We start from the raw sequence: 143077 nt of genomic DNA on the forward strand, positions 1-143077 counted from the left end.
ACCGAGTGTTGGAATTATGCCCTAGAGGCAATAATAAATATAGTTATTATTATAATTCCTGTATCAAGATAATCGTTTATTATCCATGCTATAATTGTATTGAATGAAGACTTATATACATGTGTGGATACATAGACAAAACACTGTCCCTAGCAAGCCTCTAGTTGGCTAGCCAGTTGATCAACGATAGTCAGTGTCCTCTGATTATGAACAAGCTGTTGTTGCTTGATAACTGGATCACGTCATTAGGAGAATCACGTGATGGACTAGACCCAAACTAATAGACGTAGCATGTTGATCGTGTCATTTTATTGCTACTGTTTTCTGCGTGTCAAGTATTTGTTCCTATGACCATGAGATCATATAACTCACTAACACCGGAGGAATACTTTGTGTGTATCAAACGTCGCAACGTAACTGGGTGACTATAAAGATGCTCTACAGGTATCACCGAAGGTGTTCGTTGAGTTAGTATGGATCAAGACTGGGATTTGTCTCTCCGTGTGACGGAGAGGTATCTCGGGGCCCACTCGGTAATACAACATCACACACAAGCCTTGCAAGCAATGTGACTTAGTGTAAGTTGCAGGATCTTGTATTACGGAAGGAGTAAAGAGACTTATCGGTAAACGAGATTGAAATAGGTATGCGGATACTGACGATCGAATCTCGGGCAAGTAACATACCGAAGGACAAAGGGAATGACATACGGGATTATATGAATCCTTGGCACTGAGGTTCAAACGATAAGATCTTCGTAGAATATGTAGGATCCAATATGGGAATCCAGGTACCGCTATTGGATATTGACCGAGGAGTCTCTCGGGTCATGTCTACATAGTTCTCGAACCCGCAGGGTCTGCACACTTAAGGTTCGACGTTGTTTTATGCGTATTTGAGTTATATGGTTGGTTACCGAATGTTGTTCGGAGTCCCGGATGAGATCACGGACGTCATGATGGTTTCCGGAATGGTCCGGAAACGAAGATTGATATATAGGATGACCTCATTTGATTACCGGAAGGTTTTCGGAGTTTCCGGGAATGTACCGGGAATAACAAATGGGTTCCGGGAGTTCACCGGGGGGGGGGGGGCAACCCACCCCGGGGAATCCCATAGGCATTGGGGGTGCCGCACCAGCCCTTAGTGGGCTGGTGGGACAGCCCAAAGGAGCCCTATGCGCATTGGAAGAAAAATCAAAGAGAAAAGAAAAAAAAAGAATGAGGTGGGAAAGGGAAGAAGGACTCCACCTTCCAAACCAAGTAGGACGCGGTTTGGGGGGGGAGACCTTCCCCCTTTGGCTTGGCCGAACCCCTTGGGGGTCCTTGGACCCCAAGGCAAGGCTCCCCCTCCCTCCTATATATAGTGGGGTTTTAGGGCTGATTTGAGACAACTTTGCCACGGCAGCCCGACCACATATCTCCACGGTTTTACCTCTAGATCGCGTTTCTGCGGAGCTCGGGCGGAGCCCTGCTGAGACGAGATCATCACCAACCTCCGGAGCGCCGTCACGCTGCCGGAGAACTCTTCTACCTCTCCGTCTCTTTTGCTGGATCAAGAAGGCCGAGATCATCGTCGAGCTGTACGTGTGCTGAACGCGGAGGTGCCGTCCGTTCGGCACTAGATCGTGGGACTGATCGCGGGATAGTTCGCGGGGCGGATCGAGGGACGTGAGGACGTTCCACTACATCAACCGCGTTCACTAACGCTTCTGCTGTACGGTCTACAAGGGTACGTAGATCACACATCCCCTCTCGTAGATGGACATCACCATGATAGGTCTTCGTGCGCGTAGGAAATTTTTTGTTTCCCATGCGACGTTCTCCAACACCGAGCACATGAGCGCGGTCAATCAAATCTTGCGCTATGTGAAAGGCACCATTAATATTGGTTGCACGTACAGAAAGGGAAAGGAAGGATTGATCCTTCGTGGATATTCAGATAGTGACATGGCAGGTGATGTTGATGACCGAAAGAGCACAACGGGCATGGTTTTCTACCTTGGCCCGAATCCGATTAGCTGGAATTTTCAGAAGCAAAAGGTGGTGGCATTGTCTTCATGCGAGGCAGAATACATAGCGGCAAGCACGGCGGCTTGTCAAGCAGTGTGGCTGAGAAGACTCCTAGCTATTCTTGCAAAGCGGGAGGTGCAGAAGGTGTCAGTGAAGATCGATAACCAAGCTGCAATCTCGTTGTGAAAAAATTCGGTTCATCACGAAAGGAGCAAGCACATAGATACCCGGTTCCACCATATCCGGGAGTGCATTGAAGAAGGGTTGATCGAGGTTTAACATGTGAATACGAAAGACCAACTTGCCGATATTTTCACTAAGTCCCTCGGTCGACAGAAGTTCATCGAGATGAGGAGGAAAGTCGGAGTGCAAGAAGTGAAGTCAAGCAACAAGATTAAGGAGGTGAATGTAGATGTTAATCATGTTGCTCATGTAGGATTAGGAAAGAAAGCCAAACCGAGTCCTATTAGTATTAGGATTCCTAGTCCTAGTCTATTTCCATAGTCCCTTGTGGACGTGTATAAAAGACACCCTAGAGGTGTTGATTGTACCACCAGAAAAACGAAAAGCAATACAAAGCAAAGGCTCGACACGGGCCTTTAGCCATCAAATCCATCGATCAGTTTTATCCGCGTCGCTAGTTACGCAAGTTCCATCAAGTAGCCATCCGAAGCAAGAATCGCGTAGCCACACGTGTACAGCTGCATACGCACGATTAAAAACCAACAGTGCCACACACACTATAGCTACTTCTCCTTCCATTCGTAGATGACTGCAGTTTGCCGGCGTGAGTGGGCAGAAATCCTTGGATTGGACCCATACGGCTGAGGCAGGATCACGGGACGTCGCTCGCCGCCTTCCGCGCTCCGTTGAAAAAGAGAGCACCCCGACCACGCCGTAGCTCTCGCACGCACGGAAAATTCAGTAGGAAGCTACTGAATGGCATCCGATTAGAGGACGAAGCTACTGGTATCGTAAGAATCCAAATACTTATATGACCAGGCACACTAAATACAGATAGGCTGAAAAGTCGAACACGCATGTGTTCACCTGTTGTACCCAGCAGCTCAATTTTCAGAAGAAATAGTAGCACTGGCATTTAGAAAGAAAGAAGTGGTAAGTTGAGGCATGACAGATACCAGAATACATTCAGAGTAGTTAACGTACCAAGTGGCCACATGTGCCAAGTAGTAGACAATGGAGGAGCCCTTTTTTTTGTTGCTGCCCGCAACGTCACTGCCGCACTCACTCGCCCTCACTATCCACCAGAGGATCATTCTATTTTTGACAAAACCTGACCCTTTTCGTGTGATGCCAATCAGACCCGTCGTCATCGGTCGTCGCCGCTTCTGCTCGCTCCGTGGAAAATTTTGACAACCGAACGAGCAGCGCCGCGTGCTGAAAACGATCGAATTATGGATCCATGCATGCATGTTTGGTGCGAGATCGATTGCCGTCGCCGTTGTTGAACGGATGGATTGTTTTGCACTGTTTTCATTTGCAAACTGACAAATAAATTTTGAAAACAGTTGCCAACTAACTATTAGAAAATGTAGTCGGCCAGCCAGCTGTGGTGATGGAGCCATCTTTATCTTTAAGTGGAGAGTCTGGCATGATGGCCTTCTCTAACTTACAAACTTCTTAAATGCTGGAACTGATCACTGACCCTCGTTTGAATGCCATTAGCAGTTGTAAGTAGATGTCTGACAGCACATCACTTGACAAATAGCTCCCTGTTATGTACTGAATTGTTAACAAGCGATATCGAGTTTAATGAACTTCATACGAACTCTCATAAAAAAGGTTCATATTTTCCTTCACCTACAGAGTGTTGCGATCTGTGGGAAGAGAAGCACGGGTGTGATTTTTACGAAGGGACACAAATGACCATAATGAATGATGTGTGTCAGTTGTTACCTCCCATGGGTTTGGTCAATTAAATTGAATAGATGATCTGAGATACAACGAGATACTATCGCTTAAGATAATTTTAGTGTTATTGTGAAACATTAACTAGTTTTACAAGTTATTTGTGAAACTCGTTAGCTCATCGTTAAGCTAGTTAAGCTAATGAGCTGAAACCAAGGACTGACCCTATTCATTAAAAAGCAAACAACGAGCTTAACCAATCGAGCTATCGAGCACTCATTTTACTCTCGAACTAACAACAGCTAAGGGCTTTTGGTCCAGCCCGCTAGATGCAGAGACTAATGTAATTGATATGCTCTTGATATTTACATATTTACTTTATCGAAAAATATGAAAATATAGCGGTACCCTACAATGGATCAGTGATCAACGTGTGATCCCAAACTTCTAGTCTGATTCAACATACAACTTTGTTCCCGAAAAAAAAAATACATACCACTTTGTCAAAAAAATAAAAGGTACTGTATTAACTTAAAGGATGGAATGATACATATAGTAAAAAAAAAGAAGGATAAACACATACACACATACACGAAACGTCCCTGCAGATTAGTACCGATACACAATATATATTACTTTTGTCTCCACCTGTAAATCTCGATCACTCAAATTGGTTTTTGACACCTCTCGAAGAAAACCTAACTACGAGACAAATTTCGCATGGCTGTCTTGCTGGCATACCCCTGTTGACAACCACATGTGTTCAGTGGAAGAACTGAGTTTTTCTTTTGCTCTAACATAGCAATGCTTATGATTCATGATATTTTCCAAGTCCACGTTCCTTAGAGTATCTATCTATAGCTGGACTTGGTAATCCGATCCATATATACACGTGACACGTCTGGGCACGTCCGCAGATAGCGTTTGTCGGTCTCTTATATGTTGTATCACACATCCATATATCTCAAATGAAACCTTAAAATCCATACAATTCATGCACATCGATCATCCGATACAAATTATCTGAATTCAACAGTTCGAAAGAAATCAAATTAAAGCACGATTCAATAAATCGGACATGGTAAAATGAAATATATGTACGAGCGAGAAGGAATGCTTGTCGAATCACTGGTCGGACGCGCTCATCCATATGTCCTACTCGTCCAGCTTGTTCTGCTCCACCTGCATCTGGGCTTCTTGCTCCACCTATATCTGGGATGCGTGTTCCGCCTGCATCCTGGTCGCGTGCTCCGCTCCGCAACCGTCCTCGCCCCTCCTGCGCCCTACGGTCGTTGATCTCCTTCTTCTTCTCCGCAAGCCACTTCTTCGCACGCGTATCCAAGTAGGTTTCGTTCGCCAACATGATCTTCGCATCCTCCTCATCCCATGCGAGTTGCAACCTCTCCTTTCTCGAGCTCAATCTCCCCAAATGTCTTGGCCTTCTAGAGTTTTCATTTGATCGCCGCCTCTTGCGTCTCCAACTAGATCTACTCCCTCTCAATTTCAAGCCTCCTCCCCGCCCCTCGACCGGTCCCACTCCCCCATATCCTCATATTTGGGCTGGATATGTGTGGTGCCGGTCAGCCCGAGCGTTTGAGACACATTTGTGGGGTTTGGCTGGGTCGAAATTTTATGACCGGTCAGTGATCGATCGATCTATCCGGAAGTTTGAGACAGATATGAGGTATGTCCGGTTCTAGATGCTCTTAGTGCAACTAATTGTGAATATGTATTTGGAAGCCGAGCTCCATGGAGCTTGGTTTTGAAAAAAAAATCAAATTTCATCAAATTTATATTTTTTACGGTTCAAAAAATTCTAAAGAAAACAATGATATACATGAAGACATAACACACGTGTGTGTAAATTTTGAAGGCAAAATAAGTTAAAATGAGAGCTGTGAAAAAACACAAATTTGAATTTTTTAACACATCACACTATTCATCCTCCTAGACCATGAATTTATATTATTTGTACATGTAGCATTTCAAGGTTTTTCATTCTAAAATTTTAGACACATACACATAACATCATTTTTACTTACACAACATTTTTCACATTTTTTGACACCGAAAAGTTTGAATTTTGATTTCTTTTTTAAAAAGGCCTCCATAGAGGCCGAGAGCCAAACGTCCGTTCTGAGATAATTGGCAATCTTAACTTATAAACATCTTACCCCAGCGAAAAGAAGAACTTACAAACATCTTAAATGTTGGGACTGTTCACTAGCCCCGTATATATGAGTACCATTAGCAGTTGGAAGTCGACGTGTGAGTGTGTGACAGGGTGACAGCACACTGCATGCACACGGGACGAAATGCTGCGAGAGTAGGCTTGTATAATTTTTCTGTTTTTGCGGATGTACGCCATTGTGAACACACTCTTCTCCTTATTCAATGAATATGAAAGTCTTTTGTCTCGTTTCAAAAAAACTAATTATCAACCTTTATAGTAGAGAATTTGACGTCCAGGACAAATTTTGCATGGCTGACATGCTACCCGTTAACAACGACATGTACTCTATTAGGTGGAGGAACGATTTCTGCCGGACACAGTAATGCTAGCTTCTGATTCATGCAAATATCTTGTGTGATTGTGTTTATGCAGAAAATGTATTGGGTCGTGCAGCATTGGTGCCTTTAACAGCTGAACAACTTGGCAGGTCACATCTCTCGTATTTAAAATAAGTTTTTGCCTCGCTTTATACATAAAATAACGGTTCATATAACCAACATACAAGTTCAACCACAGATAACAGCTTGGGCAACGACACACTCTAGCCCAAAGAAGTCAGGTCACACCCGCAAAAAAGAAAAGAAAAAGAAGAATTTGGCAGGTCTGCAAGCGGCGTATACATTGCATTGGTGAACACTGCCAGGGCTAACCAACTAATATTCCCAACTATTTGGTGAGTTACGATAAGTGCTGTGAGCTTGTGGTGCCTCCTCTATCACAACCCTAGACTACTAGCTACCCAATAGATTTCGCATTATTCATTGTTGCGTTGCACTACGAACACTATACCAACCAAAATTTTCAGTACCTGTTGTCATGTTACGCACCAAATGGACTGTCACGGGATGCACGATCGCTTGAATTGTCAGCTATATATAAACGGGTGTATGTGGTCATGTTAACGCAGGCCATTGCTTAGAGCTTTAATCTGAACAGGATTAGTGTCAGCTTGCACACAGAAGTATAGTGCTGGCAATGGCCTCTTCTCTGTCAGTGTTGTTGCTCCTGTGCCTGGCGGCATCGGCCTCGGCGCAGCTTTCGCCGAGGTTCTACGGGAGGTCGTGCCCCAGGGCGCTGGCTATCATCAGGAGGGGTGTGACGGCCGCCGTGAGGAGTGAGCGCCGCATGGGAGCGTCGCTGCTCAGGCTGCATTTCCACGACTGCTTTGTCCAAGCAAGTCCCTTTACTTACTGCTAGTGCTAGTACTTAATTAAGTAGGTCTCCTAGTCCTATATTAACCAGTTAATCACACTATCGTCAAAGCCATTGCAGTATCAAAAAGCATGCATTTTTTTTAGAAAAGGAGGATTACTCTAGAGCATGCATGCATGCATGGCCATTCTAATCAATCTGACTTTTCAACTCTCTTTTTTGACAATGACTTCTCAATTCTTCGGTTCAAATCAACTCGTAACAGAATTAGAATGAACTGGATCTATGTTGATGGAAGTAACTTCTTAATTCTTATGTGTATGACGATCGATGGATCAGGGCTGCGACGCGTCCGTACTGCTGAGCGACACGGCCACCTTCACCGGCGAGCAGGGGGCAGGTCCCAACGCCGGCTCCATTCGAGGCATGAACGTCATCGACAACATCAAGGCGCAGGTGGAAGCCGTGTGCGCGCAGACTGTCTCCTGCGCCGACATCCTCGCCGTCGCCGCCCGCGACTCCGTCGTCGCCGTAAGATCGATCGACTGCAGTCAATTCGCTGAACGCACGCGACCATAGAATTAAGTACTAGGAGTAACTTGGTTCTGTGTTAATTGTTTCAGCTGGGAGGCCCTTCGTGGACCGTTCCCCTGGGGAGGAGGGACTCGACGACCGCGAGCATGTCGCTGGCCAACAGCGACCTGCCGCCGCCGTCCTTCGACATCGCCAACCTCACCGCCAACTTCGCCGCCAAGGGGCTCAGCGTGACCGACATGGTCGCCCTCTCCGGCGCCCACACCATCGGGCAGGCGCAGTGCCAGAACTTCCGGGACAGGCTCTACAACGAGACCAACATCGAGACGGCCTTCGCGACATCTCTCAAGGCCAACTGCCCCCGGCCGACCGGGTCCGGCGACAGCACCCTGGCACCGCTGGACACGACGACGCCCAACGCATTCGACAACGTGTACTACCGCAACCTGATGTCACAGAAGGGGCTCCTGCACTCCGACCAGGTTCTGATCAACGACGGACGCACCGCCGGCCTGGTGCGGACGTACTCGTCGGCGTCGACGCAGTTGAACAGGGACTTCGCGGCGGCCATGGTGAAGATGGGGAACATCAGCCCGCTCACCGGGGCGCAGGGGCAGGTCAGGCTCAGCTGCTCCAGGGTGAACTAATTAAGCTAGGGATCCAGCTAGAATCCCGGGCGATCAAACGGCGACGTACACAATAAGGATGTGGAGTTATTGTATTTGTGTACTGTTCATGTACAAGAACGTTGTGTCATTTCTGGAGTTAATTGCAGAAAACTTGTTAGGATTGTAAGAACCACAAGTCTACAATTTTATGCCAAAACCACTAATTTCAAGTTTTTTTTGCAAAAAACCCTAGTCGTTCGCTTCAGCCGTTTAAAGTAGGATTATGACATGTGGGATCCACTTTAGTCGACGTGACGATCCTGTTCATTCGACCGAGCCGTTTAACGCCGTTTTGACGCCGTGCGCCGGGCGGGCCGCTCTCTTTCTTGTCTCTTTCGCTCCCCGCCTGCTCTCCTTCCTATCTCTTTCCCTTCCCCGCACCATCTCCTCTCACAGACAGCAGCCCCAAAGAGATGATCCGCCATCGGAGGCGAATCTCTACGGCAGCTCAAACCCCGGCGCCCCTTCGGACAGCAGCCCCAGCCCCAGCCCCTAGCACTCGCTCGAATTTGCGGAGGCTAGATCTTTGGGCCTAGGGCCATGAAGGATCACTAGTAGAAAACGGGCATTTGGCCTGGACCATTTAGTCCCGGCCTGCCTCTGGGCCGGGACTAAAGGCCCGGCCACGTCGCCCCAATTCTCAATGCCTCCCTCGAGGATTTAGTCCCGGCCCGTAAGGAGCCTTTAGTCCCGGTTCGTGTCCCAAACCGGGACTAAAGGGCTACGCGGCGGGCAGTGGTGGTGGCAACCGTTCGTATCCCCCTTTAGTCCCGGTTGGTGGCTCAACCCGGGACTAAAGGACTAACACGTGGCCTGCCGTAGTGGTGGCGACCGTTGGTATACCTCTTTAGTCCCGGTTGGTGGCTCAACCCGGGACTAAAGGCCTAACACGTGGCCTGCCGTAGTGGTGGCAACCGTTTGGTATATCTCTTTAGTCCCGGTTGGTGGCTCAATCCGGGACTAAAGGCCCAAACGGTTTGCATCCCGCGTCGTTTCGCGCGATGAAAAGCACGAACCGAAGCGTACACTCACCATTTCTCTGTTCTTCTTCTCTCTCGCGTCGTCCTCTCTGTTATTCTCCTCTCTTCTTCCCTTCTCTTCTTCCACCATGCCAACTAGCTTTCATGAGGTGGTCGCGCATGGCACGACCAAGCTCCGTGTCGTGTACACGAACCTGAGCAGGGAGGTGCCGTTTTTCTTCAACGGTTGAAGGAACGATGGTTTGACCACGCAGCGGATCATGAGAAGTTCTTGGGGCTTGATCTGGAGTACACGGCCGATCAACACGGTGTTGCCGTCATCCAACTGTGTGCACGCCATGTCTTGATCTTCCAATGGGCGAGGTAAGTTTTGAGGCTTTCTTTGATCCAAGATAATGACACTGTAAGTTTATTTGTTTCAATCATAGTTGGTTCCCTTCAAATAGTTGTAGTGAAACAATTTTGATTAGTTGAAGGGGAGCACAATCTAATTGGAATAGTGTTCCATAATCTGAAAATTCGTATTAGAATCAACTAGTGTTTAATATGTTCCATTGGAATCATAGTTGGTTCCCTTCAAATAGTTGTAGTGAAACAATTTTGATTAGTTGAAGGGGAGCACAATCTAATTGGAATAGTGTTCCATAATCTGAAAAATCGTATTAGAATCAACTAGTGTTTAATATTTTCAGTGGAACCATAGTTGGTTCCCTTCAAATAGTTGTAGTGGAACAATTTTGATTAGTTGAAGGGGAGCACAATCTGATTGGAATAGTGTTCCATAATCTGAAAAATCGTATTAGAATCAACTAGTGTTTAATATGTTCCATTGGAATCATAGTTGGTTCCCTTCAAATAGTTGTAGTGAAACAATTTTGATTAGTTGAAGGGGAACACAATCTGATTGGAATAGTGTTCCATAATCTGAAAAATCGTATTAGAATCAACTAGTGTTTAATATGTTCCATTGGAATCATAGTTGGTTCGCTTCAAATAGTTGTAGTGAAACAATTTTGATTAGTTGAAGGGAACACAATCTGATTGGAATAGTGTTCCATAATCTGAAAAATCTGATTGGTTCAATATGTTCCATTGAAAACATAGTTGTAGTGATACAATTTATGCGGTGTTCTTTGATCCAAGGTTATGAAAATTGAATATAGCTAGTGATCTCTCTAGGTTCCATTGGATAGCAATATGACATGTCATGGTCATGAAAATTGCATATAGCTAGAGATCTCTCTAGGTTCCATTGGATAGCTATAGTGATCTCTCTAGGTTCCATTGCATATGTTCTATTTGAATCCTAAAGATAAGTTTCTCTTTAGTTGTAGTGAAACATTTTCCTTATTGCAGCAGTATGTAACATTTGTTCCATTTTAATTTGTTTCTGTTGCAGGAGTGACAAACATTGTCCAGAACTCATGGAGTTCCTTCGCAGCGGCATCACTTTTGCTTCCGTTGACATAAGGAACGACAAGCTGAAGATGAGGCACAACTTCGGTATTGAGATACCAACTGGTTGCCTCGTTGATCTCCAAACGATATTCAGGCTTCGACATGACAGGACTTCGATGGCTCATATGGCAGTTGCCTTGATCGACGAGTCATATGGTGTTATGAAGACCAGTTTCCCAAAGTATCAGCACAAACTTTGGGAGAAGGGCTCACTTGATGATATCAACATTGAGTATGCAGCAAAAGATGCATACGTTTCATACGAGTTGTACCGCAAGATTCGAGTCGTCAACTATGGCCAGCGTCACCTCGAGGAACGTGGACATTCTGATTTAGATGATTCAGACGAGTAGTGTTCTGAATGTCGAACACTTGTATATATATCTATGGTAGCTATTATTATGTACTGTTTGGACTAGTATCATGTACTTCTTGGACCAATTTATATATGTCTAGTTTCTGTTTGTGCCATTATAGTTTCCAAATTTGAATGGTTTAGCCCTTTCTAACTTCATTTGCTACTTTTGAATGGTTTAGCCCTTTCTAACTTTATGGTATCATGCATTTCGACCACATATATATACAAAAAGTCTTCAGTTCAAATAAGTTCAAAAAATGAAATCCCTTTTGTAACAGATCTGTTTTTGATTAAAACAATCATTTAAAAATGAAAGACCATTAGTCCCACGTGGCGTGCAGCGGTACCACGTGGTGTGCAGCGGAACCACGTGGCGTGCCGCGGAACCACTTTTGTTGTGGGGGTCGCTTCTCCTTCTTCTCCTTGTGCTAGATATTGGTTATGCACTAGGGGAAGTAGAAGTAGCGACCATCATCGACGGTTGAAAAATCAGGTGAGCTAGTGTCCATCATATATGAGAGAAGAAGAATGACGTCTCTTATTGTGGGGGTCACTTCTACTTCGAGAGATATTGTCCATTTTGTGATGTGCCTTTGAATGGTGCATTCTGAACACACAAAAAGTATGGAGTTCAAATAAGTTCAAAAAAATGAAATCCCTTTGTAAGAGATGAGTTCTCATTCGAAACCCTGCTACTTCGAGAGAGATTGTCAGTTTTGTACACGAACTGCATCCAGTTTGTGTCGTAGCCCTCTCAACTTTTTAACACATGCTATGTGGGTGAAATGATAATACCATGCCAACTTTCAACATTTTCAGAGTTCATTTGTAGTGCTTTTCAATTTCAGGGTCAACTAGCTCAAAAAAAAAAGAAAATGCACGAAGAATACCAAATGAAGTCGGAAATTGTTGAAATTTTGTGATGTGCCTTTGAATGGTGCATTTTGAACACACAAAAAGTATGGAGTTCAAATAAGTTCAAAAAAATGAAATTCCTTTGTAAGAGATGAGTTCTCGTTCGAAACCCTGCTACTTCGAGAGATAATAGTTTGGATAGTCAAAATTATTAATTATGAAAATAAAAATTAGTTTTGCATTATTTATTCAATTTGAAACACTTTTCATTATCATAGTTTTGTCAAATTCTCAAATATGCAAAAAGAATTTTTAATAAACATAGTTTTTAATTGAAAATAACAAAATAGATAATAGTTTGGATAGTCAAAATTATTAATTATGAAAATAGAAAATAGTTTTGCATTATTTATTCAATTTGAAACACTTTTCATTATCATAGTTTTGTCAAATTCTCAAATATGCAAAAAGAATTTTTAATAAACATAGTTTTTAATTGAAAATAACAAAATAGATAATAGTTTGGATAGTAAAAATTATTAATTATGAAAATAGAAAATAGTTTTGCATTATTTATTCAATTTCAAACACTTTTCATTATCATAGTTTTGTCAAATTCTCAAATATGCAAAAAGAATTTTTAATAAACATAGTTTTTAATTGAAAATAACAAAATAGATAATAGTTTGGATAGTCAAAATTATTAATTATGAAAATAGAAGATAGTTTTGAATTATTTATTCAATTTGAAACACTTTTCATTATCATAGTTTTGTCAAATTCTCAAATATGCAAAAAGAATTTTTAATAAACATAGTTTTTAATTGAAAATAACAAAATAAGTTAATAGTTTGGATAGTCAAAATAATTAATTTTGAAAATAGAAAAAAATTGAAACTATATGAGAAATCATGGACAAAATTCAACCTGAATTCACTTTGAATTCAGATTGAATTTTATCCACAATTTCGAATATAGTTTCAATTTTCAGTAAGTTTAGGCCCGTAAGCCTTCTTTAGAGAGGAGCTCGATGGACAAGCTGCGACGGGGCTTATAAACAAGTGTTAGTCCCCCTCGCTGGGCGAGGTGGGACTAAACTTATCGTGCAGCCGAGGAGGGGCTTTACTCCCGGGTGGAGCCATGCCCCGGGACTAAAGACACCCTCTAGTCCCGGCTGGAGCCACGCACCGGGACTAAAGACCCCCTGCTTCCCGCCTCTTGGTCTGCCCGAAAAGAGGCCTTTAGTCCCGGGTCATGGCTCCACCCGGGACTAAAGGGGGTCTTTAGTCCCGGCCCGAGCCACGCACCGGGACTATAGATCCACCTATATAAGCAGGACTTCGAAAATTTTCAACCCAATTCGTCCATTTCTCTTCTTCTTCCTCTCGTTCTCCTGCCCGGCGCGGCACAACGACGAACTAACCGGCACCGTGAGGCTGCACGCCATCCTGCTCGCCCCGCCTGCCGTCCTCGTCGTCGTCGCGTCGTCCTCCTCGCCGTCGCGCCGTCCTCCTCGCCGTCCTCCTAGCCGTCGCGTCATGCTCCTCGCCGTCGCGCCGTCCTCCGCACCGTCCTCCTCGCCGCGCGCCGTCGACACATCCGGCCGGTAAGCCCCCCGCCCCCTCCTCCCCAACACTCCGGCCAGTATAGAAGAAAAGAAGAAAAAGGAGAAGAGAAGAAGAAAAAGGAGAAGAAAGGAAGAAAAAGGAGAAGAAAAGAAGAAAAAGGAGAAGAAAAAAAGAAAAAAAGAAAAAGATTTTTTTTGTCATTTAATTCCTATTGTTATTAGGTTTGTGCTAGATTATTAGGGTTAGTAATATTTAGAATTAGGTTAGGGTTACAAGAAGAAGAAATATGAACAAAAATAAGAAAATAAGATTAGGAAAAATGAAAATAAGAAGAGGATGAGAAGAAAAGAAGAAAAAGTGTATATTGTATAGTGTATATGCTTAAGTGTATAGTGTATATAGTGTATAGTGTATAAGGAGAGGAGGAATTTTGCTATAGTGTATATAGTGTATAGTGTATAAGAAAAGAAGAAAAGAAGAGGAGGAGAAGAGAAGAAAAGAAGAGGAGGAGAAGAAAAAGAAGAGGAGGAATTTTGCTATTGAATAGTGTATATGCTTAAGTGTTAATAGTGTTTCTTAGATTATTGCTTAATTTTGCTATTGTATATGCTTAAGTGTTAATAGTTTAATTTTGTTATTTTATATGCTTAAGTGTTAATAGTTTATTTTTAGCAAGAAAATTAATAGAACTATTTTATTTTTTTAGTTCATTTTACGATGCCTATCCCGCATCCTCGTCGTCGACTCGGCGGAGGACACCTGCTTGATGAGAGGGGCCCTGTCCGGAACTGGGCTCCGCCCGGCTGGTATTGGGAGGTGCTACCTTCCGGGGGGCGTAGGTTGGTGAGGAGCCAGCCCGTCGTTGACCCGATCCTTTTTTGGTGGCGGTCGCGTGGGCCAGTGAGGGTGCCGAGGCTTCCGGACACCGCGGAGGTGGTACGTCACCGTGTCAGCAAGGAGGATGAGCACGTCCGTCGCTACATGGTTGCGTTGGAGGGCAGGTTCGAGCATACCTGGCAGGTTCTTCGAGGATCTCACTGGAGCTATGATCCTGTGATGGTTCCTTCTCTTTGGGTGTCCACCGCCCGCGCCGATACCCGTCGGGCGCTACGGTTCTAGATGTATTAGTGATGCTATATGTATGATAGTATTCGAGGAGTATTAGTGATAATATTCGACGATGTACGGACAAAAGTGATGATGTATTAGCTTATAATTGAATGCATGATAATTTGAATACTACTTTATTTTACGATTTGGTTTTGCTTATTGAATGCTCAAATTGGAAAAGTACTCCTACTTTGAATACTATGCAGAAATCTAGGAGTCCCGGGTGGAGCCACGACCCGGGACTTAAGTTGTTTTGGAACGGAGTTCCTGATAGAATAATTCTTTTTTGGTACAAAGGTTAAGAGAATCCGTTTTTTGCATAACTATGGATCCACATATCAGGAACCTCGAAGAGGAAGAACTTCTCGAAGATATAATCAAAGACGGCCCCGACGTTGAACCAGCTGAATCTCCGTCGTCATATCTAAACCATGACGTTGGAATGGAGGTCGAGCGACACGAAGATGAAGCCGATGGGGCAGGAGATAGGTCCAATGACGGAGAAGGTGATAGCTCCACTGTTGGAGAAGCCGGTGAAGAGGAGAAGTCCGGCGAGGTATACATATGAAGTTCGACAATCACTTGTAATATGTGAAAAATATTGGAGATAGATCTATATTGTATACATATACATTCATTTGACGAATGTTTCTCCCTCTTAGGCCTCCACATCGAGCAAAACTACGAAACGAGGCCCGGCTAGAAAGTTGGATGCACGGACGCATTACACATTTGAGGTGATATTTCCTACGGGCGAACCCAAGCTTCCTAAGAATGCTGCTGACACATTCAAGAAGCAATGCGGAGTTCTCCTTAGGGATCACGTCCCGATCAGCGTTCGGGAGTGGAACAAGCGCAAAGGGGCAGCCGATTGTGACTATGTCGCCGAAAGGTACAAAGATAATCTTTGGAATGATCTCGTGTCACATTTCAACCTGGCAGAATGTGAGAATGAAGACGCCGCAGACAAACTGAGGGCCAAAATCAAGCAGTGGACTCTGAAGAAGATGGCCGAACTGTTCCGTAGCTGGAAGAAGAAGCTATGGAAAAACTATCTGAAGACACAGAAAGTGCCAGCATTCGAGGGGTATCTAGCCAAGCAGGCGAATCACTGGAAGGCATTTCAAGAGTACAAGTAGTCAGAAGATGCCCAGGCATTATCAGAAAAGAACAAGATAAATGCCGACAAGAAGAAATATCACCACAAGCTGGGGCCAGGGGGCTATGAGACTGCCATCCCAAAGTGGGATAAGAAAGAGCAAGATCTGATAGATAAAGGCGTCGTACCTGAACCACTCCGTGTTGAGTGGGAATTGAGAGCAAGAAATTGGTTCCTTGCGCATGGTGGGTCGTACGATGAAACAACAGGGGACCTCATCTGCAATGACGATATTAGGATACCCAGGGAGAATTGGAAAAGGATAGTGAAAGAAATTAAGGAGGGACAAAGAAAGTTCACTCCAGATAGAGATAAAGATTTGCTCACACTGGTCCTCGGCAATGACGAACATGGAGGACGAACGCGAGGCTTCGGTCCTTCTTACCCGTGGTGGCTTGGGTTTGCCAGATACCAAGACACTTACAGAAGCCGAGAGAGAGCAAAGAAGCGGCAGCAGGATGAGGAGAATGACAAGTTCAACTAGTTGCTTGCCAGGATTAACGAGCAACAGAAGCAGATTGATGAGCTTAGAGGAGTACCACGCCAGGAAGATCCTGCACTTGATATTACCGGCGCCCCATCTAAGTGGAAAAGCAGCGTGGCTGAATCTGAGGCCCCGCCCGACGATGAACGAAGAATGATAGAGGGCGGTCCCGGCCACCCCGTGGATGAAATCAAGGAGTCAACATCATGTGAACTCCATCATAAATTCAAGAACATATCCATGAAGGTGGCCGTCGGACAAGCTTTACCTTCTGGCCCTGATGCACGCTGGCATGGCCGTGAGATTCCAGCTGGCTTTGCTAAAGTCGGGGTGGATGAAATCATGACGGGGTTTAATGATATGGAGCTCGACATAGCTGGACCCGAAGATGAGAGGACACTCGGAGAAGTACTGGGTGGAGTCATTCTATGGTACAAGAACTACATCAAGCTTCCAGGCTCGGCCCCAAGGACAACACCGCCTCCGAGTCGTCACAGGTCACCTACACCTCCATTACCTCCAAGCCCTCCACATGACGTCGGCCAACACAACACGAGTCCATCTCGATCGCCGCCGCCGTACTTGGGTCGTCCGTCTCCGCCACCGCCTGCACATGATACTAAGCGGAAGCGTGCCAGCAAGAACGCTCCGTCGATGATTTCTAAGCGACAGAGCTCCCCAAAGCGCAAACTGTTGCCCCTCCCAAAGGTACCTCATGCTAATCTTCCTATCAGACCTTATGATCGTACCCCCAAGGAAAACGCCAGGATAGCAAAGGAACAACATGATGCGCAGATGAAAAGGAAGGAACCCGAGCCCCGCCCGGAATACACCGAGAAGCACATAGCATAGGCAAAAGACTTCATAACCACTCCATCACAGTATGACTTACACTATAAGCCTGATGACTATACACGCACATTGCAGAAGGAAGTGAAAAAGAGCAGCTCACGTGCAAGTGCAAGTGGGAGCAAATCAAGTTCAACTACAAGCAAGAAAAAATCAGACGTTCCTCAGCTTGGACAACAGGCCAAACAGTCCATCCCACCCCTCAAGGTGTTAACCGAGAATGTTCCCCCTCCGGTGCAGGGGCAAGCTTTTTAAAAAGCAAAGGAGTTGGCGGATGAATGTGGTATCTCGGTTGAAGATTTGCTGGCTTCCCAAGACGACAGGATACCCAAGGCTGTGGTAGCCCCTAAGCCACAGTTTGTCATGGGAGAGCCTTTGGTCAGCAAAGATGATCTGCCAACAAATATGTGTTACTTGCATAAATGGTACTTAAGTGAATCAAAGAATGGGAGAACGATGATCGTGCTGAGTGTCCCACGGGAGTACTACGGCCGCTCCGAAGAAATCCATATCGACTTTGATAAACTCTTCCAGATGTACAATGGCGACGCCCTCGACAAATCGCTTATGAGTTGCTATTGTCTGTAAGTTTTTCAATTCGTTGTCTACATATAACTTGTTTATTTATTTCAATTCATTGTCTATATATAACTTGTACTCTATTATGCAGAATGAAGATTCTGGAGTGTAAAAGTAAGAGCATCCTAAATATTGGGTTTATTGACCCAAATAAAATACATATAGCGACGCTAACTAATTATCCCAAGGAGACGGGGGAAAACCTTCTAAGGTTTCTAATAGATCAAAATTTCTGTGACCACATACTGTTTCCATACAACTTCAGGTGAGGGTCTTTACTCTGTTGTGTCCATTCACTTATAAGTGTAATTGATAAGTTACTGACACACACACACACACACACACACACACACACACACACACATATATATATATATATATACATGTGCAGCTTCCATTGGATTCTGTTGGACATTCAAATTGATAAGGGAAGAGTTGATGCCTTCGACCCATTATCGAGACCCTTGGAACAGTTCCAAATCCTGCAGGACATGCTCCAAGGGTAATTTTAATCATTCTTGCGCTCTATCGGTCTCTTTCGATGATTTTCTGATATATCAATTAATGAAAAACTTAGCAAATCATTATCCTTGCCGGGCAGGGTTTGGAAGCGGTTCAAGTGCGTGACTCCCGGTATCGAGCCTGAGAAGCTGACCTTTAGAGCGGCTCAGGTAAGTAGTAGTATGATATACTTCTATTAATTTTCAATATATTTATGATGCTAGATCATTATTTTGATTATATATATTCTATTCTCGTAAAGTGCGACCAACAGCCACGGGGAACGCATCTATGCGGATACTATGTTTGCGAGACCATTCGCACGTTTACCTCTGAGTTCAAGGATCACAGATTCGACGTAAGCAATGAACATTCACAGCTCTATTTTTACCTGTCATTCTTTGTTATCATGATTGATATTCATATTCATCTCCTCTTCTTATGTAGCACACGACCATGAGGACGAAGGTCCTACCAGAGCAACGCGCGATTGCTGTTGCAGAGGAGCTTGCGGGATTTCTGAGGACGGAAGCTATAGAAGACAAAGGACGATTTAGTGTAGCTAAAGGCCATTACTGATGTTCGTCCATGTAATCGAATATACGGGCTCTAGTCCCGATAATTCAGATCTCCATATAATTGTATATATATGATCGCTTGTAAGATAAGTTAATCTTATATATATATATATATATATATATATATATATATGCATAATTATTTCTATTTAAATTATATGAAAACTAATTTCCGAACACCAAACGAGGCATCACGTTAATCTCCCGAACACCTAAACCCTAAAACCCTAAAACCCAAAAATAATTTCATTCAAAAAAAACCAAAAATAAGCAAAATCTGAAAATCTTTAGTCGCGGTCCTTGTAACGAACCGGGACTAAAGGGCCTGCCCCTGGGGCGCTACGAGGCGCCCACGTGGAGCACCTTTAGTCCCGGCGTGTAAGAGGGCCGAGACGAAAAGGTTAGGCCTTTAGTCCCGGTTGGTGAACCGGGACTAAAGCCCCTTACGGGCCGGGGCTAAAGGCCCCGTCCCCACTAGTGGATAATCCAATGGAAAGCCACGAGTGGGGCTCGTCATTCGGCGGCATCTAGTAAGTTTCCATCTTAATTTGACCTAGTTTCGATTGATTTCTAGGGTTAGGGTTGATTTGTTGGGCTTATTCTCATTTGGGCATATGTGTTGTTAATTAGATATGTTGGTAGTGTTCAAATACTCAATGAAGCTAGCTAATTAGAGCACTGAGAAAATTCAGTTAAGATAGTGTTCAAAATTCACTTAAGATAGTGTTCAAAATTCAGTTAAGTAATCTCTACTAATAAAAGCACGAGAGGGCAGATCCAAATCACAATCTCAACCGTCTAATCATGTAATCAACGGTGTAACTTCGTTGTTAACGAAACGCTAATGAAAACACCCCACCCGTTACTATCGTCGCTAACGTAAACACCCCTTCCCACCCACGATCGTAGCCTCTTCCTCTCCCAAACCGTCGACGCATCCTCCTCCCAACCCGCGCCCCGCCACCGCCGGTCCTCCGCCATCGATGCCTACTCCTCCCGCCCCGTGCCCCGCCACCTCGGCCTCCCCACCGAACATCAGCCCGCTCACCGGGGCACAGGGGCAGGTCAGGCTCAGCTGCTCCAGGGTGAACTAATTAAGCTAGGGATCCAGCTAGAATCCCACGCGATCAAACGGCGACGTACACAATAAGGATGTGGAGTTATTGTACTTATGTACTGTTCATGTATAAGAATGTTGTGCCATTTCTCCAGTTATTGCAGAAAACATGTTAAGATTATAGGAACCACAAGTCTATACTTTTATGCCAAAACCACTAATTTCAAGCTATTTTTTGGAAAATAAAACCTAGTAGCTCGGTTCAGCCGTTTAAAGTAGGATTACAACATGTGGGGTCCGTTTTAATCGACGTCACGACACTGTTCAACTGACTCAGCCATTTAACGCCGTGCGTCGGGCGGGCCACTCTTTTTCTTGCCTCTTTCCCTCCCCGCCTTCTCTCCCTCCTATCTCTTTCCGTCCCCCGCACCATCTCCTCTCAGACATGGCTACGACGAGCATCGGGGGTGACTTTGGCGGTCCTGCTCGCGGCGGCGGAGATGATATGCCACTGAAGGCGGATCTCTGCGGTAGCTCAAACCCCGGCACCCCTTCGGACAGCAGCCCCAGCCCTAGCACCTAGCACTCACTCGGATTCGCGGAGGCTAGATCTTGGGCCCAGGGCCATGAAGGATAATCCAACGGAAAGCCACGAGTGGGGCTCGTCATTTGGCAACATCTAGTAAGTTTCCATCTTCATCTGACCTAGTTTCGATTGATTTCTAGGGTTAGGGTTAGGCTTATTCTAATTTGGGATATGTGTTGTTTATTAGATATGTTGGTAGTGTTCAAATACTCAATGAAGCTAGCTAATTAGAGTAGTGAGAACATTCAGTTAAGATAGTGTTCAAAATTCAGTTAACTAATATTCAGTTAAGTCATTGTCATAGGAATTTCTTTATTTTTACTGTTAATCAGAGTTGATTTTTTGGCACTGTTAGTTTGAGTATTTAAGAATATATTAGAACAGAGGCTAATATAATGATTTGGCATTCTCATGAGGTACTGTTAATTTAAGAATTATAGCAAATTAGAACAAAAATATTTTAACTTTCATACTAATTGTTGCTTTTTCTTGCTATCTACTTTGGATGATGTTGTTTGGCAAGTTAGAATGCACTTTCTTGACAGGGACAACTTGGAGAGATCAATCTGCCTTTCACACATCATTTATTGCAATTTTGTAGGAGTAATAAAGACACGGCGATATGGGCTGAATGATTAAATTTACTTTGTGGGGAATCCTGGTGTTGGTATCGCAGGATTGGAAGAAATTTGTGATGATGAGAAGTTGGATGAAATGCGTGACCATATTGCTAATAAAGATCAGACTATAGTTAACGTGACAGTGATTAGGGCCACTGATCCAAGACCTGCGGATTTAAATTCAAGCTATCTTTATGGATATCAGGTTTCTTTGAGTCAAATTGGAGAAAAACATGTCTATGAAGTCAATCCTTCTGGTGTTTTATTCAGATCACTAGAAAAATTCAAGAAACAAAAGCAGCCACAACCACCACAGTTCATCTCCACACAACAGAGCACAAACTGGGGTGTAGCTTTAGATGATGCTATGGAGTAGGATGATTTGGATGAGCTGGAGACACTAATGAAGTTAAAGAGGAGAACAAAAATTGACAAATTTAGGAAACATAGGAAGGCAACTAAGCATGAGGAGCCAGAGAGAGCACCCACTACGTCATTTTGAAGGAGACACTCATGTGGATGAAGTGTATGGGGAAGAAGATGAGGAGGAGCATGTTGAGGAAGAGGAGCAAGTTGAGGAAGAGGAGAAGGTTGAGGAAGGGGAAGAGGAGCAGGTGGGGCAGCAACAGGAACCAACAGGTGGAGCAACAAAGAAGAATAAACCCAGAAAAGGGCCAACCAAGAGGTCACATGCTATCTTGGAGCAAAGATTTGAGCATGTGTGGGTACCATCATCAGATGAGGAGCGAGATGTAGGTAATTTGAAGCATGAATATGAGTAGATGCAATGTTTGTCTTGCGGTAGATGAGGATTTGATGCACGCCCTAGTGCATTGCTCTCATGCCACATTGTTTTGGGAACAAGCGCATGCATTGTTTGGCATCCGAAGACCTCCCATGCACCCAAATACATGGTTTCGGGATATTCTCTGTGATGGGCAGTTTTCTGACAATGAGAGGTCTCAGATGATCTCGATCATGTAGTCTATATGGCACTCAACAAACAGGGGTCACACATGACGATGGACAACTCAACCCATTCACTTCGGTCAAGCGTATCCAAGAGGACCTGGCATTACTTGATGTACCCCAGGTCCATGCCTTAATTCTTTCAGGACATGGCTGGGAACCGCCCGATGAAGGGGTGGTCAAAATAAACACGGACTCGACTTTGAGCATGCATTTAGACAAGGTGGTGTTGGAATTAACCACGAGTCCTAGTCCGGCTTGGACTTGGAACCGTCACCGTGTAGGTATAGGATTAGTAGTTGTCTTGGTTAGCTACTATATATACGTACAAGTATCCCTGTAATATTAGATCGTGAACAAAGCAATACAAATCTCAGGAGGGACACGCTCCTGTTGCTATACAACGGCGCCTTGTGTTTTGTCTCTGCCAAGCGTGTAAGTTCCGAGCGATAGTAAATCCGACGGCTTGTTGTTTGGCGCGTAACGTGAAGTACGTGCTAGCTAATCAGCCAAAGGATCCATCCAGCTCCCTGTCTGGCTGCTTGCTTGCTTAGTACTACGTGTGTGTTTGACGACCGAAAGCGTAGGTCGTCGGAATCACGTCGTACAGAGTACGTCGAAAAGTACTCAGTGTACGGGTCTGTGTCAACAATTGGTATCTAGAGCTTGGTTTATTGACGTGATCTTCGAAAAGCAATTGAAGGATCATGTCGAACCCGGGCAAGGAGATCGTTGTGGCGGGAGCAGGAGCACCGATGCCGATGGTGGAGGTGTCGCAATTCCCCCGGCTGGATCGAGAGGACTACGCACTATGGGCAATGAACATGGAGGTCGCGATGGAGGGAGCGGAATTCTGGGAAGCTGTCGATCCCGGCGACGCCGAGTACGCGAAGGGCGCGGCAAAGTACCGGACGGATCGTCAGGCGTTAACGGTGATCTACTCCGCCATGCCGAAGGATGTGCTGCAACACCTCGTCGGAAAGAAAACGGCGAAGGAGGCATGGGAGACCATCAAGATCCTGCACCAGGGTCATGACCGTGTCAAGGAAGCACACCTTCAGTCCCTCATGAGAAGCTACGAGTGCCTGAAGATGGAGGAAAGCGAGACGGTTGATCAGTTTGCCTCCCGTCTCAAGACCCTCGTCAACGGCATACGCGGCTATGGTTCAAATCTAGAAGAAGTAGCGATCGTTCGACGATTTTTGCGCGCCTCGCCGGCGCGCTACATCCAGATCGTCACGTCGATCGAGCAATGTCTCGACCTAAAGACTCTCACGGTCGAGGATCTTGTCGGAAGGTTCAAAGCCCACGACGAGAGAATTCGTCTCAGTTTCGGCGACACGGAGGCGAGTGAGCACCTGATGCTGACAAAGGCGCAATGGATTGCCCTGTCAAAAGAACAGCAGGGCGGATCCACGAGCAACAGCAAGAAGAAGGGGAAGGGGAAGCAGCACTCCGCGAGAAAGAACTTCGCCGACTCGGACGACGAGGATGCGCCTACACCACCGAGGAGGAAGTTTGACATCAGAAAAGTGAGATGTCATAAGTGTGGCCTCCTCGGTCACTTCAAGGCTGACTGCGAGGAAGCACCGAAGCAACAGGCGCTCATGGCTGAGGAAGGAGACGACGGGGATATGATTCTGATGTGCGAACTAGTGGACGAAGATGATCCAGATGATCATGATATGGACATGAGTCCGGTGAGTGCACCCACATCAATACACCCAGGCGAAGTCGTGGCACCAGAAGTCCATGACACAAGACGTGATGGTGTGGTCACGCAAGAAGGCGAAGACATGGCGCCCGAAGACCATGACACGGGGCGTGATGGTGTGGTCACGCTAGAAACAGGTGACGTTATGACGCCAGAATACCATAACATAAGGTGTGGCAGTGTGATCACGCTGGAAGACGGCGAAGATGTGTCGCCAAAAGAACACGGCGTGGGATGTGATGGAGTCGTCGCGATAGAAGAACATGAAATGCGGCGACCTTCACTTAGCCCACACGAACTTGGCACATACGTGATGTTGGAAAATGCAACTTCGTGTTGTGCGGACATCCTGAGCACGGACGCATCTATTGCATTAGAAGATCGACCGGACGAGGAGAGCCCATGTGGACAGCATGCCCGAGCGCATGGAGCCGACGTTGTGCCGAACGAGCAAGTTGATGCGGCTATTGGTCGAGCATCGAACAGAGGTGGGAGTAACCCAAGTTGTGCAGGCACGAAAGCGGCTGATTTGCTCACTAGCTTGTGCTGCACAGTGGAGAAGCCAGATGGTGTTGGCTAGTACGAGCTATATACAGCAGCTCCAGGGCTAGGGCTAGAAGGGAAGAAAATCCTAGAAATTTTGCAAGGGGCACTCAACCTAGAAAGCAGCGTTGGAGGAGGGGCAAGTGTGTTCTTTGAAAGTCTTGAAACGCCAGAAATTAGAACTTTGGCAAGTTTAAAAGAATATGTGGCTTCTCCAATAGCACATGAACGACGCCTATTTAATCTCTATCCAGAGGAAGCGCTTCAAATAAATTCGGTGAAGATGAAAAGTAAAGGGCAACGATGCTTGCACATCGAGGAACCGGAAAATTTTGAAGAAGCAATTATGGAAGAGTGTTGGCGTCATGCTATGGATGAAGAGTTGAGGTCGATCCGAGACAACAAAGTATGTGAGCTCGTGGATCTTCCCAACGGACATAGTGCCATAGAGCTCAAGTGGATGTACAAAGTCAAGAAGGATGCCAAAGGAAACTTGGTGAAGCATAAAGCAAGGCTCGTGGCTAAAGCAAACGTGCAAAAGCAAGGTGTGGAAATCAAAGAAGTGTTTTCTCCGGTTGCAAGGACGGACTCGGTGAGGCTACTTATTGCTCTCGCGGCTCAAGAATGTTGGACGATACATCACATGGATGTGAACTTCACGTTTTTGGCTGGGGAGTTAGAAGAAGAATTGTATGTGAAGCAACCACCGGGATATATCAAAGAAGGAGAGCAACACAAGGTATTGAAGCTACACAAGGCGTTGTACGGGCTACGACAAGCTTATCAGGCATGGAGCATCAAGCTTGACAGTACATTGATTTCTCTAGGTTTTGAGAAGAGTCCACTCGAGCATACGATGTATAAGCGAGGTAATGGAAAGGATCGTCTCTTAGTGGGCATCTATGTGGATGATCTGTTGATAACTGGAGCTGACGAAGAGGTGATTGCAAACTTCAAGCTACAAATGAAGGAGCTATTCAAGATGACTGATCTAGGGCTCTTGTGTTACTACCTTGGGATCGAGGTACAACAAAGGTCGGACGAGATCACACTATGCCAGCAGGCATATACAAAGAAGATACTTGAAAGCAGTAGCATGGAAGATTGCAACCCAAGTTATGTTCCAATGAAGCCTCGTCTTATACTAAGCAAGAAAAGTGAAGCACCCGTGGTTGATGCAACGGAGTATAGAAGTGTGGTCCGAAAGTTGAGGTATCTCACGAATACAAGACCAGACTTGGCCTATTCCGTTGACATAGTGAGTCACTTCATGGAAGCACCCACGACGAAATACTGGACAGCTGTGGAAAATATACTCAGGTACATCAAAGGGACAACAAACTTCGGTTGTGTCTATTTGAGAGAGAAGAAGAAGGAGATGCTGGAGCTATTGGGCTACAGTGATAGCGACATGTCAGGAGATGTGGACGACCGTATAAGTACCTCGGACGTGGTATATTTCTTGGGAGGAAATATAGTGAGTTGGCTATTACAAAAGTTGAAAGTGGTCGCATTATCCTCACGTGAAGAAGAGTATATTGCAGCTGCAACCGCGGTGTTTCAAGGTGTGTGTCTAGGAAGGCTACTTGGTGACCTCACAGGTAAGGAACGAGTGGTGCACAACGTTGACGACAAGTCTACAATCTCTCTGTGGAAGAATCCGGTGAGTCATGATAGACCCACAGACATCGATACAAGGTATGGGTACCTACGGGAGTGCGTGGAAGAAAGCAAGATTGACGTCAACTACATTTGCACTGACGACCAGCTTGCAGATATCCTGACCAAGTCTTTGGGACGACAGAAGTTTACAGAGATGCGGAGAAGGATCGGTGTCCAAGCTCTGAAGTGAGGACATCGTGTTTAGGGGGGTGATTGTTGGAATTAACCACGAGTCCTAGTCCGGCTTGGACTTGGAACCGTCACCGTGTAGGTATAGGATTAGTAGTTGTTTTGATTAGCTACTATATATACGTACAAGTACCTCTGTAATATTAGATCGTGAACAAAGCAATACAAATCTCAGGAGCGACACGCTCCTGTTGCTATACAACGGCGCCTCGTGTTTTGTCTCTGCCAAGCGTGTAAGTTTCGAGCGATAGTAAATCCGGCGGCTTGTTGTTTGGCGCGTAACGTGAAGTACGTGCTAGCTAATCAGCCAAAGGATCCATCCAGCTCCCTGCCTGGCTGCTTGCTTGCTTAGTACTACGTCTGTGTTTGACGACCGAAAGCGTAGGTCGTCGGAATCACGTAGTACAAAGTACGTCGAAAAATACTCGGTGTACGGGTCTGTGCCAACAGGTGGGTGCTGGTGGAATTGCACGGTCCTATGATGCCTTGCTTGGAGCTTGGAGAAAACCCCATTTTGGGGTCTCTGATTCGTTCATCGGTGAGACGTTGGCGCTGCAAGATGGGGTGATCATTGCAAACCTAGGCGGATTCTGACATGTGGTCATGGAAACAAACTACGTGTAGATTGTTAATCTCTGGAAAACTCGCCACTATAGCTTTTTTGTTGTGGCACGAGTATTTTTAGAAATTAGAGAGCTAGCTTTTTCTTTTTCCTCTTTTAATATCCAACATGTAAACCGATCAGCCAACGTTCCATCTTTGTACAAAATATGCATGCACTCTCACGGTCACCGAAAGTTGGAGTGGGTCGCGGCCCTCTTTCTTGCTCACCAGCTTGTTAGCTGAGGATGCCAGGAGTTCGTTTGTTGAATAAAGCTCTCTGATTGGAACATAAAAAAAAAGAGTGATCAAGTCCCAGATTTAATATTGCCGCTCGCAACTTTCTGAATTTATTTCAGTCCTTCTGACAATAAGTGTCTACTGAGAGTAGATAATCCCGTCGACTAGGAAGGTGTCTATGATGACTTCTTCAATTTAAAAATAATGTACGGACTCAGTCTCTCATATGTGCCCATAAAGATAGGATATGTGTATGTACATATGTACAGACATGTGCAGTTGTATTGTGTTAAAAAAATGCACCATGCAGTTGATCCCGAATAAGAGCATCTTCAACCACGACTTGTAAATTCGGACCCTCAAACATTAGACGTGTACGGACGTGTCCACGGACACTGACCGGGCACTTATCAAATCCCGTCGTCCACATTCGTGTATCTTATATCCGGACCCTCAAACATTAGACGTGTACGGACGTGTCCACGGACATTGACTGGGCACTTATCAAATCCCGTCGTCCACATTCGTGTATCTTATATCCGGTCCCTCATATCTATGCTAGCATGCAAAATCACGACGTTCGGGCAACCGATGCAAAATTATAACGTCCAGAATGCAAAATTACGATGCTTCGACGGCTGACGCAAAATTGCAACGTCCCGGCATGCGAAATTACGATGTCCGGCACGCCAAATTAGGACGCCCGGCACACTGAAATTACGATGCATCAACGACCAATGCAAAATTACAACGCCCCGACATGCAAAATTACAAAGTCCTGGCTCGGCCGTCACGGACGTGAGCTCCGATGAGATAGCTTTGACATGGAGCAGGATGCCTGGACGTGATCGGACAGCTTCGTATCGCCTTCATATTTAAAACGAATCTAAAAGCTGTTGATTAGTTCAGGCGTTTGAGGCCGGCTCGAAAGCCCTTCTGGATCCGTTTTTTATATCCATGGCCGGGCGTCCTGCCGACACACGTTTGAGGAGAATATAATGCTCTGAGAAGCGGCAAGCACAAACTCTCGAAGAACCCAGTCAACAAAACACGACTGAACTCTCGTAGCCGGCACAGTTCGCTCTCCACTTGCGTGTGCATGCATGTCGTGGTCATCTGATTAATGAAATCAGCTATCAGTCCAACGTACAGAGTTTCGAGCCAAGAGCATGCCATACAGGGCGTCTATAGCGGCAAGTACGAACTCTCGGAGAACACAGTCAACAAAACAAGACTAAGGGCCTGTTTGGAACCATAATAAATTATAATAATCTGAATTATGAAGATAGATTATATAATTTGGTTTCTAAAAATTATCTAGGTGAGCATGTTTGGAGGTCAGAATATATAAACTATAATCCAGGTTATATTATACACTGTCCTCTGTTTTTTAGCTGCAAAGGTAATAATCTAGGTGGATATGTTTGGAGGACGGTTGTGGTGGCAATAGATAATTATCTTCAAGTTTCCAAGGGTAATGGATCATTAGTAATTCATAATCTGATTTTAGCTGGGTAAAGTAGATTATGAGTTTTTAATAATCCAGTCATCTTCTTTTTATAAACTGTAATATAATTTGTTCTGTTTGGAGACATAATAAATTATAAAAACCGGATTATATAATTTGGGTTGTTCCAAACAGGACCTAAGAACATCTCCAACAGTCACGCTAAACAAACGCCGCGCCGCAAATTCATCCATTTTAACGCGCGCGTAATCGGAGAAGTGTCTCCAGCGGACGCGCAATAACCGCCCGCGGCATATAGGTTGAACTCGCGGTCCAAATCCCCATCGCGTGCTGCGTATTTGGGACGTCCGCTTCCGCGCGCGGCACACACGAGCGCTCGCGCCGCACTCTCTCCCACCCCTCCACCTTCGCCCCCGCACGCGCCGGCGCCGGCGAACTGACCAGATGGATGCGCGCGCCGGCTCCCCATCATCCCATCCTACAGTCGCGAACCCTCCTCCTCCGCCGCCGCCGCAAACCCTAGCGTTGGGAGCGTTGGCCTCGCCTCCGCCTCCGCCGGAGCTCCTCCGACCATCAGCCTCGCGTGCGGCGTCTTCATGCCGCCGCGGATGACGTCGGCGACTGGCATTGTCGCGCCGGCACCGGCGCCCACCGTGATGAAGCCCTCGAACCTCCCAAATGCGGCGCGGCCGAAGAAGGGCAAGACATCCGCGAAGAAGAACAAGGCGGCGTGCGGTTCCGGCACCTCAAAGGCGTCGAGGAAGAAGCTTGCAGGGCGTGTGAGGGGCGAGGCGGCTACCGAAGCGCCGGCGAGCTCACTTGTTGAGCCGGCGGCCGACGCGCACAATGTGTTCGGCGATATGCCCCAAAGGTAGAAAATTTCCCTAACTTTTTTTTCTTGTTCTGTTTTGAATGCATACATATAGATACTTATTTGCATTGTTTTATATATTTTGTAGTGTCAACGACGTTGCATACATGTCAACTATGGATTTTGGCTCGAACAATTCGCATTGACGGCATGGATGGCATGAGTTTTGCGGCTCTCATTGGCGGCATGGGTGCACCTCCAGGCGTCGGTGTGCCACCTTCCCACGATCTTGACAACACCTTCTGAGCTTCACGTGATGAGGATGCGGCGCGCAACAATAGAGAGGAGGAGGAAGAATCGTCTTCGGCGTAGTCGGATGAATCGGATAAAGACGAGGATTGATTGTTGTGCCTTTCGTTCGTGTCATGAACTTGTTTGCATTTTGCACTTCGTTGAATGATGTTGTGGGCATGAATATGAACTTGTGGGCATAAACTTTTTGGCACTAACTTGATTGAATGATGTTTGTGATTTAAATTATATGACATGTGTTTTGTGTTGAGAAAAGTGTGAAATTTGTGTTCAAATTGTAAAAAATGTGAGGCGCCGGCTGCTCGTGCGCGCTGCATTTTAACGCGCTGCAGGTGCAGTGCACCTGCGTTGCGCGCCGCGTTAAACCTGATGATGAACACGTTATATATAAGTTTTTGGACGCTGGACGAAGCGCGCGTCTGTTGGAGATATTCTAAACACATGCAGCATCCATATCTGCAGAATAGTAGCCGGCACAGTTCGCTATCCACTTGCGTGTGCATGCATGTCGTGGTCATCTGATTAATGAAATCAGCTATCACTCCAACGTACAGAGTTTCGAGCCAAGAGCATGCCATACAGGGTGTCTCTAGTGGGGAAAACTATTGGTTTTCCCTTGCTCGCGTGCCTTCTTATCCTATTGAATTTTGAATGACGATGGATATCCGCCCGAAAGGGATTTTTGCACGACCAGCAACTTGCTGCAACCCTCACCAAAAAATCTCAGCCCATGATCGACGGGTAGTGGAATACCACATACATTTTCTGAGACTTATATCGCATATAATAAAGTACTTGAAGGAGGTGCACGAAGAACCATGATCTCGTTTCCCGCTCAATTTGGGGCTCATATCTAGCCATGAACCGCGGCGACTCACAGCATCGATCAATTAATATCATATGTGGCCATGTGCATAGCAGAAAAAATAGCAAAAGAACTTAGAAAATAAACTACACACGTGAAGCTATATACTAGCTCTAGCTCATGCTCTATCGTAGTAGAAGAATTTGGTCACCTGAATATCCCGCAGATGATTGTGACTTTGCAGTATTATATTACACGCATGCACCATAACGGCCCCGCGTAAAAGTGGGGAAAAAAATGCACGCCAACGGCAGGATGTGGGCACTGGCCAGTGCCCACTACAATCACCATACATGTGCCGGAAATGGCCAAGCTTGCGAGCGGCTATATATATCTGCATGGAATGCAAGGGCATTGCATTGCATCCAGTACAAGTATCTCTCACTAGACGTTGGCTAGAAAGAAGCCATGGCCTCTACTTCGTCCCTATCAGTCGTGTTGCTCTTGTGCCTGGCCGTGGCGGCGTCGGCGCAGCTGTCGCCGACGTTCTACCAAACGACGTGCCCGAACGCTCTGTCCACCATCAAGGCCGCCGTGACGGCCGCCGTGAACAAGGAGAACCGCATGGGCGCGTCGCTGCTCCGGCTGCACTTCCACGACTGCTTTGTCCAAGTAAGCTCTTCAAATACATAGCCTGATAGACGGCACGCTTGTTTTGATTGCAGTTTTGTTTGGTAAACACCAGGAATCCAGGATCCAGAGTTAACCATGCTGCTTAACTACATGTGCAGGGTTGTGACGCGTCTGTTCTGCTGTCTGGCATGGAACAAAACGCGGCGCCGAACGTCATGTCCCTGCGAGGCTTCGAAGTCATCGACAGCATCAAGGCGAAGCTCGAGACCATGTGCAAGCAGACCGTCTCCTGCGCCGACATCCTCACCGTCGCTGCCCGCGATTCCGTCGTCGCCGTAAGACCTCCAAACGCGCGCTACCTTATCCTAACTCCTAAGCGCCGCGCGTGATCACCACCAAGTACACCGGCTAGTTTGCTCACCCTGGATATTTTACTTCCTCTGGTGCGTGCAGTTGGGAGGGCCATCGTGGACGGTTCCGCTAGGAAGGAGGGACTCCACCAATGCAAACGAAGCAGCGGCGAACTCCGACCTACCTCCCCCGTTCTTCGACCTCGTCAACCTCACCCAATCCTTCGGCAACAAGGGCTTCACCGTCACCGACATGGTCGCGCTCTCCGGTGCCCACACCATCGGACAGGCGCAGTGCCAGAACTTCAGGGATAGGCTCTACAACGAGACTAACATCAACTCCGGTTTCGCGACGTCGCTCAAGGCCAACTGCCCCCGGCCGACCGGCTCCGGCGACCGCAACCTGGCCAATCTGGACGTGTCTACCCCGTACTCATTCGACAACGCCTACTACAGCAACCTCAAGTCCCAGAAGGGGCTCCTGCACTCCGACCAGGTGCTCTTCACCGGCACGGGCGGCGGCACGGACAACATCGTCAACAACTTCGCGAGCAACCCAGCTGCGTTCAGCGGCGCCTTTGCCTCGGCCATGGTGAAGATGGGGAACCTCAGCCCATTGACTGGCTCTCAGGGGCAGGTCAGGCTGAACTGCTCCAAGGTGAATTAACTGGCAAAAAATAATGATATATGTGGGATTAATAAGGCTAGCAATGGCCAATATATATAATATCATGTATTGTATATTATATACAATCCATGATGTACTTAGGTGCCGTTACTTGGACCATAAACTTGTGAAACAGGAGATGTGTCATATATGTATGTCACAAAGGGCCTCGTGCAAAGGCATGAAGCTTTCTCTTAAGTCAGTTACTTTGTTGGCTGCTGAATAGGCCATGCCGCCATGCATGTTGTGCAATGGGAAAAATTAACGAGGAGCTTTTTCTGTTGTATAACAGACTTCTACGATTGGATTATCGCCGCTTCATCCTTCTTTCCATGAAAAGGAGAAAAAATCCATCAGACCAAACCCAGAGTCTAAGAGCATCTCTAGCAGACCCCGTATAATGCCCCAATTCATAAAATAATCGTCAAAATATGGGTCCGTGTAAAACAAACGCCTGATCAGACACTACTAACGTGTTGGATCCTTCAAAATTTTGAGGGGTCCAACCGCCGAAAACATAGGTTTCCAACTCAACCCGACGATGCCCTATATCTCAGAAAAGCGGTTGGAGGGAGGGATATTTCAGCCCCACCCCTTCCGTAGCTGCCCGCCATCAGTTCTGCCCGTCGGCTGTCGGTGATTCCAACCATATATGCGGACGGACTCACGCCATCGGGGCACCCCTCATCCATTTCCACCTAGCCGCTTCACCGGCTCCCCGGATCCACCTAGCCGAAGAAAGTATATTAATCTTCTCAATACAGGTTTTTATCTAATTTTGGAAAAGCATAGATATTTTATCCTAAAACACAAAAAACTAAAAGGGAAAGTAAGAAAAAACAGAGAAAAGAACACGGGGTAAATGGAAAAGAAAAAAACAAAGACATTTCACACCCATGCGATCGGCCCAGCGGAAGCATAAGCGCTCCTATCTTCCGCAATGGGCGAAATATAGGAACCGGGGTGATTGATCGCATGCTCGAGTTTGTCCTAACACTAAAATAAGTTTTGTCCTAAAATCATCGAGCATGATTAGCTCATGCGAAATGTCAAAATAGAAATGTACATCTCCACTGTGTATACAAGTGTAAGTAGGATTGACAGTAATTCTCCATGGCCACTGTATATCTTCATTATGTATACTGGTATGAGTAGGATTAATAGTACAGTAAAGCCCTGTTTGGAATGCCGTTTTATTTTTACAAGTGTAATCTTTACCTTAATAATAAAGCGGCTATCGTTTCTGTCGGAATTTCCGCCGAGGCATTTTTACAAAAAAGTCCCTGTCGTTTGGCTGAATAAACCCGCAGTTCATTGTTTATAGTTGAAAAACGTTTCGTTTTTACAAAATCCCCCCTCCCCGCGGTCAGTGTCTTCCTATCCTATCCAAAGACCACGCACACCCACCGCCGGCATCTCAGCTCGGGCACGAGGAGGCGGGGTCGAGGAGGGGGCGCGCGGGCGCGAGGAGACGGGGGCGAGGATGTGTAGGAGGTGCCGAGGAGGCGAGGGAGCTCCCAGCCGGTCGTTGGCTTCGGCGAGGAGGCGACCAGCCGGCCGTCAGCTTCGGCGAGGAGGCGAGGGAGCTCGGGGAGCTCAGCTCAGCCTTGTCGCCGGTGAAGTGAGGCCGAGGGGGCGGGGTCAAATATGCGTAGGAGGACGCCGGCCGCCTGCTTCCGGCGAGGACGCAAGGGAGCTTAGCCCTGTCACCGGTGATGCGAGGACGAGGAGGTCACCTATCCGTGCAAGCACCGCAATCGCCCTGTCGTGCTCCTCATCCCCCAATCCGGCGGGGTCGTTGGAGTGGCACCACGACAGGAACCGCAACAGCCTCCTGCCCGAATCACTCCTCTCGCTACAAGAGTCGACCACCCTCCTCACCAGGGCGGGCGATATGGCCAGGTTCAGGCAATCCAGCCTGCTTCCACCTCGTCCAGGCTCCCGGAGCCATAACACACGACGTCGCGCACCGTCGCCTCGGACTCCCCCTCCTGACACGCGCCGGAGCACAGAGCGCGTGGGGAGGGTGGAATGCACACGATGACCACGCCGATCCGGAGCCTGAAGCTTGGGCGCAGATCCGCATGGCCACATAAAGCAGCCGCCGGCCACCGTTGCCACACCTCCGCCACAAATCCAGCCGCCGGCCACCATTGCCACGCCTCCGCCACAAACCCAGCCGCCAGCCACCGTTGCCACGCCTCCGCCACAAACCGAGCCGCCACGTGTGCAGGCCCGGCCAATCTCATTAGCCACCCATCTGATTCCTTTAGTGATGTGGTAGAGAAGCTGCCCCCATGTGCAGCCGCTTTCTTCTGGAGTGCACCATTTGGACAATCCAATTTCCGAGTGGACTAGAGCACCTCACGCGCGCGTGTGTGGCTGGAGCACGAAGAAGAGAAAGGAGAGCAGGGCCTGGAGGAATGGTGATGTGGATAAGGTCCATGCGGTGGGAGATACCTTTGTGTGGATTGCTTTTCTAATTGGCTCCACCGACCAAAAGCTACTAGATGTTGTTATACGTGTTAGCATTGAGCATGTGTGCTTTTTAAGATAAAGAGTGTTGTAAACTCTTCTTGCACTAAAAAAATATGCTTTTAAATATGTTCATGCTTTTATAAAAAAAATTCAAATTTCCCGAAAAACTTTCCAACTTTTTTAAAAGACCATTTAAATTGATCACAATGTTTCAAAAATTCTATTTCAGAAAAACATGTGTTCCCAAAAATGTTCATTTTCACAACATGTCTCGGTTCTAAAATTATTAATGATGGTTATTAAAGAGAGAGACATTTTGAAGGCCGAGCTCTATGGAGGCCTTTATTTTTGAAAAATTTAAATTCTGGTTTAAAAAATTCCGAAAAAATATGCGTGTATGTAAGAATGTAACCCACATGTGTGTACAAATTTATGATGAAATACCTTGAGTTGCGAACTGTACAAAAAAGACAATTTTATGGTCTCGGAGGATGAATAGTATCATGTCTTGAACAGTCTTAGATTTGTCTTTTTTGCATAGCCCTCATTTCAAGGTATTTTAAACTGAAAATTTACACACATGTGTGTTATGTCTTCATGTATATCTGTATTTTTTGTTAGAATTTTTTGAAATGTAAAAAATATGACTTTTGATGAAATTTCAAATTTGAATTTAGAGGCCTCACGGGACGCCGAGCTCCAAAAGGGATTTCCGGTTATTAAAAGTGTATATAATAAATGACGCATACTAGCATATGAAATAGGTTTTATGATATTTTTTGCCCGTTGCAATGCACGGACATTTCTATTAGTACTTTACAGAGGTATTATACCGGTCATAGTACAAAATCAGCTGAAAACTAAACCGATGGAAGAAGGTGTGTATTATTTTTACAAGTGTATTTCGCAAAAAAAACATCCCAAACAGGGTCTAATTCTCCATGCCTTTACATGAGAAGGTGGGAATTCGATCGTTACATATATAATATGTTGACGTTTCGGGGCGCTGGTTCATTAGCTAGCCTTGTTTAGCTAGGGTAGGTTTTCCTAGCCAGTCAGAGCAAGAGCTCGTAAGAGCAAAACTGGCTGTTTGGTTGCAACCTCTAGTACGTCGGATAACATTACGGGGAAACAATCTACACTACTATTAAACAAGGAAACATATTCTTTTCTAAGTGCACCCCAAAACACGTACACAGAACAGCCAAGACAAAATACCACCTCATGATCGAGCCCATCTAATCAGATCTAACCGTTAACATAATAGGTAATCCCCACCTGTGTACGTTTACCAATTTACGGGAGGGGACGAAAACTCTGAATCCGCTTTTTGACTAAAAAACGTCCCGGCCTCGTCACAGATAGCGCTCGGCACCCTTTCCCCGACCTCTCCTGAATTAGGGCTCACTTGTGCACCGTCGTCCAGGAGATGACAACCAGCATGCTTCCATGTCGCCATCGGTGGGCCACCTTAAGACCGTAGCGTCCGTCCCCTCACCCACCACTAGTGGGGACAGGGCCTATAGCCCCGGCCCGTATGGGGCTTTAGTCCCGGTTCACCAACCGGGACTAAAGGGGCGGGACTAAAGGCCTAACCTTTTCGTCCCGGTCCTCTTACAAGCCGGGACTAAAGGTGCTCCACGTGGGCGCCTCGTAGCGCCCCAGGGGCAGGCCCTTTAGTCCCGGCTCGTTACGCGGACCGGACTAAAGATTTTCAGATTTTGCTGGTTTTTGGCTTTTTTTTTTGAATGAAATTATTTTTGGGTTTTAGGGTTTTAGGGTTTAGGTGTTCGGGAGATTAACGTGATGTCTCGTTTGGTTTTCGGGAATTAGTTTTCATATAATTTAAATAGAAATAATTATGCGTATATATATAAGATTAACTTATCTTACAAGCGAGCATATATATAGGATGACTCCACCCAGTACTTCTCCGAGTGTCCTCTCATCTTCGAGTCCAGCTATGTCGAGCTCCATATCATTAAACCCCGTCATGATTTCATCCACCCCGACTTTAGCAAAGCCAGCTGGAATCTCACGGCCATGCCAGCGTGCATTAGGGCCAGAAGGTAAAGCTTGTCCGACGGCCACCTTCATGGATATGTTCTTGAATTTCTGATGAAGTTCACATGATGTTGAATCCTTGATTCCATCCACGGGGTAGCCGGGACCGCCCTCCATCATTCTTCGTTCATCGTCGGGCGGGGCCTCAGATTCAGCCACGCTACTTTTCCGCTTAGATGGGGCGCCGGTAATATCAAGTGCAGGATCTTCCTGGCGTGGTACTCCTCTAAGCTCATCAATCTGCTTCTGTTGCTCGTTAATCCTGGCAAGCAACTGGTTGAACTTGTCATTCTCCTCATCCTGCTGCCGCTTCTTTGCTCTCTCACGGCTTCTGTAAGTGTCTTGGTCTTTGGCAAACCCAAGCCACCACGGGTAAGATGGACCGAAGCCTCGCGTTCGTCCTCCATGTTCGTCATTGCCGAGGACCAGTGTGAGCAAATCTTTATCTCTATCTGCAGTGAACTTTCTTTGTCCCTCCTTAATTTCTTTCACTATCCTTACCCAATTCTCCCTGGGTATCCTAAGATTGTCATTGCAGATGAGGTCCCCTGTTTTTTCGTCGTACGACCCACCATGCGCAAGGAACCAATTTCTTGCTCTCAATTCCCACTCATCACGGAGTGGTTCAGGTACGACGCCTTTATCTATCAGATCTTGCTCTTTATTATCCCACTTTGGGATGGCAGTCTCATAGCCCCTGGCTCCAGCTTGTGGTGATATTTCTTCTTGTCGGCATTTATCTTGTTCTTTTCTGATAATGCCTCGGCATCTTCTGACTCCTTGTACTCTTGAAGTTCCTTCCAGTGATTCGCCTGCTTGGCTAGATACCCCTCGAATACTGGCACTTTCTTTGTCTTCAGATAGTTTTTCCATAGCTTCTTCTTCCAGCTACGGAACAGTTCGGCCATCTTCTTTAGAGTCCACTGCTTGACTTTGGCCCTCAGTTTGTCTGTGGTGTCTTCATTCTCACATTCTGGCAGGTTGAAATGTGACATGAGATCATTTCAAAGATTATCTTTGTACCTTTCGGCGACATAGTCACTATCGGCTGCCCCTTTGCGCTTGTTCCACTCCCGAACGCTGATCGGGACGTGATCCCTAACGAGAACTCCGCATTGCTTCTTGAATGTGTCAGCAACATTCTTAGGAAGCTTGGGTTCACCCGTAGGCATTATCACCTCAAAGGTGTAATGCGTTCGTGCATCCAACTTTCTAGTCGGGCCTCGTTTCGTAGATTTGCTCGATGTGGAGGCCTAAGAGGGAGAAACATTCGTCAAATGAATGTATATGTATACAATATAGAGCTATCTCCAATATTTTTCACATATTACAAGTGATTGTCGAACTTCATATGTATACCTCGCCGGACTTTATTATTTCTTCACCGGCTTCTCCATCAGTGGAGCTATCACCTTCTCCATCATTGGACCTATCTCCTGCCCCATCGGCTTCATCTTCGTGTCGCTCGACCTCCATTCCATATAACGGAGTCGTTTAGATATGACGTCGGAGATTCAGCTGGTTCAACGTCGGGGCCGTCTTTGATTATATCTTCGAGAAGTTTTTCCTCTTCGAGGTTCCTGATATGTGGATCCATAGTTCTGCAAAAAACGGACATTTGATTAACTAATAAACTAACAAACTATATAAGAGGGGTTGGAAACTTCGAAGGCTCGTTTTATATAGGAGGACCTTTAGTCCCGGGTCTTGGCTAGAACCTAAACTCTAAAATACCAGCCGGGCGGAGCCCAGTCCCGGACACTTAAGCATATACAATAGCAAAATTAAACTAGTTCTATTAATTTTCTTGCTAAAAATAAACTATTAACACTTAAGCATATACAATAGAAAAATTAAACTATTAACACTTAAGCATATACAATAGCAAAATTAAGCAATAATCTAAGAAACACTATTAACACTTAAGCATATACACTATACAATAGCAAAATTAAATGACAAAAAAATAGTTCTTCTTCTTGTAACCCTAAACTAATTTTTCCTCTTCTTCTACTTCTTCTTCTACTTCTACTTCTCCTCTTCTTCTACTACTTCTCCTTTCCTCTTCTTCTATTTTCCTCTTCTTCTCCTCTCCTCCTCTTCTTATTCTCCTTTTTCTTCTTTTCTTCTCCTCCTCTTCTTATTCTCCTTTTTCTTCCTTTCTTCTCCTTTTTCTTCCTTTCTTCCCTTTTTCTTATTTTCTTCTCCTTTTTCTCCTTTTTCTTCTTTTCTTCTCCTTCCCTTTTTCTTCCTTTCTTCTCCTTTTTCTTCCTTTCTTCTCCATTTTTTCCTTTCTTCTCCTTTTTCTTCCTTTCTTCTCCTTTTTCTTCTTTTCTTCTCTTTTTTCTTCCTTTCTTCTCCTTTTTCTTCCTTTCTTCTCCTTTTTCTTCTTTGCTTGTGCTAGCCGGAGTGTTGGGGAGGAGGGGGCATGGGGCTTACCGGCCGGAGGTGTCGACGACGCGCGGCGAGGAGGACGGCGGCGAGCGGCGAGGAGGACGACGGCGCGCGGCGAGGAGGACGGGGCGGCGCGCGGCGAGGAGGGCGGCGCGCGGCGAGCAGGACGGCGGCGGCGAGCAGGACGACGGCGGCGGCGAGGAGGACGGCAGGCGGCGGCGAGCAGGACGGCGGGCAGCGTGACGGCGTCCTCAAGTTCGTCGCTTGCCGCGCCGGGCAGGAGAACGAGAGGAAGAAGAAGAGAAATGGGCGATTTGGGTTCGAAATTTTCTAACTCCCGCTTATACAGGTGGATCTTTAGTCCCGGTTCGTTGCTCGATCCGGGACTAAAGACCCTTTAGTCCCGGGTGGAGCCACGAACCGGGACTAAAGGCCCTTTTTCGGCTGACCAGAAGGCAGGAAGAAGGGGCCTTTAGTCCCGGGGCGTGGCTCGAACCGGGACTAAAGACACCCCTTTAGTCCCGGGTGGAGCCACGACCCGGGACTAAAGGCCCTTTTTCGGCTGACCAGAAGGCGGGAAGCAGGGGCCTTTAGTCCCGGGGCGTGGAAAGAACCGGGACTAAAGTTTTGCCTATATAAACCCTCGCCCCTGCCCACCATATCCCCTGTTTTTCGGTTGTTGAAGTGTGACCATGCCATGCTCTTGCCACTCTAGTTCATGCACATGACGTGTTCGATGAAATGCCCGAGCCACTCTAATTAAGCTTTCTCCTCTCCAAGCTCGACCTCCAAGCTCAATTTTCCTTAATATTTGTCTAGGTTTGGCGTGCACCAACTGCGAGCACCACCGCGGTGAGCCTCTTGTTCTTATCTTCTTTTTAAAATTAAAAAAATCTTACTTGTATGATTTACATACATACTTGTATAAATTACTCACTTTCATTATTTTTTGTTATTATATAGTGCGATGGTTTTGGTATCCGCCTCCGTTGGTCCTCGTCCTGTCTATGATTCGGATGTGGTATATATTATCTTTTATAATTATTTGTTTTATTTAGTGTTTATGACAATTATGACGACCAATGTGACATATATTTTTTTAATCTAGGAGGTATGTGAACCGGAAATTCCAACCGACATAAAAATTCTTGTCGAAAAGTTAAATTTGGTTGAAAAAGAAAACAAATACTTGAAGAAAAAATTGAAAATAATTGAGGATAAGAATATGGAACTAGAGTTGCATGTCGCCGATGTCATCGATGATCGCAAGATGAAGATCAATGCGATGCGGTTGAAGATGGATGCAATGCACTTGAAGATGGATGAAATGCGCTTGAAGATTAGGAATATTAGAAAATATGCCATTGATAAAGAAGCTTGGTATCATTATGCTGTTGGGTCAATTGTTACCTTAGTTGCGATTTTGATCGCGTTTGTTGTTGCATTTAAATGTTTTACATAGTTGTATGTTGTTTTATGAGAGAACTTTATGTATTTATTTTTTGCAATAATAACATTTGATCACTACTGTTCTTTGGCTTTAATGTGATGATGAACTTGTATTAATTTGGTCATATGTTCTGCAATGGTTTTTTGATATATTTGATTTCATAATAGAGATGAATCGCCAATGATAATATTTAATTTCATAATATGGTTTTTTGAACTCCATACTTTTTGACTTTATTTGGTATATTTCGTGGATTTACTTTTTTTTTTAAGCTAGTTGACCCTGAAATTGAAAAGCACTACAAATGAACTCTGAAAATGTTGAAAGTTGGCATGCTATCATCATTTCACCCACATAGCATGTGTTAAAAAGTTGAGAGGGCTACGACAAAAACTGGATGCACTTCGTGTACAAAACGGACAATCTCTCTCGAAGTATCAGGGTTTCGAACGAGAACTCATCTCTTACAAAGGGATTTCATTTTTGTGAACTTATTTGAACTCCATACTTTTTGTGTGTTCAAAATGCACCATTCAAAGGCATAACACAAAATTTCAACAATTTCTGACTTCATTTGGTATATTTCGTGGATTTACTTATTTTTTTGAGCTAGTTGACCCTGAAATTGAAAAGCACTACAAATGAACTCTGAAAATGTTGAAAGTTGGCATGCAATCATCATTTCACCCACATAGCATGTGCTAAAAAGTTGAGAGGGTTACGACAAAAACTGGATGCACTTCGTGTACAAAACGGACAATCTCTCTCGAAGTATCAGGGTTTCGAACGAGAACTCATCTCTTACAAAGGGATTTCATTTTTGTGAACTTATTTGAACTCCATACTTTTTGTGTGTTCAAAATGCACCATTCAAAGGCACAACACAAAATTTCAACAATTTCTGACTTCATTTGGTATATTTCGTGGATTTTTTTTTTGAGCTAGTTGACCCTGAAATTGAAAAGCACTACAAATGAACTCTGAAAATGTTGAAAGTTGGCATGCTATCATCATTTCACCCACATAGCATGTGTTAAAAAGTTGAGAGGGTTACGACAAAAACTGTATGCACTTCGTGTACAAAACGGACAATCTCTCTCGAAGTATCAGGGTTTCGAACGAGAACTCATCTCTTACATGGATAATATGAAAATGAAAAGTGTTTGAAATTTAGTACGTTCCATACATGCATTACATAAAAGGTTTAATACATTATTACATTATTGCACCAATATTCCTATCTATTATTTCTGTTTTCTTCTGGGTCGTTGCCATGGAGAATCTTCATCATTCAGTAGGATGCTTGGGTCAGTTTTCATTTTGTTGGGCGGAATTTCATGAAACTTATTATAATCTTCTGACATGTCTGTCTTGTCATCTACTCCCACAATGTTTCTTTTCCCTGAAAGAACTATGTGGCGTTTTGGCTCATCGGATGATATCTTCTTTTGCTGATTTCTTTTTCTCGTTAATGTAGACATGTCCTTCACATAGAAAACCTGAGCGACATCATTGACTAGGACAAATGGTTCGTCCATGTACGCAAGATTGTTAAGATCCACTGTTGTCATGCCGTACTTTTGGTCTACAACTAACCCGCCTCCTGTCAGCTTCACCCATTTGCACCGAAATAAAGGGATCATAAAACTAGGTCCATAGTCAAGTTCCCATATCTCCTCTATGTACCCGTAATATGTTTCCAAACAGTGCCCATTCTCGTCTATTGCATCAAAGCGGACACCACTATTTTGGTTGGTGCTCTTTTTATCTTGGGCAACCGTGTAAAATGTATTCCCATTTATCTCATACCCTTGGAAAGTACATATAGTCGAAGATGGTGGCCTGGCCAAACAGTACAGCTCATCTCCAACGGTGTCGTCATTCATGAGATGTGTCTGCAACCAACTGCCGAAAGTCTTCTCGTGTTCCCCTTTAATCCAAGAGTCAGCCTTCCCCGGGTTTTCAGAGCGTAGAATATTCTTGTGTCTCACGATATACGGAGCCACCACGGTGGAATTGTGTAGAACTGTGTAGTGTGCTTGAGAGAAAGAATGCCCATCCATACATACTTTTGCTTTCCTTCCTAGTGTGCCTTTTCCTGTCAGCCTACCCTCATACCGAGATTCAGGAACACCAATCGTCTTAAGGTCAGGAAGAAAGTCCACACAAAACTCAATGACCTCCTCTGTTCCATAGCCCTTGGAGATGCTTCCTTCTGGCCTAGCACGGTTACGAACATATTTCTTTAAGACTCCCATGAACCTCTCGAAGGGGAACATATTGTGTAGAAACACAGGACCGAGAATTCTAATCTCTTCGACTAGGTGAACTAGGAGGTGTGTCATTATATTGAAGAAGGATGGCGGGAACAACAACTCAAAGCTGACCAGACATTGGACCACATCAATCTGTAACCCCGATAGACTTTCTCGATCGATTACCTTCTTAGAAATTGCATTGAGGAATGCACATACCTTCACAATTGCCAGGCGAACATTTTCCGGTAGAATTCCCCTCAATGCAACCGGAAGCAATTGCATCATAAGCATGTGGCAGTCATGAGACTTTAGGTTTTGGAATTTTTTGTCTTTCATATTTACGATTCCCTTTATATTCGACGAGAAGCCAGTCGGGACCTTGATACTGAAAAGGACTTCAAAGAAGATTTCCTTCTCTTCTTAGTAAGAGCGTAGCTGGCACGCCCTTAAAACTGCCCTGGATGCATGCCATCTCTTCCTTTATGACGTTCCTGGTCCTCCCGTGCTTCCGGTGTATCTTTTGACTTCCCATACAAGCCCAGGAAGCCTAGAATATTCACGCAGAGATTCTTCGTCAGGTGCATCACGTCGATTGCCGAGCGGACCTCATGGACTTCCCGGTAGGGTAGCTCCCAAAATATAGATTTCTTCTTCCACATGGGTACGCGCTTATCAGGGCCGTTAGGAACAGGTTGGCTGCCAGGACCCTTTCCAAAGATTACTTTTAAATCTTTGACCATATCAAATACTTCAGCACCAGTACGGATGACAGGCTTCCCCCGGGGTTCTGCCTTGCCATTGAAATGCTTGCCTTTTTTTCTTTAAGGGATGCTTGGGCGGAAGAAAACGACGATTGTATGGATACACATTCTTCCTACAGTTGTCGAGATATATACTTTCTGTCTGATCCAAACAGTGCGTGCATGCATTGTATCCCTTGTTTGACTGTCCTGAAATGTTACTAAGAGCAGGCCAATCATTGATGGTTACGAAAAGCAACACTCGAAGGTCAAATTCCTCTTGTTTGTGCTCGTCCCACACACGTACACCTGGTTCGGCCCACAGCTGTAAAAGTTCATCAACTAATGGCCTTAGGTACACATCAATATCGTTGCCGGGTTGCTTTGGACCTTGTATAAGCACTGGCATCATAATGAACTTCCGCTTCATGCACAACCAAGGAGGAAGGTTGTAGATACATAGAGTAACGGGCCAGGTGCTGTGACTGCAACTCTGCTCCCCAAAAGGATTCATGCCATCTGTACTCAGACCTAACCATAAGTTCCTTGCGTCAGCTGCAAATCTCGGAAACTCTCTCTCGATTTTTCTCCACTGCCGACCATCAGCGGTGTGCCTCAACTTATCGTCTTTCATACGATCTTCCATGTGCCATCGCAACAACTTCACATGATCTTTATTTCTGAATAGACGTTTCAACCGTGGTATTATAGGAGCATACCACATCACCTTGGCAGGAACCCTCTTCCTGAGTGGCTCGCCCTCAATATCACCAGGGTCATCTTTTCTGATCTTATACCGCAATGCAGTGCATATCGGGCATTTATCCATATTCTCGTACTTCTCACCGCGGTAGAGGATGCAGTCATTAGGGCATGCATGTATCTTCTGCACGTCTAATCCTAGAGGGCAGACAAACTTCTTTGCTTCGTACGTGCTGGCGGGCAATTCGTTCTTTCTTGGAAGCATCTTCTTCATCAGTATCAGCAACTTTTCGAATGACGAGTCAGTCACACCGGTCTCTGCCTTCCACTTCAGCAGTTCCAGTGTGCTACCCAGCTTGTTCTGGCCATCTTCACAAGTTGGGTACAACAATTTGTTGTGGTCCTGTAACATCTGCTCGAACTGCAACCTCTCCTTTTCTGTGTCGCAACCTCGCCGTGCATCAGAAATGACCCGGCCAAGATCATCAGCGGGCTCATCTGGTTCCCGTTCTTCATCCTGGTCTTCTTCTTCATTGTCTTCCATTGCGGTATCAGCATACTCAGGGAACATAGATCGGTAGTTGTCATCATCGTTCTCTTCTTCTTCATCGTCGTCTTCCATCATAACACCTATTTCTCCGTGCTTGGTCCAAACATTATAGCTCGACATAAAACCGGACCGAAGCAGGTGGCTCTGAATGACTCTTGAGGAAGTGTAATCCTTCTCATTCCGACATTCAACACATAGACAAAACATATAACCACCACCATGCTTGTTCGCATCGGCTGCATCTTGAAAAGAATGCACGCCTTCTCTGTAAGCGGCTGTGCGTCGATCACCGTACATCCATGGATGGTTCATCTGTGTTATACGACAGTATATCAAATACAATAACGATCCTAAAAATTAGTACCGCACGGTCTAAACGAGGAAATATAGTTGCTAACCTTTTAGAATAAGTAGAAATAAAGAGGAAGAGGTTTAAGCGTGGCTCAGGCATCTCATATCGTAGTTGTGTTCGATGAACTGAAGCGGCATCGCTCTAACACACATTTCAACAAACACCTCTAGTGCATCAAAAAAAGTGGAGAGCAAGCACCCACCCACAATCCTCCATCCAAGAAAAATGCAAGGAAGAGGGGAGAGGGGGGCTGTGCTATATATAGGCAGAGGACTTTAGTCCCGGTTTGAGACACAAACCGGGACTAAAGGTGGCGCACATGCGGGCTGCCAACCGCGTAGCCCTTTAGTCCCTGTTTGGGACACGAACCGGGACTAAAGGTTCCTTACGGACCGGGACTAAAGCCTCGAGGGAGGCATTGGGAATTGGGGCGACGTGGCCAGGCCTTTAGTCCCGGCCCAGAGACAGGCCGGGACTAAAGGGTCCAAGCCAAAGGCCCGTTTTCCACTAGTGCACCTCCATCGCCTCGGCCTCCTCTCCTCCGCTCCGGGCCAACCTAATCTGTATTCGTCGCCGGTCGTCGCAAGAGCTCGAAGACGACACAGCATAGCGGAGCGTGCGCGCTCTCCATATCGGACGGAGGAAGGGGGCAGCATGGCGCGAGACTGGAGCTTTGAGGGTCTCCAAGGGAATGGCAGACGCGGCTTGTTCGGTCGTATGAGATGGGGGTTGGCCGTCAAGGTGAAGTTCGCGGTCAACGCCGACAGGGCTCTCCCCTCGCCATGAAGGTGCTCGGCATGGCCACTACCATCATCAACCATCGCATGCTGCTACAGGTAATCCGCCCCCACACCAAGTTTCGCTCGCACAAATCAAAATCAAACTCCTTCTGCTCCTCATCCCTGTCTCAGCTTTGATCCAAACAATTTAGTACCATTGTTGTTGTTTGTCCGTAGCCTTCAATACAATTTTGTATGATTCATTTTATATTATGTGCGTTTTTTGGACGAGAAAATAAGTTTGGAAGTTTCAGGTGTAATATCCCCTCAGAAGCTGTGTGCAGTAGCTGCCATCAGATTAACAAATTGCTAACAAGGAGCACTTCAAATTTTGTCTGAATAAACGTTCTTCTCTGCTCGATTTGCATCAAGGATTTGCTTCAGGAAAGTCTACATCTTCATTTCAGTGTGGGATGACGTCTCATGCTTATTGACAGATCAAAAAGGAAATATATTAATAATCAAAATTGTAACACACGTCAACAGAAACGAGGTAATACAATCATCTGCCGTTAAGTTACTTATTTAGTTTTCCATTACTACACCAGCATTTTGATGATACTATAGGTTTTAGCTGGACAGAAAAAAATATACACAATCATTACGCGTACCACTGGAGGCGACTGTTCGATAAAATAGTACTAAACCTGTCATCTATATATTGAGTAGTTAGTCATTCATATGTATTTTTAGCAAAGTTGATGCATAAAATGTGCAATTTTAATAAGTTTATATGGTAACCATGCATGTATGTCCATCCCTATAAGACATGTATGGAAAACCTATTAAGCACCATTTTCCCTAAAAGACATGTATGGAAAACCTATTAAGCTCTTAGTAGTTGAAGGATCTCTCTTCTGGGAGCTGCACAAGGACAACTGGTCCTGCAAAAGGATATTCGTTTTTGTTGCTCCTGCTGATTTTAGCTAGCTAACTGATGGAAAGTAGATGTTTTTTTTTTTTGCGAGACGATGGAAAGTAGATGTTGTACGGACAGATAAAAGGGTTGTTTCACCATCCAGCTAACATCTTGCAGAAATATGTGTGATCTCTTATAAATTAATCACACATACCTTTAAGCTTTTGCTAATGAGTGGTAATTTCGCAACGTATATTTTTAGCCACAGCCCCGTACGTTTTTTCTTAAGATTTCTCGGAAAGGTGTATTACTATTACCAAAATCTCTTTGATATTTTGTTAGATTATTACCCAATTGCTATTTATTAATTTGTAATATTAAATTATATGGGCTGGAGGCTTCTTGCTTTTGAATTCAATGCTGGAGGATTTTTGTGCTAATGAATCATCTCACTTTTAGTTCTTTTTTGGAGATATTTTTTTAATTTCAAGATACATGAAGTTGGTAAATATTTTGCTTTGAAAAAATGAAGGAGCCGGCTGAGCCTACTATTATGGAAGCATTTGGAAAATATGTGCAGCAGGGAGCATCTTGCGTTATTGTCAGTCCATGTTTCCATTCGCCTGGACGACACTGGAAGAAAGTACTCCCTCCGTCCGGTAATAAGTGTACTTTAACTTTTGTGTCAGTCAAACTAGTTAAACTTTGACTAACTTTATTGAAAAAGGTGCTGGCATTTATGACATCAAATTAGTATCAATAGATTTATCTTTACATGAAGTTTTTAAATATATCATTTTCATGTTATATATGTTGCTACTATTTTTTATAAAGTTGGACAAATTTTAATTTTTTTGACTAAGTACAAATCTATATGTATACTTATTTGTGGACGGAGAGAGTATGTTGTTAATTTTTTGGAGATTGGTAGTTCTAAAGTGCTTACAATGGAAGATTTTAGCGGTGCCTATGTTCTATTCTATTGCAATTTGGCATTGCTATTGCTCACGATATCCCTTATTTAGCCTCAGAATCCTCTAAAGATTACTCGGGCATGCCCTACATAATCATGGCTTCGCGTGGAGTGCATGGGCTTATGGTGGTATGTGCTACTTAATTTTCCTCGCGATTGTGCCAAATTATTTGTCACACTAAATTATGCAGTCAGTAGATCATATTTACGAGAATTTTATTAAAAGAAAATCAAACTATAGTCCTATGGATGAATGTGAGCATCTACTCCTGTGACGATGTGCTACATTTTTTTCGGGAAAGGGCAGTTCTACTTCTCTGTTGGAAAGGAAGTGTATGTTTTAATTTTTTATTAACAATGGGTTCAGACTCGGTGAATGCTTGTTCTAGAAAGAAGTCAGTGAATAGATATCAACAACAACAGTCTCTTCTTTATACAAGAGGGAAGGACTACACTAGTTGAAAACAAGAATTGTTTGAGTTCTTCTATTAATATGAGAAAGTTGCTTTGCAGGATATTATGAACGATCGCATCAAATACTGCCAGGTGAAGTCAATGAGTGTATGGTATGTGCCAGGACTGGAAAGTGCCTCTCTATACAGGTTAAGTTTGAGATTATTTGTACTATCACGGAAGCTAAGAGGATATGTATCAGTACCAAGCAATTCATGGCGATGGTTGTGAAAGGTACACACACTTTACCTTGATTTACAGTACGTGCTCTGGTTCAGAAGTCATACTTTTGATGTAGAATAATTTACAACTCACCGTTGCAAGAAGATAAATGTTGAGCTCAAAAGACTGCAATTTGTACATATATTTTGCAAGTATAAACTAATGCAGAAGGTATTGCAATAGGAGAGGTAATTGTAATTCTGATACACATTTTCAGCTCAATAACCATATAACACATCTTTTTTGAAGAAAAAGTGTACAAGGACACTGTTGAAAGTGCATATCATGCAACTCAATAATGAGTATGATGACATTCTGAAGCCTATTTTTGAGAATGTCGTGGAGCCTGAGCTTGATTGTTTCGATTATCTCGATGTCTTTCGGGTCAAAGTTAGGCAGCTCTATATAAGAGCGGGCATTTTATTTTTTTGGGAGCAAGCAAGAATCAATATATTATCTCACTATTTTACCTTCTCCTATGGACAGAACAGTAAATGCATATAACAAGCTATTATGGTTTTCATATGAGGTGACAAGCTTGTGGAATATGCAAGAACAATGATAATGATGCCCTTCATCTGGGAATATATTTTTTATTGGTCGAAAGATGATGAATGTTTTCTTCCTTATTTGATGCTTGCATTTTTTGCAACCACCTTGTTGTTTTGAGGTGATCTCAAACTTTTGAGTTGGAAAACCTCAAAGATATACTTAAAAAACATTGCAGGTATCTATACTGGAATGGACCAGCTGATTGAGTAGCGATGGAGATGCAGCGGTGACTTGCAATTGATTGACTCAAGTTAAATAATGTTTTCAAAATTCTCTTTTGTCCATCATAGTTAATTGATTGACTCTTGTTAAATAATGTTTTCAAAATTTGAATGACAATTTATCACTTACTTGAATTGTTGGTATCTGACTGCTACATGTTTTAGGCCCTATTTCTTTAAAAAGTCCTAGGACTTTTTTTAATCCCAACTAAAAAGTCTCTTGTCCCTACCCGTTTCTTTTTAAGGACTAAACACGGACTAAAGGTCATTAAATGACATGCAAAAATACCATGTTACCCCTAGTAATATATTAGAAGTTATTAAATGACATGCTAAAAGTAGTGGCATTGTTGGGAAAAGAGCCAAAAAAGTCCCAAAAAGTCCCACCCATAGGGACTTCTTCCTTTAGTCCCAAATACCCTCTTTTAGTCCCTAAAAGTCCCTCCTGTTTCTTTCACATGGGACTAAAAGGGACTTTTTTTAGTCCCTACACCAAAAAGTCCCTGGAAAGAAACACCCCCTTACGTGCAAGATTACTTTTTTTAGGGAATTTATTTTGAGGGAAGCACATGCAAGATTACTATTGTTATTAAAATATGGCATGTTATTGTGATGATTATTATGATACAAAAACATGAAGAATTTCAAGATTACGTGCGTGCACGTGCATGCTTAGTAGTTCAAATAAACAATTTAAATGGAAGTGGTCCATCGTGGACCATGACTTATGGACGAGGGAGTTATGTCGGGTGTATAGGGAAAGTGGAGTTGCTATTTTTGCGTCTGTTCGTTTGCCATGGGCAAGGTTTTGACAACGGTTACATGCTTAATTGCCATCAAAAGCTAGATATTTTTTTTCTGAGTTAATTACACCCGTGATACAACAACTTGTTTAAAATTAACAGATTCATACACAAATTTGTAAACCCCACAAAACTCATACACAAACTTATTTGTTGTCACAGTTGACTACAAAATAGCCCCGCGTGTGACATATCCACTGCCACGTCGCAAAGGGTCGCATCTGGATTTTTACACAAACTCCCTATCATACACAGAACTCATAACATGTTCAACTAAAATATGAGTACTACACACTCCAGTTTCATCTACAAAAGAATATGTACTACCGCACACAAAATTAAGACAAAATCACTATCGAATTCAGTAAATTTCAATCACAATTCAGTCAAGATTCACAGTTTTCTTCAAAAATCATACTTTTCATATAGGAATACTAAATCCATAGGAGGAGTGTTCGTATGATAGCCACACATTACACTGTCCAATACAATCTACTTCGCCCTACAATCAGGCGTTCTTCACACTGCCCTAAAATCCCAAGCCAAATCTCCACAAGTATCGATGGATGTGTTCATGTGTTGGTCAATCCATATGATCACCAACCCCTCAATCCCTCCCTCAAGAACGTCCCCAATCATCGAAACCGTACGCTAAATCGGATGATCGTCGTTGCCAACAAAACCTAGCAAAAACAGGGGAAAGAACCCGCAACTAAGAGGTGGGGAAAGGAGGAATCGACACATACCATACGCTGGCAGGAACTCGACCGCAGCTCGTATGACCGGCCACATTCCGCTTCCCTCTCCTCCGATGGGTTCAAACCGGCGCACTATCGATTGCCCTGGAGAGATCGAGGAGAGATCGTGGGAGAAGAAAAGACAAGGGTTACGGGAGGGTTAGCGAGGCCGTTTGATGAATTTGTGATAATATGAAGATCCTCTTGAAACTTTTCTATCCGCACACACGAGAGAGGACCACTACGTGCTAATAATCCACCTTTCATGTTTTTATTTGTAATACGGACAGAGCATGACGCGTGCCACATACCGACGTGGCATGCCACATCCGCCAATTCATGTTGTTCTGTAGTCAACTGTTACAACAAATAAGTTTGTGTATGAGTTTTGTGGGGTTTTCAAGTTTGCGTATGAATCTGTTAAATTTGAGCAAGATATTGTATTGCACATGTAATTAACTCTTTTTTTCTTTACCAAACGCCCAACCTTGCTTAGCAAGGCTAGTTTAGTTCTTGCCTTAGATCCAAACATACCCTATATTGGCCACAGGTTCAGCTGGGGCCTTATTCATTCACGTACTTGTCGTGCTTGCGAGCGCTGCCGACTAGTAGGTAGTAGCTCGTCCGTCGATCACGAGTTCACCCTGGAGCAGCTGATCCTGATCTGGCCCTGCGTCCCCGTCTTGGGCGCGATGTTGCCCATCTTGATCATGGCCGTCGTGAAGGCGCTGCTGAACGCCGCCGGGTTGGACGCAAAGTTCCGGACGGTGTTGTCGGTGGTGTCGTTGTTGAACAGCACCTGGTCCGAGTGCAGGAGCCCCTTCTGGGACATGAGGTTGGTGTAGTAGGCGTTGTCGAACGTGTTGGCCGTCGTCGTGTCCAGATTCGCCAGGCTGCCGTCGCCGCCGGACCGGGGGCAGTTGGCCCGGAGAGATGTGGCGAAGGTGGTGTCGATGTTAGCCTCGTTGTAGATCCTGTCCTTGAAGGTCCCGCACTGCGCCTGGCCGATGGTGTGCGCGCCCGAGAGGGCTACCATGTCGACCGTGTCGAGCCCCTTGTTCTTGAAAGCAATCTCAAGTTCTGACCGGCTAGATGTAAAGCCTGGGAGGTCCAGGTTCGCCGCCGCCTCGTTTGCATCTATGGAATCTCTTCTCCCGAGAGGGACTGTCCATGACGGTCCTCCGAGCTGCGAGCGAAGGGTACGAATAAACGGTTAGGGATGGCGTAAGAGATGCCGATCGAGCATGCAATCGATGATGTAGATGATCTTACGGCGACGACGGAGTCACGGGAGGCGACAGTGAGGATGTCGGCGCAGGAGACGGTCTGCTTGCATATACCCTCGAGCTGCGCCTTGATGCTGTCGATGACTTCGAATCCCCTCAGCGACCCGTTGTTCGGAGCCGCGTTTTGTTCCATGCCAGACAGCAGAACAGACGCGTCACAGCCCTGCACATCACATACGATAATAGTGTTTAGCAAGCAAAACCGAAACAAAACATGGTACGTGGCGGCCATCTGGCTATGCATGCATGCATGCATGTGGCCAACTTACTTGAACGAAGCAGTCGTGGAAGTGAAGCCGGAGCAGCGACGCGCCCATCCGAGGGTCACTGCTCACGGCGGCCATGACGCCGCTCTTGATGGTGGCCAGGGCCCTGGGGCAGGACGTGTCGTAGAACGTCGGCGACAACTGCGCCGACGCCACCGTAGCCAGAGCCACGAGCACCACCAGAGAAAGGCAAGAGACAGAGGCGGCCATGGTTAGCTAGCTAGTTAGCTACAAGAGCAAAGCTACGCCTTAGTACAAGCTACCTGCACCTCTTACTGGTGTGGAGTGGTGGTGGCTCAGTGGCTTGTGCAAGAGAGTACTGCATCGCATGCATATTTATAGGCAAAGATTTAGCTCACGTGCACATGCAAATGGCCACTGGTCTCCCACTAGGGATAGAGTTTCCAAAATTAATTTACGTCCCATTAGTCCAACCTTAGTCTCTAGGATCTGGTATGCCGCTAGCGGTCCGCTACGTATCCAAGGCTTAGGCTGCGGCAGCTTCCAACTGCTTGAGTCGAGTCGCTACCGCCAACACCAACGTTGCATTTTCCTTGGAGCGCAACAGGGCCAACTTGAGCAATCTCTCCTGGCATTTATCGCGCAAAAATCGGCAAAACCTGGAGCCACGTGCGTGTTTGGCTTTACGTAGGAATAGTAGTGCGGAGTGAGCGTTGTTCCAAGGCGATTCACCCTCGTTTTGACCGGTGTGCAGCCATGTTGCGCTGCCGTCGCCTTCGGCCAACAGTGCATGGCTTCCCAAACCGCACGCTGGGAATGGTGACTGGTGAGCGGTAGACTGACTAGTCAGGCCGCACAGCTAGCTGTATGCTTTCTTGAGGACAAATTCACTGTTTCGACCCTAACTACAAAAAGAATTCACAGAACGAACTCAACCTGAAAAGATTTCACGGACCCTTTTTAAAAACATCGTAAGCCGTGACGTTGCATGTAAACATTGAAACGCCGTACAATTATGACGTTTCCAGCCTTTATTGGAACACCGGTGTAACGTGGCGTTGTTGCCTCCCTGAAGTTTCTTAAGCGCTAGTGAAGTTCCACGACCACTCCACGCCTAGAACAAATATTTATGACTTCTATAAAATGCGTTCACGTGCACAACAAACTTTTTATAAAATTACCTCAATTTTTTAAATGCAAATTTAAATATTATTTTGAATATACTACGATAGAAACAAACGCGAAAGATGAATGTAGAAAAAGAATTTAAACCGGTCCAAACTGGCTCAACCGTAGATTTTTTTTTAACTTTTTGAGAAATGACGCAATTTATTTCATGTCATTTTTTGGGGATACAAAGGTGGTCCGAAGGACCATTAAGCTACACATGAAGGTTGATATCCAAGGTAGTAGCCATCCTATACTACCAAAAATGACATTCTAATCCGTGTATGTTTCATACACGACAAAGGCCATATTAACCATGGCGAACTGTAAGCCGAGTATTACACATGACGTAGAGCACACGACTAGGATTGGATCAGTTTAGGTGTAATAAACAGTGCTAGTTCTCGGGCATATGACGTATAGGTAAGCCGAGTATAAAGCGAGAGCACGGACGGCTGCATCTAACGGACGTGCCGCCAGTAAGCCGAGTGTTACGGATAAGCCGGGATCTCTACAAGATTTACGGCTTACGTATAGGGCATGTACAACGATGTACAATCAGCTGTCTAGAAAGGGTTACAGCTAGGATTTTAGATGACGTGGAGGAGAGAAATTGAGGAGAGAGACAGAGCCCGTCGGTAGGATTAACGACGGTCTGGAGTGCTTAAAAATTGATCGCTAAGGATAGTTTTCTAGCGTTGTATTAGGTGCGTCTGTAAAAGAAGGCAACTGCCGGAGATGGATGAGATTAACTTCCCAGACTAATTAACATATTTACAATTTTTCGGATGTTACCGATTTAAAAAAAGACAGTCTATTGTATGATATGATTTCACGGCTGTCTATTGATGACGTGCAGGATCGTTGGAGACAACAGCCGTCTAAATTGATGTACATGCCCTAAGCCGTGTGCCAATAGCCGGCATTCTACCACTGACAGGCTGCTTGTGCATCTGCCACGTGTCACTTGTACACCGAGTATGCCACATGATGACACTCGGTTTATAACTAAACTGTCATGTGCACACTCGGGCTTTGTGGTTGTTTAAGCCGAGTGTATATATACGTACATGGCTTTTAGGCGACTATAAGCCAAATGCATTTCTTGTAGTGCTAGCTAAATTGTGCGCTTCACCGGTATTGCTTGCGTGTTGCTCATGAATAAAATCACAATAAACAAACTTATTTATTGGGATCATTTTTTATGTCGTCCCTCTGTTGGGAGCATCATGCCGGGAGATATGGAGTTTCTAGGTTGTGCTCTTCCGGTGTTTGCTGCCACCCAGATCGTTCTTCTCTAGTGCTATGTATGGCCGCCGTATGATGACTTCAAAACGGTGTCTTCCTCGGGTCAAATCGAGTCCTGTCATCCTCTTGCCACCACCTTTAGGCATCAAGGGGGTTGGTGCGTCGACAAGAGAAGCTTGACAGGAGCCGATGTTCTACAGTGGTGACCGATGTTGATTGAGACGCGGGGAGGTTCTCGATTTTGGGTAGGTTTTTTGGTATTGTAGTTGTGTTGTCGTGGCTGGCTTTCCTTAGACTTGCTAAATGCAAAGTTGTGCTAAGTCCATTGTTCGTAGCGAGTGGTAGTCATTTTTTATTTATAATTCTCTTATTCTATAAGGGTATAGTATGTGAAATTATTTTTTGAAGAATTTCTTACATATTTGCTCCAAAATAACAAAAGTGAAAATGGGAAGTTTAAAAAAGAAGAGAAGAACCAAGAGAAACGGAAGAAGTAAAACAGTGGAAAAGAAACAAGAAAACACGCGAGAAGAAACAAAAAAAGAAAAAAGAAAATGTGCCACGCCTATTTGACCGGGAGCGCACAAGGCACGATTGTTCATGTGCTCTAGTTTTGTCTTAACATTGAGAAAAAATAATGATTTTCGTAAAATGATCGAGCACGACCACCTCATGCCAAATTTCACAAAGAGAAGAGCACCTCTTCATTCCATGTACAAGTGTAAGTAGGCTTGATGGTAATTTCCCCTTGCCTTTGCATGGGAAATTGATAATTCGACCGTTACATGTGTAGATGCACGCATGCTTTGCTGGTGCACGTACTTAAATACACGTTTCAAGTGCTGGTAGATACTGATTTGTATTGACCACTGTTCTTGGGCCTTATTCATTGACATGTGATGCTGGAGAGCTGCCGGATTGTAGCTCGTGCGTCAATCACGAGTTCACCTTGGAGCAGCTGAGCCTGATCTGGCCCTGCGTCCCGGTGAGCGGCGCGATGTTTCCCATCTTGATCATGGCCGTCGTGAAGGCGCTGCTGAAGGCCGCCGCGCTGGACGCGAAGTTCCTTACCGTGTTGTCGGTGGTGTCGTTGTTGAAGAGCACCTGGTCCGAGTGCAGGAGCCCCTTTTGGGACAGGAGGTTGGTGTAGTAGGCGTTGTCGAACCCGTTGGGCGTGGTCGTGTCGAGGTTCGCTAGGTTGCCGTCGCCGGAGCCGGTTGTCTGTGGGCAGTTGGCCTTGAGCGACGTCGCGAAGGCGGCGTTGATGTTGGTGTCGCCGCCGTAGATCCGAGTCCGGAAGGTGGAGCAGCGGGCCTTGCCGATGGTGTGCGCGCCAGAGAGCGCGACCATGTCGACCGTGTTGAGGTTCTTCTTGAGGAACGCGGCCTCGAGCTGCGACCGGCTGGAGCCAGGGCCAGGGAGGTCGCTGTTTGCCAGCGCCGCGCTTGCGGTGGTGGAGTCCCGTCTCCCCAGCGGGACAGTCCACGACGGCCCTCCAAGCTGCATGCAGACCAAGCAAGAAATTAAGTTCTACTCCGCTCGTTTCTAAATATAAGTTTTTTAACCTACTCCCTCCGTTTTTAAATATAAGTCTTTGAACAGGTTTCATTAATGGACTACATACGAATGTATGTAGACATACTTTAGAGTATAGATTCACTCATTTTACTTCGTATATAGACTCCTAGTAAAATATCTTAAAAGACTTATATTTAGGAACGGAGGGAGTATTTTACTAAAAGTCTACATACGAAGCAAAATGACGATTGAATCTACACTTTAAAATATATCTATATACATTCGTACGTGGTCCATTAATAAAAACCTTTAGAAAGATTTATAGTTATGAACGGAGGGAGTACGTAGCATCGATCATGTAACTTTGTGTGGTACAAAGATGTTCTTACGGCGACGACGGAGTCCCGGGCGGCGACGGTGAGGATGTCGGCGCAAGAGACGGTCTGCTTGCATATACTCTCCAGCTGGGTTTTGATGCTGTCGATGACGCCGAAGCCCCTCAGCGACCCCAGGTTCGGACCCGCGTTTTGTTCCATGCCAGACAGCAGGACAGATGCATCACAGCCCTGTAGCCAAAGTAACATAACATATACTATTAATCCACGGTGTAAAATTGGTTAATCCGGGCTGTTATTATTCTGATCAAGCAAGTTAGTTAAAGGAAAAAAGAGCCGATATATTATGTGATACTTGCTTGGACAAAGCAGTCGTGGAAGTGAAGCCTGAGCAGGGACGCGCCCATGCGGGGGTCGCTGCTCACGGCGGCCGCCACGCCGCTCTTGATGGTGGCCAGAGCCCTGGGGCACGACGTGTCGTAGAACGTCGACGACAGTTGCCCCGACGCCGCCGTGGCCAGAGCCACGAGCAACACCAGAGAAATGCAAGAGGCAGAACCCATGGCCATGGTTAGCTAGCTACCTAGCTACTAGTCCAGGGCTATGCGTGCTACCTGCACTTTGTTATCTGGCTGTGGGCTGTGGCTTGCAAGATAATGCAGCGCTGCATGCATATTTATAGCCAAAAATGAAGCTCACGTGCGGCTGCCCCGTCTCCCAGTTGCCAGAAAGCATCCAAATTTTACGTCTGATTAGTCTAGCAAGCATCCAAAACAGATGGCCGATTGGTCTATGATGGCTGACGATCGACGTCGACCCGGCATCCACGATCTGTCCATTGCCTTCGTGTGGCCAGCTAGATGTTGGATAGGGGATACGGATGCGGACAAACCCGCCGATTATTTAGAAGGGTCAGACACTTGCATCCAAGTGTGGCAACCTCCAGCTTGAGTGCTTGGATCGCTACGGCCAACACCAGCCCTGCATATTTTTTCCGGCAGTAGGGTATATATCATGTACTCGAACAATTTTCTCTTTGTCTGCTTTGGCCTTATCATGTATCCGTTCGCTGCCCGTGGGAGAGAGAAACACATATCTGCGAATCAATAATGGCGTACAGAATCTCGATAATTAATTAATATATTTTTCATCATCATATATAATGGTTTTTACTTTATACGTAGAGGTCTGGTTGGGAACCTGCTTTGAGGGAATATAAGATTGTTAGGCCATCTCTAGCCGATACCCTAAAAGTTAACAAAGTAAAACCCTTAATGGAATATATATACTTCACTAATTTTTGGCTGTTGTAGCCGATCCCCTAAACTTAACGTAGTAAACTTTAATTTGATGAAATTCAAAGCAATTTAAACCGAAAATTGCATGCATTCAAACATAAACATATATAATTTCGCACAATCGAACATAAAACGTATATTTAAACTAAACTAGTTTTGGTCGAAGGTGACGTCGCGTCAATCCTTCCTCGTCAGGGACGGTGTGCCGCAATCCGGGCATGAGCCAGTGCCGTCGTCGGGCAAGACACTCCTTCACTCATGGACGTCGATCTCCTCGTCCTCGCCACCTTCCGCGTCGCCGCCCTCGCCGCCTTCAACCTTGTGGTCGGAGGAGAGAATGATAACCTCGCCGCCTTTCGCGTCGGCAAAGATCATCCGCTCCGCCTCCACGAGCTCTGGGTGCTGTCGGCGGAGCTCTTGCATGTAGGCCTCGTTGGCGGCCTCGGTGTCGAGGTGCTCCCTCGCCTCGCGGTCGTCCGACGCCATAGCCGAGCTCTCCAGCCCCCGGCTCCGGCGAGACAAGGTCGATCAAACGTGTGTCGAAGGGGAACTTGAGTCGAGCCGCCGCGCCGTGGTAGCGGACCTACCGGCGGTCATAATCCATGACCGCGAGTTCGGTCGTCTGGAAGCTACCGAGCCTCCGGCGGGTGAGGGTCTCCCGATCCGTCATCTCGACGACCAACGTCCCCCACCGCCGCTATCGGACGCCGAGATAGGACCTCGGCGGGGGCTGGGCCTGAGGGAGGACTGGGAAGTCCTTGAACCGGCGTAGGGGCGTGGCGGCGAGCGAATCGAGCGACCGACGAGGTGGCTCGATGAAGAGCCCTGCGTAGGATGACCCGCGTGCGTGCCGGTGCGAATCCGCGCTGCGGATAGGCGGCTACCATGTACAACCACCAGAGAGGTAGGGAAGGACAGGGGGCATGCTAATGGCAGTGTGGGGAGGGGAGGAGGCGGGGAAAAAAGGGGCCAGATTTACTCGATTGGGTAGGGATGTAATAAATATACTCCAAATTTTAGGGATGGAATATTTTTTTTACTCCATTAAGCCGTATAGGGGATCGGCTAGGTCAAACTTAATGGAGTAAAGTAAGTTGATATAGGGGGTCAGTCCTGGAATAGGCTTGCGCCCGCCTTCAAGTAAGTTGATATAGTGGTTCAGTTAGAAATGCTCTTTTTTTAGAAAAGGAGGCTAGGCCCCGGCCTCTGCATCGAGTGCTTAGAAATGCTCTTAGATTTATTTATTTGTAAATGGAATTAATCTGCTTTTTTGTCAAGCAATGGAAAGAAAACTGTATGTGATCCAAACCCGGGGTCAGCAAACGAGTGTTATGCTCAATCGTCATAGTCCCTCTACACAAGCGTTTCGTCCTACCACCAGCTTAACCGAAGAGCAATACATGTTTTATAAGAGGTTTGGAATCATAACCCCAAAAGAAGATCCCTAACAGGAGGGGATACCCTCACCTTTAAATTCATGATGTGCTATCTCCCACAACTGACTTGGGAGTAATCCCAAAACAAAATCCATTTCGCACCGTAAATGGCCTATCATGTACCCAATGTACACACAAACATACGGCCACACGCACGATCCATATATCAGCTCATCAACAATTATATGGAACGTTCCTCCTTTTCAAAAAAAAAACAATTATATGGAGCGAACTCCATGGATGCTATTGCAGATGACGATACAACTTGGAGCTACGCATAGATGCATAGACGAACCGTTCGGCCTAACCAATCGTAGAGAGTTTGCTTCTGTGCAAGGCAATTCAGTCTCTGGCAGAGGTCCATCATACGCGGATGAACTTCTGCCTTTTGATTCTAACCCTATTCATATCGAATAAAACTCTTTTACCCTTGCAAAAAAAGGCAATTCATCCTCGCTTTGGCTGCAGCGCCGTCATCTTGCGCACAGGTCGCGTTCGATGAAAGTGACACGACTCGGTTCAACAGATTTTATTTTTGTTTTCAGAATTTTTTTATTCAGCAGATCAGGCAGTTACTATACTGCAGTCCCGCAGCACTCTCTCGAAAGCAGGCCCGCAACGAACAACTTGGGCTAAATCATCCTCTAGCCTCACGGCATTCGGCTTCTTTCTGAAATCATCACTCCCGCCTTCCCCAGGTTGCGACAAGTGACTAATTGCGTGCCATTTATCGTAGTCTGTGAGTTTTTTTCCCGTATATTTCTATTTTTCAAATCTTTTATCTTTTAAACCTTGCGTCCACATCTAGAATCATTTTCATCATTGGGTTTTTCTCGCGTCAAGATCTTTAAAACTAGATCTCATGTTGATATGTTTTAACATTTTTTTTCAAAAAAAAGGGACAAAAACGCGTTTTTCGTGTTCTTTTTCCTTTTCGAGAGGCACGACCCGTGCGAAAAAGAACGCGTTTTGCCCTTTCCAAGAGCCACGGGCATGCCTCTCATGAAGGTAAAATTGTAACTCTCGCGAAAGCAAAACCGTGTCTCTCAGAAAAAAAAACATGAGTTTTTTCCTTTCCGAGTGGCACGGCCGTGTCTATCGTGGAAGCAAAATCGTGCCTCTCGCAAAAAACAGAAAATGTGTTTTTTTTCATTTCTGAGAGACACGGCCGTGCCTCTCGCGAAGACAAAATCATTCTTTTTAATGTTGTTATTATAGCCTAGACTTGCGGGAACTCACTATGTCTGGTCGGCAGTACACGTCGGCCAATAACAGAGCAGTTCCAACTTTTAAAAAGCTTGACCGGGTTCTAGTTACCACCGACTGGGAATATAAATATCCCCTAGCATAGGTTCGTGTACTAGAAAGAATTGAGGCCTTATCGGATCACGCTCCTTTGTTAACCGATTTCGGCCAGGCAGCTCCAAGTGTCAACCGCCATCAGTTTAAATTTGAACTGGGATGGCTCACTAGAGAGGGATTTCGTGAACTGGTTAAAAAGTGTGGGCACATAAACCTCGTGGTAATACATCAATTCAACGATGGAATAATCGCATTCGCGCTCTGCGTCGTTTCCTTCGTGGATGGGCTATGCACACTGCTGGCATCTACAAGAAAGAGAAGTTCTCTGAGGAGGAAATTCGAACCGCGGTGTTTCATATGGAATATAACAAAGCTCCGGGACCGGATGGTTTTCCAGCGGAGTTTTACCAATTTTTTGGGATATGATCAAGGCGGACCTGTTTTAGCTGTTTAATGAACTGCATGCCGAGGAACTTGACATCTCTCGTTTAAACTTTGGGGAAATTAATTATCCTACTACCTAAGACTAAGGAAGCTAGTCGGATTTAACAATATAGACCGATTTTCCTACTAAATGTGAGTTTTAAAATCTTTATGAAGGTCGCGACTAATCGGCTGAATGGGATGGCCGACCATGTTGTCAAACCCACTCAGACAGCGTTCATGCAAGGTCACAATATACTAGATGAAGTTCTGATACTGCATGAAACTACACACGAGCTTCACCGTAAAAAAGTTGAATGGATCGTTTTTAAAATACTTCGGAAATGACTATGATAAAGTTAAATGGCCCTTCCTGTTGCAAACATTACGCATCAAGGGTTTTCATATAAATAGTGTCGATCGGTAGATAGTTTTGTGTCTGGAGGTAGTGTGGCCATCAAGGTTAATGATGATGGGGCAACTACTTTCAGACCAAGAAGGGGCTCCCCCAAGGGGCATCCCCTATTTTGTTTAACATCGTGGCTGATATGCTAGCTATCCTCGTTGAGAGGGTTAAGTTGGCCGGTCAAGTGGTGTCATCCCTCATCTCATAAACGTGTGCGCGACGGCGACGGCGCCGTCTTCACTCCAAGGTACGGTCAACAATAAGGTTCGGCGCTGGTCGTGTCTGACGCCGTGTGCATTGATGTATGCGAAGAAGCTGATTCTCCGGAGTGCCAGAGGACCTCTCCGAGGGAGATAAGGGGAGAGTAGGGCAGGACAAACTGAAATAAGTGAACACATGAGATAGGTAATAACAATGTCGTCCGTTGCAACGATATTTGTGCTAGTTGAGGTAAATGGAAGCAATCCTCTTGTGCTTTTGCTCGAGAGTTGATTACACATACATGTAGACGCATGCACGCATGCACGCATACACGCATACAATTATCAACCACCTCACATACACACGCTACGGACTCCTAGGTGCTATTACTGGCCACCGCTGCCTTATTTAGTTCATGCGCTGCTGCAGAGTGTCGGTGCGTAGATTACGAGTTAACCTTGGAGCAGACGAGCCTGATCTGCCCCTGCGTCCCCGTCTTCGGCGCGATGTTCCCCATCTTCACCATGGCCGTCGCGAAGGCGCTGCTGAACGTCGCCGCGCTGGAAGCGAAGCTCAGGACTGTGTTGTCGGCGCCGCCGCCGTTGAATAGCGCCTGATCCGAGTGTAGGAGCCCCTTCTGGGAAATCAGGTTGCTGTAGTAGGCGTTGTCAAACGCGTTGGCCGTCGTCGTGTCCAGCGGCGCTAGGCTGCTGTCGCCGCCGGACTGGGGGCAGTTGGCCTTGAGCGCCGTTGCGAAGGCCGTGTTGATGTTGGCCTCGTTATAGATCCTGTTCCTGAAGAACCGGCACTGCGATTGTCCGATCGTGTGGGCGCCTGCGTCGCCGTACTGTCAGAATTGACGTCTCTCTATATGTCGAGCCGTTGTACAGTAGTAAAGTTTGAGTTGAGAGAAATCATGTCGATGGTGTGTACCTGAGAGCGCAACCATGTCTGTGAGGGTGAGCTGCTTGTTTGCGAAGGAGGTCGTGAGGTTCTGGAGGTCGAAGGTAGGAGGTGGAAGGTCATTCTCTGCATTGGTCTTGCTTGCGGTGGTGGAGTCCCTCCTCCCGAGAAGAACAGGCCATGACGGCCCTCCCAGCTGCAGGGCATGCACAGAATTTTAGTTTCAAACCGTACGTATACATACATATCAGCATGTGCCACATCGACGATGTACAGAATCACATGCATGCACCGGAGCAGAGTAAACTGTCGAGCACTCGAGCTCGAGCTTACCGCAACGACGGAGTCGCGGGCGGCGACGGCGAGGATGTCGGCGCAGGAGACGGTCTGCGCGCACACGGCCTCCACCTGCGCCTTGATGCTGTCGATGACGTTCATGCCTCGAATGGAACCGGCGTTGGGAGCAGCCCCCTGCTCGCCGACGAAGCTCCCCGTGTCCGCCAACAGAACGGACCCGTCACATCCCTGGAAAAAGCTACAGAAATGCTAATCATTTGTCTGTGCTGATTAACGTCCTTGCATATATATAATAGTACAACTGACTAAGGTTATGTGAGACTTGCATCCACAAAGCAGTCGTGGAAGTGCAGCCGGACCAGGGACGCCCCCATGCGGGGCTCGCTGTTTACGGCGGCCTGGACCGCGGTCTGGATGATGAACAGCGCGCTCGGGCACGACGCGAGGTAGAACGTCGGCGACAGCTGCGCCCACGCCGCGGAGGCCATTGCCACGAGCACCAGTAAGCTAAGGCAAGAAGCAGAAGCCATTGCTAATATCTAGCCACTATTTGTTTCTTTTTTTGAGTGAAAATCTAGCCACTATGTTAATTGGTGCTTCCCGCCTCACCTTTTTCGTGTTGGCCGTGGCTTGCAAGAGAACCATACCAGCATTGCACATATATATAGCCACAAGAGGTTTTGGAGCCACTGTACGTACCCTGGCTTAAAACCTCCAAAATTCGTGCCTAACATCTCTATGGGAATCATTATCGTCGGAAAAGGTTACCCCACAAAGATTAGCATGGACATAAACATCTAGTATTCCGCATGTGCTTAACATGGATTCGTGGAGCGTTCTCACATTGATCGGATTACCAGTTTGGTACAGCGTATTCGACATAAAATTATACGGCCAACACCAACTCTGCATTATTCGGGCAAAGAATTTAGCTGCATTATTCGCTCAGTGTATACATGATTGCATATGGCAGTTCGATATGGCCTTATCATATTGCTTAGGCGAAAACATGCACACTAATGGCATATCTTATCTACAGGATAGTTATACCACATGTGGTTTGTTTCTGAACAACGTGGCAGTTTGATCTATGGGTCAGGAGTATCACCTAATCCGCAAAAGTAGTATGTGTCGTTATCTTCCTCTTCTAAGTGGTTTTATGCCAGCCTGGGCATTTGGGTACCCTAACCCGTTATCCGAAACCGAACCGAACCGAACCGAATTACCCGAATTGTCGGGTAATTCGGGTATCGGTTAGGGTTTGGTTCTCTTTTTTTCGCTATTCAGTTTTCGGGTTAGGATTCGGGTTGCAGTCTGAAAAAACCCTGAAATAACCATATTACCCGAATTATTCATACTAGTCAAATTATTCGTGCTATTATTACACTGACATGTTACCCATATACTAACTAAAATAGCCAGACCATCCAAAAAACCCACACTACCTAATTTATTCATACCAAAATTTGATAAGTGCTCCGAATATTTTGGGTATTTTAGGTACCCGAATTACCCGAACGTAAATTTTGGGTAATTAGGGTTCGGGTACTTTTTTGTAATAAAAAATTTTGGTTCCTATTTTTGAGTATCCGAATTATCCATAACCTGAACTATCCGAACCGAAATAACCAAAATACCCGAACGCCTAGGCTGAGTTTTATGAGGGATTTTGAGAGGTTTTCAAGGGTTAGGGTTGAGCTTAACTAGCTTGAAAAAATAAAATAAAAAACTTGTGCGGATCACCGTTTTATGTGACTAAGTTGCTAGGAAAAGTAGTAAACTTGTACTACCGAAAATTTCATGAAGAAACCTTCAAATAACATTGCTAATAAGAACGAGGCTATAGGGTTTGCAAGAGAAGAGAGCTTGGGTTTAGTGCGAAGCATGCCATTAGTAAAAATAGAAACTTGGACTATATGGATATTTTCATGAAAAACTCCTATATACACATACTAGATGTCAAGTTTCAATTTTTATCTCATTTAGAGAAGGTAAAAAAATCTTGCTTAGAATTCAGAGCTCGTTTGGAGCACATTTTTCATGTCGAGAGTTTCACATAATAAAAGTGCTTTGATTAATCACCTAAACTCCATGCATAATAGTTCAAAAATCATTGTAACACTAATACCACATACCAAACAACTTCAAATTTGAATTTCGGCTCAAATTTGAATAGTATTACACAAAGACATATCAAAGTAAAAATACCATATTACACAAATTCATGCAATGTTTATATTTTACAACACAACATCGATACACAAATTTGAAAAAAAATCACTTCAGCTTCTTCTTACCACTCGATTTCTTTTTCTTCTTTTTACCAATGTTGGTTTTCAATTCTACGACACCCAGTTCACTCAAGCTCTTGGTTTTCTTCACTGGATTGGCTGGGCTTCATTTTGCAACACAATAGCTACAATATCATCATTTGGCAACACAAGTTCCAATATAGGCTTAGTTTGCACAAAATAAGTTGGAATATCTTCAGGGGTACTCGTGTCTTTAGTTGGCACCATAACATATAAATCTTGCTCATTTGGCAGCACCACATCCATGTCTGGTTCATTTTGCTTCAAAACATCCAAATTTGGCTCGTCTTGCACCACAACATCCAAGTATGGTCTAATATGCGTTGTTTCACCAAAACTTCTCTTTTTTCTACATCCATTGACTCTTGCCTTTTTCTTTGGCCATCAATCTTCAACAACAAGGTACCGACCTCCATGCTTCCTCCTAAAAAATAAAGTAGGTCAATTGGTTAGTAATTAAATAATGTATCCAAATAGTAAACATCACAAACACGAGCCCACATACTTACGATTTTCAGGAGTGTAACAACATATGCGAGATCCAACTCGTTGTCCAACTTCCTGGCACAACTTGTATCTATTTTTGTTACCTTGTTGGGACATTTTTGGCTTTGCATCTTATTTCCTTACCCCTTTTTACTACTCCCACCTTTCTCAAACCATGTCTTGAATCTACTACCTTTTGGCCTGCTGGCCTTTCTTTTTGTTAGGGGAGGGCAGAGGGAAAATTCAATTTCCACTTCAATCCACTGATGTTGATCTTTAAGTGGTGGAATTAGAGTTTCATATGCATCGTTGAACCTTACCATTGAGTAATATTCGTGCAAATATGGGTGCATGGTTATCTTCGATTGTGAGGCCAAGAAAAGTATGGCATGATTGCATGGTTTTCCAGTGTGTTTCCACTTCAAACAAGTGCAATCACGCATATCAGTGTTAACAACATGCCTTCATCTAGTCTTGGTATCTCTAACTTCAGTAGCCGAGACAGAAGATTTTTGAACAAATAAATGTGTAAGATTTTTGCTCCTGTTGACCACCTGTTGTACCACTACAGGAAGCTTATCCCCTTGCAAACAAGCACGGATCCTTCTAGTCAATTACCAAAAGCGCTTGATCATGATCCTGATTTGGTGCACCATGTCATGCACATGCAAGTTTTCTACCTCCTTCACCTTGTTGCTAGAACTTTTTACCAAATTGTTGTTGATATGATCATACTTGATGGAAAATTTAAATCCTGGCCTATACCATAATAGAGAATGGTAGGTGTTCACACATGGACCAAATTCATGGCATGTTGTAATTATCTTACCAAGATGATATGAATGTATTTGTTTAGTGTAAGATATTGTTGTTGGCCACATGCGACCAAATTCTTCCCCTCTATTTTTTCATCAAATTCATACACATATGGCCGAAGCACTCCTCTAGTCACAATGGAGGAAACCATTCTTGACTGCATCTTCTAGCCCTTTACATGCATCTATGTGGACTTGCAAAGGTGATATTGGCCCTATGCATCTTTTCAACTGCAGCATGAACCATGTCCATGAGACCTCTTACTCTGACTGAAACAAGCCAATAGCAACATGGAACATCTAGTTTTGACCATCTAAAGCATTGAAAGCTGCCAATTGATCATTCCACTTGCGAGTCAAAAACGATGAGTCTATGCTCAAATATAGACGGCACCCTGCCTTGAAGCCATCGATGCAAGGTTGTAAAGCCATAAAAAAACTTATAGAAAAGGACTTTCCGTCCTCTGTTACCTTAGTATCTATCTCCACAACACTTCCAGGTGACCTCTTCTCCACCTTTGCTTTGAAGTTACAAAGCATCCTTAAAGTATTTGTCCAATCACCATACAATTGTTTCATTGCCATTTGTTTTGCCTACCACATTGTGTTATACTTCACCTTAATGGTGTACTGCTTTTCCAAGTCTACTTTAAGTTTCTTTGAAGTAGTGTTTGGTTTATTGACTAAAATTGGAGTGATCTTTTCTCTAATCCAAAGTTGTGATGTCATGGTTGATACTCTTTGTGAACTTGTAATACAAGTATGTTGATGTGGGATTTGATTGACCTTGATGGTACTTGCATCAGGTTGGCGTCTTGCAAATATGTACCACTTGCAAGGCTTGACACTTCCATCAAAACCTTTGCATCTTGCATAAAACTTCTTTGTGTCAGTCCACTTAGTCTTGGCATAAAATTCAAGGTTGACTGCATAAGTCTTGGAACACATACAAAACTCATCCATGTTTTGGAAAAACATGCCTACTGCAATAACATGGGTTTCCTTATCATAGACATTTACCAACTCGTCATCATGTGCATCATTTACATCATTTGTAGAATATTCCATCAGTTGTCCATCCACATCTTCAGATAAATCTCTGTTAGCATCAGTAGGCATACTAGAATTACCATTCTCCTCCTTATCTTGATCATCCACTGGAATGCCAATTTTTTTGGCCATCTTAATGACATCCATTGGCGCAATGACCAAATCAGTAGAGTCATTTAATTGTACTAAATTTCAATTAGTAGAAACAACCCTTGCAACACCATCACAGTCCTCTTGTGCATCTCCATCACCCCTCTCAGCTAATATTGTCACTTCACCCGTACACATGGGCAGTATATGCCTCTCTCAGGTCCAATCATCGTCTACCATCTGTAAAACCAACTCTAAGGTCACATATCCAACCTTAGAATCTTATTTGAGATCAACGTTCACTGCATGAAAGGTTGTCGGTTTGCTTGTCTAGCCATCTTGTCGGTCAATTTCATCAACCATCTCTTCGCCATCCTCAATTCTCACATACTCGCCTTCCCAATTATCAAACCGTCACAATGCTACCACTTGCTCTCAACCCCAAAAATGATCTTCCCAATTTTTTCCACCACATTCTTCATGACCTTCTCTAACATGCTCTGTAGTTCTTGTGGATGAATCTCTCCGAATTCAACCTCACATTTCATAATTATATCTCTCTCTATGTCCCTCATGCTACCATCACCTAGCTTTGACTTAGATGGAAAGAATTCAATAGTGAATTCGAAGGTCCGAGCAGTATCTCCACTGTTTGTTAATGTGGGCAGTGTGAGCTAGTGGAAGTAGATACATCACAAATCGCATAGGTTGGAAAGGATGCACATTAAGAAATTACCTAGTCGACGTTGTCTTTGGCAGCTCCATCGCGTTCAGCCTTCCCCTCCCCCTTCGCCCCCCCCCCCCTCACACACACACAATCTGGATCAAATCGATCGGAAATAGAGGTGATGTTGTGAGATCTAACTCGACCCGGAGGGGAACATCACAAGGCTTTCAGATTCACTCACCACAGCCGTCGCGGTCGCCGAGAACGAGCCGCTGCCGTGAGCATGAATAAAAGCTACGCCATCGATCGGACTGTGGTTTTCTGTAGCTCGACCTTCACGGTATCCCTTATCTAAGCCATTCATTTCAACATCAAGATCCGTGCATGCACATTTGTCTTTTTTATTTTCCTCCAACGAAACAACATATAAACTTCAAATTTTGCAGTACAACAAAACTTTCTAACAAGAATGTGAGAAAAACCTCTTAGATTTTATCATGTATTTTGAATGCTTAACGTAATTTTTTAATCAAAAAAAATCCTCTTTTTGTTTATTTATGTCCCAACAAAAAATCTGAAAGCTTTTTCACACATTCTTGTTAGAAAGTTTGTTTGATCTGTAAAGTTTGAAGTCCATATGTTATTTCGTTTGAGAGAAACAAAAAAGAGATTTTTTTTGTAGTAAGTTAAATGAAGAGCAAAGATCTCAAAGCAAATATTCAAGGGTGAAGATAAGAGGCTCCGTGCTGGACCAGGTACAAAGGAACTTTACCCGTCGAGAATGAAGAGGACGGAGCAACATGGGTTCTGTTAGGCACCGGAACACGTTTCACCTGATGCACTGTCAAGTAGGTCCATAACTAGATGCACTGTCAAGTGGGACCCACCTGTCTTAAACATAACCTTATTTTCATTGACGACCATTTTAGACCTTCGGATAGTCGTCGGCTCTTTGGGCTTCTAAAATGTAGCACGGTGGCTATTTTCGTCAACTATGCCGTAGTCCTTCTAATTCAGCTTAAAGATACAATAGGAGCTATTGACCCGTTAAAGTGACAGCCATTAGCATCTCGAAGTATGTCATACTCAAATGTAGTTGAAGCAATCCTCCATGCCTTTGCACGAGAATTCGTTAAAGATGTGGGCGCACGGACGGACGCACCCGTACAATTTTCACCCCCACCGTACATACACACGCCACATACTCGGTAGGTGCCAGTACTGGTCTCCGAGACCTTATTTAGTCCATCCATGCGTAGCAGCAGAGTGTCGGCGAGCAGATTACGAGTTGACCTTGGAGCAGACGAGCCTGATCTGTCCCTGCGTCCCCGTCTTGGGCGCGATGTTCCCCATGTTCACCATGGCTGTCGTGAAGGCGCTGTTGAACGTCGCCGCGCTGGACGCGAAGCTCCTGACCGTGTTGTCGGCGCCGCCGCTGTTGAAGAGCACCTGGTCCGAGTGCAGCAGCCCCTTCTGCGACATGAGGTTGGTGTAGTAGCCATTGTCGAACGCGTTGGGCGTCGCCGTGTCCAGCGGCGCCAGGCTGTTGTCGCCGCCGGACTGGGGGCAGTTGGCCTTGAGCGCCGTCGCGAAGGCCGTGTTGATGTTGGTCTCGTTGTAGATCCTGTTCCTGAAAAACCGGCACTGCGATTGCCCGATCGTGTGCGCGCCTGCAGTTAGATCGAGAGCACAGCCGTGTCAGAATATTTCTTCCCAGCCTTCGTGGCATACAGTTTGAGCTGAGAGAAAGCATATTAGCAGTGTGTACGCACCTGAGAGCGCAACCATGTCTGTCATGCTGAGCTGCTTGTTGCCGAACAAGGTGGTGAGGTTTTGGAGGTCGAAGGTAGGGGGTGGCAGGTCATTTTCCGCGTTGGTCTTGCTTGCAGTGGTGGAGTCCCTCCTCCCCAGGAGAACAGTCCATGTCGGCCCACCCAGCTGCTTGGTATGCACAGAAGTAGTTCCAAACCACAGTTAAAGAAAATGGTATGCCAGCAATTCAGCATCGATGCATGCATGACGGCTAATTGCCGAGCTTACCGCGACGACGGAGTCACGGGCGGCGACGGCGAGGATGTCGGCGCAGGAGACGGTCTGCTTGCACACGGCCTCCACCTGGGTCTTGATGCTGTCGATGACGTTCATGCCTCGAATGGAATTCTTGTTCGGGGCAGCCCCCTGCTCGCCGACGAAGCTCCCCGTGTCCGCCAACAGAACGGACCCGTCACATCCCTGGAAAAAATAAGTACAGTTCAAGAATCCAAATCATTTGTTGTCCATGGATAACTGACTATTTTACAGTTAACTAAACTAACTAGGATTATTCCCCGAACGGAAGAATGGCGAGGTTACGTGAGACTTGCATCGACAAAGCAGTCGTGGAAGTGCAGCCGGACCAGCGACGCCCCCATGCGGGCTTCGTTTTGCACGGCGGCCGCCACGCCGGCCTTGATGGTGGCCAGCGCGTTGGGACACGACGTGTCGTAGAACGTCGACGACAGCTGCGCCGACGCCGCCGAGGCCATTGCCACGAGCACCACTAAGCTAAGACAAGAGGCAGAGGCCATCGATCGCTACTCTAACGACTAGTGGTGCTTCTGCCTCACTTTTCTCTAGTTGGGTATGGCTTGCAAGAGAACAATGCTAGCGTTGGACATATATATAGCCCGCAGAGGTTACGGAGCCACGGGTGCCCGTGGCTAAAACCTCCAAATGTTGTGCCTAACTTGTCCACAGAGACGGTACTAGCAGACATGTTGGCAATCATTGTCCTGGAGAAAGGATACCCCATGAACGAATGCTGTTCGAACGCTTAGCATGGAACGTTCTCTCTTCGATTTGATTACCAGTTTGGTACAGCGTATTCGACATAAACAAATTTTATTCGGCCAACACGAACAGCAACTGCATTATTGGCGCAAGAAACCTTGCTGCACATCCGCTCAGTTTATGCATGCATGATTGCATATGGTCAGTTCGATCAGGCCTTATCCTAGTATTTCTTAGGCGAAAATATGCACACACCAGTGACATATCCTATCTCTGCTGGATGCTTACCCCACATGTGGTTTGTCTCTAAACGTGGTTCAGGTGTCAACTCTTCCTCATTTTCCTAATCAGCAACCATTCAGTAGAGCTAGTTGGGCAAGACGATAACACGAGCGCCCCCTTCTCCTATCAATTCGGACGTAAGTATGGTATAGAACATATATGGTCCAGAAAATTAGTGTTCTTTCGCTGCGCCATGGACCGAATTCCATGGACGCATGCACCTGCGATGCAGGCCGAAGTAGATGCCGGCGCAATGGCCGGCGCGTCCACTTCAGGCAGTAAATTTAGCAGGTGACCACCAGCTGACCGTGAGACGGTTTCTTACTTGCCGGCAGTGAAGACGCACAGTATGGTCCTGAACTATTCAGTAGACCACTGGAGTGTCATGCTAAATGCCCATACGATAGGGTATCACATTCTTATGGGCGTGCGTTGGGCGCACTCGTGGATATGCGCTCGTCCAACTCTAAAATTTGTCTCTTGGTCAAAAATGCAGTACTGCTATTAGTACAGCGCTGGTCCACTACTGCCCTACTGCGGGTTCGCCTAATATGAGTAGCTAGCGGACAAAATAGTAGTCCGTAGTCTGGGCAAGGCTACTGGTTTCGTGCCTAGGTCGGTATCGTTAGGTATTGGATCTTTATAAGGGGTTGCTTGTCTTTTATCACATGTATATGTACTAGACCTTGGTCCTTTTATGAATGTCAGTTGTTCATTCCTAACATGGTATTAGATGCTTAGGTTTTTTTCTCGCCCGCTGCAGCTTCGTGCTCTCTCCCTCCACCGCCGCCGCCACTGCTAGCTGCCTCTAGCTCCTCCGGCCGCTCCGCTCCCCCTCGACCGGCTGCTACGGCCGTTCTCTCCTTGTCGGGCTGCCCTGTGTCTCGTCGCCGGTCGCCTCTTTGCCTGGTCGCGCCCGTGGTTGCCGCCGCCCCCACTGCCTTCATCGCGGCCGGTCGCCTCACACCTGGCCATCCCCGGCCCCGCACGGATCCGCCGCCGCTGGCTACGCCTCACCCGGCCTTGCACGACTGCACTGCCGCTGCCGCTGCCTCCGGCAGGCGCTACCTAACGCGTCCTCGTGCGGCTGCTGGTCTCCGCGGCTGCCACCGCGCCCTCCTCGTCCGGAGGCCGCCGGCACCTCCCTATCGGGGTGCTGCTCTTGCAGCCGCTGCTGCTACCTGCCTCGACTGGATGTAGCTGCGGCCGCCGCTTATCCAGCAGCCAGCTCGATCAAGCCCGATCCAGATTTGGATTCCAAAAAAAGAAAAAAGAAAAAGAAAGAAAGAAATCAGAGAGCTCGTCATGTCTTCTTCGAGGTATGTTGTTGTTTCTCGGTGCTCGATGATCTTCGATGACACAACAATGCTTAGTTTCTGGGCCTCATGCGTATCCACATGCGTGGTCTTCTGCGGTGGGGCGTTCTCTCTAGTGAGCTCTTGTGTCCATCATGCCATGTTGCTCGTGTGGCTCCTATCCCGCCGGTGCTACCTATTATGGCTGCTAATGCTTCTTAGGCTAATCGGGATGCAGCCAAGGCTCTTGATGATGCTGCGGTCGATGCTTATTCAGATGCTCTTTCTGTTTACTGGGATGATTTGTCTGCTTACACTTAGTGGTGCAACGATGATGCTCGTGTTGTTGTTCTCACTGTGAGTGTCCTCCCTCAGTTTGACTCGGAGTTCATGGGTCTCGGCACCATTGCAGCAATGTGGTTTTATTTGTATGAGCACTATCAGACCTTTGGTGATGCTCTCTACCTATCTGTGGTGCGTCAGGAGCATGCTCTTCAGCAAGGTGACTCTTCTGTTGATGAGTTCTACACACAGAGTTCAGCCATCTCGCGCTAGCTTGATACTCTTCAGACAGCTCTTTGTGGAGCTTGACGTTATTGCCAGACTATGCGGTCTGACTTGGAGTTTCAGCGTGTCCATGAGTTCTTAGCTCACCTCTGCTCCGAGTTTGAGCCTCGGCGTGCTCACTTGCTTTCTTGAGACCGTGTTCCTATCACAGAGGTTCTTGTTGAGCTTCGTGCTGAGGAGACTCACCTTCGTTCTGCTGGGCTGTTTGCGGTTCCCTCTGTGTTGGCTGTCCGAGCTCCTGTGCCATCTGCTCGTTCCACTGCACCGCCACTCCTGCCCACACCCGCTGGGGGGATGGGTCGCCCTCCTTAGGCTGAGAAGGGCCAATCGCGTCGTGATACAGCGTGTGGCTACTGCTCCAGGTCTTGCTCGAATACCAAGGATGAATTGTGTGCGATGGCTATGTTGACGGCTGAGGTGATCTGGTTACGATGGTTACTTGAGGACTTTGGTATGCCTGTTACTACATCGACTCCCTTACTGTCAGATAGCACAGATGCTCTCAGTATCGCGCGTGACCCCGTCAAGCATGAGCTCACCAAGCACATTGGTGTGGATGCCCACTTTGTGCGTGCTGCTGCGCAGGATCACACTCTCGCTCTTCACTATGTGCTCTATGAGTTATAATTGGCAGGCTTCTTCACGAAGGCACACACTCGAGCGCAGCATGGCTTCTTTCTCTCCAAACTCAGTGTTGTTGACCCACCATGAGTTTGAGGGGGTGTTAGATGTGTATAGTCCCTTTACTGTGTACCCCATTATATAAATGATTTTTTGCCTTTTACCACATGTATATGTACTGGCCCTTGGCCCCCTTTGAAAGTCAATTGCTCATTCCTAATAGGTATGAGTCCAAGGGGAAATTCGCACATAGCCCTACAGGTGCCAGAGCATAAGCCCTACTCGGCAGTTCAATTGCCTCGCGATTTGTAAAATAGTTAAATCTCACACGAAGACATATTAAAATTTAAATTTCGACCATTGAAATTTACGACTTTTTATTTGAAACTTGCGGTTTTCTCAATGGCTTTTACCAAATTTAATATATACAATTTTAAGATGTTTTTTTTGTCGGCCATAGGCAAAAATTTAATGATTTTATTGTTTACGTGTACTAAGTTTAAAGAGTTAAGACTTAACATTTATTTTCAAAATTTATCAAAACAAATTTAATAGATTTTTTTGAAAGCACTCATCACGAGAAACACGAATACGGAAACATAACTTAATTTGGACTTTTCCTTCAAAAAATATAAAAGGTCAAAAATCAAAACCTAAAAATAAAAGCACACCTGAGGGACTTCGTGCCGTGTACCTACGTGCGGCAATCCTCTTCTGGAGTCCAAGATATTGCTGCCATGGTTTAACCGTTGTGCAGTCCCTTTCATTAGGCTACTCATAGTTAAAAGTAATTTTGATCAGTAACATGCATACATTACTATTGTATGTTATTACTTTTATAATAGAGAGTAACATATATATGATGTCATGCAACACTTTACTTATTAGCTTGAAAACTCATCTTATCTTAATATGTGTGATGTTATTCATGAATAACTAGCTATGTTACTTAATTCATCTCTCTCATCATTAAATTATTTCCACATAAGCAAAATTATCGAGTTGGACCTTGTTACTACTAAAGTTACTCCCACTATGGATTGTCTCATGGGTCTCTCTATTTTCCCCAAGAAATATAGTTATTGGCACTTGGTCACCGACGATCTCTCGGGCCGGAGGTTGAAAACGATGTCAATGGCGATGACGGAGGGCTCCTCTGGTTGCTTGACTCGGTGAGGAGGTCGGGAACGATGTTCCTGGTTCTTCTGGGAACGGGGGAAGGGAGAGGGGGACTCAGTGGTGACGGTGATCATGGGGGCGTAGCCATGGTGGTTTCGACCATGGAGGCAAGGAGCAGAGGAAAACGAGGGGGAAAGTGGAGAGGCGTTGGCTCGATCCAGACGGCTCCTGCGAGGTTATCCTGTGCGGCCAAGGTCCTACCTGCAAGCAGGACGTGGCCAAGAGCTCGGGGGGCTCTCCACGCCTCTCCTCAGCCTACTGGCGCGAGAAGGAAGACGACAGGGGAGCGGTGCTGGTGGGCCGGGCTACCATTTGGCTCAGGTAAGAGGCCGAGGTATTCCCCCTTTTCTTATTTTGCTATTTTTTCAATTCAGTTCTCTGTTTTATTTTGTTTAGGGTATTTAGCCAAGATAAAAAAATTGGAAAATATTCTGGTATATAAGTGTAATATTTCCTAGCCCCAAAATAATTTCCATCAAATTTAGAGCTGGAAAAATATTTATAGCTATTTAAGGGTCATTTTAAGATGCAAGTTTGGTTTATTTAAAATGTCAAATGGCTTGGTTAAATATGCATCACGTCTGGTATGTTATTTCCAGCATTTATCACAGAAGATAGAAGATTTTTTAAGGCTTTTTTGGATTCATTGAAAAAAATAATTGTTAGAATTTATTTATCCAGTGAAGTGCTAGGATTTTGACAATCCTCATTTCAAGTTTAGAAAAAATTTAAGAGTCCTGCTACACTTACGACGAATTTCATACGATTTCCATACGACAGTCAGCAGCAGCCATTCGTTGAACCACACGGACGAGTGAGATCACATCGTATACAAATCGTACACAGCTTTGTCGTATGCACAACATTTTCGATTTTTTAAACATCACAACCCTGTGACTTGAACTTTGATGCGCTGAGAATACCGTTGTTCTCCTAACCATCCAACCACAGATTGGTTTGCCTCAAAGCAACATATTGACGCTGCAAATGCCGATTCCCTTTGTTATTTGTGAACAGTTTCTGGAAAAATATTTCTGAAATTTCGTTTGAAATATTTGTGATCAAATCTGCGGAACTTTTGGAACTTAACATGATTTTTCTACAGAAAATTACGAAATAACATAAGAAAATCAGCTGAACGTTTCATACAGAAAATACTATCAGTTGTGAACATGCTATAAATAATTTGCAGAATAGAAAAGAAACATATAGAAGTATGTTCGAATTAAAAATAAATGAAATGTGTACAGAAAAGGCTACAAAATTAATAAGGGGATAATTGGGCCCCACAAGGGGCTGCAAGGACAACACAAAAAATAACAAGAGTCTTAAAGAACGTGGTTCATCGTACAGAAAAAAGTACGGTTCGAATCTCAGAGCAGCAGGGTTGAGGTTGCAAATGGCGTTTCTTAGTTCGGTTTGGAGCAGATGCGCCTGATCTGACCCTGTGAGCCAGTCAACGGGCTGAGGTTCCCCATCGTCACCATGGCCGAGGCGAAGGCGCTGCTGAACGCTGGTGGGTTGCTAGCGAAGTTGTTGACGGTGTTGTTGGTGCCGCCAGTGCCGTTGAACAGCACCTGGTCGGAGTGCAGGAGCCCCTTCTTTAGCTGGAGGTTGACGAAGTAGCTGTTGTCGAAATTGTCGGCGGTCATGGTGGTCGGCGTGTCGTCCAGCTGGGCCAGGTTGCCGTCGCCGGAGGTCTGAGGGCAGTTGGCCCTGAGCTTCGTCGCGTAGTCTGAGTCGATGTTGTCCTCGCCGTAGAGCCTGCTCCTAAAGTTCTTGCACTGCGCCCGCCCGATCGTGTGCGCACCAGAGAGGGCGACCATGTCGGTCATGGTGAAGCCCTTATCGCCGAAGGATTTGATGAGGCCGGCCACGTCCATGAACGGGGGAGGCAGGTCTTGGTTGGCCAGTGCCACGTTCGCCGTGTCGGAGTCCCTCCTCCCCAGCTGAACATCCCACGCCGGTCCTCCCAACTGTACATGCATCAGCAAAACAAAATCGATTTATTACCTTTTTTTCCCGTCAGAGTGCACAAACCAGCCGCTCTACTTGATGGCTTGGCTCTTACCGCGACGACGGAATCGCGGGCGGCGACGGCGAGGATATCGGCGCAGGAGACGACGGCGCGGCTGTTGCCCTTCTTTTTGCAGGCGGCTTCCACATCAGCCTTGATTTTCTCGATGACATCGAAGCCACGCAGCGATCCCGCGTTCCCGAGTGCGCTGCGCTCGCTGTTAGGCACGGTAGCGTCCAGCAGAACGGACGCGTCACAGCCCTGCATGTACGAACGTAGCCAAGCAACATGCACACGTCCGGTTACACCCGGTGCCTCAACGAAGCATCAAAACCGAAGCAAAAACAAGTCCAGCGTGGCTATACAGGTAAGTATATATATATGTGAAGAACTTGCTTGGACAAAGCAGTCATGGAAGTGCAGCCGGAGCAGCGACGCGCCCATGCTGCGGTCGGTCGCAATGGCTGCCGCCACGCCGGTCTTGATGATGGCCAGCGCCTGGGTGCACGACGTGTTGTAGAACGTCGGCGGCGACAGCACCGCCGACGCCGCCGCGGCCAGGCACAGGAGCAGCACGACTGATAGAGATGGAGATGCCATGACAACTACCTGTCTGGTGTAGGAGAGGGAGGTTTGCGGTGTATGCGGATGTAGTTGCCTGCATTCCATGCAGATATATATAGCCGCGCCGGTCGCAAGCTTGGGCGCCATTCATGGGGTTTTTGGGTATTCTTTTGGCCAACCGGCGAATATTGGTGTGTTGGCCGGCTGGCGTTCCATGTTCTAGCGGTTCGATCTCCATCTTTTTTCCCGTCCTCTTTGTGGGTTGTCCTACCTCTGCAACTCGCCGAGTGCATCGCGGAGTGCATCGTGCACGCATGTACTATATCATGCATAGAGTGAAATTAACCAGCAGTTGCGGAATGTTTTTTGCAGGGAGTTGACATAGCCATTAGCAAGTAGCCATGGTTTGCTAAGTCATGCAAGGATGTAAGTATCATCCATACAGTGCTTTCAAGTCAACGAAATTCTAAAACTACGTACTCTCTCCCTTTTGAATTCTCAAAAGCTATGTACTCTTACTTACTTTAAATTATCTCTACTATTAAAGGGGATCTGCTGTCGTGACGGTTCAACCTCCATCACCTCCACGTATGATTGACACCCGTGCGTAAAACAGGCAGCCCATCCGGCGTTCGACGTGGCCCAGAAATCAGCCAAAAAAAATCGCTAACACGCGCACACGTCTTCGCCTCCCCCACTCCCAACTCCCTCCCCATCCCGATCCCGATCCTCGCTGCCGCCGCCGGTTGTGCTCGTCGCCCCGTCACCTCTCCATCCGCTGCCGTGATCCAGAAAATTCCCTCCCCATCCCGATCCCGATCCTCGCTGCCGCCGCCGATTCTGAAGCACGAGCAACATTACAACGCGGGTGAAGAGACGATGGGGCTGACCAGGAGGGAAGGGAGGCAGAGGCGAGTCAATTCCAACCTGCCCGGTCACCGGCCGGAGGGGAGAATGGCAGAGACGACGGGGACGGCTCCGACCCACCGGCTCCGGGCGCGCGTCGAGGCGGCGGTGGCGTCCATGGTGGACGTCCGCCCCCACGAGATGCCCCCGCTGACGAGTGTCACCTCCACCTTCTTCTTCATAAGCCATCTCTCTCGTCGAAGCCGCCTTCCAGATTCAGCCACCAGCGGAGAACGGAAGATCCTCACTCCATGGATGATGCATATCCTGAGCGCCTACTTCATGGTGCTGCCGCTGTGGGACGAGGGGGCCATCTCGCTGGGCCTCGGCGCCCTCCCGGGCCTCTTAGCCGACTCGCTCGTGCTCACCGTCCTCGCCGCCCCTGTCGCCTCCCTCGCCTTCTCGCTCCCATCCGTTCCCAAGTCCAGGGTCCGTTCCTTTCTCACTTGGGTCTTTGTAGTTTGCTCGTGTTTAAACGAAAATAATTCTTTCTGCCACAACTAGACAAAAGCATTGCAAATAATGCAAGGATCCAACAGAATAGAGGACTGTACTTCCCTAAACATCACGCCCAAGATAAGAATTGCAAACCAAATGCCTATTTGGACTTGGTTTAAAAACACACGCACGCATCCGCGAGAACCTATTTACTATCTAGCAGAAAAGATTGTATGTTACCAAGTGGTCAATTTGGTAAGCTATCAAAAAAAATTGCAAAAAAAGAAAAAGAAAAAAGATTGGGTGTTTTTGTATTGATCTGCCATTTCATGTGGCTTATGTCTAGGGCTACAAGTCAATTTTAAATATAAGCTTCTGTTATTTTCCTTTGATGAGCCCCTGTTTTTATTCAGCTAATTGGCGATGGCTGTTATTTTCCCTTCACTGACACAAGCTAATTCTATCACCTGTACCTGCAATTTCAGGCTTTGGTTTTGATACACAGATTCTTCAGCATATCCCTTCTTGTATTTTTCATGCTTTGGTTTGCCTCGAAGCCAGGCTCCCCAACTACCGCCCAGGTAACGCACACTGATAACATGGTGGATTTTTTTTGTATGCATGATTAGTATTCCTTGTAGTCCAGCGCAAAAAAAAAAGTTTTCCCTGTAGTCCCATGCTGATATTACACAGGAAAAAATGTTTTTGAATCCATCCGTCCTCTTGCACTCCAGCCACTTTGGTCGTTTCCTAAATTTCCTAATCGAATAAGGCAGGGCTAAACTTATGTTGTTTACTTTTGTTCATATTATGATCAAGTCAAGTGAAGATAGTTTAAATAAACCTGCTGGGTGGGGAAACCACAGCTGGTTCTACATAGGTGTGAGAATAAGCTTCTTTCTTTGGATAAGCCATTTCCTATTGGGTCAATGGCTCCTGTGCGACGTTTTTGAGGTGAATAGGAAGGAGTGCGACGTTGTTCGTCTGAATTGCCTCAGCGCGATGTTTCTGACCGAGGAAATATCCCACACACGACATGGCCCTTAATCTGAACTGATGCCCTCATTAGCTATATGGAGTTGGACCCACAACTTATCCACGTAAGCACGGCCCCACTTGTCAGTGCATCAGGTCAAACGTATCCCCGTGCCTATCTGAATGAGTATCCCTGTCTGAACCTGTGTTGCTTCCTCCTCTTCGTTCCCGGTGGTGAGCCAGCGGCGGCGGCGGAGCTTTTGTTCTGGGTGACAGCAGCGGCGACGCTTTCGTTCTCGGCGACGTCGGCGGCTGTGGTGAGAGCACCCTCTGTTTTCCTTTGTTCTCGAGTTCGAGCTCGAGGAATACACAGAAGGCCATTGTCGCGGTGGTGGCGTTCGTGCGCTTGAAAATCCACTCGGTTCATCTTCCTCCTCTCCGGTCGTGTCTGCGGCGATCACCGGCGAGCTGCGGTTCCATTTTGTCCTGACATTTGGTATCAAAACGAGGGTGAGAGGGGGAGGTCGTCGACCATGGCGCTCGTTCCAGCTGCTTCACTCTCATTGCAGGATTATATATCAAGCCATCCAAAGAGTCACCACTCACATCTGCAAACTTGAGACCGGCGGCTTATCCTTCTTGGCGATCACCGCCAACGCCGCGTCCTCCGGCGGCACCACCGCCTCCCAGAGACCGGCGGCATCCAGGTCAGCCTCCACCTTGATGGCCCAGGTGGTAAAGTTCTCCCCTGTGAGCAAGGGGACCGACGTAGCCATCGCAGTCCTCGATCCACCAGAGTACGGCACGAGCGACATGGCCGGCGACCTCCCCCTCTCAACCTAGCTCTGATGCCAAATGTCACGACAAAAATGGAACCGCCTCGCTCCGGCGATCACCAGAGATAACAAGAAAACGCGAGAGCGACAACGCCCAGGGTTCCCCGGTGCACAAACACCTTGTGGGATAGGAGAAGGAATAAGAACAGGGACACGGTGAGGTGGTTTTTCCGGCGCTCGAACGCCCTTCCTTGAGCTCAGACTCAACAGACACACTCGCCAGCGAGCTACACAACAGAGATTTATACCCGCGAGCACTTCCTTCACACAACATCCTGCTGGACAGAATCTTAGAAGAATTACTGAGAATAATTGGCTAAATAAAATGAGCTCAACATTTGTTTAGAGAGGTTTTATAGGAGGAGAATGTCGTGGTAAAATTTGTCAATTTATGGAGCAACATAAACATAGTTGCTTCACAATCCAAAATAATGACCAGAGACAAAGATTTGATGCTATGGTCACATGGTTGAAGGAGTGACGCTCAAATTTGTAGAAGAAACATTATTTGAGCAATTTGAGATGATGGCAAAGTTTCAACGCATTTGAACACTCCTAGCTAGCACTTGCTTCACAAAGCTTCCTTTGGATCAGAAACTTTGGAAATTTGTCAAGAAATATTTACTTAAATTGAGTTGAATTTTGGCATGAGGCAATGATATGGATAGGAGAATGTCCTGGTAAAATTTCAGAATTTATGGAGCAACATAAAACATAGTTGCTTCACAATCCAAAACATAAAACATAGTTGCTTCACAACTTTGACCAATGAAAGCACGACCAGCGGATTGCTGACGTAGCCCTACTTCCTGATCCACATCGTTCATTCACGACAATCCAATGGTCCGGACAGGTGTGGGGTTTTGATGGGATTTTCAAACGTTAGGGTTGAGCATAAGTAATTCAAAAAAATCAAAAAAAATAGGAAACTTGTGGCAATCATCATTATATATGACTAACTCCATAGGAAAAATAAGAAATCTGGAATATGGAGTTTTTCACGAAAAAATCTTCACAAACTTGGCTATCACGAACGAGGTTGTACGGTTTTCAAACGTTAGGGTTGAACATAAGTAATTCAAAAAAAATCAAAAAATAGGAAACTTGTGGCAATCATCATTATATGTGACTAACTCCATAGGAAAAATAAGAAATCTGGAATATGGAGTTTTTCATGAAAAAACCTTCACAAACTTGGCTATCACGAACGAGGTTGTACGATTTTCAAACGTTAGGGTTAAGGATAAGTAATTAAAAAAAAAATCAAAAAATAGAAAACTTGTGGCAATCATCATTATATGTGAGTAAGTCCATAGGAAAAATAAGAAATCTGAAATATGGAGTTTTTCATAAAAAACCTTCACAAACTTGGCTATCACGAACGAGGTTGTACGGTTTTCAAACGTTAGGGTTGAGCATAAGTAATTCAAAAGCAAAAAAAAACAAAAAAATAGAAAACTGGTGCCAATCAATCCGAGTTGTTAGTATATGACAAAGTAAGAACATGTGTACTGGTTTTCCAATATTTTAATATATTTTTTATTTTTTATGCTCATTTCAAACTTGGTCAAACCTAAGTTTGACAAACATTTAAACAAGTTGCAAACATGAAAATGACAAACCAAGCCTGGATCCTTCTTAGTCACTCCGAAGTGAAGCTTTTATGATGTTTTTAAAAGTTTGAAGTTCAACACCCAAAACCATTTGTCTTCACACATGAGTTTCAAATTAGCTGCAAAGGGGTAAATACCCCATTTCTAAAACAAGTTTTTTTTTCATCATGTATAAAACAGCCAAATCAATTTGAGTTGTTAGTATATGACAAAGTAAGAATATGTGCACTGGTTTTCCAATATTTTTTATGCTCATTTCAAACTTGGTCAAACCAAAGTTTGCAAACATTTAAACGGACCACTCTGTTCGCCATTTTTGTTTTCGTCTACACCTGTAAATTGCTCTTCGTTTACACGTGAACAAAAATACATGTGTATTTATTTACATCGAAAACGTGTATGTATTTAAACTGAAAACTGAAAACACGGCAACCCCGTTGGAAACAGAGCAGGGCGCTCGGGCTGACCGGTCAATCTGACCGAGCGGTCAAACTCACCCATGGGCCAGGGAAGTCAGCGGGCGTCACATCAGTGTCCCATCAAAGCTATTTATACGGTGAGAGGTGTCGTACCCTAGCTATTTCCAGATCTGCGCCGGTCTAGCTCCTCTCGCCCCTCCCCGCCGGCGAACCCCACCCAAACCACGCATTCCAGCCTCGCCGCCGCACGGATCATGGGAGGCCAGGATCTTCCAACTCATGGGGCGGCCATTCCGGCGGCGGAAAACGGAGGCCGAAGCGGCCGGCGCGTGAAACCCCGGAGTCTGAGCGCGATCGGGCGGCGCGGGTTGCTTCCGACGCTGCTCGGAAGCGCGGCACCCGAAGGTACACCAACTGGGGGCTCGCGCCACCGCGTGCCTTCGCCCGGCGCAAGGTGGAGGAGTACGATCGCCCCCGCCAGATGAGGGAAGCAGCGCGCTCCTCTGCCGCCCCTGCCGTCCCTGCCGCGGGCTCCTCCGCCATTGCACCCGAGCTGCTGCCGGCGGGCTTTCTACGGGAGGACTACGTCAACGACGGCGAGCTCGAGGACGTCATGGCCGAGGTGATGGAGCGCACCAAGGAAGAGGCCCAGCAGGTCGCAGCACGCCGGCAGAGGGAAGAGGAGCTCGACGAGATCCGCCTCCGCCAAGCCATCGAGGCATCCCGCGCCGACAGGGGGTGGGGCGCCTCCGACTCCGACTAATCGGCGCGCCGCAACGTCGGGGCCGCACCGCTGGGGCTCTGGTGAGCGCCCACTTTTGGATATGGTGAGGTAGGAGCTTAGGTGGCCGAGGTTAGGAGCTAGCCCGTGTAATCGGGGAGGGTGTAATCGTCTCCGACGAGCCCTTGTAATCGAACCTATGATATTTTCTGTAATGGATATATGTTTGTTCAAATTCGGTCTCTTTTCTTTTAAATGCTTGTAAATTTGCCCGCTTTTCTGAATCGGAGCTCGCCGGCGTTGCCTTGCTTCGTCGCCGGAGAAGAAGAAGAGGGAGGATGCGCGCGCAGGGATAACTGTTTGACTGTAGTAGCCGCCATCTAGGTCCCATGCCGACGTGGATAAGTTGTGGGTCCCATCCGGCTCCACGTAATCCTGATACATACTGTGCTTAAGGGCCATGTCGTGCCTGGGCTATTTGTGCGCACAGAGGTGTCGCAGCAGAGGCATTCTTACCAACGACGTCGCAATCTTTCCAATTCACCTCAAAAACGTCGCACAGGAGCTATTCGCCCATTTCCTATTACGTGATCATGTTCATGCTTTTTAGATTTAAGTTATCGTCCATTTGAATTGCTCTCTCCATCTGAAGGTTGCTCTGCTTAATCTCATTACAATATCATCCACTAGGGCAAGGGTAATTGATGTCATGGATAGTGAGGTATCATTTGACAACTGCACCAGAAAATATCAGTAACCACTTAGACATTTTGTATGTTCTTTTCAAATCCTTATTTCTCTTTTCATTCAGTCAGGTTCAAGATTATTTGGTTTTATTGGGGCTGGTGCTACGCTAGGGTAACTTTTTGGTTCTTTGTTTGCTGCAAGCATGGGATGGATGGGATCCTGTACGTATCTAGGACGTTCCTCTAAATAACATAATAAGCTCCTATCTCATTTTTCATGAATGCGATGTCATATTTACTAAAATTTCCTCAGTTCTGCTCCTATTTTCCTCCCTCTTGATGGAACTTGCTGCACTGTCATCCAAAGGAATTTGCATTGAGGCTAATCATGGTTCAGCAGAATTGCCATCAACAGGGTATGTAATCTTTCTGGGCATGAGTACAAGTTCTTGACTTATTTTCTTGTTAATTTTGACATGAGTAACCAGCATGTTTTATGTACGGAATTTCTTGCTTGATTAACCTTAGCGAACTTTGAGCCGCAAATACAATCTCTGAAATCTGAATAGTCCTCTTTATGACCAACTTGGATGGATTAATTTGTTTCAACAATTTATGGTAAAAAATTGGAGTTACAGTGGTAGGTTTTCATACTATTTTTTAAGGTGTCACTAATGATTTTATTCGACTTGTTGGTGCTTCCTTGTGTTCACAAGTGAGAATTTAATACATCCCAATCTATTACAAACTACAGAGCAGAACCAAGTCAAAATACCGAGCTTGGTGATGAAATGTCTTAACTGGTCCCTTCACCTAGAACACCTTCCCAATCTCAAAAGACAAAGCCTGGAATTTTTGTGATGTTTGAAGGTTTCTAGCTGATCATGCGCTCACCCTACCTGATATACATATCTCTGTTTCTATGGCTTTGTGCAGTTATCTCATCCTTCTTTTACTTCCAGGTATGATTGTTCTCCATTCGTGCATGATATGGATGATAAGTTGTGCATTGCCATGAGCATGTTGCTTCCTTAAATAAATTGTTAGAATACTAAGGATCCTTCATTTACTCACCCAACTTTTTCTCCTTGATTTTCAGAAAGTAACAATAGTTGCTACTTCAATATCAAGCCCAACTGCCAGAAGGAGAACATTTGCACTGATAAACAGCTTTATAGCAGTTTTTATTCTTGCCGGACAGCTCACTTTGACGATATCTTTTCGATGTCGAAATTATCCTTGGTTAAAAAAGTCTGCCTCATCTAGGGTTTAGGTCGGGCTCTGGCGACATGGGCGACTCTCCGCCCCTACCGCCGACGCCGCTGCCGCTGCCTATGGATGGAAGCCTATCGGAGCTACGGGCGGTCTCCGCCCGGCGCACGTATCCGAAGTCGCCGCTGTCTCTGAGTCCTAGCTCCTCCCGGTTTGAGGGAGACCGATGTCCGCACGGGGGTAACACCCTGGGAAACCCTACATATAGATGGGATCGTCAAAACCCTAACAGCAAATCTCCACTAGCAAGTCCCGAGCCGCCTGATCATGGTCGTACCTTGCCTGCCCCAATGTCGTCCAAGCCGTCGTCGTCCGCAGGTGGTGGGGGTGATCATGGGGGGACCGGTGAGGTTCCTACCCACCCGAAGCCACCGCGCGAGCGCTCCATGGTTACGTCCAGGGCTGGGAGGATTCACGAGCACGACCTGCACCAAGGAGAGGAAGAGGATAGTAATTGGGATGCTCCGAGATCTAGGGGCGGTCTGCCGGCGCCTAACGAAGCACAGATCGGGGGTGAAGTGGTCATGGATGATGTGGCCTTCGTCGCCGTGGATTTTGAGGAGGAAGAAGATGAAGTAGAGGAATCGGAAAGATGGAATCTTTTGGGTCTATACCAGGCTCAGAAGTGCCCGAGTGCCAAGACCTTGTCCAACCACTTCGAAAAGATCTGGCAGCTAAGAACATGGGTAGAATTCAAGCCAATGGAGAGTAATCACTTCGTGATCAAGCTCTTCTCAGAAGGAGACTTTAATTTTGTGGGTAGGGGAGGGCCGTGGATATATGATGGCAATGCCCTGCTGGTAGCCCCGTTTGATGGAGATGCGCGACCGTCTGAATCAATCCTTGACTCCGTTCCAGTATGGGTGCGGGTGTTTGATGTCCCGTGGAAAAAACAGACTAGGGTGTATGGAAGAGCTATAGGAGGAACCTTGGGCGAAGTACTGGAGGTGGATGCACCAGAGTCAGGCCATGCAATGAACGAATTTTTGTGGAGAAGAGTGAAACTACCCTATAACAAGAGGTTGCAAAAGGAGGTTAATCTGGAATAGAAAGTGCAAGGGACTGTCAAGCGAAGTGTCTTCCAGTTAAAATACGAACGTGTTCCACACTTCTGTTTCCACTGCGGTTTCATGGGACATGATAAGCTAGCTTGTGAGAAGAAGCTCCTGGGTCTCCCCTCAAAGGCCTACGACTCTACACTCCGTTGTTCCCCCTATAAGAAGTTTGAGCATAGGACAGCATACACTCCCTCGCCGGGTCAGCCACGTGCGAGACGGGGAATGAGTTTTTCGTTTGGTAGTGCTGGATCGGCTACTAACGTTGAACATCTCGGGTCTAGTGGTAGTAGTAAGCTGAATGAGGAAACTGGTATCCCACAGAGAGTGGATGCTCACGATAACTTTGAGCAAGGGGAAACGCCTGGTTCAGATGTTGCTGATCAGACCTTGGCTAAGGAGGTGGATAACATGAAATTACATCTTGAGAAAGATAGACCGGAATGTAGTAAGAAGAACCAGATGGATGTAAGCTTCAAAGCCAAAGCTCCAGTTACAGGTGGTGGCGAAGGGAGCAAGCAAAGGAAGAAGAAGAGTGGGGTACCAAAAAAGGTGCCAGGGGGGAGAAGACCGGGCAACCTAGTAATTAGGGATGAACCTCTTGGGTCCGATGATATGATACCGGCTATACGTGGACTAAGTACCATCAGTTCTTTTGGAACTGCATCGGTATCATTAGATGGATAGGAATCTATTCTGGGGAAACGCCCGGTAGAGGGGATGCTTCGGTTCGACCTAGTGGCAGATGTTACCAACGCCATGGTCCCCTTCGTTGCTGCTGCGCCGGGAGGAGTATAGAAAAAAAGGGAAAGTGGACAAGGATCCATCGGAGGAACAAGGCAGTCCTAGGGCCGGGGCTAAGGTGGACAACAATACGGTGTGTGAGGTGGATATGGAGGCAACCGGCCATGGGGCCGCCGGTGAACTGACGGGGCCATACGTGGTGCCCCATCAGGAGCAATGAATTGCCTCACGTGGAACTGTCGGGGTGTTGCAAACAAACCGACAGTTCGTGAACTGGCTGGCCTTGTCCAAAAGGTAAAGGCCCGGCTGGTGTTCTTGTGTGAAACTCGACAAAAAGCAACAAAAGTCCATCGTCTCTGTGGTAGATTGGGCCTAAGGGGCTTTGCTGGCTGTGACAGTGAAGGTCTTAGCGGGGGTTTAGCCCTGTTTTGGTGTGACAAACTCTGTGTGGATGTTAAAGAAGTAAATGAAAGATACATTTATCTGTATATTCGGTCGTCTATGTCGGATCCGGAGTGGAGACTCACTTGCGTATATGGGGAACCAAGAGTGGAACACAGACACCGTATGTGGGCCATGATGCAATCTCTGAAAGTACAAGCAGACCTTCCATGGTGTATTATGGGGGATTTTAACGAAGCAATGTGGTCCTTTGAACATTTCTCAGTGTCACCTCGTGGTGTTCAACAGATGCTGGCCTTTAGAGACACACTAGAGGTATGTGGCCTTCAGGACTTGGGCTTCTTGGGACTGCCTTTTACATACGATAATAAACGAGAAGGGAGGAGGAATGTCAAGGTCCGTCTGGACAGGGTGGTAGCTGATAGTGCTTGGCGTGATATGTTCTCTGATGCAGCGGTGTCCCATCTTATAAGTGCTTGCTCAGATCATTTACCGGTCATTTTATGCTGCGAAAAAGAGCCAGACAAAATTCGGAGACCATCTCATAAACAGTATGAGATAGCTTGGGAGTGGGAGCCTAGTTTACAAGAGAGAATTGCATCGGGCTGGGTGGAAGCAGGAAGAATGGTGCACCTTGGGGAGGTACGACAAGTTTTGAACCAACTCATGTCTAAGCTACAGGTATGGAGCAAGGGAAAATTTAGTAATGTCACCCTCGAACTGGAAAAAAGTAGGTCAAGAGTACTAGAGGAACTCCTTAATATGAATGCAGGCAGGAATGAGATTCGACAGATAACAGATCATATGAATGAACTCTTATATAGGGAGGAACTCCTCTGGATGCAGCGGTCTAGGGTGGATTGTTTGAGGGATGGTGATCAGAATACAAAGTTCTTTCACCGTAAAGCTGTCTGGCGTGCACGCAAGAACAGAGTTAAAAATTTAGTGGATGCGCAAGGTGTAGCCCACAGTGATCCAAAGGTGATGAGTAACATGGTCAACTCGTATTTTCAGGAGCTATTCACAGCCGACGAAACCCTGATAAGAGAGCCCCTTCTCAATCTTTTTGAACCCAAAGTGTCCCCAGAAATGAATGATAGCTTGTGCAAGGAGTTCACGGATCAGGAGATATCGGATAGCCTGTTCCAAATAGGCCCCCTCAAAGCCCCGGGGAAGGATGGATTCCCGGCGAGATTTTTTCAGAAACACTGGGCTGATATGAAGGTCAATATTATTGCTGCGGTGAAGAGCTTTTTCAGTACACGGGAGATGCCCCAGGATGTCAATGAGATGGTCATCGTGTTAATCCCGAAGGTACCCAACCCTACTCGGCTGGTGGATTTCAGGCCTATAAGCTTATGCAACGTGATATATAAGATTGTGGCTAAGTGCCTGGTTAATCGGCTGCGTCCTATTCTTGATAAGAACATATCACCTGCTCAGAGCGCCTTCGTTCCAGGTAGGATGATTACCGACAACGCCCTGCTGGCCTTCGAGTGCTTACATTTCATGCACCAAGAGAAAAACCCTGAGAACAGTTTCTGTGCTTATAAGCTCGACCTATCAAAGGCATATGATCGTGTCGACTGGTGTTTTTTACGGCAAGCAATGGCCAAGCTGGGCTTCTCTAATCAATGGATACAGTGGATCATAGCTTGTGTTACTTCCGTAAAATACTCGGTCAAGTTCAATGGAGTTATCTTAGACTCCTTCACACCTTCCTGGGGGCTTCGCCAAGGTGATCCTTTGTCCCCTTTCCTTTTCCTGTTTGTTGCTGACGGTCTGTCTGCCCTACTCAGGCAAGGAGTAGCTTCCAACAACATTGCACCGGTTAAAGTATGTCGAAGGGCTCCTGGAGTGTCCCACCTTCTGTTTGCGGATGACACATTACTCTTTTTTAAAGCAAATCAAGATCAGGCCTTGTTTGTTAAAAGTGTCATCCAAAGGTATGCATTAGCTACCGGGCAACTCATCAACACCCAGAAATGCTCTATCCAGTTTAGTGATGCATGCCCAGCAGAGATGCAACTCCAGGTGCACCACATCCTTGATGTTGAAAAAGAGGAGTTCGAAGGGAAATATTTGGGGCTGCCAACTCCTGATGGTAGGATGAACCGGGGCAAGTTTCAAAAACTACAAGAAAGTCTCACTAAGCGAATACTGGAATGGGGCGACACGCTTTCTCAAGCTGGAAGGAAACTATGATTAAATCTATGGCACAGGGGATTCCGACATACATAATGGGGGTGTTCAAACTGCCTGCCTCTGTCTGCGAGGACCTCTCCCGCCTAGTCCAAAACTTTTGGTGGGGAGCTAAGAACGGCAAGAGGAAAACACACTGGAAAGCTTGGGATAAAGTCTGTGAACCAAAGAGTAGAGGGGGACTTGGATTCCGAGATTTCCGGTTGTTCAATCAAGCACTTTTGGCGAGGCAAGCATGGAGGCTCCTAACCAGACCAGACTCCTTATGTGCACAGGTAATCAAGGCGAAATATTACCCTAATGGAGCTTTGGAAGATACGATGTTTACAGGAAATGCATCACCATCATGGCAAGCTATTACTTATGGTTTAGAACTGCTTAAAAAGGGCCTCATCTGGCGTGTTGGAAATGGTGAACAGATACGCATTTGGAGAGATCCATGGATCCCTAGACCACATTCTTATCGCCCTATTTCAGTCAGAGGGAACTGCCGCTTGCGAAGGGTGTCTAAAGTGTTGGATGACTTCGGTAGATGGAACATGGAGAGCCTCAATTGCTACTTCGCACCAGTAGATGTCCATGCTATCTATGCGATCAAAGCCTCTCCAAATCGGCTTGTGGAGGATGTCCTTGCATGGGCTCCAGACCCTAGAGGGGTGTTCTCAGTACGATCGGCCTATCACCTTGCTCATGATGAAAAATACAGATCATCTATGTCGTCGTCGAGTAGGGTACCCGATGGTACTCGGTCCATTTGGAAACCACTGTGGGGATGCCAGCCCCCCCCGAAGGTGAGAGTCTTTGCTTGGAGAGTGGCCACGAACTCCCTTGCTACTGCTTCCAATCTGAAACGTCGGAATATTGGGGTGACGGATACCTGTGTGATCTGTGGATTGGAGCGAGAGGACACTTTCCATGCTCTCTGTAGGTGCCCGCTCGCCCAACGTCTATGGAGGGACATGGCGAAGTCGTGGCGGATGCCGAAGCTAGAGCAGGTAAGAAACATGGGTGCGGAATGGCTCCTCCACCTTCTGGACCAGTGCGGGCCTGAGGAGCGCCTACCTGTGCTGATGACCCTGTGGCGCAGCTGGCATGTTCACAACAAGTTGACCCATGGCAAAAAGGCCCCGCCTATCGAAGCTTGCACAAGATTTCTGTCTAGTTACATTGAGACCTTGTTGTGCTTAAAACAGTACCCCAATACCGATATGGCCAAAGGAAAGATGGTCATCTCTCACCAGGGGAGACCTACAACAGATCATGAGGAAAGCAGGAACACAAAAGTGCCGGCAGAAATATGGCTTCCACCACCTCCGGGTTGGACAAAACTGAACGTGGACGGGGCTTTCAAAGCTGACAACCATACTGGCGGTGCAGGAATGATCCTCCGGGGAGAGGGAGGCCATGTGATCTTCTCCTCCTGCCGATACCTCCGATCTTGCTCATCACCTCTTGAGGCGGAGCTGGCGGCTTGTTTGGAGGGGATAACCATTGCAAGAGCTTGGAGTGAACTGCCGATGATCATCGAGACAAACTGCTTGACTGCGGCTCGGATGATTACCCAAGATGGCCTCAACATATCACCGTGTGCAACCATGGTGACACAGATCCAACGGAGCTTAGATGAGGTGGGTGAACATGTCATATCACATGTGGTAAGAAGTAGGAATAAGACTGCCGATGCCCTTGCCCACTTCGGTCATCACAAACAGCGCACTACGGTGTGGCTGCGTAGTACTCCGGAGGAGATCGATATCATCTGTAAGAAAGACTCTTTTGATTGATCAATGAAATATTTTCATTCGCAAAAAAAATAAATTATCCTTGGTTTACTCTACTTCATTACCCCCTTTCCAGTGTGAATAAGTGAATAGCAACCAGATAAGTTGTCACTAAAGAATTACCTTTTATGGCATTACACATAGTTGGAGTGTAACATATTATTAAAAGATATAAATAGAATCAAACTTATATCGCCCTCTCTTAATACCTATGATTTTTGTTTCCTTAATGCAATCATTTGCAATAGTAACTCCATCATAACTTCCGCTTCAAGATTAGCACGTCCACAATGTAAATTGCAGTATAGGATTACTGAAGTAAACCTGTACCTCCAGTTTTTTGCTTCTTTTTTTCTATGTACAGTGTGTGATATATTTTCTTGTCGAAGCCCGGTTATTACTTTCAAGAAAATAAGCTTCAATCATATGATGGAATCTCAATACGTTTCCCCTTCGAAACTTACTACCGCGCACACTAAGATAATTCCAATTAGAGGTGGTCTGGAGCTTGTGAAAACCATGTCATGTCCTCGTGCCATGACCAGCGATGGTGGCGGTTGTGGCCGTCATTGACCTTCATGGAGGCATCGTTGCTTTGTTCTCCCACCCCTCCTGCGCGGATCCGGTCATTTTGGCCTCTTCGGGGGAAACCCTGATCTCTGGTCGGACGATGGCGGCGCCTTGGTGTCGTATTCCCTCTTGGGGGCTTCGTCTTGGGAGCTTGGCGTCGGCGAGCGGGACTGTTGGATGGCGGTTGGCGGCGGGTGTGGCGTCCAAGCTTCTGTGGCAACGATGATGGCGGGAGCGATGTTGGCGACACGGCAATGGTTGCGGTAGTCGACTCTTCTTCGGCGTGTCCATGGTTTTGCCTCGTTTATTTGTTGCTATGGAGTCGAAGTTGTTGTGGCGGCGGGGCCCTGTGGTATACAATGCTTGGCTGCAGGTAACCCGTTAGGCAATCTCCCATGGCGTCAGTCATGCCTGGTTTTGTCCTACTGAGTTCTTCGTCAGAGTCGGATTTGCGTCATCTGGCCGCAGGTGGTTGAGATTTTGGCATAGATCTTCATGCAGCTTCACGTGCCCTCTTCAATGTTGGTTGAGTCGACGATCGCCTACGGCGGAGTCGGAGTCGTTTGCTCAGAGTTTAGGGATGGCGATGACTTCTCTAGGGGAGGAGTGATGACGATGACGCATGCGTGCTGTCTCACCAAGACCCTCTTTGGAGTGGTGTGCATGGACTTTTTATGTGTCGCTCAACGGTTGTAACGGTTTTCGCCTGGTTTTCCATAATCAACTGGGCAATCTGGTTTTCGCTTGGTTTTCCCTAATTAACTGAGCAAATCTTTTCGTCTTAATGAATGCAGGATAACTGCCATTTAAAAAAAAATCCATGAGTTCTGCATTTCTATTATTTGTGTCAAGGGATATACTTCATGCAGTGTAGTCCAACTGATGCATGCTGTGACTCTAGGCGTCTAACTATTTCACAACAATATTTGGTGGTGAATAAAACAATATAAACCAACAAATCATGATATGTCTTATCCAAATAGTAGTTAGAAGACTCTGCAATGGCCAACATAAATTAGTGTTTTTCTTTTCATTCGTACGACCTGTTTAGATCATAGGTATTTTGCCTCTAATCTGAACAAGGCATTATGGTAATTATAACATTCTTCTTGTTCTATCAATTTCTGGGTATGATTCAAACAAGTATTTGTTTCAGGGTCATATCCTTACAGTAGCTGGTATAACAGTTGCTATTTGCGCATCTCCATTCATTGCTGCCTCAAATTTGGTTGCCCTTGCTGTATGGCCAACTTGGGTTGCTGTTGCTGTCACTAAAACAATTCGAAAGGTATCAATAGACCAGGGCACTCTTACTGAACTTTCTGTACATTTTTTCTACCATTAAATGTTGATATAAAAAAGATACATGTAATGCTAATGCATATACAAAAGCTGGGTAGTCATTGTAAGTGCATCTAGTGCCCCTTAGTGATTTTGGTGGTTTGAAGACTTATAGGTTAAGTATCTAATGTGTTTATAAGTGTACACAGGATCTATAAGTCATTGAGTAGTTTGAGATATTTGAAGAATATCGACCCCTAAAAATATATGTCTTCAATTGAAGAAATTGGTGTGAAGCTGAAGAAATGAATCGCGAGGAATCTGCGATGAAATTGATATTCCTCATGAAGATACTGATATTGAGAAGACCGGTGGTTCCTGAAGAAAATCGTTCTGAAGAAATTGAAGCGTGAAGATTTACGTTTTCTGTTTTACTTTCTTCGCATTTGATGAATAGGAACACCGTACTGTTAAAGGGGGTCGAAGTTACACTATGGAATGAATTTCCTCATGATGCTCAACACAAGCCTAATCCTATCAAAAGCCTCAAGTGAGGAACATGAGTGACATGAGGACTCTCACAGTCGAGGGTTCCGACCGTTTCGATAACCACGCCAAGTCATTGGTCTTATCCACTCCAACGGTCATATTATTTAAGGGCACTAGTGTCAAATCATGTCGGGATTCTCCGAGGCTATAAATAGCCACCCCCCACAACCACTAGCTGGTTGGCTGCTCCGTTAGAAATTGACACTTGTCATAAGAGCAACCCAAATTCCTCAGAGCTTTCAAGAGTAATTCATCAGTGAGGAAATACACCACCCATCGAAACCACAAGCCAAACCTAGTGATTGAGCATCACTAAAGAAGTTGTTCCTGTGTGGGACCGAAGCCTTTTACCTTTGAGGACTGTGCATCCTCTAGACGGTTAGGCGTCATGGTCTAGAGCAATCCAGCAGTCAATTGTGGAGTGCCGGGTGACCAAGTTTGTGAGGGTTTGGAAGTCTGCCCTGAAGACTTACCACGAGTGTTGGGCGAGGACTGTGTGTCCTTAGCTCAAGGAGAATACGGTAGGGACTGTGTGTCCCGGGACTAGGTGTCCTTTGGTTTCAATACCAAGCCGCTCCAAACCAGATGTACAACTGTCACAGCAGTTGGAACTGGGTCATCAACAACAGTCTTCACTGAGAAACGGGTTCTAATTCCTCAACTCTTTACTTTTCTTGCATTGTGTGTTGATGACTTTCACTGTGACTGTTTGAAGAATTTGCTGAAGACTTTCTCTGAATTACCTCAACCCCAAATTCTTCACGATAGTTAATCATCATCTGTATTCTGCGTGCGTGCTTACTGTGCAATCTGTTTTCACATTCTTCACTCTGTAATACTGCTGTTGTGAATGTTTGCACGTCTGATCCTTTACTATTTCCGCTGTAAGTTAGTCGTCAGTGAGAAATTTCCTCAAAAGGAATTTCCTCAGTGATGAAATTCTAAAAAATCTCCTATTCACCCCCCTCTAGTCGATATAACACACTTTCAGTCATTACCACTGAATCTGCGCAGACGCACTCTATCTTTGGTTTTGGTTTAGTACCCTCAAATGATTTTGTATGAAGGAGCTTAGTATCCTGGTGAAGGCACACGACACTGTTGGGGAACGTCGCATGGGAAACAAAAAAATTCCTACGCGCATGAAGACCTATCAAGGTGATGTCCATCTACGAGAGGAGATTTCCGATCTACGTACCCTTGTAGATCGCACAGCAGGAAGCGTTAAGAAACGCGGTTGATGTAGTGGAACGTCCTCATGTCCCTCGATCCACCCCGCGAACCGTCCCACGAACCGTCCCGCGATCCGACCCACGATCCGCTCCGATATAGTGCCGAACGGACGGCACCTCCGCGTTCAGCACATGTACAGCTCGACGATGATCTCGGCCTTCTTGATCCAGCAAGAGAGACGAAGAGGTAGATGAGTTCTCCGGCAGCGTGACGGCGCTCCGGAGGTTGGTGGTGATCTTATTCCAGCAGGGCTCCGCCCGAGCTCCACAGAAACACGATCTAGAGGAAAAACCGTGGAGGTATGTGGTCGGGCTGCCGTGGCAAAGTTGTCTCAAATCAGCCCTAATACCTCAGTATATATAGGAGGGAGGGGAGGGACCTTGCCTTGTGGCTCAATGGAGCCCCAAGGGGTCGGCCGAAGTGGGGGGAGGAGGATTCCTCCTCCAATCCTAGTCCAACTAGGATTGGAAGGTGGAGTCCTTCTCTATTTTCCCACTTCCCTTTTTTCTTTTCTCTTTGATTTTATTTTTCGCCTACGCAGGGGCCTTCTTGGGCTTGCCCACCAGCCCACTAAGGGCTGGTGCAGCACCCCTAAGGCCTATGGGCTTCCCCGGGGTGGGTTGCCCCCCCGGTGAACATCCGGAACCCATTCGTCACTCCCGGTACATTCCCGGTAACGCCGAAAACTTTCCGGCAATCAAATGAGGTCATCCTATAAATCAATCTTCGTCTCCGGACCATTCCGGAAACCCTCGTGACGTCCGTGATCTCATCCGGGACTCCGAACAACATTCGGTAACCAACCATATAACTCAAATACGCATAAAACAACGCTGAACCTTAAGTGTGCAGACCCTGCGGGTTCGAGAACTATGTAGACATGACCCGAGGGACTCCTCAGTCAATATCCAATAGCGGGACCTGGATGCCCATATTGGATCCTACATATTCTATGAAGATCTTATTGTTTGAACCTTAGTGCCAAGGATTCATATAATCCCGTATGTCATTCCCTTTGTCCTTCGGTATGTTACTTGCCCGAGATTCGATCATCACTATCTGCATACCTATTTCAATCTCGTTTACCGGCAAGTCTCTTTAATCGTTCCGTAATACAAGATCCCGCGACTTACACTAAGTCCCATTGCTTGCAAGGCTTGTGTGTGATGTTGTATTACAGAGTGGGTCCCGAGATACCTCTCCGTCACACGGAGTGGCAAATCTCAGTCTTGATCCATACTAACTCAACGGACACCTTCGGAGATACCTTTAGGCATCTTTACAGTCCCCAGTTACGTTGTGACATTTGATACACACAAGGCATTCCTCTGGTGTCAGTGAGTTTTATGATCTCATGGTCATAGGAATAAATACTTGACACGCAGAAAAATAGTAGCAACAAAATGACACGATCAACATGATACGTTCATTAGTTTGGGTCTAGTCTATCACATGATTCTCCTAATGATGTGATCCCGTTATCAAGTGACAACACTTGCCTATGGTCACGAAACCTTGACCAGCTTTGATCAACGAGCTAGTCAACTAGAGGCTTACTAGGGACAGTGTTTTGTCTATGTATCGACACAAGTATTGTGTTTCCAATCAATACAATTATAGCATGGATAATAAACGATTATCATGAACAAAGAAATATAATAATAACTAATTTACTATTGCCTCTAGGGCATATTTCCAACAGTCTCCCACTTGCACTAGAGTCAATAATCTAGTTCACATCACCATGTGATTTCAACGAATCCAACACCCATACAGTTCTGGGGTCTGATCACGTCTTGCTCGTGAGAGAGGTTTTAATCAATGGTTCTGAAACTTTCAGATTCGTGTGTTCTTTACAAATCTTTATGTCATCTTTATAGATGCTTCTACTACGTGCTATTCGGAAATACTCCAAATATCTACTCTACTATACGAATCCGTTTCACTACTCATAGTTATTCGGATTAGTGTCAAAGCTTGCATCGACGTAACCCTTTACAACGAACTCTTTAACCACCTCCATAATCGAGAAAAATTCCTTAGTCCATTTAGTTACTAAGGATAACTTTGACCGCTGCTAGTGATTCAATCATGGATCACTCTCTGTACCTCTCAACAGACTTTGAGGCAAGGCACACATCAGGTGCAGTACTCAGCATGGCATACTTCAGATTCTACGGCCAAGGCATAGAAGACGACCTTCGTCTATTCTCTTTATTCTGCCGGGGTCTGGTTTTGAGTCTTACTCAAATTCACAACTTACAACACAACCAAGAACTCCTTCTTTGCTGATCTATTTTGAACTCCTTCAAAAACTTGTCAAGGCATGCATCTTGTTGAAACTTCTATTAAGCGTTTCGATCTATCTCCATAGATCTTGATGCTCAATCGTTCAAGTAGTGCATTCCAGGTATTCCTTTGAAAAAACTCCTTTCAAACAACCTTTTATGCTTTACAGAAATTCTACATTACTTCTGATCCACAATATGTGAACCACATATACTTATCAGAAATTATATAGTGCTCGCACTCATTTCTTTGGAAATACAAGTTTCTCATAAACCTTGTACAAACCCAAAATCTTTGATCAACTCATCAAAGTGTATATTCCAACTCCGAGATGCTTGCACCAGTCCATTGAAGGATCGCTGGAGCTTGCATACTTGTTAGTATCTTCAGGATCGACAAAACCTTCTGATTGTATCACATACAATTTTGCTTAAGGAAAACGTCGAGGAAACAATGTTTTGACATCCCATGTGCAATATTTCATAAATAATGCAGCAACTACTAACATAATTCTAACATACTTTTAGCATCGCTACGAGTGAGAAAGTCTCATCATAGTCAACTATTTGATCTTGTCGGAAACATCTTTGCGACAAGTCGAGCTTTTCTTAATAGTGACTTATCACCATTATCGTTTGTCTTCCTTTTAAAGATCCATCTTTATTAATAGTCTTACTACCATCAAGCAGTTCTTCCAAAGTCTACACTTTGTTTTATACATGGATACTCTCTCGAATTTCATGGCCTCCAGCCATTTGTCAGAATCCGGGTCCACCATTGCTTCTCCATAACTCGTAGGTTCATTGTTGTTCAACAACATGACCTCCAAGACAGGGTTACCGTACCACTCTGTAGTAGTACGTGACCTTGTCAACCTACGAGGTCTGTAGTAACTGGATCGGATGCTCAATGATCACTATCATCAGCTTTCCACTTCAATTGGTGTAGGCGCCACAGGAACAACTTCGTGCGCCCTGCTACACACTAGTTGAAGTGATGGTTCAATAACCTCATCAAGTTCTATCACCCTCCTACTCAATTTTTCCGAGAGAAACCTTTCCTCGAGAAAGGACCCGTTTCTAGAAACAAACACTTTGCTTCCGGATCTGAGATAGGAGATGTACCCAACTGTTTTGGATATCCTATGAAGATGCATTTATCCGCTTTGGGTTCTGATACGTCCATTTTGCATCATTCTTTCATGTTGATATTTATTGCTTTTGGGGCTGTTATATTACTTTGTGGTACCATATTTATGCCTTTTCTCTCTTATTTTGCAAGGTTTATTTGAAGAGGGGGAATTCAGGCAGCTGGAATTCTGGACTGGAAAAGGAGCAAATCTTAGTCCACTATTCTGCACATCTCCAAATGCCCTGAAAAGTTACATGGATTTTTTTGGAATTATATGAAAAATACTGGGCGAAAGAAGTACCGGAGGGGGGCTGCCAGGGCGCCACAAGCCCTGCCACCGCCACCCCCTGGTGGCGGAGTGGGGGCTTGTGGGATCCCTGATGGCCCACTAGCCCCCCTCTTTTGCTATATGAACGTTTTTGGTCCAGAAAAAAATCATTCGGGAGCTTTTTCGTGGTATCGCCGCCGCCACGAGGCGGAACTTGAGCAGATCCAATCTAGAGCTCAGGCAGGACGATCCTGCCGGGGAAACTTCCCTCTCGGAGGGGGTAATTGTCGCCATCGTCATCACCAACACTCCTCTCGTCGGAGGGGAGGCATCTTCAACAACATCTTCATCAGCACCATCTCCTCTCCAATCCCTAGTTGATCTCTTGTAACCAATCTTCGTCTCGCGACTCCGATTGGTACTTGTACGGTTGCTAGTAGTGTTGATTACTCGTTGTAGTTGATGCTAGTTGGATTACTTGGTGGAAGAGTTTATGTTCAGATCCTTGATGCTATTCATTACACCTCTAATCATGATTATGATTATGCTTTGTGAGTAGTTACTTTTGTTCCTGAGGACATGGGATAAGTCATGCTGATAATAGTCATGTGAATTTGATATTCGTTCGTTATTTTGATATGATGTATGTTATTTTTCCTCTAGTGGTGTTATGTGAACGTCGACTACATAACACTTCACCATATTTGGGCCTAGAGGAAGGCATTGGGGAGTAGTAAGTAGATGATGGGTTGCGGGAGTGACATAAGCTTAAACCCCAGTCTATGCGTTGCTTCGTGAGGGGCTGATTTGGATCCACTAGTTTAATGCTATGGTTAGACTTTGTCATAATTCATCTTTTGTAGTTGCGGATGCTTGCGAGAGAGGTTAATCATAAGTGGGATGCTTGTCCAAGTAAGGGCAGTACCCAAGCGCCGGTCCACCCACATATCAAACTATCAAAGTAACGAACGCGAATCATATGAACATGATGAAACTAGCATGACAGAAGTTCCCGTGTGTCCTCGGGAGCGTTTTTCCTCCTATAAGACTTTTTTCACGCTTGTCCCTTGCTACAAAAGGGATTGGGCCACTTGCTGCACCATTGCTACTACTTGTTACTTGTTACTTTTTGCTTGTTGCGTTTCACCTCGCTACACAATCACTTGTTACCGCTACTTTCAGTGCTTGCAGTTATTACCTTGCTGAAATCTGTTTATCAGAACCTTCTGCTCCTCGTTGGGTTCGACACTCTTACTTATCGAAAGGACTACGATTGATCCCCTATACTTGTGGGTCATCAGGTTCAAGCTTATTAGACTAAAACTTTTTCACATAAGTGTCTGATGTCAGCTGTGCTTCCCGGCAACGGCGACAGGAATAGTCGTGTTGACGACACCAGGATTTCTTCTGCTACGGCTATGGAGCCTTGCGTTGGTGTTCCCTCAAAGCGGAAAGGGTGATGTAGCATAGTGGTGGTAAGTATTTCCCTGAGTTTGAGAACCAAGGTATCAATCCAGTGGAGGAGTATCACAAGATCCTGCACAAACACAAAAACATGCTCCCAACGCTATGAAGGGGTTGTCAATCCCTTATAGATTGTTTGCCAAGTGAGAACTGAAAGCAACAAAGTAACAGAGGAGGTGTAAACGATGGATGTGAATAGACCCGGGGGCCGTAGTGTTTACTAGTGGCTTCTCTCATGAAAGCAAGTAGACGGTGGGTGAACAAATTACTGTCGAGCAATTGATAGAACCGCGCAAATTCGTGACGATATCTATGGCAACGATTATATCTATAGGCATCACGTCCAAAACAAGTAGACCGATACTTTCTGCATCTACTACTATTACTCCACACGTCGACCGCTATCCAGCATGCATCTAGTGTATTAAGTCCAAAAGAACAGAGTAACGCCTTAAGCAAGATGACATGATGTAGATGGACAATCTCATATCAACGACAGAGCCCGTCTTGTTACCCTTGATGGCAACTACTTAATGTGTGCCTTGCTTCCCCTACTGTCACTGGGAAAGATCACCACATGGTAGAACCCAAAACCAAGCACTTCTCCCATTACAAGAATCATAGATCTAGTTGGCCAAACAAAACCCAAGACTCGGAGAGACTTACAAGGATATCAAATCATGCATATAAGAAATCAGCAAAGACTCAAATATATATCATAGATAATCTGATCACAAATCACAATTCATCGGATCTCGACAAACATACCGCCAAAGAAGATTACATCGGATAGATCTCCATGAAGATCATGTAGAATTTTGTATTGAAGATCCAAAAGAGAGAAGAAGCCATCTAGCTACTAACTACGGACCCGTAGGTCTGAAGTGAACTACTCACGAGTCATTGGAGGGGTGATGATGATGATGAAGAAGCCCTCCAACTCCAAAGTCCCCTCCGGCAGGGCGCCGGGAATGGTCTCCAGATGAGATCTCGCGAAAACGGAAGCTTGCGGCGGCGGAAAAGTATTTTCGAGGCTCCCCTGATTTTTTGCTCTATTTTAGGGAATATGTAGGCCAAGGATCTAGGTCACGGGGCGGCCAGGGAGGCCACAAGCCCTGCCACTGCCGCCTCCCCTGGTGGCGGAGTGGGGGCTTGTGGGCTCCCAGGAGCCCTCCTGGCTTGGCCCCCAGGCCCCCTGATCTTCTTCCGTTCGGGAAAAAATCATTTCAGGTATTTTATTCCGTTTGGACTCCGTTCCAATATCAGATCTGGAAAGAACCAAAAACACAGAAAAAACAGGAACTGGCACTTGGCGCTGAATTAATAAGTTAGTCCCAAAAAAGATATAAAATATACATAAAACATCCAAAGATGACAAGATAACAACGTGAAACCATAAAAAATTATAGATACGTTTGAGACGTATCAATGTCGCAGCCCGAAACTTTCAAGAATCGACAGCTTAGATTTCTCAGAACCTCATTCTATACTGTGTCATCTCAACGGAATTACGCAGTGCCCCATTTAAAGTGAATGCGGTTGTCTCTAATGCATAACCCATAAATGATTGCGGTAATTCGATAAGAGACATCATAGTATGCACCATATCAAATAGGTCGCGGCTATGACGTTCGGACACACCATCACACCATGGTGTTCTTGGTGGCATGAAGTGCGAAACAACTTCCACATTGTCTTAACTGTGTACCAAAACTTGCAACTCAGATATTCATCTCTATGATCATATCGCAGACAGTTTATCCTCTTGTTAGGACGAACTTCACTCTGAAACATAATTGAACTTTTTCAATATTTCAGACTTGTGATTCATTGAGTAAACACTCCTATATCTACTCAAATCGTCATTGAAGTAAGAACATAATGATATCCGCTGCGTGCCTCAACACCCATTGGACTGCATACATCAAAATGTATTACTTCCAACAAGTTACTATCTTGTTTCATCTCAATGAAAACAAGGCCTTGCTCATGTGGTATGATTTGCATGTCACCAGTGATTAAAAATCAAGTGAGTATAAAGATCCATTAGCATGGAGCCTCTTCTTGCAATTTATACCAACATGACTCAAGCGGCAGTGCCACAAGTAAGTGGTACTATCATCATTACCTTGTATCTTTTGGCACCAATATCATGAACATGTGTAACACTACGATCGAGATTCAATAAACCATTGAATGTGATTATTCAAGCAAATAGAGTAACCATTATTCTCTTTAAATGAATAATCGTATTGCAATAAACACGATCCAATCATGTTCATGCTTAATGCAAGCACCAAATAACAATTATTTAGGTTCAACACCAATCCCGATGGTAGAGGGAGCGTGCCACGTTTGATCATATCAACCATGGAAACACTTCCAACACGTATCGTCACCTCACCTTTAGCTAGTCTCCGTTTATTCCGTAGCTTTCATTTTGTGTTACTAATCACTTAGCAACCGAACCTGTATCCAATACCCTCGTGCTACTAGGAGTACTAGTAAAGTACACATCAACATCATGTATATCAAATATACATCTTTCGACTTTGCCAACCTTCTTATCTATCAAGCATCTAGGGTAGCTCCGCCTCAGTGACCGTTCCCCTCATAACAGAAGCACTTAGTCTCAGGTTTGGGTTTAATCTTGGGTCTCTTCATTAGTGCAGCAACTGTTTTGCCGTTTCACGAAGTATCCCTTCTAGCCCTTGCCTTTCTTGAAACTTAGTGGTTTTACTAACCATCAACTATTGATGCTCCTTCTTGACTTCTACTTTCGCAGTGTCAAACATCGCGAATCTCTCAAGGATCATCGTATCTATCCTTGATATGTTTATAGTTCATCACGAAGCTCTCACAGCTTGGTGGCAGTGACTTTGGAGAACCATCACCATCTCATCTGGAAGATTAACTCCCACTTGATTCAAGCGATTGTAGTACTCAGACAATTTGAGCACACGCTCAACGATTGAGTTTTTCTCCTTCACTTCATGGACAAAGAATCTTGTCAGAGGTCTCATACCTCTCAACAAGGGCACAAGCATGAAACCTCAATTTCATCTCTTTAGAACATCTCTTATGTTCCGTGACGTTTTGAAACGTCTTCTGAGCCTTGCTTATAAGCCATTAAGTATTTTGCACTGAACTATCGCGTAGTCATCAGAGACGTGTATATCAGATGTTTCACAACATCCACAGACGATGCTCGAGGTGCAGCACACCGAGTGGTGCATTAAGGACATAAGCCTTCTGCGCAGCAACGAGGACAATCCTCAGTCTTACAGACTCAGTCCGCAAAGTTGCTACTATCAACTTTCAACTAAATTTTCTCTAGGAACATATAAAAACAGTAGAGCTATAGCGCAAGCTACATCGTAATTTACAAAGACCATTAGCCTATGTTCAAGACAATTAGTTCAATGAATCATACTCCCTCCATCCCAAAATAACTGTCTCAAGCTTAGTACAACTTTGTACTAGAGCTAGTACAAAGTTGAGACAGTTATTTTGGGACAGAGGAAGTATTACTTAAGAACTCCCACTCAAAAAGTACATCTCTCTAGTCATTTGAGTGGTACATGATCCAAATCCACTATCTCAAGTCCGATCATCATGTGAGTCGAGAATAGTTTCACTGGTAAGCATCTCTATGCTAATCATATCAACTATACGATTCATGCTCGACTTTTCGGTCTCTTGTGTTCTGAGGCCATGTCTGTAAATGCTAGGCTCGTCAAGTTTAACCCGAGTGTTCCGCGTGTGCAACTGTTTTGCACCCGTTGTATGTGAACTTTGAGTCTATCACACCCGATCATCACGTGGTGTCTCGAAACGACGAACTGTCGCAACGGTGCACAGTCGGGGAGAACACAATTTCGTCTTGAAATTTTAGTGAGAGATCACCTCATAATGCTACCTCGTTCTAAGAAAGATAAGGTGCATAAAGGATTAACATCACATGCAATTCATAAGTGACATGATATGGCCATCATCATGTGCTTCTTGATCACCATCACCAAAGCACCGACACGATCTTCTTGTCACCGACGTCACACCATGATCTCCATCATCATGATATTCATCAACGTGTCGCCATCGGGGTTGTCGTGCTACTCATGAGATTACTACTAAAGCTACGTCCTAGCAATATAGTAAACGCATCTGCAAGCACAAACTTTAGTTTAAAGACAACCCTATGGCTCCTGCCGGTTGCCGTGCCATCGACGTGCAAGTCGATATTAACTATTACAACATGATCATCTCATACATCCAATATATCACATCACGTCGTTGGACATATCACATCACAAGCATACCCTGCAAAAACAAGTTAGACGTCCTCTAATTGTTGTTGCATTTTTACGTGGTTGCCATGGGTATCTAATAGGATCGCATCTTACTTACGCAAACACCACAATGAAGATGTATGAATTGCTATTTAACCTCTCTCCAAGGACCTCCTCGGTCAAATCCGATTCAACTAAAGTTGGAGAAACCAACACTCGCCAGTCATCTTTGAGAAACGGGGTTGCTCGGAGCGATGAAACCAGTCTCTCGTAAGCGTACGAGTAATGTCGGTCCGAGCCGCTTCGATCCAACAATACCACGGAATCAAGAAAAGACTAAGGAGGGCAGCAAATCGCACATCACCGCCCACAAAAACTTTTGTGTTCTACTCGAGATAACATCTACGCATGAACCTAGCTCATGATGCCACTGTTGGGGAACGTCGCATGGGAAACAAAAAATTTCCTACGCACACGAAGACCTATCATGGTGATGTCCATCTACGAGAGGAGATTTCCGATCTACGTACCCTTGTAGATCGCACAGCAGGAAGCGTTAAGAAACGCGGTTGATGTAGTGGAACGTCCTCACGTCCCTCGATCCACCCCGCGGACCATCCCACGAACCGTCCCGCGATCCGTCCCACGATCCGCTCCGATCTAGTGCCGAACGAACGACACCTCCGCGTTCAGCACACGTACAGCTCGACGATGATCTCGGCCTTCTTGATCCATCAAGAGAGACGGAGAGGTAGATGAGTTCTCCAGCGGCGTGATAGCGCTCCGGAGGTTGGTGGTGACCTTATTCCAGCAGGGCTCCGCCCGAGCTCCGCAGAAACACGATCTAGAGGAAAAACCGTGGAGGTATGTGGTCGGGCTGTCGTGGCAAAGTTGTCTCAAATCAGCCCTAATACCTCAGTATATATAGGAGGGAGGGGAGGGACCTTGCCTTGAGGCTCAAGGGAGCCAGAAGGGGTCGGCCGAAGTGTGGGGAGGAGGATTCCTCCTCCAATCCTAGTCCAACTAGGGTTGGAAGGTGCAGTCCTTCTCTATTTTCCCACTTCCCCTTCTTTTTCTTTGATTTTCTTTCTCTCCTACGCAGGGGCCTTCTTGGGCTTGCCCACCAGCCCACTAAGGGCTGGTGCGGCACCCCTAAGGCCTATGGGCTTCCTCGGGGTGGGCTGCCCCCCCCCCCCCCGGTGAACATCGGGAACCCATTCGTCACTCCCGGTACATTCCCGGTAATGCTAAAAACTTTCCGGCAATCAAATGAGGTCATCCTATATATCAATCTTCGTCTCCGGACCATTCCGGAACCCCTCGTGACGTCCCTGATCTCATCCGGGACTCCGCACAACATTCGGTAACCAACCATATAACTCAAATACGCATAAAACAACGTCGAACCTTAAGTGTGCAGACCCTGCGGGTTCGAGAACTATGTAGACATGACCCGAGGGACTCCTCGATCAATATCCAATAGCGGGACCTGGATGCCCATAGTGGATCCTACATATTCTACGAAGATCTTATCGTTTGAACCTTAGTGCCAAGGATTCAGATAATCCCGTATGTCATTCCCTTTGACCTTCGGTATGTTACTTGCCCGAGATTCGATCGTCAGTATCCGCATACCTATTTCAATCTTGTTTACCGGCAAGTCTCTTTAATCATTCTGTAATACAAGATCCCGTGACTTACACTAAGTCACATTGATTGCAAGGCTTGTGTGTGATGTTGTATTACCGAGTGGGCCCCGAGGTACCTCTTTGTCACACGGAGTGACAAATCCCAGTCTTGATCCATACTAACTCAACGGACACCTTTGGAGATACCTGTAGAGCATCTTTATAGTCATCCAGTTAAGTTGTGACGTTTGATACACACAAGGCATTCCTCCGGTGTCAGTGAGTTATATGATCTCATGGTCATAGGAATAAATACTTGACACGCAGAAAACCAGTAGGAACAAAATGACATGATCAACATGCTACGTTCATTAGTTTGGGTATAGTCCATCACAAGATTCTCCTAATGATGTGATCCCCTTATCAAGTGACAACACTTGCCTATGGTTAGGAAACCTTGACCATCTTTGATCAACGAGCTAGTCAACTAGAGGCTTACTAGGGACAGTGTTTTGTCTATGTATTCACACAAGTATTGTGTTTCCAATCAATACAATTATAGCATGGATAATAAACGATTATCATGAACAAAGAAATATAATAATAACTAATTTATTATTGCCTCTGGGGCAATATTTCCAACACGCACATCTCTTGCACATCTGAGCCTAGAGGGCTGCAGTAAGATAACTGATGCAAGTCTGTTTGCCATTTCCGAGAGTTGCTCTGAGCTCGCCGAGCTTGATCTTTCAAACTGCATGGTCAGCGACTATGGTGTTACGGTGTTGGCATCCGCGGAGCGGCTCAAGCTCCGTCTCCTCTCACTGTCCGGCTGTCTCAAGGTCACACCTAAGAGCATTCCATTCCTGTGAAGCATGCCTGCATCGTTGGAGGGCCTCAATCTAATAAGTGGAAAACGATTCGTTTTTTCCTTAAATCGCCGCCGCTAGCTTCTGGTTCATCAACCGTTATGCCATTTGACTACAACAAGGGCACTAGCCAGCCTATTGGCTACGCCGTATCAATCCCGTCCGGGAGACCTGGGTTTGACCCAAGGTACTTCCCATTTTTTCTACCCTTTTATCAAACCTCGAATATTTTACAGATTAAAGTATTTTTTAAAATATTCATATCTTTCAAACCTCAATTTCAAATTTAACATGTTATTTTTTCACAAAGGCCATCTCGCAAAATTGTCGCTTAATTGTCACCTTAACCCATTGTCAAATATCACCTATAAGTGATAAAAATTATTCATGATTTTACATATGTTCATGATTTTTAGAAAATGTTATGATTTCTAAATTGTTCATGATTTCACGAAATTAAGAGTGATAGTGTATCTAAGTGATGCAGTAAAATATGGTCATCTTCATTAGGAATTAGGAAAAATATTTCGTTGCAACTCACGGGCCTTTTGCTAGTATTTAAAAAAAGAAAAATCCTCTGCGCTCATGACGACTGTTGTGGTGGCCAAGTGGCAATCCACCTGCTTGCTGTTCGATGATATTTTTTGTTTTTCTGGGTGTCGGGTGCGTCTTGCAAGGATGTATCACGAATAGTCAAATTAACCAGCAGTTGCACATTGCAGAATGATCCTGAGGGGAGTATAGTACAGCGCACGATTATCCGGCGTGGAATATTCATGGTTACCACTTGGCAATAGTGGTAAGCTATATCAAAAGCAAAGAATATTCATGGTTGCCTCAGTGTCTTAGATGATTAAGTCATACGGAGTATATATGATATAGCAAGTACTAACATGCATACGCGTCATTCTTCATTCGATGTATACGTATCCGATGCTCTCTATGATTACCCAACCTCCCAAGATATCTAAGAGCTGATTCTACGAGCAGCGGTGGATGAAAATACATTTCATCTTCTAATTGCCAATTAAGGGTATCGATGGCTAATTGGTTATACATAATTTCTTCTGCAATGCACATGGCCGTGTATTGATCCAGTGCTGGGATTGACCTTGGTTCGTGCAACTGCCGTGAGAATTATGCCTTTTTTTGCCTTGTAAACCATAATAAAGTGTTCAGTTTTCATTATCTTCATGATTTGTGACAAGAACAATATTATAAGATTGATTAATGAATACGTGTTATTCGCTAGTGAAATTCAACTCACCCGTATTCAAGCATTAATTTAAGTAGATCCACGTTCGAAAAACTTATACGTCGGACACAAACATAAACTACATATTTGTTTTTTCGGAAAGGAGGAAGACCCCCGGCCTCTGCATCTCGACCATGGATGCAACCGCTTTATTAATTATTCAGAAAAGACCATGCAAAGAGATACGACAGTAAGTCTGAAGCCACCGTCTAGACAACATTTGTCGTTACCTATCCACTTGATGAAGGGATGCTGATAGTCTGGACCTAATTCAAACAGGTCTCGCAACCAAGCCTACACTAGTGGGGACGGGGCCTTTAGCCCCGACCCGTAAGGGGCTTTAGTCCCTGTTCACCAACCGGGACTAAAGGGGCGGGACTAAAGGCCTAACCTTTAGTCTCGGCCCTGTTACAAGCCGGGACTAAAGGTGCTCCACGTTGGCGTCTCGTAGCGTCCCAGGGGCAGGACCTTTAGTCCCGGTTCATTACACGTGCCGGGACTAAAGAGTTTTAGATTTTGCTTATTTTTGGGTTTTTTTTGACTGAAATTATTTTTGGGTTTTAGGGTTTTAGGGTTTAGGTGTTGGGGAGATTAACGTGATGCCTCGTTTGGTGTTCGGGAATTAGTTTTCATATAATTTAAATAGAAATAATTATGCATATATATATATATATATAAGATTAACTTATCTTACAAGCGAACATATATATACAATTATATGGAGATCTGAATTATCGGGACTAGAGCCCGTCTATTCGATTACATGGACGAACATCAGTAATGGCCCCTAGCTACACTAAATCGTCCTTTGTCATTTATAGCTTCTGTCCTCAGAAAGGTCGCAAGCTCCTCTGCAACAGCAATCGCGCGTTGCTCTGGTAGGACATTCGTCCTCATGGCCGTGTACTATATAAAAAGAGGAGATGAATATGAATATCAATCATGATAACAAAGAATGACGGGTAAAAATAGAGGTGTGAATGTTCATTGCTTACGTCGAATCTGTGATCCTTGTGGTCAGAGGTAAACGTGCGAATGGTCTCGCAAACATAGTATCCGCATAGATGCGTTCCCCGTGGCTGCTGGTCGCACTTTACGAGAATAGAATATATATAATCAAAATAATAATCCAGCATCATAAATGTATTGAAAATAGAAGTATATCATACTACTACTTACCTGAGCCGCTCTAAAGGTCAGCTTCTCAGGAAAGTTACCGGGAGTCACGCACTTGAACCGCTTCCAAACCCTGTCCGACAAGGATAACGATTTGCTAAGTTTTTCATTAATTGATATATCAGAAAATCATCGAAAGAGACCGATAGAGCGCAAGAATGATTGAAATTACCCTTGGAGCATGTCCTGCAGGCTTTGGAACTGTTCCAAGGGTCTCGATAATGGGTCGAAGGCATCTCATTCTCACATTCTGGCAGGTTGAAATGTGACATGAGCTCATTCCAAAGATTATCTTTGTACCTTTCGGCGACATAGTCACTATCGGCTGCCCCTTTGCGCTTGTTCCACTCCCGAACGCTGATCGGGACGTGATCCCTAACGAGAACTCTGCATTGCTTGTTGAATGTGTCAGCAGCATTGTTAGGAAGCTTGGGTTCACCCGTAGGCAATATCACCTCAAAGGTGTAATGCGTCTGTGCATCCAACTTTCTAGTCGGGCCTCGTTTCGTAGTTTTGCTCGATGTGGAGGCCTAAAAGGGAGAAACATTCATCAAATGAATGTATATGTATACAATATAGAGCTATCTCCAATATTTTTCACATATTACAAGTGATTGTCGAACTTCATATGTATACCTCGCCGGACTTTATTTTTTATTCACCGGCTTCTCCATCAGTGGAGCTATCACCTTCTCCGTCATTGGACCTATCTCCTGCCCCATCGGCTTCATCTTCGTGTCGCTCGACCTCCATTCCAACGTCGGGGTTTAGATATGACAGCGGAGATTCAGCTGGTTCAACGTCGGGGCCGTCTTTGATTATATCTTCGAGAAGTTCTTCCTCTTCGAGGTTCCTGATATGTGGATCCATAGTTCTGCAAAAAACGGATTCTCTTAACCTTTGTACCAAAAAAGAATTATTCTATCAGGAACTCCGTTCCAAAACAACTTTAGTCCCGGGTCGTGGCTCCACCCGGGACACCTAGATTTTTGCATAGTATTCAAAGTAGGAGTACTTTTCCAATTTGAGCATTCAATAAACAAAACCAAATCGTAAAATAAAGTAGTATTCAAATTAGCATGCATTAAATTATAAGCAAATACATCATCTCTTTTGTCCGTACATCGTCGAATATTATCACTAATACTCCTCGAATACTATCATACATATGGCATCACTGATACATCTAGAACCGTAGCGCCCGACGGGTATCGGCGCGAGCGATGGACACCCAAAGAGAAGGAACCATCACAGGATCATAGCTCTAGTGAGATCCCCGAAGAACCTGCCAGGTATGCTCGAACCTGCCCTCCAACGCAACCATGTAGCGACGGACGTGCTCATCCTCCTCGCTGACACGGTGACGTACCACCTCCGCGGTGTCCGGAAGCCTCGGCACCCTCACTGGCCCACGCGACCGCCACCAAACAAGGATCGGGTCAACGACGGGCTGGCTCCTCACCAACCTACGCCCCCCGGAAGGTAGCACCTCCCAATACGAGCCGGGCGGAGCCCAGTCCCGGACAGGGCCCCTCTGATCAAGCAGGTGTCCTTCGCCGAGTTGACGACGAGGATGCGGGATAGGCATCGTAAAATGAACTGAAAAAATAAACTAGTTCTATTAATTTTCTTGCTAAAAATAAACTATTAACACTTAAGCATATACAATAGCAAAATTAAACTATTAACACTTAAGCATATACAATAGCAAAAATAAGCAATAATCTAAGTGTCGTGGGTATAAGCCTGACAGTAGATGTGTAGGGTACGAAAAGGATGGGCAGAGTCCTAGCTACGGCGAGGATGTATGAGTTCAGGCCCCTCTGAGGTGGAGGTAATAGCCCTACGTCTCAGTGCTCAGGGAGCTTGTTGTCAAGTGGAATAGGGAATACAATGAGTTGCTAACCCTTGCACCAGTGGGGAAGGGTGGCTTATATAGAGTGCGCTGCCCTTCACAACGGTCGGTGCACAGGGGTGATATAATGGTGAATAAACACCTACGTTACAGGTAACATACGACCTAAATGCTAATGAATGCACCTGGAAACGTACGACCGTTTCCCTCCAGGGGGGTTACGATGTACCGAGTGGTATCCAGTCGGTTAACCTGATATGCTCTGAATGCTAGTCTCCGACTGGATGATCGAGGGTACATTACCGACTGGATGACAGGGACTCCTTAATTCAGTCGGAGCTGACTAAGGGTCTAGTCCTTTGCGAGGGGTAGTCCTTGGGTAGGACCTACAGGGCAGGCATGTGACCCTACCCTAGGACTATAACCCCATCATTAGTCCCCGAATGGATTGGGGTTGGAACGACAAAGCGATGTTTGAAGTTGGATCTGACTGGAACGGACTTGGCTTGGGCGTTCTCCTCGCCACCTCCAGCGCTTCTACACTCCTTCCTTCTCCTTCCTCCCGAGGGCTCACAGTTGCCGCCATGACCAAGGGTCAGACCAGCAAGATGGAGGCGAGGAAGAAGAAGGGGAAGACGGGGGCGCCTGCTCAGCGGCGGCAGCGGCCGCTGCCAGCGGGGTGGATTCAGGGCGACTTCCTCCCCTCCACGGTGAAGGAGGGAGATCTGCTGCATCCGGTGGAGCACGGGATGATCGTGCACAAGTCCTGGAGGCTGCCGGCGGAGAACGAGGTCGAGCCGGCACCTCGGGAGGGGGAGCGCGTCTTGCAGCTCAGCCACGTCCACCGAGGTTTCTCCTTGCCCCCGCATCCTTTCTTCAAGGGCATCATGAATCACTTCGGGGCACAACTTCACCACTTTCCCCCGAATGCCATTGCCCATCTCTCTGCCTTTATAGTTCTGTGCGAGTGTTTCATCGGCTGCCCTCCCCATTGGGGTTTGTTCAAGCACATCTTTTCCGCTAGATCCCAAACCATCAAACGACTCAGCCAGTCGGATGATAAGACACATCTCCTCCAGCTCTGCGGGGGCTTAGGTTTCCAGAAAAAGAGTCGGAGTAGTTATCTTGCTCTTCAGTTAAGTGAGTCGGTCAGGAACTGGTAGTCGACGTGGTTCTACTGCCAGGATATCGCCTGTCCGAATGCGTCGACTGGGCTGCCTCCCTTTAGTTTAGATCGGCCCGCCCCGCCTAAGCAGCTCGCGCTCACGAAGGCGGAGAAGAACGACATCCAGCCTTTGGTTGAGGCACTCGTAGATGTCGTCAGGAGGGGGGTCACTGACATAGACTTGCTGGAGGTCTTCCTCGGTCGGCGTATCCAACCTCTGCAGGCTCGCGACCATGCCATGTGGCATTACACGGGGCCCGAAGACTCCACTCGGACCAACGTGGTGGGCGTGACTGAGGAGAAGGTGACCTCATGGGTGCTCCAGATCACAGGTCCCTGCGAGAATCCCAAAGGATCTCGGCGAGTGAAGCCTTACTACGCGGATCATCCTCCTCCGAATCAGGTGAGTAACACTTGTCGAGTGCACTTAACTATCTTAATTCCTGTTGTTTGTTTGAATCTCTACGTGATGTCTGATGTTGCCGACTGAAATTTATGCACAAGTGGACCAATTGGTTCTCCCCCGTCTCGAACGGGAATCCGGCCGAGGAGGAGGAGGAAGGCAGCCAGGAGGGCAGTGTGGAGAGCGCTGAGTACGTCTCCGACAGCGGGGAATCGGAGGAGGAGACTAGCGAGTAGGAGGAGGAAGACGAAGAGCAGGACTCGCCGCCTCCGCAATTAGAGCATCGGACCAAGCGCCGACACGAGCCCGCCGTTCCCTCGGCTCCTCCTGCGTCTTCGAGTGCTCCGCCCACTGTCCCGGTGGTCCCGAGTGTTCGAAGCACCAAGAGGGCCAGGGATGCCGCTGCTGAGCCTGCGGGTCAGTCTTCTAAGGCGGCCAAACCGAGTGGGCCTAAGCCTCGGAAGGCTCTGCCGCGAATGAGGGTTGCTGTCCCTGTCACCTCCACGTAAGTGTATCCATCTTTCAATTCTTTCTGATATCCGAGTGAACTCCTGTTTACTGGTCAAATGGATTTCACTCGACAGAGTCGCTACTTCTGCCACCTCTCCGGCGCGCGAGGAAGATGATCCCATGGACACGGACAACGTCGTCTCGTCCCAGCCAGGTGCGTTGTAGTGACGCCGAATGTTTTATACTATCGCGTCTCGAATTCTATCATAGGTCCTGCTTCTTTCTTTTTCTGAGACCTCGTGTCATTCGGCCTGTCAGGGGCGATTTGCCTGGACGAGGGCGACCAGGGGAGACCCGAACCAGCTGCGGAGCCTGTTCTTGAGGCTCCTCCACCTGCTGCTGCTCTCGCCGCCGACGTGCTGCCGACTAAGGCGCTGCCACAGACTGAACCGGTGCTGGTGGATGAGGAGCCGACTGGAGCGGACCTTGGGATGCCTCGGGAACTTCCGATGCTGCCAGGCTCGTCGAATATCGAGTTCAACATCCAGCATCTCACGGAGGAGCAGGTGGGAGCGGCCATGGGAGCTATGGTGCAGGCGGAGCTGATGGCTGGAGAAGCCAAGAGGGCCTACGACTCCGTTGCGTCCTTGTACCAGCGGAGCTTGGAGCTGCGGGATGATATCCGAGTAAGTGGTCTAGTAAGTATTTACTTTTCTCTTGTAACCCACTCGGTGTTCTTGGATAGCAGCTGATGTTTGCAATGGGTTCACTCTGAGTGAACCCAGTGGGTGTAGTCCCCGAGATTTCTGTCGAGTGCTTGCACCGACAGTTGTCTTTATACATATTGTCTTTACTTTGGTCGTGTCTGTAAATAATATGACCGACTGCGAGCAGTTGTTGCACTCGGAGTGCACTTACTGTAAGAGTCCCCGAGAGTAAGTTGTACTCAGGTCGGGTAGTATTGGCCTCGTAGGCGTAGGTGATAACATGCATCTCAATAGGGCGGGCCTGCTTGAGTTGCATGCCAGTGGGGTCACTCTTAGTGAACCCACTGGGTGTAGTCCCCGAGACCGCTGTCGACTGCTTGCGTCGGCAGGGGTCTGAAGAACTTAGACTTTTATTTGTTGAACTTTGTGATTGTCCCTTGGTGTTTGTTGGCAGAAAACCTGTGAAATGGGGACAGCCTATGAGGCTCTCAGGGCGGAGAGGAATCAGTTCGCTGGTGAGCTTGATGCGGCCATGCTCGCAATGGCTGGCATGAAGGATGCTCTGGAGGGACGAGAGAAGTCATTGGAGCAGGCTCGTGAAGCGAAAAAGGTGTTCACTGAGGAAGTGGAAAATATGAGGAAACAGAGGACTGCTCTCACGGGTCAGATGGTCGTGCTGAATAAACGATGCATAGCTCAGGAGAAGTATGTCAGCGACTGGGCTGGGCAGATGATGACCCGTCTGGCTGGTAAGTCCTGTTTTTTGCCGAGTGTTTGTCCTATGTACGTCACACTTGGCGCTTATTGCTTGCTTGTCCTTCTGTTGCAGATTTTTGCGTTGATGCTGAAGTTGAAGCAGCGGACGTGGAGCGATCGATTCGCGACAACGTGCCACTCGGCGAGGACGCCAATCGGGATTTTCTCCGGGTGCACATCCGCGTGGGCAAAGTTGGCCCTTTCATCGGTCGACTGGAATAAGTCGTCGGCCGAATCGACAAGGAGCTTTGGCCAGAAGATGAGTCGCGGCAGGAGATGGAGAACATGATGGCGCGAGTGGAGGAGATTCCGAACCGAGTGCAGTCGTGGAAGAAATCTGCAGCTCGTTGTGGTGCAGATGTTGCTCTGTCCTTGGTCCGAGTCCATTGCAAGGAGGTGCGCGAGGAGAAGCTGAAGACATTGAAGGTCGCCAATACGAAGAAACTTCGATTCGAAGACTTCATGGAAACTTTCCTTGAGAGTGCTACCCGCATCGCCGACGGTATTGATCTGGACACGTTCGTAGAGCCCTCCAGTCCTGGCGTTAATCCGGATGATGCGTAAGAACACTTTTATCCTCGGTATGCCGAGTGTTTATCTGTAAGGTACTTTGGCCACTGCTGTTGGCCGTCACATTCTTAGATCGGTGCGGGTAAGCTTGATCCGCACCGAGTGAGCTATCTTTGCTAGAACTTTTGAATCTGAATCAAAGTGTTTGCTCTTGTGTTGCAATGTTGTTTCGAGTGCGACGTTTAGTGCACACTCGGAGAAAACGATTACTTAGGTGATCCTTGATCATAGCGAAGTCCCCGAGTGCGAAGTCTAGTGCACACTCGGAGGAAGTTATTACTTAGGTGATCCTTGATCACAGCTAAGTCCCCGAGTGCGGCGTTTAGCGCACACGCGGAGGAAGTTGTTACTTAGGTGATCCTTGATCACAACTAAGTCTCCGAGTGCGACGTTTTAGTGCACAGTCGGAGGAAGTTATTACTTAGGTGATCCTTGATCACAGCTAAGTCCCCGAGTGCGGCGTTTAGCGCACACTCGGAGGAAGTTATTACTTAGGTGACTCTTGATCACAGCTAAGTTCTCGAGTGCGACGCTTAGTGCACACCCAAAGGAAGTTGTTACTTAGGTGATCCTTGATCACAGCTAAGTCCCCGAGTGCGGCGTTTAGCGCACACTCGGTGGAAGTTATTACTTAGGTGATTCTTGATCACAGCTAAGTCCCCGAGTGTGACGTTTAGTGCACACTCGGAGAAATTTAGAACTTAGGTGATTCTTGATCACAGCTAAGTCCCCGAGTGCGACGTTTAGTGCACACTCGGAGAAAGTTAGAACTTAGGCGATTCTGGATCGCAACTAAGTTTTTTTTGTGTGTGACCGGAGTCTGCGACCGCGGAAGAACTCTGAATCTGCTTTATATTATTTCAACAATACTTGTTCTTTACACTGCTTCAGTCGACGATCATGTGTAGAAGCGCTTCAGGAGGTCTCCATTCCATGCATGCGGCTCGTCTGTCTCCCTCTCGATGTTGTAGAGTCTGTATGCTCCGTTGTTCAGCACCTTGGAGATGATGAAGGGTCCTTCCCAGGCCGGGGCTAACTTGTGAGGTCTTTGCTGATCCACCCGGAGCACCAGGTCGCGTGCTTGGAACGTGCGACTCCTGACGTGGCGTGCGTGAAAACGCCACAGATCTTGTTGATAAATGGTTGAGCGAGTCAGTGCCATCTCGCGCTCCTCCTCCAGAAGGTCCACTCCATCTTTCCTTGCTTGTTCTGCTTCAGCTTCGGAGAAGAGTTCGACTCGTGGAGCATTATGAAGCACGTCACTCGGAAGGACCGCTTCTGCTCCATAAACGAGGAAGAACGGTGATCGCCCTGTAGATCTGTTCGGGGTTGTGCGGAGACCCCAAAGTACTGAAGGTAACTCGGTGACCCATGCGCCAGCGGAGTGTCCCACCTCTCGCAGGAGTCGGGGCTTCAAACCTTGAAGAATAAGCCCATTCGCCCGCTCTGCTTGTCCATTGGATTGAGGATGTGCTACGGAAGCAAAATCCACTCGGATACCTTGGCTTGTACAAAAACCTTTGAATCTGTCCGAATCAAAGTTTGTCCTGTTATCCGTGATTATGCTGTGAGCTACACCGAATCTGGAGATGATGTCCCTGACAAACTTGACGGCTGTTGAGGCGTCGAGTTTCTTGATGGGCTTAGCCTCGATCCATTTCGTGAACTTGTCGACTGCCACCAACAAATGTGTGTATCCCCCCTGGCCTGTCTTGAATGGTCCGACTGTGTCTAATCCCCAAACCGCAAACGGCCACACGAGCGGGATTGTCTTCAACGCAGATGTGGGCTTGTGGGACTTGTTGGAGTAGAACTGACAGCCCTCACATCGGTCGACCATATCTTTAGCCATCTCGTTCGCCTGCAGCTAGAAAAAACCAGCCCTGAATGCCTTGGCGACGATTGCTCTCGAAGAGGCGTGATGACCGCAGGTTCCCGAGTGAATATCTTCCAGGATGAGCTGTCCCTCCTCCGGAGAGATACATCGTTGGAGAACGCCTGAAACACTCTCCTTGTACAATTGACCATCAATGACAGTGAACGACTTCGATCTGCGGACTATCTGCCTGGCCTGGACTTCGTCTTCTGGTAGTTCCTGTCTCAGGATATATGCAATGATCGGCACCGTCCAATCGGGGATGACAGTAAGAATCTCCACAACCAGATCAACCACAGCAGGTACGTCGACTTCAGTCGGATCTGTTGAACTCTTGGGTTGTATTGGTTCTTCAATAAAAGGATCTTCTTTGACCGAAGGGAGGCAAAGGTGCTCGAGGCAGACGTCACTCGGGACTGGTCTCCGAGTGGATCCGAGTTTCGCCAATTCATCTGTTGCTTGGTTTTTCAGTCGCGGAACATGGTGGAGTTCCAGACCTTCAAACTTTTTCTCGAGCTTCCTCACTGCATTGCAGTATGTGGTCATGGTGGGGTTCCTGACATCCCACTCTTTCATCACTTGATTGACCACCAAATCCGAATCACCGTGGACCATCTGGCGACGGACGCCGAGTGAGATGGCCATGCGCAATTCGTTGAGGAGAGCTTCATACTCTGCCTCGTTGTTGGAGGAATCGAAGTGTATCTGCAGCACGTACTTGAGTTTGTCGCCCTTTGGCGATATGATCACAACGCCAGCGCCAGAGCCATTCAACATCTTGGACCCATCAAAGAACATTGTCCAATGGGCCGAGTAGATGTGGGTCGGTTGCTGTTGTTCTACCCATTCTGCTATGAAGTCAGCCAGGGCTTGAGACTTAATAGCTTTCTTGGCCTCGAACTTGATATCGTAGTACAGCATCTCCATTGCCCACTTCGCCACTCGGCCTGACGCGTCTCGATTGTGGAGAATTTCCGACAACGGAGCATCAGAAACGACAGATACCGAGTGGTCTTGGAAATAATGAGCCACCTTCTTCGCAGTCATGTAAATCCCGTAGATAAGTTTTTGATAATGGGGATACCTCTGCTTGGAAGGAGTCAGGACCTCGGAGACGTAGTACACTGGCCGCTGAACTTTGTATGCTTTGCCTTCTTCTTCTCGTTCGACTGTAAGAACAGTACTGACGACTTGATTTGTAGCCGCGATATACAGAAGAAGGGGTTCTTTAATGAGCGGAGCAGTAAGAACCGGCTGGGTGGAAAGTAGGACTTTGAGGTCGTCGAATGCGACTTGGGCTTCGTCTGTCCACTCGAAAGTATCTGATTTCTTCATGAGTCGGTACAGAGGAAGTGCTTTCTCGCCGAGTCGGCTGATGAACCTGCTCAAAGCCGCTAGGCAACCTGTGAGCCGTTGAACATCGTGTATTCTGACCGGCCTCTCCATTCGAACGATGATCCTGATCTTTTCGGGGTTGACATCGATCCCTCGTTCGGAAACAAAGAAACCGAGTAACGTTCCGCTGGGAACGCCGAATGAACATTTGGCGGGGTTGAGCTTGATATCGTACCTACGAAAGTTGGCGAATGTTTCTGCCAAGTCAGTCAGCAGGTCGGAACCTTTGCGTGACTTGACTACGATATCATCCATATATGCCTCCACATTCCGACCGATCTGGTCGAGAAGGCATTTTTGGATCATGCGCATAAAGGTAGCTCCTGCATTCTTCAAACCAAATGGCATAGTGATGTAGAAGAAGCACCCGAATGGGGTGATAAAGGCTGTCTTTAATTCATCGGGACCATACAGACGGATCTGATGATAGCCCGAGTAGGCATCAAGAAATGACAAACGCTCGCACCCCGCAGTCGAATCAACAATTTGATCTATGCGGGGGAGCGGAAAATGGTCTTTCGGGCAGACCTTATTGAGGTGTTTGAAGTCGATGCACATTCGGAGCGACTTGTCCTTCTTGGGCACCATGACAACATTGGCGAGCCACTCGGAGTGGTGAACCTCGCGAATGAAGTTGGCTGCCAGCAGCTTGGCCACCTCCTCCCCGATTGCTTTCCTCTTGTGCGCGGCGGACCGGCGCAAGCGCTCTCGGACGGGCCGAGCGACGGGGTCCACATGCAGTCGGTGCTCAGCCAACTCCCTGGGTACACCTGGCATGTCAGAGGGTTTCCATGCGAAGATGTCCCAGTTCTCACGGAGGAATTGGGTGAGCTCGGCTTCCTATTTAGGATCGAGGGTGGTGGAGATGTTCGTCGGGGCAGCAGTGTCGTCCGTCGGGTGGATGCTGACCTTCTTCGTCCCTCCCGCCGACTGGAATGCGGATTCTGAAGTTGGCTTCTTCGAGCGCATCAGGTCGGCGGGGTCGACTATTTTCTTGTACTCGTCGAGCTCGAGGACGGCCATCTGCTGGTCGGCGATTCTTGATCCTTGCTGCAAGCATTCTTCGGCTCGCTGCCGATTGCCTGTGATGGTGATCACGCCTTTTGGGCCTGCCATCTTCAGCTTCAAGTATACGTAGCATGGGCGGGCCATGAAACTCACATACGCTGGGCGGCCCAGGATTGCGTGGTAAGCGCTCTGGAAATCCACCACCTCAAATGTGAGCTTTTCCTTGCGAAAGTTCTTGTCGGAGCCGAAAACGACGTCCAACGCGATCTGGCCGAGTGACTTGGCCCTCTGTCCAGGGACGACTCCATGGAACTGCATACTGCTCTCGCTGAGTTTGGACATCGGAATGCCCATCCCCTTGAGAGTGTCAGCGTACATGATGTTCAAACTGATGCCGCCGTCCATAAGGACTTTGCGCAGTCGGACTCCTTCCACCACTAGGTCGACGACCAGAGCTTGTCTTCCTGGGGTGGGAACATGCGCTGGATGATCCGACTGGTCAAAGGTGATCGCAGTCTGAGACCATTTAAGGAAATTGGGGCTGGTTGGAGTGGCCATGTTAACCTCCCTTTTCACCAGCTTCAGTCGACTCTTGCTTTCGACATCAGCAAAAATCATGAGTGTCGCATGGACTTGGGGGAACGGATCCTCCTTATCCTCCTCATCTTGTTCATTGACCTTCTCACTCGGTTGCCCTTCGCCGAACCCCTGGATCAGGAGGCGGCACTGCCGAGTGGTATGCTTCGGATATATGGGGTTGCCCTCTTCGTCCATCTTCGTATGAACCGGGCATGGTTGGTCCAGGATGGGATTATTGAACGGCTTCTTCTTGGGGGTAAACTGCGCCTTCCCTTTGCCTTTGAACTTGGCATTGGTCACGACTGCAGCTTCTGGCTGCGGAGTGGATGGAGCTTTTTGCTTTTGCTTCCGAGTGTTGCTTCCATCTCCGTCGCCGACTGTCTTGTGCTTGCCGCTTCGAATGCGGTCCTCTTCTTCGCCATTTGCGGAGCGAGCTGCTATCTCCATCATCTTGCTCATGGAGATGTCACCTGTTCGACTGAACTTCAGGTACAGCTCTCTGTACCGCACGCCTGCCTTGAAGGCGCAGACTGCTTGATGCTCGGTGACGTTCTCCACCGTGTGGTAGAGAGTTGTCCAACGCTGGATGAAGTCGCGCATGGGCTCATTCGGCTTCTGGACGCAATGCTGGAGCTCCACGAGGCCCGCAGGGCGCTTGCACGTCCCTTCGAAGGTCCGGATGAACACTCGGGCCAGATCCGCCCAACTGTAGATGCTCGAGGGGGCCAACTGATTCAGCCACGCTCGTGCCGAGCCATCGAGCATCAGAGGGAGGTGCTTCATGGCGACATGGTCGTCCCCTCCTCCGATCTGGACTGCCACTCGGTAGTCATCTAGCCATGTTTCTGGCTTGGACTCTCCTGTAAACTTACTGATTCCCGCCGCCAATCGGAAGTTGGGCGGGATGTCAGCCGAGCGGATGGCTCGACTAAAACACTCGGGACCAGACATGATGGTCCTGCTTCCACTTGGACGGTCCATATCGTGACCATCACGGTGGGCTCGGCCCTTGTCGACTCTTCGCTGGGCGATACGCCCTCTTGCGTCGGGTCTTGGGTCGTGAGTGTCGCCGACTGAATGCCGATCATCATGATGTCGGGACCCATAGGGTCCACCCCGCGGAGGGGTGCGTGAGCGGCGGCGATCTTCGTGATTCGTGGAATGGCTGCCTCCCCTGCGGTGCTGATGGGAACCAGGGCTATGAACCGACCAATGCGTATTCGCATGAACGGAACTGTTATGGATCCTGTTGTGCGACTGGGAGACCGCCGAATTCTGCTGTTGCGTCGTGTGCAACAGGGCTCGGATCTGCTCGATCCCTCTTCCTGCCTCTGAATCAGCCGGCTGGAGGGAATCGGCTATCTTGGCAGCCGCAGCCAAGTTGAGGAGGGGTGTGCGGAACAACTCTACGTTGCTCCACCGAGTGTGCCGGCTGGCAGAACGGCGAGGTGGACAGCGCGCGCCGGATGTTTCGCCGACCTCACGCTCGCTTCGGCCAGCTTGACGGGGATCTTCATGGGAGTTGGCCATGTATACTTCGGCTGCGGGCCCGCGACCCGCATACTCGGAAGGAAACTCAGTCGGAACCGAGTCCGAGTGCTGGGACAGCGGGGCAACCACAACGGACTCTAGAACCGCCACTTGTGAAGATGCGTTCTGGCGCGCCTGGGCGTGTTGCACCCAACACTGGAGCCGCGGACGACGAGACCGCTTGCTGCGGCGCGTGACGGCGGTGTGGGTCGACACCGGAGTCGACTGTTGGAGAAGAAGAATGCCGCGGGCGCCGGCACGGAAGTGCGTAGCCCCACGACGGGGAAGCGCCTCGGCGTCGAGAGGAGCATCCCGAAGCCACGCCGAATTGTCGACGATGAAGGAGAGAGCGCCGAAGAAGATCTGGTGACCCATGCTCGAACCTCCACCGGACGACATGACGAAAGGAAGTAGTCGCAAACTCGCCAGAAGTCGCTTAGCCGCCTGCCCCACGGTGGGCGCCAACTGTCGTGGGTATAAGCCTGACAGTAGATGTGTAGGGTACGAAAAGGATGGGCAGAGTCCTAGCTACGGCGAGGATGTATGAGTTCAGGCCCCTCTGCGGTGGAGGTAATAGCCCTACGTCTTAGTGCTCAGGGAGCTTGTTGTCGAGTGGAATAGGGAATACAATGAGTTGCTAACCCTTGCACCAGTGGGGAGGGTGGCTTATATAAAGTGCGCTGCCCTTCACAACGGTCGGTGCACAGGGGTGATATAATGGTGAATAAACACCTACGTTACAGGTAACGTACGACCTAAATGCTAATAAATGCACCTGGAAACGTACGACCGTTTCCCTCCAGGGGGGTTACGATGTACCGAGTGGTATCCAGTCGGTTAACCTGATATGCTCCGAATGCTAGTCTCCGACTGGATGATCGAGGGTACATTACCGACTGGATGACAGGGACTCCTTAATTCAGTCGGAGCTGACTAAGGGTCTAGTCCTTTGCGAGGGGTAGTCCTTGGGTAGGACCTATAGGGCAGGCCTATGACCCTACCCTAGGACTATAACCCCATCACTAAGAAACACTATTAACACTTAAGCATATACACTATACAATATTTCTTCTTCTTGTAACCCTAAACTAATTTTCCTCTTCTTCTATATCTCCTCTTCTTCTAGTTCTTCTTCTACTTCTACTTCTCCTCTTCTTCTACTACTTCTCCTCTTCTCTTCTTCTACTTCTCCTCTCCTCCTCTTCTAATTTTTTCTCTTCATCTACTTCTCCTCTTCTTCTATTTTTCCTCTTCTTCTCCTCTCCTCCTCTTCTTATTCTCCTTTTTTTCTTTTCTTCTCCTCCTCTTCTTATTTTCCTTTTTCCTAATTCTAAATAATCTAGCACAAACCTAATAACAATAGGAATTAAATGACAAAAAAATCGTTTTCTTCTTTTCTTCCCCTTTTCTTCCTTTCTTCTCATTTTTCTTCTTTTCTTCTACTGGCCGGAGTGTTGGGGAGGAGGGGGCGGGGGGCTTACCGGCCGGAGGTGTCGACGGCGCGCGGCGAGGAGGACGGCGGCGCGCGGCGAGGAGGACGGCGGCGCGCGGCGAGGAGGGCGGCGCGCGGCGAGGAGGACGGCGGCGGCGAGGAGGACGACGGCAACGGCGAGGAGGACGGCAGGCGGCGGCGAGCAGGACGGCGGGCAGCCTGACAGTGTCGTCGAGTTCGTCGCTGTGCCGCGCCGGGCAGGAGAACGAGAGGAAGAAGAGAAATGGACGATTTGGGTTGGAAATTTTCGAAGTCCCGCTTATATAGGTGGATCTTTAGTCCCGGTGCATGGCTCGAACCGGGACTAAAGACCCCCTTTAGTCCCGGGTGGAGCCACGACCCGGGACTAAAGGCCCTTTTTCGGGCAGACCAGAAGGCGGGAAGCAGGGGCCTTTAGTCCCGGTGCGTGGCTCCAGTCGGGACTAAAGGGGGTCTTTAGTCCCGGGGCGTGGCTCCACCCGGGACTAAAGCCCCTGCTCGGCTGCACGATAAGTTTAGTCCCACCTCGCCCAGCGAGGGGGACTAACACTTGTTTATAAGCCCCGTCGCAGCTTCTCCATCGAGCTCCTCTCTAAAGCAGGCTTACGGGCCTAAACTCACTGAAAATTGAAACTATATTCGAAATTATGGAGAAAATTCAACCTGAATTCAAAGTGAGTTCACTTTGAATTTAGGTTGAATTTTCTCTATAAATTCTCATATAGTTTCAATTTTTTTCTATTTTCAAAATTAATTATTTTGACTATCCAAACTATTATCTATTTTGTTATTTTCAATTAAAAACTATGTTGATTAATTTTTTTTTTTGCATATTTGAGAATTTGACAAAACTATGATAATGAAAAGTGTTTGAAATTGAATAAATAATTCAAAACTATTTTCTATTTTCAAAAGTAATTATTTTGACTATCCAAACTATTAACTATTTATCTATTTTCAATTAAAAACTATGTTTATTAAAATTCTTTTTGCATATTTGAGAACTTGACAAAACTATGATAATGAAAAGTGTTTGAAATTGAATAAATAATTCAAAACTATTTTCTATTTTCAAAAGTAATTATTTTGACAATCCAAACTATTAACTATTTTGTTATTTTCAATTAAAAACTATATTTATTAAAAATCTTTTTGCATATTTGAGAATTTGACAAAACTATGATAATGAAAAGTGTTTGAAATTGAATAAATAATGCAAAACTATTTTCTATTTTCAAAAGTAATTATTTTGACTATCCAAACTATTAACTATTTTGCTATTTTCAATTAAAAACTATGTTTATTAAAATTATTTTTGCATATTTGAGAATTTGACAAAACTATGATAATGAAAAGTGTTTGAAATGGAATAAATAATGCAAAACTATTTTCAATTTTCAAAAGTAATTATTTTGACTATCCAAACTATTAACTTTTTTTTTGAGCTAGTTGACCCTCAAATTGAAAAGCACTACAAATGAACTCTGAAAATGTTGAAAGTTGGCATGCTATCATCATTTCACCCACATAGCATGTGTTAAAAAGTTGAGAGGGCTACGACAAAAACTGGATGCAGTTCGTGTACAAAACGGACAATCTCTCGAAGTATCAGCGTTTCGAACGAGAAGTCATCTCTTACAAACGGATTTCATTTTTTTGAACTTATTTGAACTTCATACTTTTTGTGTGTTCAAAATGTACCATTCAAAGGCACATCACAAAATTTCAACAATTTCTGAGTTCATTTGGTATTCTTCGTGCATTTACTTATTTTTTTTTGAGCTAGTTGACCCTGGAATTGAGAAGCACTACAAATGAACTCTGAAAATGTTAAAAGTTGGCATGCTATCATCATTTCATCCACATAGCATGTGTTAAAAAGTTGAGAGGGCTACGACAAAAACTGGATACACTTCGTGTACAAAACGGACAATCTCTCTCAAAGTATCAGCGTTTCGAACGAGAACTCATCTCTTACAAAGGGATTTCATTTTTTTGAACTTATTTGAACTCCATACTTTTTGTGTGTTCAAAATGCACCATTCAAAGGCACATCACAAAATTTCAACAATTTCTAACTTCATTTGGTATTCTTCGTGCATTTACTTATTTTTTGAGCTAGTTGACCCTGAAATTGAAAAGCACTACAAATGAACTCCGAAAATGTTGAAAGTTGGCATGCTATCATCATTTCACCCACATAGCATGTGTTAAAAATTTGAGAGGGCTACGACGAAAACTGGATGCACTTCGTGTACAAAACGAACAATCTCTCTCGAAGTATCAGCGTTTCGAACGAGAACTCATCTCTTACAAAGAGATTTCATTTTTTTGAACTTATTTGAACTCCATACTTTTTGTGTGTTCAAAATGCACCATTAAAAGGCACATCACAAAATTTTAACAATTTCTGACTTCATTTGGTATTCTTCGTGCATTTACTTTTTTTTTGAGCTAGTTGACCCTGAAATTGAAAAGCACTACAAATAAACTCTGGAAATGTTGAAAGTTGGCATACTATCATCATTTCACCCACATAGCATGTGTTAAAAAGTTGAGAGGGCTACGACAAAAACTAGATGCATTTCGTGTACAAAACGGACAATCTCTCTCGAAATATGAGCGTTTCGAACGAGAACTCATCTCTTACAAAGGGATTTCATTTTTTTGAAATTATTTGAACTCCATACTTTTTGTGTGTTCAAAATGCACCATTCAAAGGCACATCACAAAATTTCAACAATTTCTGACTTCATTTGGTATTCTTCGTGCATTTACTTATTTTTTTTGAGCTAGTTGACCCTGAAATTGAAAAGCACTACAAATGAACTCTGAAAATGTTGAAAGTTGGCATGCTATCATCATTTCACCCACATAGCATGTGCAGAAAGTTGAGAGGGTTACGTTAAAACTGGATGCACTTCGTGTACAAAATGGACAATCTCTTTGGAAGTAGAAGCGACCCCCACAATAAGAGACGACATTCTTCTTCTCTCATATATGATGGACACTAGCTCACCTGATTTTTCAACTGTCGATGATGGTCGCTACTCCTACTTCCCCTAGTGCATAACCAATATCTAGCACAAGGAGAAGAAGGAGAAACGACCCCCCACAGCAACAGTCGACATTCTTCTTCTCTCATGTATGGTGGACACTCCCTCACCTGATTTTTCGACCGTCGATGATGGTCGCTACTCCTTCTTCCCCTAGTGCATAACAAATATCTAGCACAAAGAGAAGAAGGAGAAGCAACCCCCACAACAACAGTCAGCATTCTTCTTCTCTCATGTATGATGGACACTCCCTCACCTGATTTTTTGACCGTCGATGATGGTCGCTATTCCTTCTTTCCCTAATGCATAACAAATATCTAGCACAAGGAGAAGAAGGAAAAGCGACCCCCACAACAAAAGTGGTTCCGCGGCACGCCACGTGGTTCCACTGCACGCCACGTGGGACTAATGGTCTTTCATTTTTAAATGACTGTTTTAATCAAAAACAGATCTGTTACAAAAGGGATTTCATTTTTTGAACTTATTTGAACTGAAGACTTTTTGTATATATATGTGGTCGAAATGCATGATACCATGAAGTTAGAAAGGGCTAAACCATTCAGAAGTAGCAAATGAAGTTAGAAAGGGCTAAACCATTCAAATTTGGAAACTATAATGGCACAAACAGAAACTAGACATATATAAATTGGTCCAAGCAGTACATGATACTAGTCCAAACAGTACATAATAATAGCTATCATAGATATATAGCTGGCCATAGTTGATACTAGTCCAATCAGAATGTCCACCTTATTTGAGGTGACGCTAGCCATAGTTGACGACTCGAATCTTGCGGTACAACTCGTATGAAACGTATACATCTTTTGCTGCATACTCAATGTTGATACGATCAAGTGGGGTCTTCTCCCAAAGTTTGTGCTGAGACTTTGGGAAATTGGTCTTCATATCACCATATTCCTCGTCGATCAAGACAACTACCATATGAGCCATCGAAGTCCTCACATGTCGAAGCCTGAATACCGTTTGGAGATCAATGAAGCAACCAGTTGGTATCTCAATACCGAAGTTGTACCTCATCTTCAGCTTGTCGTTCGTTATGTCAACGGTAGCAAAAGTGATGCTGCTGCGAAGGAAGTCCATGAGTTCTGGACAATGCTTGTCACTACTGCAACAGAAACAAATTAAAATGGAACAAACATTACATACTGCTGCAATAAGGAAACATGTTTCACTACAACTAAAGAGAAAATTATCTTTAGGATTCAAATAGAACATATGCAATGGAACCTAGAGAGATCACTATAGCTATTCAATGGAACCTAGAGAGATCACTAGCTATATGCAATTTTCATGACTATGACATATCATATTGCTATCCAATGGAACCTAGAGAGATCACTAGGTATATGCAATTTTCATAACCTTGGATCAAAGAACACCGCATAAAATTGTATCACTACAACTATGATTTCAATGGAACATATTGAACCAATCAGATTTTTCAGATTGTGGAACACTATTCCAATCAGATTGTGTTCCCTTCAACTAATCAAAATTATTTCACTACAACTATTTGAAGCGAACCAACTATGATTCCAATGGAACATATTAAACACTAGTTGATTCTAATACGATTTTTTAGATTATGGAACACTATTCCAATCAGATTGTGTTCCCCTTCAACTAATCAAAATTGTTTCACTACAACTATTTGAATGGAACCAACTATGATTGAAACAAATAAACTTACAATGTCATTACATTGGATCAAAGAAAGCCTCAAAACTTACCTCGCCCATTGGAAGATCACGACATGGTGTGCGAAGCATAGTTGGATGACGGCAACACCGCGTTGATCGGCCGTGCACTCTAGATCAAGCCCTAAGAACTTCTCATGATCCATTGCGGCGTCAAGCCATCGTTCCTTCAACTGTTCAAGAAAATACGGCATCTCACTGCTCTCGTTCGTGTACACGACATCGAGCATGGTCATGCCATGTGCGATCACCTCTCCAAAGCGAGTTGGCATGGTGGAAGAAGAGAAGGGAAGAAGAGAGGAGAAGAACAGAGAGCGAGAGCGAGAGAGAAGAAGAAACAGAGAAATGGCGACTCTGCTTCGGTTCGTGCTTTTCATCGCCCGAAACGACGCGGGATACAAACCGTTTAGGGCCTTTAGTCCCGGGTTGGGCCACCAACCGGGACTAAAGAGGTATACCAACGGTTGCCACCACTACGGCAGGCCACGTGTTAGGCCTTTAGTCCCGGGTTGAGCCACCAACCGGGACTAAAGGGGGATACGAACGGTTGCCACCACCACTGCCCACCGCGTAGCCCTTTAGTTCCGGTTTGGGACACGAACCGGGACTAAAGGCTCCTTACGGGCCGGGACTAAACCCTCGAGGGAGGCATTGAGAATTGGGGCGACGTGGCCGGGCCTTTAGTCCCGGCCGAGAGGCAGGCCGGGACTAAAGGGTCCCGGCCAAAGGCCCGTTTTCCACTAGTGCTACCATCTAAGACCTGAGGTCCCAACCATGCCACTTGCCGAGTATGAGACACACAACGGTCCGGTGCACTCACAGAGGCCGTCGCCGCCACCTGCCACCAGTTCGCCGGCACTATGAGAGATGTAACTTTTGGAACACGATGGTGATGAAGAGCTGATGAAATGTGAATGATGTGATGATGAATGCGACAAACAATTAAAACACACGACAATAACAAAATACATGGAAGGAATCTGGAGCGTCTGTCTCAAGATGTTAATTTGTTTATTTGATTGTATTGGATAGTTGTTCATGATTGCTCTTACTTACAATAGATTGTTACGGAGAGCGAAAAATAACTTGATCATAGCCAGGCTAGTGGAACATTTGAACATAGCCTATGTTTTCTTGCATTGTAGTTTTTTCCAACTAGGAACCCCCTGTAGGATTTTATTGTATGCTTGACAAAACCCATTAGAATGATTATTGGTTCATTATACCCTGACCTTGTAACCAACGAGTAGATGGTTAGCTGCTATTACGTGGATTGGGAAACATCAATTATATTTCCACTATGCAACCTCATGGTTGAGTATTTAATTACATAATTAATTAATCGACTGGCGGACTATGTTTGATTGGATCACCAGAGTGCGGGTTTTGGTGGGGAATACCACTCAGGTGTCAAAGGGATTGCACGAGTTCAAATCTGAGTAGCTTCCATGTGGGACCGTGAAACAATATGGGATCTTTCTCGACCATGTAATTTGTGGGACCCTCTTGGGCTGACCAACATATGTATGTTTACATGTAGGGAAATCAGATTGGGTATGTCTTTTCTGAGGAGGCCACTACTTTCCAAAAATCTCGTCTTGATTTACCTAGTTATTTCACAAATGAAGTTTAGTAGTAGAAGGGTGTGATCGAAAATCACGGATAAAGTATGCAAACCTCTCATAGTTTATAATACTTATCATGATTAGCCATGTCCCCTGTTACGGACTACTTTTGAGAAACTCATGGGAGAATTGTCACCTTGATCTCATTCTTCTATTCTACTAAAATCAATGGGTTGAACCCAAGGGGAGTAATGACGATGATCTCAGAGAACTGGGTGCCAGGGTCTCTACAGGAAAGCTTGGGCAGAAGTGTGATGCGGACACCCACATACTCAAATGCTTATTTTGGACTGCCACGTGATATGGTATGTCCAAGATTACCACGTGATACGGTATATCCAACTATTAGAGTAGACCACTATTACAAAGGTAGAAGAATCTCATTTTTTCAGCCACACCAAATGGCATGTTTATGTTCAACCAAGCCAATCTTGATGAAGCTTGTCAATGCATCCAATATATTGACCATTATGGCTGCAACGTATCATGTTGTAAGTCTGTCGACAAGTAAAAAGTAGGGTCAAGACTTTATACTCAACTCTTGCCTCTAAGTTGATGGGCGCCACAACACTAGAGCATTATCTCTGCTGCATGACAGTATTGTAAGCTAGACCATAAGCTAAGCAGGTTTGTATTGTAAAACACTTAATTTTCGATGTAAATACTATGACAAAATGATGTATTCTTGGTAGTTCATCGTTGACTGTGCATGTCAGTTATTGATTTAGAATTTAATACGGTAAGGGAAGAGATTCGGAGTCCTGTCATAAACCGGATCGTGAGAGAATGTTTCATACAGAAAATGTTAGGTATAATTTCTAGAATAATTTATATATAGAGTAGAATGTCGTGATTCAGAAAGAATTACAATGTGTGTTGAAAATGCTACAAATAATGGAGCAAGTAGGCCCCACATGGGGCTGAAAGGAAAAAAATTCAAAAAAACAAGGGGTTACAATGACGTGGTTAATTGCACAGAAAAAAAATACAGTTCGAATCTCAATCAAAGCAGCAGGTTGACGGTTCACGCTGCCATGTCATGTCAGTGCAAATTAAATGGCGATTCTTAGTTCGTCCTGGAGCTGCAGACGCGCCTGACCATACCCTGTGTGCCAGTCAACGGGCTGAGGTTCGCCATCTTCACCATGGCCGAGGCAAAGGCGTTAAAGAACGCGGCCTGGTTAGAAGCGAAGTTGTTAACGATGTCCTCGGTGGCGCCGCTGGCTACGGTGGCGTTGAACAACACCTGGTCGGAGTGCAGGAGGCCCTTCTCTGCCCGGAGGTTGAGGAAGTAGGAGTTGTCGAACATGTCTGGGTTCGGGGGGGTCGCCGTGTCGTCGTCCAGCGGGGCCAGGTTGGTGTCGCCGCCGGAGCCAGACTGGGGGCAGTTGGCCATGAGCTTGGTCGCGAAGGTCGCGTTGATGTTGCCCTCGTTGTAGAGCCTGCTCCTGAAGCTCTGGCACTGCGCCTTCCCGATGGTGTGGGCGCCGGAGAGGGCGACCATGTCGGTGAAGCTGAACCCCTTGCCGACGAAGCTGGCGTTGAGTCCGGCGACGTCCAGGAAAGGCGGTGGCAGGTCGCGGTTGGCCAGAGCCATGCTGGCGTTGGTGGAGTCCTTCCTCCCCAGTTTAACCTCCCATGTCGGCCCTCCCAACTGCACGTATATGGAAGACGAAATGGTTTTATTATTTCCCCGTCAGTGTTCGCAAAGTAACCACGCCGGCAAATTGTGTCGGTCGATCATCTTCCTACCGCGACGACGGAGTCCCGGGCGGCGACGGCGAGGATGTCGGCGCAGGAGATGACGGGGTTGTTGCTGCTGTATGGCTTTTTGCACGCGGATTCCACATCGTTCTTGATTTGGTCGATGACGTCGAAGCCAAGCAGCGACCCCACGTTCCCGAATGCGTTCCGCTCGTTGGCGACGCCATCCGCGCCCGTATCATTCAGGAGAACGGACGCGTCACAGCCCTGCACGTACGAACCCAAGCAACGTATAATGCACGGTCGTCGTTAACGACGAACAAAACCGGAACAAGGCAAGTCCAGCCCGGCTATATGTATAGTATGTGAAAAACTTGCCTGGACAAAGCAGTCATGGAAGTGCAGCCGGAGCAGGGACGCGGCCATGCGGCGGTCGCTAGACACGGCGGCCGCCACGCCGGCCTGAATTTTGGTGAGAGCCGAAGGGCACGACTTGTCGTAGTACGTCAACGACAGCTGCGCCGACACCGCCCCGGCCAGGCACAGGAGCAACACGACTGATAGTGACGAAGATGCCATGAAAACCACCTGTCGCTAACTCGCTGTTGGAGATGAAGTTTTGCGGTGGATGCGGATGTAATGGCCTGCATTCCATTCAGATATATATATATATATATATATATATATATATATATATAGCCCCTCGCAAGCTCGGCAATTCCTGGTTTGGGGGCACACACGGCCGGCGAATAATCTGTGGTGGCCAACCTGGCGTTCCATGTGCTAGCGGTTCGATGATGTCTATATTTTCTTCCCGCCTTTTTCTGGGTGCAAGTGCAACTCACCGAGTGCATCGCGGAGTGCATCGTGCACGGATGTATCATGCGTAGATTAAAAAACATATTAACCAGCAGTCGCAGAATGTTTTTGCAGGGAGTTGACTTGGATATCAGCAAGTAGCTAGCTAAGCCATGTTTTGCTAAATCATGCAGGGATGTATCATCCATATTGCAAGTCAACGAAATTCTAAAACTACACACTCTTGCTTCCTATACGTATTTTCGAACACACAAACAAAGTACTTCCTCTGCGCACATGGCCAAGTGGCAATTCATCTGTTAGCTGTTTGATGGTCCTTGCTGCTCTCCATGTTTTCTCTTTCCTTATTCTCGGTGTCATGACGCTGTATTTAGCGCAGGTCAACTGCGTCGTGGAAGGATGTATCATGAATAGTCAAATTAATCAGCAGTTGGACGTTGCAGAATGGTTTTGGTGGGACTATTGGAGTAGTACAGCGCACGGCTATCAGGCGTGGAATATTCATGGTTGCTTCAACGCCTTAGATGATTAAGTCCTAATTTCTAAATATAAGACTTTTTAAAAGTTTACTATAAACTATATACAAGTCAAAATAAATGGATCTATATTCTAAAATATGTTTGTATACATTCATATGTTTTTAGTATAATTTCTAAAACGTCTTATATTTAGAAACCAAGGAAGTATATATCATAGGACGTAACATGCATACACATCATTCTTCATCCGATGTATCCTATGCTCTCTATGATTACCCAACCTCCGAATGTAGATATCTAAGAGACGATTCTACGAGCAACAATGGTGGATGAAAATTAATGAATCGACGGCTAATTGGCTAAACATTATTTCTTCTGCAATGCACATGGCCGTATATGATTGATCCGGTGCTGGGCATTAATAGTCCCCGGCATATATATGTGCCCCAAATGAAGCGCTATACCGTGGTTTCGTGCAACCTCTGTTAGAATTATGCCTTACAAACGATAATAAAGTGTTTAGTTTTCATATCCTCAAGAATTATGACATGAATAATATTATAAGATTGATTAACGAGTTCGTGATTTGCTAGTTGAAGTCCAACTAGGCATATAAAATTATTATTTTAAATAGATCCATGTTCGGAAAATGTATACGTCCGGACATAAAAATACACTACATATGTATTCATTGATGACCATATGTTTCCTGTGTCATATATATATAGAGAGAGTGAGATATCAAACAGATACTCCCTCCGTCCCAAAAATAACTGTCTCAACTTTATACTAGCTCTAGTATAAAATTGTACTAAGCTTGAGACACTTATTTTGGGACGGGGGGAGTACTATGGATGATCGTTAACGGAACTAGTGTTGCATAGGCCGAAGGGAAACTTTTGGAACCTGGGTGTATATACATCCTATATGCAAAAAAAAATAGCAATTCAATAAAAAGTCTAAAAATTATGAAAATATTTTTAAAATAAACTTGACCTTTCATTATACTCGTAAGAAAAATTCCACAAAAAGAAAATTACACTTTGACTTATTTTCAAAAAAGATAATTTTTTGATCAAAATAGTGTGAATAATGACCTATAATAGCGAATATAATTTATCTTTTTGTCCATAAGTCAACGTTGACCTTTTTTTGAAAATTTATATACTAGTGCAAAACAAAGTCAAGTTTCATCTAAAAATACTTCAAAACTATTTTTATTTTTAATTAGTTATTATAAAAAATTCTCATATAGAATGCATATACAACCAGAACCAAATTTTATTTCCCTGGATAGGCCCTCTTATCATATACTGCAAGAGCAATGTCTTTCTATGTAAGCAATACATCTCATATGTATTATGTATGCCAACACCCTAAAAACTGAGATCGTTGAATGTACTCAGGATCTGAACTGGTCTACTAAGGGGTCACTAAACGCTACTCCATAACTGAGTAACTATAGAGATGATTTTCGGGATCACCAAGAAGCATGTCGTGGGTGGACTTATTAACACCAGAGTTTTAGGTTGATTAAGATTTGCCAGCATGCCAACATGGTGGCGCATGATATTGTGAAATTTTATTTTGATTGTCATTCAGAAGGTTTATTAGCGACTAATGTGCCTTTCTGTTGTTATACAAGATTCTAAGGATAATATTATTCATTAATATATGAAGTATTGAAGTATTATAAAAACACTTCTAGTCGACTTCTTCCTTATTATTGCCATTTATCTTGCTTTAGTCTAGCTCTACCTTTATGCTGTAGTGCATCCGATTCAGGGGTGAGAAAAATATCTACCCTCTCCAATAATGATTTCCTCAATCCTTCATTTTTTCCATTGGATGTCATTTAAAAATGTATTATGTCAACATTTGAAAGGTCTTCCTCCAAGCTTTGGAACTTTACACAGTAATCTCATAAGTGCACTAGCGAGAGAAATACTTCTATCTTTTTATTGATAAAAAACACTTCTCAATTTCCTTCATAAATGCTAAGCGGAGTTCAAGAGCGAAAATTCCCCTCAATTGGTGATTAACAAAAACATGAATAGACATCCCAAAATAATGCATGAAACATTTGGACTAATTAAGGTTGATAGTCAACAATTGTCCTAATAATTTTCTGGTTGGTTTGACTATATTGCCGACATTTTTCCTTCCAGTTACGTTCAACACTGTTGTTATATACAGATTATCTACACATGTACCGGAACGATTAGTTTATGGTCATCTTCACAACTTGTCAAGAATCGAGACCTACTTACGAAGGTGTGTACACGATTGGAGGCTACGGTGAGGAATACTTTTACCCAACAAGGATGGCAAAATGATCTTATGATTGATCCCCCTATGGCTTAGACATTATACACACTCTACATGTTTCTTTGCATTTCACATTTTTTTATTAGTGTGAATAGACTTCGTTTGGTTGTGTGTATTTCAGTTATGCACAGATCGTGTGTAATGTTTAAAATCTTTTAAGTAATAAAGCGTCTCTTATAAAAAAAATATGATTTTGGCCCTTGTTTTTTCATTTTTTTATGAATTTTTCTTCTACTTACTTTACATTGGAGAATTTTCAAAATCATTTGCCTTTCTTTTGAAGAGCCCCCAAAAGATCTATTTACGGAAGGAGGGTTTAATAATGAATTAACTTTTTTCCTCGTCCAATGAGTGGGCACACATATTATCCTCAGCATTGTACATATGCAGATTCATGCGCAGCAAGACTTTATTGTATATTTTGCATTTCTAACCTTACAAACGTAGGATATATATCAACCATCACTCCGTCAAAGATAAAAATAATGCTATAACTTAAACATATCGACCCTCACTCTCCCACAGATGAAAATGTAGTATGTAACATGTGGAACTCAGGGTCCATCAAGGTAAATGGATAATGCATAGATTTTGTTGTTTGACGATGATTTTTGAAAATAGTTAATGTGCATCGTTTTTTATATTGCTCATGAAATATACAATAATGCTTGATTTCTTTGCTGATGAAATTCACAAGGATGCAATATATTCTTTGTTGATCAAGAAATAACATGCATACTATTTATTTTCCGTTCTCATATTTTTCATGCACCAAAAATTTTTGTTGAACATGGCCATGGCTCAAGAAATATGGATGCTTGCGTAAAAAGGGTTGTATGATACATAATGGATAGGACTATAAGCTGTTCAAAAAAACATATACATTGGTTTCACAGAAAGTCTGAAAGGGGCCTTAGCTGAATTTTTGTATTGACATGAAAGACAATTTTCCTTTTATTAGCTGTATATTCGGTAGCTCATGCCCTGGGATAGAATCTCTAGGTCTGAAGGTCGTGCAAACTACGCTATCCAAATGTTTTTACATGCAAGTGCAGCTAGGTTCTAAAACAACAAGAAAATTAAAATGCAAAGTACACGATTTCTCTTGTAGGATAGATCTGCTATCAACCATATAAAAAGATTAAGCTAGCTAGATTCTCACAAACCTTTTTCAGATTGCAGCGGCTAAGCTAGGTGATGAATTCTCATTTTTACTAATTTGATGCAGGATCCCTAGCAATGGTGGGGCTATGTTGAAGCCAAACTGGGTTGTGTCCCTCCAGTTTTGCTACAAAAATGCGAGCCTAATGGTATATTTGGGTCATGTTTGCCAGAAATTTTTGTTAGCCTTCAGCGAGGAGTCCTAATTCTTTGAAGAAACTACCACGGTCTACAGCCAAAGAATTTTCGCTGCAGCCAAAAGAATCCACAATTCATTTGTACATGTTTTCAATAGATCAACGATTATAATAAGCACAAAACGGGTTAATGAAGATGGTAGATTTGTCCATATTGCAAACAAACAAGTACTCCCTTCGATCCATAATAATTATCGTTGATTTAGGAGTAGCAGTTAGATAGAACCCTTTAATATACAAAAAGGATCGAAAAGGCAAGACCTCCTGCCTGGAGCCTTCTAACTATTTCTGATCGTCAACGACCTCCACCTAGTAGTAGGCTTTGTTGGGGTAATAATCGTCGGTGGGATCCGCCATCTCCTGGGCTCCGTCATCTGGTCACAGCAATCGTACCAAGAAGAAAAGGGGGAGCAAATCAACGGTGAGTACTTATCCAAAATACTCGCAAGAATGACATCAGAACTATGCTAAGGTATGCATCAGTATCAAAGAAATGTGGCTATATCTTTGGACTGACTGCAGAAATGCTAGAATAGAAAGAAGGCCCGATCCTGTCGAAGACTAGCATCTTCAGTGTCTTGCAACATTAGAAGAGTGTACATCAGTACCACATATGTAGTAATTACGTTGCAACAAATTTATTAAGTACGCCCAGAGATCCTTCCTCGACTCCCCGCGAGAAAGCAATCTCGGAGCCAACATTTCAATTTAAGTCACAATTCTAGTTGTATTAGATTGGGATACAACTCCATGTCATCTTGTTACCATGGACATGGCTATTCGAATAGATATATCATCCTTGTAGTAGTGCACCACATTTTCCAACACGCTTGATCAACTTTGGTCGGACACACTTTCCTGGGTCATGTTCGGCCTCAGAAGATCAACACATCGTAGCCCTACTTAGGCTCAAGAGAGAGGCCAACCCACCAGCCTAAATCCTAAGTATGCAAGGATCTTGGGCCCATCGCTCTTTGCACTCCTGCACATTACGAGGGCGGCCGAGATCAGTCCTGGCACCTCTTATACAAGATCAATGCTTACGCGGACCACTCAGTCACAAGGCCGCTCCAATGCTGACGTCCGAAGAGCTTCGGCTGATACAACGACATTGAGTGCCCATAAATGTCTCCGCGTGAAGGTTAGTGCATATAGGTCAAACGACCAACTCAAGTCAAATACCCAATCCCATTAATTTTTCGTTAACTGCGGTGACGATGAATGATCCATGATATGTGGTCATGTCGCCCCTCCAGAGGATGTGTGGCAAGGGCCAAGTATGCCTGGCCATGCCTTGTCACAATCACACAGGAATGCACAGGCATCACACGTCTCATCATGTTCCAGTAGTAAAGTGAAATGAACGATGTGTCTATAACATCAGAGGTATCCGAGGTATCACCCTCAATGGACCCCAATCGATGTAGCCGTCAAGGTGACCAGGGAGGAATCACCCTCGATGGTTCACGCTTTTGGGTTTGCACGATAGAGTCGTTATCAGATGTGGTGAAGGAGGAATCACCCTTCATAATCCACCTCCGGTTAACTACACTACAGAGCTAACATCATGAGTACATAACGAGGTGTCACCCTTGGTACTCGATAGTATGCAGAGTCATACAACTGGGAAGGGGGGGGTCTGAGGTGATGTGATGGGTCATGGCTTTGTCGACCAGTTGATCGAGTCTTCGGGTCTCCGAGTCTTCAAGTCGTCGAGTCTTTGATGATGAAGCAAGGGCAAATGGGTGTGACATCCTCGACTTTTACTACAGTAAATATTGTAATTAAGCTACAGTGATCACCCGCTAATGATGCCACATCATCAAGAATTACCGTCGTTGGCCCGCATTGAAGTTCTATCCGGATTCAGAGATTGAAAACAAAAGAAAAGTATATTTATAAATTCATATTAACTATTAAAGGAAGATATGCATAGAAAGAAATATTAAAAATAATAATAATAAAAGAAAGAAAAGAAAAGAAATTGAAAAGAAAAAAAAAAGGAAATTAGAAAGAGGAAATAATAGAAAAAGAAAAACAAAACAAGACAAAACAAAACAAAAAAAAAGAAAAAGGAAAAGGAACCACCCACCCCCTGGCCCAACTGGGCCTAGAGGCCCAGCCGGCCAGGCCAAAGCCCCCGTAGGGGAAACCCTAGCACCCCCGTGCGTTTCCCCCCGCTCTCCCGTTTCCCCCTGCCGCCGCCGCCACGACGAGCCCTCCCGCGAGAGGCCCCCTCCTTGCCCCTTGATCGGGCCACGTGCCCCTCGTGGGAGCCCCTCCCTACCTCACCCGCGAGGCCCCCCCTCCCTGGCGCACCACCTAGCCCCTCCCCACCTCTCGTTCTCTCCCCACCAACCGAGAGACACCCCACGCCCCCTCCTCTTGTCTCTCTCTCTCGTAACCCCAACGACCGAGGCTTTCTCTCGGCCTCTCCCCCATCGATCCCTTTCTCCCCACCGAGGCCCTCCTCTCCACCTCGCCCCTACCCCGGCCGTCGAGCCCCTTCCTCACCCCACCGCCGGCCTCTCCCTCCACCGGCCCTCCCCTGCAACCTCTCCCTCCATCGGCCCTCCCCTGGAACCTCTCCCTCCACCGGCCCTCCCTTGCAACCTCTCCCTCCACCGGCCCTCCCCTACAACCTCTCCCCCACCGGCCTCCACTCCCCACCCGGCCGGCCACCAACTCCGGCGACCACCATGACCGGTCGGCCTCCCTCCCCTTGAGACCGGGGCAAATCTCGCCGGATCCGGCCGGCCCCTTCTTCACCGGAGGGCTCTCCTCTCCGGCCACGACTCCGGGAGGCCCTCTCCGGCGACCGTCACCGCCGCCACCACCGTCCTCGCCGTCACCGTCACCACCGTAACCGCGCCATCACCACCGTCGCCTCCGCCTTCCCGCGAACTCCGGCTTCACCGGGCCGTCTCATCAACGTTGGTGAGCCCCTCCTCGGGCTCCTCCCACCATCGCGTTCCCCTCACCGTCCCGGTTCCGTTCCGGCAAACGGGACTCCATCCGTCGACGGTAGTGACCGGTAGGAAGATTTAGAGATGTGTTCTTCTATGTTGAGTTAGAACAGAGAGTTCTGTGTAACTTTGTTAACAGATAGAGATGGGAGTGTTGAGAGTTAAAAGAAAATAAAATAAAAGATGTATTAGATGTCGTATGTATGTATGTATGTATGAGATGCGATGTATGTATTGCGTATATAGGTATTTGGAGGAATACGATAATTGCATGATTATGTATGTGTGAAAAAGATGAGTATATGGCTTAAAGTCACTTACCGGTGGGGCCAACGCAACCACTGTCTATGACAGAGAGGTCCCACGCGATAGTTAAAAAAATAAAAATAATGTTAATGTTTTTATTAAATAAATAAATAGATATATTAGTTAAATTAATTAATTGGATAATTAGAATAATTAGAGTATGACACGTGGGTCCCCCACTAAATTAATCTGATTAATTAATATTTAATCTTAATTAAAACTTGTGCCTATGACATTTGGGACCCGCTGGTCAGTTGACCAGTCAACTGTTGATGCCAGCATGACATCATGCTGATGTCATAATAGCTTTTTATTAAATTATTTAAATCTGTTTTTAATTCCAAATTATTGAATAAAACTTTAAAAATTAATATTAAATAATCCGTAAGTCAGATCAAAATATTTTCAACATGAAAGTTGATCAGCAGAACGATACGAACCCGGATACACGGTCCATTCGTCTGTCACGCATCCCTAGCATAGCAAACATGAAACATTTCCATCGTTTTCAGTATGACCGGTAGTAGCCCGAGACTCGGAAAATATTGTCAGATATTCTTCCGACCCGTCTATGACGGATGTTGCTGCGTTAGCTCATGTCTAGCCTGCATCTTGCCATGTCATGCTTTGTGTGCACCGTTGCTATTATTTATTGTTTCTTCCCCCTCTTCTTACCGGTAGACCCCGAGACTGACACTGCTGCCGGGTACACCTACGACTCTGCCATTCAGTCCTTTGCTGCAGAGCAGCAAGGCAAGCAAACCCCCCTTGATCATTCCTATATCGCCTATGTCTTTCTTCCTACTGCTTGCATTAGTATTTTGCTACTATTGTAGTTAGCTCCTATATCTGATGCATAGCCTATTTTTGATGAACTGCTACTTTCAGTCATGTACTTTAAATTTGCTTAGTATAGGTGGAGCAGTCATCCGCTCTGGCCCCGTAGTCCAGTTGCCCCGCTTGTTTTCAAATCTCGATCTCTGATCTACGAGCCAGCCCCTGACACAGCACTTACACCCCCTTCGTTGTACGACGCTACAGGGATACTATCGGGTACCGAGGGTGACACCTCGCTAGGTACTCCTGATGATATCTCTATAGTATAGCTAGTCGGTCGTGGTTATCGAGGGTGATTCTTCTTTTACCATTCCCGATGACGCCTCTGTCGTGCAACCCCTCAAGTGTGGGACCCTCGAGGGTGATTCCTCTAAACCCACGTTGACGGGTACATCGTTCGGAATCCAACGAGGGTGATACCTCGGATTCCCCCCCGATGTTACAACCACACAGTTACTCGACCTTGTTAATGGGATCTTTGGTGATTAGTTGTAAGACGGGTGGATTCCCGTGAGACTGTGTTGCTGGACTAATTAAAATGTTAATGGATTTGGGTATTTGATCTGGGTTGGTCGGAGACCTTTTCGCACTAACCGGCTACGCGGGAAGAATTATGGGTACTCGGCATCGCGGTATCAGCCGAAGCTTTTCAGATGTCAGCAATCGTAGTGGTGCGAGCCCGAGTGGTCCCGAGATGCATTGCGCTTGTGATTAAGGGATGCTAGGACTGACGTCGGCCGCCCTTGCATCGTACAGGAGCGCGGAGGGGAACTGGGCCCATGAACCCTTTGCGCTTAGGATTTAGACCGGTGGGCTGACCTCTCTGATTAGTCTTAGGTGGGGCTGCGACGTGTCGATATTTCGAGGTCGGGCAGGACCCAGAAAAGTATGTCCGGCGAGAGTGTTATCGAGCGTGACGGGACATGTGGTGCACCCCTGCAGGGATGAAAATTAACTATTCGGATAGCCGTGTCCACGGTTACAGGACGACTTGGAGTTGTGCCCCGATCTTTTACAACTACAATTGTTACTTAACTGGAATTAGTTTGCCTCGGAATTGCTTCCTCGCAGGGAGTCGAGGGAGGATCTTTAGGCGTGACCTCACCTTAATATTGCTGCAACAATATGATTATTAATGTGTTACCCCTCTTCTACTCTCGTCTATTGCTGCAAGACCCTGAAGATGCTAGTCTTCGATAGGACTAGGCCTTCTCTCTCTATTCTCGCATTGCTGCAGTCAGTCCACATATAACCCCCCCTTCTTTGATACTGGTGCATAATTAGAATAGTTCTGATGTAAGACTTGCGAGTACTTTGGATGAGTACTCACTGCTGCTTTGCTCCCCCTCTTGTCCCCTCGATCCGTTGCTGCGACCAGATGATGGAGCCCAGGAGATGGAGGTCCCCGCCGACGACGGCTGCTACCCCGACGGTGCCTACTACTACGTGGAGGCCGCTGATGATCAGGAGTAGTTAGGAGGTTCCCAGGCAGGAGGCCTCGCCTCGTTCGATCGTTGTATCTTTTGTGCTAGCCTTCTCTAAGGCATCCCATGTTTTATGTTTGTACTCATATATTATTGCTTCCGCTGACTCGTGTGTTTATCGAGCTTCCGTATTCTAGCTCTCGAGTCCCGTGGCTTGTAATATGAAGCTGATGTTATTTTATTTGTGTCTAGAGTTTTGTTGTGATATCTTCCCGTGAGTCCTTGGGTTTGATCGTACGCATTTGCGTGTATGTTTAGCATACGATTAAATCGAGGGCGTCACAAGTTGGTATCAGAGCCGACTGCCTGTAGGTAGCCCCCTTTCCAACTCCTTGGCCGAAGTTGAGTCTAGTGTTTGAAAAACTTTACTAACACTGATGTTGTGGCTTACAGGCCCACATCTCAATTGGGTGGTATTAGAATCTTTTACTCCTTTCCTATACTCTGGGCTCTGCTTTCTCTTCTCTTTCGGGTCAAAGATTTTACTAACTCTAACATTAGGTTCTCGAATCACATCGACCCGGAGCGCTGGACTATCAACTCTTTCTCCTGAATATATAGTACACACACTGTCATTTGACATCCATCAATCTTATTTTCAGATGCGTCCCGCAAGACAACACGTGCGCCTGACACAGGCCACTGAGACGACTGGGTTCCCGGCCATTTTGGTCGACCTCCTGACCAGGCTAGGATATCGCTGGTACCCCGAGTACACTGTGTTTGAGGATTTCCGCGAGTACAACCAGTACCAGTACCAGGCTGAGGTTCGCATCTTCGACCAGAGGGGCGGCGAGACCCTCGAGCGCCACGTCTTTTGTGGTATTGGAGTGTCGGTCGAGATGGCCGTCCATGATGCGGCCTACATCGCCATCACCCGTCTCCGTGGAGCGTACCCTCACATGGAGGAGAGCCCTTTCAGATACATCCCGCATGCTCCTGCTGGGGATGAGACTGGGTCTGATCTCACTGCCTACGCTTCTGACGTTCGGGAGCGCAGCGACCGTTCCTACGTCGCTGTCCGCGCCCCCTAAGTGACGCGTCGCTACGACGCGCGGT

General features: G+C 45.9%; 8 protein-coding genes and 1 pseudogene across 10 annotated transcripts; 4 read left to right on the top strand and 5 right to left on the bottom strand.

Moving 5' to 3' along the window:
- Positions 1-7014: 7014 nt before the first annotated feature.
- On the top strand, positions 7015-20067 carry LOC123424726 (peroxidase 70-like). Of its 2 annotated transcripts, XM_045108400.1 has the most exons (4): positions 7021-7287; positions 7606-7797; positions 7890-8417; positions 20012-20067. In XM_045108400.1, the coding sequence occupies exons 1-4, from the start codon at positions 7090-7092 to the stop codon at positions 20039-20041; spliced, it is 948 nt and encodes a 315-aa protein (XP_044964335.1). In that variant the 5' UTR covers positions 7021-7089; the 3' UTR covers positions 20042-20067. The 2 variants fall into 2 exon arrangements, with proteins under 2 accessions (XP_044964334.1, XP_044964335.1); XM_045108399.1 differs by lacking the exon at positions 20012-20067 and having other exon boundaries at positions 7015-7287; positions 7890-8638.
- Positions 20068-25501: 5434 nt separating this feature from the next.
- Positions 25502-26288, top strand: LOC123424730 (secreted RxLR effector protein 161-like). Its single transcript, XM_045108404.1, has one exon. The coding sequence runs from the start codon at positions 25533-25535 to the stop codon at positions 26286-26288; it is 756 nt and encodes a 251-aa protein (XP_044964339.1). The 5' UTR covers positions 25502-25532.
- Positions 26289-30939: 4651 nt separating this feature from the next.
- On the top strand, positions 30940-32472 carry LOC123424727 (peroxidase 2-like). Its single transcript, XM_045108401.1, has 3 exons — positions 30940-31195; positions 31315-31491; positions 31610-32472. Exons 1-3 carry the CDS (start codon positions 30992-30994, stop codon positions 32171-32173), a joined length of 945 nt encoding a protein of 314 aa, XP_044964336.1. The 5' UTR covers positions 30940-30991; the 3' UTR covers positions 32174-32472.
- An 18729-nt stretch (positions 32473-51201) lies between these two features.
- On the bottom strand, positions 51202-52605 carry LOC123424728 (peroxidase 1-like). Its single transcript, XM_045108402.1, has 3 exons — positions 52316-52605; positions 52033-52209; positions 51202-51946 (listed from the first exon to the last, which is right to left on the bottom strand). Exons 1-3 carry the CDS (start codon positions 52520-52522, stop codon positions 51392-51394), a joined length of 939 nt encoding a protein of 312 aa, XP_044964337.1. The 5' UTR covers positions 52523-52605; the 3' UTR covers positions 51202-51391.
- Positions 52606-55368: 2763 nt separating this feature from the next.
- On the bottom strand, positions 55369-63434 carry LOC123425279. Its single transcript, XM_045108956.1, has 9 exons — positions 63134-63434; positions 62844-63035; positions 62541-62706; positions 62057-62441; positions 58096-58347; positions 57562-57637; positions 56901-57116; positions 56596-56772; positions 55369-56188 (listed from the first exon to the last, which is right to left on the bottom strand). Exons 1-9 carry the CDS (start codon positions 63335-63337, stop codon positions 55625-55627), a joined length of 2232 nt encoding a protein of 743 aa, XP_044964891.1. The 5' UTR covers positions 63338-63434; the 3' UTR covers positions 55369-55624.
- A 5869-nt stretch (positions 63435-69303) lies between these two features.
- LOC123424729 (peroxidase 2-like) lies at positions 69304-70859 on the bottom strand. Its single transcript, XM_045108403.1, has 4 exons — positions 70591-70859; positions 70268-70459; positions 70000-70165; positions 69304-69897 (listed from the first exon to the last, which is right to left on the bottom strand). The coding sequence occupies exons 1-4, from the start codon at positions 70792-70794 to the stop codon at positions 69509-69511; spliced, it is 951 nt and encodes a 316-aa protein (XP_044964338.1). The 5' UTR covers positions 70795-70859; the 3' UTR covers positions 69304-69508.
- Positions 70860-76147: 5288 nt separating this feature from the next.
- LOC123424724 (peroxidase 2-like) lies at positions 76148-77604 on the bottom strand. 2 transcript variants are annotated; one of them, XM_045108395.1, is made up of 3 exons: positions 77354-77604; positions 77012-77218; positions 76148-76916 (listed from the first exon to the last, which is right to left on the bottom strand). In XM_045108395.1, exons 1-3 carry the CDS (start codon positions 77555-77557, stop codon positions 76350-76352), a joined length of 978 nt encoding a protein of 325 aa, XP_044964330.1. In that variant the 5' UTR covers positions 77558-77604; the 3' UTR covers positions 76148-76349. The 2 variants fall into 2 exon arrangements, with proteins under 2 accessions (XP_044964330.1, XP_044964331.1); XM_045108396.1 differs by having other exon boundaries at positions 77323-77457.
- Positions 77605-78475: 871 nt separating this feature from the next.
- On the top strand, positions 78476-107145 carry LOC123425280 (annotated as a pseudogene).
- Positions 107146-130531: 23386 nt separating this feature from the next.
- Positions 130532-132085, bottom strand: LOC123429459 (peroxidase 2-like). The gene is made up of 3 exons (XM_045113493.1): positions 131820-132085; positions 131490-131708; positions 130532-131391 (listed from the first exon to the last, which is right to left on the bottom strand). Exons 1-3 carry the CDS (start codon positions 132018-132020, stop codon positions 130804-130806), a joined length of 1008 nt encoding a protein of 335 aa, XP_044969428.1. The 5' UTR covers positions 132021-132085; the 3' UTR covers positions 130532-130803.
- Positions 132086-143077: the final 10992 nt, after the last annotated feature.

The sequence above is a fragment of the Hordeum vulgare genome, chromosome 2H, assembly GCF_904849725.1.
Source record: "Hordeum vulgare subsp. vulgare chromosome 2H, MorexV3_pseudomolecules_assembly, whole genome shotgun sequence".
Taxonomy (NCBI): Eukaryota; Viridiplantae; Streptophyta; class Magnoliopsida; order Poales; family Poaceae; genus Hordeum; species Hordeum vulgare.

Excerpts from the sequence above, each read along its gene's own strand:
- LOC123424724 (XM_045108395.1), bottom strand. The coding sequence starts at position 77,557 with ATGGCATCTCCATCTCTATCAGTCGTGCTGCTCCTGTGCCTGGCCGCG. Across the intron at positions 77,219-77,353 it reads TCCATGACTGCTTTGTCCAA|GGCTGTGACGCGTCCGTTCT; the intron begins GCAAGTTCTTCA and ends TCGTACATGCAG. Across the intron at positions 76,917-77,011 it reads CCCGCGATTCCGTCGTCGCG|TTGGGAGGACCGGCGTGGGA; the intron begins GTAAGAGCCAAG and ends ATGCATGTACAG.
- LOC123424728 (XM_045108402.1), bottom strand. The coding sequence starts at position 52,522 with ATGGCCGCCTCTGTCTCTTGCCTTTCTCTGGTGGTGCTCGTGGCTCTG. Across the intron at positions 52,210-52,315 it reads TCCACGACTGCTTCGTTCAA|GGCTGTGACGCGTCTGTTCT; the intron begins GTAAGTTGGCCA and ends TGTGATGTGCAG. Across the intron at positions 51,947-52,032 it reads CCCGTGACTCCGTCGTCGCC|CTCGGAGGACCGTCATGGAC; the intron begins GTAAGATCATCT and ends CTTCGCTCGCAG.
- LOC123424726 (XM_045108399.1), top strand. The coding sequence starts at position 7,090 with ATGGCCTCTTCTCTGTCAGTGTTGTTGCTCCTGTGCCTGGCGGCATCG. Across the intron at positions 7,288-7,605 it reads TCCACGACTGCTTTGTCCAA|GGCTGCGACGCGTCCGTACT; the intron begins GCAAGTCCCTTT and ends TCGATGGATCAG. Across the intron at positions 7,798-7,889 it reads CCCGCGACTCCGTCGTCGCC|CTGGGAGGCCCTTCGTGGAC; the intron begins GTAAGATCGATC and ends TAATTGTTTCAG.
- LOC123429459 (XM_045113493.1), bottom strand. The coding sequence starts at position 132,020 with ATGGCATCTTCGTCACTATCAGTCGTGTTGCTCCTGTGCCTGGCCGGG. Across the intron at positions 131,709-131,819 it reads TCCATGACTGCTTTGTCCAG|GGCTGTGACGCGTCCGTTCT; the intron begins GCAAGTTTTTCA and ends TCGTACGTGCAG. Across the intron at positions 131,392-131,489 it reads CCCGGGACTCCGTCGTCGCG|TTGGGAGGGCCGACATGGGA; the intron begins GTAGGAAGATGA and ends ATATACGTGCAG.
- LOC123424729 (XM_045108403.1), bottom strand. The coding sequence starts at position 70,794 with ATGGCCTCTGCCTCTTGTCTTAGCTTAGTGGTGCTCGTGGCAATGGCC. Across the intron at positions 70,460-70,590 it reads TCCACGACTGCTTTGTCGAT|GGATGTGACGGGTCCGTTCT; the intron begins GCAAGTCTCACG and ends TATTTTTTCCAG. Across the intron at positions 70,166-70,267 it reads CCCGTGACTCCGTCGTCGCG|CTGGGTGGGCCGACATGGAC; the intron begins GTAAGCTCGGCA and ends CATACCAAGCAG.
- LOC123424727 (XM_045108401.1), top strand. The coding sequence starts at position 30,992 with ATGGCCTCTACTTCGTCCCTATCAGTCGTGTTGCTCTTGTGCCTGGCC. Across the intron at positions 31,196-31,314 it reads TCCACGACTGCTTTGTCCAA|GGTTGTGACGCGTCTGTTCT; the intron begins GTAAGCTCTTCA and ends CTACATGTGCAG. Across the intron at positions 31,492-31,609 it reads CCCGCGATTCCGTCGTCGCC|TTGGGAGGGCCATCGTGGAC; the intron begins GTAAGACCTCCA and ends TGGTGCGTGCAG.
- LOC123425279 (XM_045108956.1), bottom strand. The coding sequence starts at position 63,337 with ATGGCTTCTGCTTCTTGCCTTAGCTTACTGGTGCTCGTGGCAATGGCC. Across the intron at positions 58,348-62,056 it reads GTCTGCTCCAAGGTTAACTC|CCGGGGGCTGGAGAGCTCGG; the intron begins GTAATCTACGCA and ends GTCTCGCCGGAG. Across the intron at positions 57,117-57,561 it reads ACAAAGAGAAAATTGTTCGA|CTAACCATGGCCATGGGTTC; the intron begins GTACATGATATA and ends CTAGGTAGCTAG.
- LOC123424730 (XM_045108404.1), top strand. The coding sequence starts at position 25,533 with ATGGAAGATTGCAACCCAAGTTATGTTCCAATGAAGCCTCGTCTTATA.